The 137,380-nt window shown below is 37.5% G+C and overlaps 1 protein-coding gene and 1 long non-coding RNA gene across 6 annotated transcripts; one reads left to right on the forward strand and one right to left on the reverse strand.

Annotated features, from left to right (window-relative positions):
- Window positions 1-55,971: 55,971 nt before the first annotated feature.
- On the reverse strand, window positions 55,972-68,124 carry LOC308064829. Its single transcript, XR_013928560.1, has 2 exons — window positions 67,993-68,124; window positions 55,972-58,368 (listed from the first exon to the last, which is right to left on the reverse strand). It is a non-coding gene; the product is annotated as an uncharacterized lncRNA (long non-coding RNA).
- LOC308064826 (uncharacterized protein) lies at window positions 58,224-103,327 on the forward strand. 5 transcript variants are annotated; one of them, XR_013928554.1, is made up of 5 exons: window positions 58,224-58,363; window positions 63,281-65,719; window positions 70,700-70,753; window positions 71,253-71,306; window positions 73,846-93,270. XR_013928554.1 is itself a non-coding variant. In XM_080389920.1 (5 exons), the coding sequence occupies exons 1-5, from the start codon at window positions 69,455-69,457 to the stop codon at window positions 74,855-74,857; spliced, it is 303 nt and encodes a 100-aa protein (XP_080246046.1). In that variant the 5' UTR covers window positions 69,330-69,454; the 3' UTR covers window positions 74,858-93,270. The 5 variants fall into 5 exon arrangements, 1 of the variants encoding a protein (XP_080246046.1); XM_080389920.1 differs by lacking the exons at window positions 58,224-58,363; window positions 63,281-65,719 and adding an exon at window positions 69,330-69,458 and having other exon boundaries at window positions 73,846-73,987; window positions 74,809-93,270; XR_013928553.1 differs by having other exon boundaries at window positions 70,700-71,306.
- The last annotated feature ends 34,053 nt before the right edge of the window (window positions 103,328-137,380 follow it).

Here is a 137,380-nt window from a genome sequence, read left to right on the forward strand (position 1 = left end):
ACAGGTTTCGTGTGACCACTCATCACATTTGGATCCTCTGTTGGCATGGAGGCACTAAATGAGGCTAGGATTGTCATACATGGACCTGCATGTGGATCTCATGGCTGTGTTGATGGGGAGGGCAGCCACACAACTGCTGCTACTGGGAATGTGAAGGCATGGGATAGGTTGTACTCCTAGAGGGAGTAATATCATCTTGAAACTGATATTGCTTCTTTTTTTCTGTGTGTATGAGATTGGTGGTCTCTGTATAGCTATGTGCACGGTCATGAGGTGATGACTATCAGGGCTATCTTTTGGCCATGAGACACTCACACACGTGTTTCCTGACTTTCAGTCAGGACATTAGTGGACATCAGTGAGCAAATTTTCATAATAGTTTTTGGATTTATGGGGGTTTGGCTGTCAAGGACTAAGCTGTCAACAAATAGAGAATGGACCCAAATGCAAACTGTTCTCTCAGCCGTACTGAGATTCCTTCTTAGAAGAAACTGTTTGCTTTGCTCCAGAAGGAAACCCATTGACAAACACATTCATAACCTGCTGTAAAACAGCAAGCAAACAAACAGGACAGTGCCCATTTTTATTGCCCTTTTGGCACAGTACACAGCCAATTTTTGTTCCACTTTTGTTTAAGTGCTCTAACCACTATGTTACTTCCTACGTAGTGGGTTGCATAAGCAGAAATTCTCTTCCTGCATTTTTCAGTGAAGGGTATAATGATTTCTGTACTTAGTGGTGAACTTTTGCTCTTAGCTAAAGGACCAGATAGGGCCTTTTAGAGGACTTCAATGCAAGGAATAGTTTGTGAATCCTAAATCACCATCAGCAAGAGACTGGAGAAGCTCTCATAGCTGTCTCACAGACACTTCAGAAAATAATTGATCAATAACTAAACTATTATGACAAAAACCCCTGAACTTCACCAGTACTTAGTTCTTATGATTAGTTCTAACTGTCTGACAGCACAGTTCCATTGGCTCAACTAATCATCTTTTACAGTATGTTCAAAAATTCCTGGTTTTATCATGTGCCTTTTACTTTGGTGTTATCTTTACCACTATGGAGCTTATTATGATAGCACCTGTGCTGCAGTGTCAGGGTTAGGAACATGTAACACAAAGTATTTTGCTCCTGGGAGTTTTTATAGGAACACTCTAGGGAAGTTGTAACAAAATTATGGTTAAAACAGGCAAAAGTTGGAAGAACTGTTGCCTGAAAACATTGATTGGGTACTGTATAAGTCTGTAATTCCTAATTGTGTTAGAGTACATATATATGTACTCTCAAATACTCTCAACTGTTGCACAATCGTTATACTTTTATAGTGGTCATAGCAAAAGTGAATGTTAAGAAAGCACGAGAAAATGAAAAATAGTGTGGCTTTAGCAAATTAGTTGCCTACATGCTAGCTATGTGGAAAGAAAGCAGTGGCTAAACAAGAATTATTAATGAAGCACAGGAGATAAATTGACTGTAAAGTTAAGTCCAGTCTTACTCTGTTGAGATTAATAGTAAGAATTCCTATTGTTCTCAATGGGAGCAAAATTTACCCTACAGGTTATATGACATTCATTAAAATATTAATAAGTTGTAATATAAGGTTTAATAGAAATATCTGTCATATTTCATTAGTGTGTCAAGGTAACAACTAATAGACTACAGATATCACGAGTTTGAGAGCAGCTCTTCCATTCTGTTTCACATTTCTCTTCCTGACCCCTTTACATTTTCTGGGTCATGTAGAACAATCACACCATTTAATTTGCCCACCCTGTCAAAAAACTCTGGAAATACAACTGAATGGAGGAAGCAAAAAGACATATTCCACCTTTTCTGGGACAGAAACAAGGAAATGTCACTGGTTTAGAAATCCTTATGCAGAAGTCTGTGCCAGAGGCAAGAGTTTTACCATCCCTAATGATTGCATCAAGTTGCACATAACCAGCAGCACTCAGTACAGCACTGTGACCTGCAGGAAACCATTCCATTTGTAAAAGGTCAAACATTCTTTGCCTTAAGCTTTTGAAATGAAGCAGAGAAAACAATTTCAAGGCTATTTACTACCCAGTTCTCTGACAGCTTTTGTCCTAGATTCCTGTGAGAGATATTTGCTTTTATAGTCACAATCCTTTAAGTAAATATGATGCTTGTGGCTACAAAAAAGCACATTTGACTGTTTTCTTTGAGTCATAAAGCTTTTATCTTGTTTCTAAAATCATAAAGTGTGCCTGGCAATGTGTTTTTTTTCAAAGTTAATGACAGATGTCCTTTCTATATATTTTAGGTAATCAGATAAGAATACAGATGATCACAGAATAACATTCGTAATGTATAAAAAGATTTATAATATTTTTGCTACTGATGTAAGTATGACCCCTCTCAAAACAAGAAAAAAAATATTTCCAAGTTCCAGTTTTGTGTTGCATTTCTAATTCTTTTATATGTTGCTGACTTTGGGGGAATATTTGAAAACAAGATATAAACTCCCTTCAGTATTGTTTAAACACAAAGCTACATACATGACCAATATAATTTTAAAATAGGCAGTTGAGCCCAGAAATAATTTTAATTTATCTGGGAAAATAAGAATACAAAATCTACTAAGAAAACCCCAAGCCGCTAAATGAAAATAAGCAATATCTTATTCACATTCCTGTGAATGATTTTATGAGACACAATGTGTTTCAGACTGTATTTTCAATCCTTCCACCACCCCTGGTGAACATAAACACTAGTGAGCCTTCTCAGTGTATGAGAAAACCATGGCACAACTCTTAGCCTCTGCCAACAGCATAGGGAGGCATGAAATGACAAGAAGAGCGTATGTGATTAGAACAGTGTATTATTAGCAAGAAATACAGGCACAGTTTGCACTGATGTGACCCACAGTATGCCTTATTCCAAAAGTATCAGTTGTTTGCATAGGCATTCTGATTCTCCAATTAAAACTGGAAAAAAATGCTACGGTGTCCGGAAACATTTTGCTTTCCAGCATTTTCCTTTTTCCTGCTGCTCTCTTTTGAATCATCCCGAAAGCACCATGAGGCTTATGACTCCATAAATCTGTAAGAAAGACTTACACTGAAATAATGGTCATCTGCTTCTAAATTAGAACTGTATCATAATGCTAGGGGCTGTCTGTTACTGCCTATAAGTAAAACATTAAAAGGAGAAAAAAATCCTTCTGCAACATGATGTATATGATGCAATTATGATGTTAGTAAAGGACTTCATTGTAACAATGAGAGAAAAACAACAAATAAAGAAGTTGAATTAAGCTGTTTATTTGTGTGTGGTTTGCAGCTACATTCATGATACTTAAGAATGTTACTGAAATTAAAATCAACAACTGTTCCTAACAATTAGTGCAAAAGAATTATCTAGTTTATTGATGAGATACCCTGTGGCTAGGGGTACAAATCAGGAATGAAACAGAATGAATGAATACATCTTCAGGTGTATCCTTAAAAAAGCTATAACTTGGGAAGAACTATAGGAAAGTAGATTTCAGGGAAATCACTAATAATTACTCCCCCACTCTGGTGCTTTGATGTATACATGATGATGTATAATAATGTTTTACATTGAATGTACACTACAGTTTTGATACATATCTGATCTTCTTGGTTCAACATTCATCTGTGTAATTTTTCAATTTCTTCATGCCAGCATTTTCTAATAAAAATCTGTTACATTTATTAATTTACAATAATTTCTGTTCAAAAAGGTATTCAGAGCTTTAAAGGTCATCTAGACTGTGGTTTGGCTCCCTATCCAAGATAGTCACAAATAGTGCACTGTTTTTTTTTAATCATTACAACATGTGCATATGGGTTTTCTCAACTGGATTATAAATTTCTCTAGCTTACATTAGATTTTTATGGTAAAGATGAATGAATCATCATCCCTTTTCCCTGAGCTCACCCTGTGCTCAGAAGTTTAATTAATTCTACCTCAAAAGGATCAGACGTTTAAAAGAATAAATACTGATAGGACACTGAAATTTGACTCTACAGGAATTAGTGTTGTACAGAATAGTCTTCTGAATTCTTTTCATTATTACTTCATTTCATCATGAATCATGACTACTGAGATTCTTTTTCTATCAATTAAATAAAAAAATCCAGTATTATCCTATTCCATGGTGTTGCACTCTGAATTCACTTCTAATCACCATGGTTTGTGTCACTTTGAATGCTGATATTGCTTTTGTTTGTGGCAAAAGCCATCTGATTAAGGCTAATGTAGATTTTAAGTTGCTGATCACGGGGTAATTCAGGACTGCCTAAAAAATCATAATTCAGTGGAATTCTCTCTTTCTCATACTAACAGTTCAATGTTGTCATGTTACCATGTTAATCCCATGCAAAAGGAAAGTTCAAACTATTTAGTTTCGTTTTAACATCAAACTATTTATTTTAATTTTAACAAATTTTGAGGTGCTTATTCCTCTTCATTTATGGTAACATACAAATTAGGTCTAGATTGAATAACTAAAATAGCCTCGAGCAAATGGTAGGAACATTGCCTCATTTCCTCTTTTAAGATTTTCCAATAACTTCTTTTGGGCACAAACTTGAAGTGAAATGAGATGATTCCTGTTGTCAGAGAATCTGGAGACTCCACATGCATAATAATGCAAGTACAATTTCATAGACTTATAGAATGGTTTGAGTTCGAAGGGACCTTTAAAGGTCATCTGGTCCAACCCTCCTGCAATAAGCAGGGATTTTTTCAACTAGACCATGTTGCTCAAAGCTCCATACAGCCTGACCTTGAATGTTTCCAGGGATGGGGCATCTACCACCTCTCTGGGCAACCTGTTCCAGTGTTTCACCATTCTCTTTGAAAAAAAATTCTTTCTCATATCCAGCCTGAATCTACCCTCTTTTACTTTAAAACCATTACCTTGTTCTACCACTACAAGCCCTACCAAAAAATTTGTCTTCATCTTTCTTATAAGCCCCCTTTAAGTATTAAAATGCCACAAGAAGGTCTCCCTGGGGCTTTATTAACTAGGATGTCCCCCTCTGCTCCTCTCTTCTCTTCTAAGTGATTGCAGAGACTGTTTCAGAAAAGAAAAGGTGAGGAAAAATAATAATTTCATTGTTAACAAAGCCAGGTATCCATCACTGGGATGGACTTCTTAAGTAGCTTGTTAACTGCCACAATTCTGAGAAGCAATCTAATAGTAAGTAATGTGAGAATATGGAGAAATGGCTCTTGGTGGAGCCTATGAGTGGCACACCCAATGTCATGGTAGCTCAGAAGTAGGCAGTCAGAAACAATCACCATCTGTTAGCTTTTAGTCAAAAGGAATGTTCTTTCAGTTAGGACTTCTTAGACATCATTTTACCAATGCACTATCCTTGATAATAGTTATTTTATATTAAAGAAATGAGAAGAAAAAAAGAAAAAAAGTGAAGACCTCTCTTGTCATACATTCCCTAAAACCAAAATACATCTATCCAGGAATAAGTGATAGTTATATAATTTGCAAACACAATGAAAGTCATTTTTCCAGAGGCCATATTCAGAATTTGAGTTTTGTGGTGAAATGCACTTCAGTAGAGAAAGGCCACCTTACCCTATACCTGAATATAGCCCTTACCACTAACTTACTCTGCTTCAGTCTTCATGCTACAGCTTTGTTCATTCATGTTTTCCATATTGTATGTGGTTTTCTCTGTCTTATTTTTTTTTCCCCTTCTCCTGTCTTGTCTTTCCACACTAAGTAGCAAACAATTAATTTCTAACATTATCTCACTTGGAGTAGCTTCTTTGTGTTTAATTGATTCTCTGACTTTTAAAAGTGTTACCTTTCAATATTTCTGTCTTTTTTCTCTTGCCTAAATGCTTCCTAATCTTTCCAAGTATAATAAAAACTTTTCTGAATTTCTGAATTTTCTTATGTTCAAACATTACCTTCAAAACCTGTCAGCTTTTACTGCTGTCTTTGCAAACATATTGCATTTTTCTTTCACAGACATCATTCACATATAAAGCAGTGTGTTAGATCACTTTGCCATATCACCTTGAAGTAGCTAGTGATATTCTCTTTTTTATCCCAATCAAAAATCATTCAACACTTCCAATAAGAGAAACGGAAAGATTACATTGCTTTGTATCACTTGTTAAAACAAATGAAGAGCACTGAGTTCTTGAAGAAAATTGTCATTTGTCAAAATGACTTAACAGAAGAAAATGTAATCTAGGATTTTATACATATTTCTTTCCGTGGAGAAGCTTCCTGCAAGCATTCCTAATAATCTGTATAAGATAAAGTAAGGAAATAAGTGGAGTTACCATTTTGTCTGGACTTTTGGGCATGACAGTCTGTTGCTTCATGCATGCTGAATAAATCACCTCAAGTAGAAAATTCCCACTCTGTATCTTAAGTGTGTAATTCCCAGATATTGGTTTTTTTATATATCATGATATTTTATCTCAAATATATATATACATAGTGAGGATTGTTTTAAACTATCAGCACAGTAAAAGTGCTTCAGCACTTGCTTATACAACAACACTATGAAAAGATAAAAAGTATATTTATCACGAACATTTTTAACAACTGTTATTGCATGACTGCCCTTAGGATCCTGATGTCCACATTACTTGTTACAAGGGATTTATCTTGTACATTTTTTCTATTAGACCAGTATAAGTTGAGTAAACAGGCTAAAATCTAAAATTCATTGGAAACTGACCAAAGTATCTGCCAGAGTTGATGTGTATACAGCAGTTCTTGTGTATACAGCAGAAAAAAAATCCAGCTTCTAATTATTGTTCACTGAAAGCAAAATAAATCTGTGACTTAAGGGGGAAAAAAGAGATTCCTCAAGTTGCAAAATTCAAATCCTGATATCAAATATCCAAAAATTCAGCGTTACATATCAACCTTAAATTATCTAACAAAATACAAAACAAGCAATTGCATATGAAGGAAGACTGCACTAGTAAATCTGAAATAGTCATGTTGTCCGTAAGAAGTGGATGAATTAGTCATTATTTAAGTAAATTAGTACCATAGCATTCTAAATCAGAACTATTTTGTCTTTGAATTGTTTTTATTTGTTTAAACTTTTCTTCAGTGTTTTGTCATTTGAAATAATAGAACTGGTAGAATATCCAGCACAAAGAACACAGATTTCCCCCCGTTGTTTACAGGTGATATCTTTCAAGAGCACTGGAAGTTGCCAAAAATATTTTGTGTCAAAAAGTGTGATCTAATTACTTTTCCTTGCTGTGTGAGTGTTCTTAAAACTCCTGCAAATCAGGCTTACTATTCTGCTTCACTGCTCAATGTAGCCTCAGATTAATCTACAAAGTGTCAATAAATCATAAACTCTTTTATTCATGCTCAAAGTGCATTCAATCAATTTTACCCACTGCTGAGTTTCTGGTATTATCAAATGTCTGATCTATCTTTGTGCATTTACTAAATAATTTAAGAATATGATATTGACTGATTATACATTTTTTTGAACTACAGGGAATTTATAGTTATATTAAAATTTCTCAAGCTGACAAAAACTTCTTTAATTGTTGTTGGGAAGATATGACTAACACTTTCCTTAACAGGGCACAAAATATTCCTTTTAGATAAAAATGCTCTATCTATACAAAAAGTATTTGTTAACATTTTTCTGTGTTATACTAAGGTTCTAACCTACATCTAATTTTGCTATTCTAAGATTACAGACTAGTCTGTAGTATTATTCACACAAAAGAGACAGAAAAACCTTCTGTAAGGACTATCACTTTGATTATTTCAGTGAATAGATGGCAGAAAATAAGATGCACACCAAGCAGATATAAAAGAAAAGCTGCCTGGTGGAAAAGGACCTGGGGGTGCTGGCTGACAGCCAGCTGAACAGGAGCCAGCAGTGTGCCCAGGTGGGCAAGAAGGCCAGGAGCATCCTGGCTGGTATCAGAAACGGTGTGGCCAGCAGGACAGGGGCAGTGATTGTCCCCCTGTACTCAGCACTGGTGAGGCCGCACCTTGAATCCTGTGTTCAGGTTTGGGCCCTCACTGCAAGAGGGACACTGAGGTGCTGGAGCGTGTCCAGAGAAGGGCAGTGAAGCTGGTGAAGGGGCTGGAGCACAAGGCTTATGGGGAGTGGCTGTGGGAATTTATATTTTTTTTTTTAATCTGGAGAAAATGAGGCTCAGAGGGGGAACTTACTGCTCTCTACAGCTACCTGAAAGGAGGTTGTAGGCAGGTGGAGGTAGGTCTCTTCTCCCAGATGACAAGCAACAGCAAAAAAGGAAATATCCTTGAGTTATGCCAGAAGAGGTTTAGAGTGGATATTAGTAAAAATTTATTGACTGAAAGAGTGGTGTGCATTGAAACAGGCTACCCAGGGAGGTGGTGGAATCATGATTCCTGGAGGTGTTTAAAAAACACGTAGATGTGGTGCTTAGGGACATGGTTAAGTGATGGACTTGGCTGTCCTGGGTTAACAGTTGGACTTGATGATCTTAAAGTCTTTTCCAACATAAATTATCCTATGATTCTATGATAATGGGCTTGAGATTCGGCTGAAGTATACTAGCATAGTCCAAAGGAAGAGGATGGGCCTGCACCTACTGAGGAGTCTATCTATTCTATATATTTTTCTATGCAAACTTTCGTATTGGTCATACAATAAGCAATCTAAATAAAATGTGATTTTAAATTTTCTTATTCTACAAAGAACATAACTGTTCAATGGCATAAGTAGGGAATATTTTTATGAGTGTGCACATGTAAAAGAATAAAAGGTTGACAAAATGCTGTTATCACTTATGGTATAAGGTGCTGATAATTGTTCTTGCAGGACTTCATAACCTTGGATAGTGCTTCCTACAAACTGATGAATAGTATGCCTAAGTGATAAAGTATTACCATATTTCAGTGTGGACAGAGTAAAGGTAAGTATCTTGAAATTCTAGTCATTGTCTTCCCTCAGTTGTTTGTTTGCTTTAAAGAATTAAATGTTGTCTGACCTTGACCTCAAGAAAAATAGGTATAAGTACTTACCCTCTGGCCGTGGGTATTAATCAGACAAAAGGATCTAAGGTATGCTAAAAGGGAGCAGAACACTTTCTGTTTAATACCCCCTATCAGTTGAATTTGGCAGCTCCATGTTTTGTGTTAAAGCTTTTTAGGGTGGCACCCTGAAGAGCTACTTTTCCTTACCAATGTTACAATTCTTCTCATGTTATATCCAGGCACTCAGAAAATAGTTGGAAAATTAAAACAGTGCCCTGAGGCAGGGCAACCCAGCATAAATCCTGACTTGAACATGTAAACTGAAGGACTATTGGTATATCACATTAGAAATGCATTTGAAATTAGAAATCTAAAATCTAATTTGAAATTAGATTTATGATGTCTATACAAAATTAATTCTGACTCCACACTCAAATGTATAAATATTTGTGTCTATACTACTTTTGAACTGATTGATAACATAAGTTGAAAAAAGTTCAGTGTAACGAGTAGAGCTAGCAGGCATAAAGAAGGGGCAGAGGAAGTTAAATTCAAGGTATTGTAAATTCATATTTATCACTTTCAGATAAGGAGATTTTGATAGTCACAGCAAGAAGGAAGGAGTGTAAAACAAAATTTTCTTTAGGGTAAGGAAAGATAGATAACACACTTATAAATCAAAAAAGTCAGAAACAGTATTGATAAAGAACTGAAATAGACAAAAAACCTGTAAGAGACACAGGAAACATATTATTCATAAAAACAGAGTATGTTTTCCTTTCCTTAACACAGAATTAATAGCTGAATGTTGTAATGAGGTTTTGTTTTACTAAGACTTCATTACATTTTCAAGACTTGCTACTCCAGAACATATATTAGCACATTATGAAGTGTTATAAATAATTGAAACTAAGCTGCAGTATTCAGTTGAATAAGTGCTTGCAATTTATTATTACTACTTCCCCACCCCCACCCCAAAGAGTCCACGAAATTCAAGAGTTTTCAGTAAGTGTGCAACGCACTACACTAATGTGGACATGTCCTGACACTCCCTCACTCAGCTGGCACTCCTGGCTCTGCCAGCTTGGAGCAGTGACCTGTGGTGACTTGCAAGAAGGGCTCCCTCCTAGGTGTGCTGTTTCCCTGGAGTCACTCCTCGGTACTCACCTCCACACTGGCAGAGTGCCTCAGAGAGAGGTTACCTGGTGCAGCTTAACATTTGAGTGATGCAGTTCTGCTGAGCAAAGTCGTATATATTTTGGAAATCCTAAATACAGGGAGGAGAATTGAAGGGATGCCCTGTGACATGTCCATCGGGACAGGTATGTCTTAGTAAGTTCTGACCACTGCAAGTGATACGATTCTCTGAAAACTGTGAAAATAACAAAAATCCTGCCCCAGCTGTTCCTCCTTGTCATTGCCCCATCCCACACTAATTATTAGATGGGGGAAGTTTTTTATAGTTTGATGATTAGGAAGCCATCTTTACCAGATACCAGAAATACAGTAACTTGTATATCATCCTGATACCGAGACTGATTCAGCCAATCCCTAATTTAGTTCAAAGACTCAATCAATATTTTCTATAATGTGGTGGGCTGCTTTTAGTTTTGATAAGCAAAGAATTGACTTCTCAATCACTTCTTTAGGCACTGAATATAAAACCACCATATCATTTATTGTTTCAGTTTGATAAGCAACTGTGCTTAAATTGGTCATTGATTAAGCACAGCTTTTGTCTCAGATTACAATAGAAACTTGATTGTTACTCCTTTAAAACAGTAGCTGCAGCAATCTAATCAGCTCTTTCACTCCTATAAATTCCAATATGATTTGGTATCCAAGACAAACACAACCATGAGTATTTTCCAGTGTTTTAAATGAGTATATTTCTGTTGTTGTGAATGCTGTGAAAACTCAAATTCTGTGGTATTGCAGAACCAGTTACCAAGTAAAGGTTCTACTTTTTCAAGTGTTACACCTGCAAGCCACCAGAAAATTAAAGTAATTATAAAGAAAATGTATTATAAACTTATGGTATTTTTCTTGTTATGTTTGTATTAGGGAGGTGTTCTATTCTTTAATTCTTGCAAATTCAACTGTTTTTTATTTTTCTCTAACCCAAGTCATGGTCTGTCTCTGGCATCAAAGTTGCTGTGAAAATGATTATCATATCTAAAAACAGGATTATGTCCTCAGGTAAGGAATAATCAGGATGAGCAGAAAAGCTCTTCTGGCTATGAGATACCATCAGATGGACACAAGAAAGCTTTGAAAAATGCCTTTATATGTTTTTAAGATTATAAGGTTTAATTGAAGATACATCGATCTGTTTGTCTTCTTCTGTAAAAGATTATTATCTGCAGGTGTTCTATAAATACAGTGTAAAAGCCGCCAGAAGGAAGGTAACTTGAGTAAAAACATTTTAAAAGAGATGGAGGGAGGAAATAATACTTTCCGCCAGAAAGAACTGTATGAAGAATTTTTTACACAATGTAAATCAAATACTGTTCTTACTGGAGTGGTACATGTGCTTGACCTTCTGCACCTGTTTGATCAGAGGTCCCGAGTACTATTTTTTGTGCATCCGCAAGCTAAATCAGGCACCCAAAGGACAAGTGCAGTGGCCAAGACTTTGGGTGATTTCCTACCTTTCACTGAAGAATCCTGGATCAATGCAGATTGTGAAACCACATAAATATATTCTGCTCTGCAAGGAATGCCATAATTTTGTTATATTGCTTATTACATGGAAGAAACTAAAATAATTTATTCCCTTTCTGGAATGCTGAAATTTCACTATTCAAGAACTATTTATAACTCTGTGTAATTGCTATCAGGCACTTAAGATTATAGAGCATCTTACCTGCTTCCAGTGTTTGCTTCTGTCAATAGCACATTGAGAACTTTGCAAATGGCAAACTAAAGTACTTATTGTGAAAGGACTAAAAATTATGCAGTAATGAATCCTGAAGAACAGTCAGGAATAGAGGAATGAAGAAGGGTGGGGTGGAAGGAAGGTGGTTTAGGGTTTTTTTTATTATTTTTGCTTCTCAACGTCCTACTTTATTTTAATTTTTTAATTGGCAATAAATTAAATTAGTTTTCCCTAACTGAAATCTACTTTGCCCATGACCGTAACTGGTAAGTGATCTCCCTGTCTTTATCTCAGTTCAGGAGCTTTTCCATCTTATTTTGTCTTCCTGTCCTATTGAGGAGGGGGAGTTACGGAGCAGCTGGATGGGTATCTGGCAGTCAGCCAAGGTCAACATACCATATTCAGGTGTTTATCCTGAAAAAATAGATACTACTTATGCACCTTGGACCACTAGGATATTTCATGACTCCTCCATGGGTCTGTCCACAGACTAACACATCTGTTTGATTTTTCTCATCTCTGACTCATTTAAAGAGTGCATGCAAGGTTCTTAACATATATGATAATATATATTAATAAATTTTAACTCATATAAGTAATTTAAATTAATAGATAGAATGTGTGCGTACATATTATATATAGATATAATATATATATTAATAAAATATGCATAATAACTTCATACTGCCATATCTGAAACCATCTGGCTGCTCTGAGATCGAGGGAAAAGAGGTAAGAGGGAGAAAGGGAATGACCTAGAGAGAGGAAGACATAGAGGGGAGCTGGCTTTGGCTCCCTTTGCTGTGCAGACTAAGGGTGGAATCCTCTTGCCTAAACCTCAACATCTGGTGTTATTCAAGGCCACCCATTACTCCTACATTAGTGCATCTGGCCTCTGACCACTACTCTAGAAAGGGATGCTTGCCTCATTTTTGCTACCCTTTTCTGGCTATGCTGAACACCCTGGGTAATCCCGAATGGTCCTGGGCACAAGTATGTATTCAACCAAATCACGACCCCACTCTTTATTGACTGTAATGGGAGTGTAGGCACCTAGCACAAATTTATGTATCTTAACCTCCAGCTGAATCTCCCTCCTAAATTTAGCTACGTTAGTCTCAAACTGAATTCTGCTTTCATAAATCTACTTGTAGGTTTCTGGACGCTGGCCAGATTCAGTCTAGAAACTGTTTAGCTGCGTTACCAGGGCACTAAATCTCCTCAATTCCATCTGGGGAAATGGATTATTTCCCTACTGTTACCCTCATCCTTTTCTTTCCTTTCAGCTGCGTGGCTATAGCCATTGCTGCATATAGCCATCTTGGCTCAGGGTCAGGAAAACATGGCAAATTAGATTCACCCATCCAGACCTCTCACTGTGTGGGCAGAATAAAAGTGTGACTCGCTGCACTTATCAGTATATATGTGCTCATTATCAAAATCAAAAGAGAAAATGTTTTGATTCTACACTGATGTGCAATGGCACAAAAATCTGGGCATCTTTTATTATACTTTCAGAGTTAAACAATCTTCCTTCCATTGCTCTTGCTGTTTCCAGCAGAATGCCATTTGTGTTAAAAGATTTTTTTGTTGCTAAAACCAGTAATAGCTAAGCAATGGAAAAAAATTTTCAGAATATCCACTGAAATCCTGGTTTTTGTAATTATAAGCTTATACTTGGAATGATTTATTTTTAACAAGGTAGTTCAACAGAACAGTTATCTATTAATTTTAAAAAATTAAATAGGATGCACCATCTCATAATAAATTAGATGCTCTGTATCTTTTGAAGAAATAATGAGTAATATGAATAAAAATATTAAATTTATGATTGACAAAAAAATTAACGTTTCTAAAAATATAGCACGCAGATATACCCAATGAAATCTATATATGTGGAGATCCATGATATGACAGATGCCATTATTTCTTATCCATCAGTTCTGCTTCTGGCTTGTATTATATGCTACGTCTGTGTACCTTGCTGAGAAAAAAAACCTAACTTTTTTTCCCCCTGCCTTTTTATTGCTCTTACCTCACATTTAGAAAGGATTTAGTTAAATCGTACTTTTTCTAGTACTTGTATCATCAGTAAATTATACCCAAATTGTAATTTACAAGGGCATTCAGTTGCACGTCAGAAACAAGTGTGTAGCTCAGGGCACGCTGAGGCCAATTGCAAAGGAAAATGGTGTTATATAACTGCAAGAGAAGGTGTAATCTGTCTTCAGATCTTTTATGGCAGAGCTGTATCACAAGATTGAGATCACAAAGCTTTTGTTATCTCTGGCTGTTTTTTCTAAGCTGCTGTTAGTGAGAAATAATAATTTTGGACAAATTTAAAGTCACCGCAATACAATTTTTACAATCAGTTTTCTGAACATATCTATGCTATAATCCTTCACACAAATATTTTTTTACTGTAATATCTTAGGTTAGAGGGACACTCAACAAAACACATTTACTTGACATTGTCTTGCAAATCCATTCACAAATTAGCATGATATCGGAATTACGTTTGCAGCTGCTTCCATTTCCTACTACTGCCCTGTAAGTAGATCTGCTAAGCTCAATTAAGGACAACAGATGGACATGCACAATATACGCCAAATTATTCAGACGATTCCAGAACTTCCTTTATTTACCTTTAAGCAGTTGGAGACAGAGGTTGTCATATGCTGAGGAAATACTGCCACAAACGTTTGAGGTAACTAAGACTGCAAAAAAGCATATTTATAAGTAACCTTAAAGTTAGATTTGTACCCATCATCATTCTCCCAACTCAGTTTTGAATTTTCAACTCCAGAGTTCAGCCAAAGTTTCCCTGAGGTACACGAAGAATGTGCGAAGGCAGATAGAGAGGTCATACCAGCAGCTGTAGGGCAGAACTGAGGAGCTGTGCTATCCTGTGCCATGTAGCTATCCTGGAGCACCTGGGCAGCTGGGACCTTGTTTTCTGAGGCTGTAAAGGAGGTTGGTGTTCTTCAGAGCTTGTGCTTAGTCTCTTATTGCTGCATATGCATTTCTACCAGAGACGTTTAAAACTAGTGTAGGTATGTCCATGAGAACATACATGTGTAAACATGTGTAAGCAGCCAAAAAGCATTTGGAGATTTACAGGACATAAATAGTGTACTCTTATTATTTAAATGTCTGTTGATAATAACATTCTTGTCATTTCCCATCACTTTCCCCATTTTCAGCAACTTGTTTCTCTTTGCCTTAGAGTTGTTGCTATGATGATGTTGTGTGGAACGTAATTAAACTGCAGATCATTCACTGTTTTTGAAGATAGCCAGAAAGGTGCTGGCCATAAACTTAATGGAATAATATTTGTGCCTGTTCTCTGTTAATTTGTATTTTTCCTTTAAAAAACCCAATCAACAAAACCTCTAGGTTGTTGTGAAACAAAGTTAGGAATTGAACTGTGTTCCTGTCTGGAAATCCCATAACCTGCAATATTACAATTCTGACTCCTAAATACAGCCTTTGGTCTCAGTACTTTAAGTTTAGGGGTGACTGTGAAATAAAATACAAAGACTTGTCTTGGGTTTATATATTTGTAACTCTTTGGATCTTTTACACGTATCCCTGCATGCTGAAGTGACTGTGAAGAGAGGAGAGGAAAGGAATTGTCCTTTTTTCCTCTTTTCTTTCACTCTTTGCCATTTTTCTATGCTATAATATCAGATATACCTTCCATTCAAATACAGAGAGACATTTTGATTTGTTTGGCTACACGTATGAGTTGTGTATTTAAGTCCAAGAGTAGAATGTGGCCTTAATTACCAATCTCAGATCTCCAATTTTATTCTTGACTTTTTATCTTACCTTAGAATCCATCACACCAAATCTAATACGTGAGTAAAACTTATGCCAATATATTCATTTTTTCTCTCATAACCATTGAGCCTTTGCTCTCAATGTTTTATGTTCCATTAAGTCTGTTATTAAATGTGACCTTCTAGCTTTCTTTGGAGGATCTTTTCCTATTTTTAATAACTTCATTCTATTCTTTGTTCCCCTAAGAAAATGGATGCTCTTATTACTATTCTTTTACTATCAGACAACTAAAAATATCTTAGCAACTTCCAGAACCATTCATGATCTTTATAAAAATGCATGTTTTACCAAATAAATCATTGACTGTCTCAGCGTTTGTTCTCCTATAAAAAGAACAAATATCTTCCTCAAGCTTTCTAGCATTCTTCCTTTCCTAGAGTTGACCGTAAACTATCATTTGCAATTACTATTTTTGTCTTTTTGTTTTAAGTCATTGGATTAGATTGAAAGATTATTTAGAATTTAAAAGTCATCCACCTCTGAGCTGTTATACACTAATCAGAAATATAATTTTGAGTTCATCCACCCATTAAAAACAAAATAAAAAAAGCAAAACTGAGAGCTACCATCGCATTACAAGACCAAAGATAAGAAATTTTACTCTACTTTACTCTATGGCAATGTGTAAATAATCAATATTTTGGAAATAAAAGTGCAGATGTCATTCATATAAAACAAGTATAAGGAAAAGATGGTTGCATAACTCATACATAAAATAATTAATGATCATGTAGAGGAATAGTGCAAGTAGGAAGGGATAAAATCAGAAGGACTGAAAACAATGTGTTTCAATTAACAAGAGATAAAACCCAGAAAAATCTTTATATTGGAACTAAGAAAGGAGCAAAAGGGAAGGAAGGATGGATGAAAAACATATGAATGATACAAAGAAGATATTTCTATTTTCTTTAATCTTTCCGGGAAAAGTGAACTGTGAACAGATTCTCTAAGTTAATTTCAAAGTTGAGTAGAAATTTAGGGCAAAGTCCAGAAAGAGGAGTTTAAAGAATATTGAGATAACATAGAAGCACAAAAATTCAGAAAGCCTGATGAATGTATCTAATAAACTAACCAAAGCACTCTTTGAACTACCAAAGTTTAACTTTAATATTGCTTTAAGAACAGAGGAAGTATCCCTGGCCTGAAAAAGAACAAAATATATGTAGAAGAGTAGAAAAGACACCTTGAGAAATTCTGGGTAAATCAGTGTACTTCAAGTACTTTGAAGTATTCTTAAATCGGTAAGAAAACATTTACAGAAAACTAAATTTTAATGGAGTGAAAGAAGAAAAGAAAATGTATTTTTTCTGGATCATTACTAATGAGTCTAAATTCATTCTTTGGCATGAAGGGAAGAGGATTTGGAAGTTGTATAGGGAGACACAGAAGCCTTTGAATGCTTTTGGCACTATGCTATATTAAATCACTGTAAAAGTTGCTGAAATCTTCATTGGAAATTTTGAAAGCAAATCAAATTGTCATTTGCTAGGGATTTCTTAGGCAAATTATTCCTGTCTCATTGCAGAAGCTTGAATGGGTGATTTCTGAGGGCTCAAAGTTCTTGGTTTTTTTTGTACCCTATAGTCAGCTACTCTTCACAACTGCATTGTGTGACAAAGGAATAATAGCAAAACTTTGGCAATAAGTATGATTGCTTTCACACTTCTACGTGAAGACCACATAGAGTCAGGTCACTTTCCTCCCCATATTTCTGGAATCCATAAATTACCATCTGTAATCTGAAGAAGTGAATGTTATTTACATAGACATTTTTACAAATAAGCTCGAATCCTTCTTGCTAGGTTGTCAAAGTGAAATTCAGTTCAGTGCATGTTAAGTATTGAATGCAGGATCTTGGGCAGTTTTGCAGGCAGTGTTGAATATTATGCTGCCAGGATTTTTTTTTTTTCCCCAGTATCTAATAAAACCCAGTTAGTTTAAACCTCATTTATCCACTAAATTACACATTACTGCAGCTGGGTTCATTATAATGAGTTGCAGTCATATCTTTAGGTACACAGTAGATGTATAAAAAAAAAAAAAAAAAAAAAAAAAAAAGAGCTTGACAAGCACAATATTGACAAATATTCACAAATTGCTCACAATCATTGTTTCCACACCTTTCTTTTTATGGAAGTGAGGTTTCTTCCCTTGGACTTTTCGTCTATATTTGTAAACATATGGAATTACCTTTGTTCTAAAATCAGACCTATAGAAAAAAAATATTCACAATAAAAATAGAGATTTAGTTAAAACTGTGAGGTTATCAAACTGGCAAGTTAGTAGAATCAAATGGGATAAACCACCAGATTATAAAACCCCAAGTATTCAAATATAAGTCTACCAAACAAAAACCGTTAAACCTGCGTTGTTTTGTCCCAATAACAGTAACAATTTATGTACAGTGCTGAGAAAGCTGTTGTTCATTTTGCTCTGATACAGACATTGGAACCTGTTATCCTATAATACAAAAGTTCAAAGATACATTATTTATCTCAGGTGCTTGGGACCTTGGATATCTGATGAATAAGGCAATGATGTCTGGACATGAATTAATTGAAATACTGGTTAAGGAAGTGGTTAGTCTAACAATGTGTAATATCTTTACATTTAGGAAAAAAAGAACTTTGCCTATCTTTACAAGACTACTGGAGTAGATATTAAACTTAATATGTTCCAAATGTGAATGAAAAACATATTATTTTATTGATCTGTATAGCACCTAAAGTTACAGAAGTTGGGGACTTTTATTTAATATTACATTTTATATTCTGTTCTGGTCAACAAAAGAAAAGTTTATTTGTTTTCCATATGATTTAGAGGCTACTTGTCCATTTATGTATAAAACTCAGTTTACAAGAATGTCACTTATTGCTGTTGTTTTTTAAAAAAATTATGATCTGTGACATTACTGAGTCAAACTCAGGCACGTTCCCTATATCAGTGAGTTAATCTAAACTGAAGATCAAATTTTCTAGCTGATAGGAACACTGATTTTGTATCATACTTTTGCTTCTGTGTGATTATGCAGGCAAAATAAGGCCACATATGTGAGGTAGCCACAGTAATGGAGACCCTATCAAAATGTTGGTGTTAGCAAGGAATTTTTTTCTGATTAATATTAACCTGCTTTTGCTCTGTATCTCAAAAGCACACAGAGAAATAAAAATCTGCTGCCACTCCACAAATTATTACTTTCTGTTCATTTTCTTCTCTAAGACTATCTGGGAAACAATTTATAGTGTGATTTCTCTCTTTTTAATTATTCAAAGAATCCAAAGCTTTCAATTTTCCAGCCAAATTCTTAGTCTGTGCCTATGATAGATTTTATTTGCAAACATACAGCAAGTAGAGTAAATCTTTGGACCTTCTTAATTAGCTAATGAGGGGAATCTTTTGAAAAGGCAATAGCCTGAACAGTAGAAGACCAAAATTGTAATGTGTACTTTGGCATAGAAAATGTAATTCATAAGAACTTTGCACAAACTTCTGCCAGACATAATTCGTGTGAATTGGCTGAGTTATTACCTAGTGTATGCTGGTTTTAGTTCTCTCTCTCAATCCGCTACACACACACCCACCACCCTGGGTCCACTGACTTTTTCTTGCTTCTATTGAAAGAAACGGTTTTGCCATTCAGTGGAGGAGGACTGACATTTAAGTAGATTAGTACAAAAGTATAAAAGTATATAAGTGGACAGTTAAATAATTGTACATCAATTTCTCATGTTATATTAGCATTTATAGTGTGTATGTTTCCCTAGTGTTTTCCATGAGAACGTGTTCAAATTCTGTCTGTTCCCTTCCATTAACGACAAAATCTACCATCCTGATAGATGAAATCAATACTGAAACCTATCATCCTGAGCAAAACTTTTACAAACTAAGGTTTTCAGGTTAATTATGCTTTTGTAATACTACATCAGTTATATAATAACTACTTCCTGTAGCTTTGGAACTTATTACTTTAAACACTTCTGAAGCAGAGATGTGTTTGCAAACTGAAGTATTTTCCTAGAAATGTGACTGCTACAAAAGATTTTAATGGATTATTTGGAGATGTATTCCAGCATTTAGAGAAAGTAGATATTTACACTAGAAGTATTTTTTTCAGATTTCTGAAGTTCAGGAATGGGAGCTATCACAGCAAGTTACAACATAGTAATAGCAGCATCAACTGTGTATTTTACACATATATGTGGCTAGCTGACTAGGAACATATGTTACAAACTGCTTAAGCAGAAGAACCATTTAAACTGGCAAAACATGGGGAAATAGCCTCTGAAAATATCAGGAGAAGGCACTGACGAGAAGTTGGAGGTACTAAGCTGTTAACCCAAACCAAAGCATTTATGTGTCCATCTTCCCTTGAGGCATGTCTCCATAATTATTAAAGAAACTCTGTCAGAAATCTGTCCCACAAAAATCTGCCTTACATTCATCCTTTCTCCTTCTGCAGCTAACTTGTGTTCCTAAAACAAGTAAACATCCTGAAAATTTAATTCAACTTGAGTTTGAAGCATCTGAGTTTAACTTTAATTCCCAGAGGTCTCAAATATTTCAGATTTAAGTGGACATCTCTTGCAATGACTCCAAAAGGCCAGTAGAAGTAATTTGTAATGTTTGAATATCTTAAGGCCATGGCACTGACACAACTTTCTTTACTTGTTTTATGTCTTGTTTGGCTTAATCATTTCTTATATGGTTTATTACTAGGGTTTGTTAACATGGGAGTTGTGCTAACACAGCTTTATTGTTTCCAGTGTCAGCTGAGTATTTCTACAAGACACAGCATGTAGAAGTTCTCCCTCCATACTGCACCAAACCTCACAGTGTGTATTCTTTTATCTCAGGTAACTAAGAAGTACACATTAACATTTTGATTGATGACTGCCCATTTACTATGTACTACACTGCACGTATTCTATACTATATCCTACCACGGGGAGTACGGTGCCTTAAAATAGATCACAAAGTGTCATCCGATGGATCAAGAAGTGGCTGAAAACCATGCACTTCGGTGCATCTGCACCTACAGCTAGTCAACGAGATGGAATACACCACCTAGGGAACACTGAGTAATTCTACACAGAAAGTTTCATATTGTCAGTTATTGTCAGTTTAATTAAGTTCAGACTCATGCTTAAAAACAAACACTTTATTCCGTAACTTCAGTGCTCTGACTCTAAAGGTATTGAAGTCTGGGATTTCTGGAAGGCATTTCCAAGAGACTAAGTTTGCCTTCTTATGCCACGTAGAGGGAAGGAGAACTGGCTGTGGCTCTAACCCAGAGATCTGGAGGAGACTTTTACCCAGGCAGTTCTCAGAACTCACCTCTCATTCTGCAATAACAATTAAAGACAACCAGCAGCACCTTTTAAAATTGTTTCTTAATGTTCCGTATCACACGAACACTCTCAGATTGCTTTTCATTTTGCCCTGAAATCACCCAAGTGCTTTCATACAAAAGATTTCTCAAGTTACTGGAGGAATTTTCTCTCAGCTTTTAGTTCTTACCCTAGTCTGATTGCAGTGCCAGCTTCACATATGAAAAATGTGTAGTTTGCACTAACTCAGCAAGTCTTCTGCAAATTTGAAAACATGCTGTGAGCCAGCTGGAGACCAAAAGCAAAATTACCTGATGATGTAAAGAGTTTGTTTGGTTTGTTTATTTTTACAGTTTTCAGTGAAGTCCTAAGGTTATCTTTCTCAAAGTTGCCAAGACATAGTCACACTAACTCAAAAAGTGCATAACAGACATGCTATTCTTATGACATGGAAGACAAAGGGGCAGTAGCATCACATCCTTCTTTCAAGACCCTGGTGCTGAACATGCCAAACTATATTAATAGTCTATTGATATGTGACACACACTCCAGTAAGACAATGGTCTGGGGAATGTGGGTGTGGTGAAGAAAGAAGAGAAGAAATGATTCTGTAGGCAAATGGTCAGATCATTGTATCACGGTTTCTGTCCCTGCTCCCAAAATATTGTATAGTCACTGGCTAATAAACTAGTGCTAATAGAAGCAACAATGTATTGTTGAACATCTCTGAAAATTTTTCACTAAAAACTAAATCACTTAAAAAGCTGGATATGAGATGGGCAAGGGGATTAGGGATTGTATTCTTGGACTGAGGCTCCTGCCTTCTTTAGCTGTCCAGGCTTGGGTTTGTGTCTGGCTCCTGTTTCCTTTCATCTTCTTGTAAGTGCTCAAGAAACATCCCTGCTAGATTTAAGGTAATCACAAGGAATAGCATTTATTAAAGGACATATTACGTGAAAGTTTGTTTTTGTTTTTGTTTTTGTTTTTGTTTTCTGGGAATATGTATTACCCAAATGCATGCATTTAGAAGACTGAGATTTTACTGCCAGCATTCTATTTATTTTTTCCACTGGCGGTGTATGGCGTTCTCACTAAGTCATTACCAAATTTCATTTATTTCTTGGCATACTCTCAGACAATCTTTTCTTCACCTTTCCTACCCATATCAGCCACCTTTGCAGCCAGCCAGGTGGTTCACTAACTGACTTAATAACTTATAAATTCAGCTTGCATTACAGTTTCTGCAGAACACACTTACTACCAACAGAATTTTCCCAGCTAGAGTAATAAATGGGGTTACCTCAGGGTTTAAACAAATGTGAAGTGTGTCCTTAACGCAACCAATTTAATCAAACACATCACTGAGTTCTTCTAGTATATTATTTTCATTTAGCTCACATGAAACCTCCATTATACATTTGATCAGTTTAAATTCTTCAGAAACTTTAATCCCTGGCACAGGCTAAGCCTCAACATTCACAATGCAAAAATAGAATAATTATTTTTTCCCTTTATAAAGAGAAGGGTGGACCTTTAACACATGTTTTAACACATTTCCTTTACTGTGGCATCCATAGCATTTTTTTAAACTTTCCTATACTTGCAATGAAAAGCCAAATTTGGATATTGCCATTATTTAGTTATCTAAGGCAAATATTTATAGAAACCTGAATCTGTATTTATCTGAATTTGTGACAATTTTTCTGCATATTGTATACTTCAGTTACCTCTACTATTCAAATACCCAAGTACACTTCTGGGAGTACAAAGGATTCCACAGTGTGCTTAAGTAACAGGTTTGCCATTTCCTTTAAAAATATTTGACAGCATCCTTACAACTGAAGGTGTAAATTTCTACTGCAATTTGTGAAGGAGTGTAACAGCTTATTATGCTTGAAACTGGGTATAAATTCTGAAACTAAACCAAGATAAAACAGACAATTTTGAGTTAATATGTATTGGGTTTTTTAGAGTGATAATTCTGTGTAGTCAGTTAAGAGGTCAGAGAATCTCATGGGCCACACAGGGACTGATTCATTCAAAACCTAATAATAACTGAGGTCAGATGTTTAAAACAAATTCAGTTGGGGAAATGCCTTTGTGTTTCAGGATAGATCAAGGTCATTATATTGTTTCTACCAAATGACAAATGTTTCATTCTTAGAAAGTGTGAAACTTCTGAAAACTGAGAAATGTACATGCCTTTACAGCTATTGACACAAGTGTTTACCTGATCGATTACTTCAGTGTGTTTTAAAACTTAATACATATCTTCAAATGTTCTTGGATGTTTGATTTTGGCTTTCAGTCTCTTTTTTGTGTTGCAAAAAACATTGCTTCAAATCCACGTATTGGCTTTCTGATAGCTGTTGCTGGTCACATAGTTACTTCACATCTTTTTTCATCTAAAGTCATGAAGGTCAAAGAACTTTATCTCAGCCTGACTAGTCAGACTGTCCATATCCTGCCTAGATCTGCCTTTGTATAATTCTGTATACATTATAGTTTAAGACAAACTGTATGTGTATCATATGAATTATAAATCAAGTGAGGAAACATGGTTGAATTTAGAGGAAACTGATCTCTTTATGAATCTGATATAATTTGTTCTCCATAAATTACATGAACTTTGAAATCCAAAACCTTAACGGTAGCATTTTACATGAAAGTGTAACTAACATACTTTTTAAAAGTAGACAAACTGAGAATTGTGGGCTAGATAAATGGACAGTGAAGTGGACTGACAACTGCCTGAACTGGCAGGGTCAAAGAGTCAGCAACATGAAGTCCAGCTGGAGGTGAGTCACTAGTGGAGTATTCCAAAGGTCGGTAGCAGGGCCAATATTAACACCTTCCTTGATGAGCTGGATGATGGGACAAATTTCTCCCCCACCAAGTTTGTAGATGATACAAAATGAGGAGGAGTCATTGATACACTAGGTGGGTGTGCCACCATTCCAAGGGATGTTGACAGGCTTGAAAAACAGAACAGCAGAAATCTCATGAAGTTCAAGAAGGGAAAAACTAAGTCCTGTACCTGGTGAAGAATAACTCCAGGCACCAGTACATTCTGGGTTCTGACTGGCTGGCTGGCAAGTAGCTTTGCCGAATGAAGTTTTACAGTGTTAGTAGACAAAAAGTTGACCATGAACAAACAATATGTTGTGACAGAGAAAGCCAACAGTCTCCTGAGATACATTAGGAAGAATGTTACCAAGAGGTCAAACAGTCCCCTCTGCTATCCCCTTTGTTTGGTGAGACACATCTGGAGTGCTGTGCCCAGAGCTGGGCTTCCCAGTGCAGGAGATACATAGGCAAAGCATGGCAAGTCCACTAAGAAATGAAGAGCCATGAAGGTGATTAAGCTGTTGAAGAATCTGTCACAGGAAGAGGCTGAGAAAACAGGAACTTTTTATCCTAGAGAAGAGAAGACTCAAGGAGCATCTTATAAAAAGGTATAAATACGTGACAGGTCTTTATAAGGAAGACAAAGCCAGGCTTTTCCCGGTGGTGCCCAGTGACAGGACCAGAGGCAACAGGCACACACTTTAACACAGGAGGTGCCATCTGAACATCAGGAAACACTTTTTCACTGTGTGGGTAGCTAAGCAGTGACACAGGTTGCCCAGAGAGGCTGTGGAGTCTCAATCTTTAGAGATATTCAAAACACAACTGTACACAGCCTGCTGTAGGTGTCCCTGCTTGAGCAGGGAGGTTGGACTAGACAGACTCCAGAGGCTCCTCCCAACTTCAGCCATTCTGTGATTTTGTGATAATCAACTCATGGGAAGCATAGTAAATGAACAGAGAAGTGGAAGAAAAATATAGGGAAGGGATGAACCAGAAGAAAATAAATTGCCTGACTGGCAATTTCAAATAAGGGCAGTTAAGCTTACTGACACCGCTGATTCAGTATCACTTTGCATCAAAAGAGTAGGTTCAAGATGGCATTTTTTCTGATTTACACTGTTAAACTGAGACCCACTTTACTAATGATCATTCTCTACCCACAAATTTAACTGAGTGATAAAAAGAGTGCTTTGAAAAAGCAGTAAAATAAATAGTTTGGTAATCATAAGGGACAGGTAAGTCAGCATAATGGAGGAAATTCCAATCCTGATTTTGGTTGCCTGTCAATCTGTTATTTAATTTGATTTGGTTATATTAATGCATCTAGTGCATCCAATAGAGAAGGAATTTTTAATTCTAGACAAATGCTTCTAAAACATTAGGTATTTCATATTCAGGGCATGTACTCTTAAAAAGTCATTGCATATTTTAAATATTTCACTACACATGATGTGTTGTTGCACTTTTAAGGTGCTGAACTATATCTCACTGGAAAACTTATGACCAAATTCATGTTGTACTTCACTTAATACCTATTTCCTACAAAGCTTCCAAATAAAACTAATACATCGTGTTAACTAAGGTCTTAAAGAAGCAGATCCTTAAAAAATAACATTTTAACAGAGTTCCAGTAAGTTATCCTGCTGAGCATCAGACCTTCAGTCTTCAGCAGTTTGACTTTTGAGCCCACCTTGATCTAAAGTGTTTGTCAGGACTACCATATAGCACCTGAGCTTAATCAGCATTTTCAACAATGAAGCTTCTCAGAGAACAGGTGTCTGAAATGCCAAAACAGCTTGGAAGTAAAAGATGAGAGGCTTAATTAAAACAACAACAAACAACCAACCAAATAAAATCCTCCCCAAATCAGTAGAAGTTATAAGTTACTGATCTAAGTTATAGTCTTCTATCAGTATGATTTTATACAGATTAGAAATACTGTATGAAATATGAAAATCAAGAGAAACAATAACAGAATCACAGACCAGTTCAGGTTGGAAGGGACCTGTAGAGATCATCTAGTCCAACCCCCTGATAAAGCAGGCTCACCTACAGCAGGTTGCACAGGATCACATCCAGGTGGGTTTTGAATGTCTCCAGAGAAGGAGACTCCACAGCCCCTTTGGGCAGGCTGTGCCAGTGCTCTGTCATCCTCAAAGTAAAGAAGTTTTTCCTCATATTCAGATTGAACTTTTCATGTTGCAGTTTGTGCCCATTGTCCCTTGTCCTGTCGCTGGGCACTACTGAAAAGAGCCTGGCCCCATCTTCTTGGCACTCACCCTTAAGATATTTGTTTGCATTGATAAGGTCCCTTCTCAGTCTTCTCCAGGCTGAACAAGCTCAGCTCTCTCAGCCTTTCCTCACAAGAGTTCTAAGTCCCCTAATTATTTTTGCAGCCCTCTGCAGGGCCCTCTCCAGCAGTTCCCTGTCTCTCTTGAACTGGGAGCCCAGCACTGGACACAGCACTCCAGATGTGGCCTCACCAGGGCAGAGCAGAGGATCATCTCCGTCAACCTGCTGGTCACAATCCCTAACGCACCCCAGGATCCCATTGTTCAAGAAGTAATAATAAGATCAGAAAATTATCCTATGAGTAAATCAAAAGCAGTCTTCTGGTTTCAAAGTTTTGCAATGTAATAAATAAAATATTCTCTAATAGGCCATATGGGTTTTGAGACGACTGAATTTAAATTTCAGTGCTTTCCAGCAAGAAATTTCCTCTTAAAAAAATAAATTAATAGCTTTCACATAAAAATACAAATGGTAGCTTTAAGAAAAAAAGAATGGTGTTGTAAGATACCAAGGATGAATGGGAAAAAAGGAGGAATAACCTTAGGAAGAGAAGGAAAAAATGTAATAAGGAAAATAGAAAGATGTGATGTTAGTTCTGGAAATAAAATACCAAATCGCAAATGAAAAGCTACCCTCAAAAAAAGATGTTTTTTTTTCTAACCTTATTTTAGTGACTGCTTATGGGGTCCTGTGTTAATCTCCTTGTTTATCTGATAGTTTTCAGATTTGTTGAAACTTTAAAAAGAAATATTTCCAAAAGATCTTTCTACCAGTGTGTGGAGGAGTGAACCCAAAGGAGAAGGTGTAAAACTGCTGCAGGAAATGTAAAGAAAAGGATTCATAAGGAAGAGGAGAAGAGGAACAAAGAATGCAGACTGTCTGCAGGCTAGGTGCAGGCACCAGCAGAAAAGCAGAATCAGTATTAATGCTACTTTTTTTTTTTTTTATTAAAATGCATATGCTATTGTTTCTTTACTATCTTGTTGCTATTTTGTATTGTCCTGGCATTTAATCTACTAAACATTTGGGAAAAAAAAAAAAGGCAAAATTCTGCTGTGATGTTACATCTGAAATCACCTGTATTTGAACAGGTAAGTTGCCTCTGTTTTTTGTTTTTTATGACCTATTTAGATGAAGAGTGGTTTAGGATGTAAAAATAAGGTCCTTGCCTACTATACTGAAAAATATGGGATAGGTGAAAGCTATAAAGAGACAGGGTTTCTCTCACACAATAGTGTGTCAAAGAGCAATCGTCTCGTGTTAAGTGAAACTGTTGTCTGCTTACAGAGTCTTTGGGCAAAGAGAGTCGAAAGGAATGTTTATATCCCCATTATTTGTAGTTGAACTAAATTCAGCTATTAGAAACACCCTGTAAAAACCGAGTAACAGCACTTAAACCAAATGTTGTGAAAAAGGTGGTATTTTCACATTTCAGGTCTATAGCCATTACACAAGGATGCTTTTAGAAGCATTTGTAAATTTTCAAAGACAAAAAAAAAAAAAACTACACCCTGTGGCTACATGAAATCCAGACCATTTGCAGCATCTCTCAGAAAAATACCATTTTTTAGTCACGTGTAAACAGGGAAAACTGAAAAGACACATATGCTATGGTTCTATGCTTCTCTGTCCTGCTGCAGTTTCCAGCTCATTTTAGCCTAAATTTTAGTCTTTTCTTGTTAAATGATGCAGGAGAACCTGTCATGTAGCAGCAGCTCCAATGGGTTTGTGAGGTAAATCCACTGAGCAAATTTCCTGCATTTTCCCCAGTGGATCTCTGGGTTTTTTTCAGTAATTTGCCTGTCAGTCACCACACAATTAAAGAGCTACCTGGCTATGGCAGCTTGAACCTTTAAAACTGACAAGAGGTGGTTGGAGAAGTTAGCTTGGAAAACAGTTTAAAAGGAACCACTCCAAATACCACATCAGTCATGAGTGGTCTTCTGCAATCTTCATTAGAAATACAACAGGTTATCAGATATTATGAGATTATCATAAAATTATGCATGTTGTTTTAAATGACATTTAATTTTAAGAATAATAAATGCAGATCACACTATCTGGGAAGAAAAAGATATTGTAATTAAATAGAGCTTGTAAGTAGGGAGATAAACCTAGCATAAAAAATCAGCATCAAAGAATCTTTAGATGTCAGAAGACAAACCATTCCTAAAGAATTTAAACAATTCTTTATTTCCATTCTTCAAGTAAACAAAGCCTCAAGAAAACAGGGCTCTTCCCAAATAATTTAGAGAATGAAGGAAAAGGGAATATTCCTGGGAAGTCTGTATGGAAAATCGTTTGTGCTCATGGACATACAATTATCCGCAGTAAAACTGTAGGAAAGGGATCCAGGCTGAGGTTCTCTTTCTGATTGACAGTATTTTCAAGAAGTAGTACTGGTTTAGTCCTTGACTCTCATAACTGAGAAGTGCCTCAGGTAATGCCTAAAAAACAATGGGGACTAGAATTGACCTGATGTCAATCTCATTGACCTCTCAGTTTGCATTTTCCTGCTGTTATGATTCTATTTTACAACTTGCTTCTAATTTAATTGCAAAGAATTTACTCCTTTGCCTTGTATAGTGCGTTTGCATGGCAAGGTTTTGGAAGCAGAGTGGCTACAGGGGTGGCTTCTGTGAGAAGCTGCCAGAAGTTTCCCCCATGTCAGACAGAGCCCGTGCCAGCTGGCCCCAAGATGGACCCACCGCTGACCAAGGCTGAGCCCATCAGTGACAGTGGCAGCGCCTCTGGGGTAACATGTTTAAGAAGGGGAAAAAGCTGGTGCACAACAGCAACTTTAGCCAGAGAGTCCAGTGAGACTATGTGAGAGGAGCAGCCCTGCAGCCCCCCAGGTCGGTGCAGAAGGAGGGGCAGGAGGGGCTGCAGGTGCCGAAGCAGAGATTCCCCTGCAGCCCGTGGTGAAGACCCACGGTGAGGCAGGCTGTGCCCTGCAGCCATGGAGGTTAACGCTGGAGCAGATCTCCACCTGCAGCCATGGAGGACCCCACACTGGAGCAGGTGGGTGCCCAAAGGAGGCTGTGACCTGTGGGAAGCCCATGCTGGAGCAGGTTTTCTGCCAGGACCTGTGGACTTGTAGAGAGAGGAGCCCACACTGGAGCAGGTTTGCTGGCAGAACTTGTGACTCTGCAGGTGACCTACACTGGAGCAGCCTGTTCCTGAAGGACTGCACCCTGTGGAAGGGACCCATGCTAGAATAATTCATGAAGAACTGCAGCCTGTGGGAAGGAGTCATGTTGGAGAAGTTCATGGAGGACTGTCTGCTGTGGGAGGGAGCCCACACTGGAGCAGGGGAAGAGTGTGAGGAGGAAGTTGCAGCAGAGACAATGTGTGATGAACTGACCGCAACGCCCATGCCCCATCCTCCTGTGCCACTGGCGGGGAGGAGGTGGATAAAATTGGGAGTAAAGTTGAGCCCAGGAAGAAAGGAGAGGTGAGGGAGAAGGTGTTCTTAAGTTCTTAAGTTTTGATTTTATTTCTTATTATAGTACTCTGATTTGAAAGGTAATAAATTAAATTAATTTCCCCAAGTCGAGACTCTTTTGCCCATGATGGTAATTGGTGAGTGACCTCCCTGTCCTTATCTCAACCTATGAGCTCTTTGTTCTATTTTCTCTCCCCATCCAGTTGAGGAGGGGAGTGATAGAGTAGCTTTGGTGGGCACCTGACATTCAGTCAAGGTCAAACCACCACTCCTTGCTAGAATACATTTGTTTTCCTGGTGGATAAAATAAGATAAGCTCAGGTGTATTTACAAAAATCTATTCCACTGCAGACTCATATTAATCTGAAGCTTTGACATGGATCTTCTTTTTCAAAGAGCAGCGTGCATATTCTCACTGCCTCTCTCTTCTGCTTTCCATTTTCCCCAGTAACAAACCTGTTAATGCTAGTATGAGTTGTCAGCCTGAGCAGCCTTGGTCTATGTACACTTCAACACAGACAACGAATTGGCGCTGAAGCTGATGTATACCATAATGAGATAATGTTCTTTTATTGCCTCATCCTAGAGGCACTCAACAACTTTTTCCACAATAACGTGTCAAATAAGAATGCACCACAGCTGCACTAAGATTTAAAATATATCCTCTTGGGTCTATTGATTTATTTGGTTTGGTATCATGATGATGTGAGTAGAAGTCACTTGTGGCTCAGTTTTCATTTTGTTGTATGTTCTGGCATATAGTTCTTTCATACCTCAAATGGACAGGTTTGATGGTAACGGCTTAAATTAGTCTCCAGTAACAGATATATACGTGACACACACATTACCTTACAAAGTCCATAGAAATGACCAGAATCCAGTTCTTCTAAGCTTTATCCCTGTTTTTAGAGACAAAACCACAACTTTCCACTAGCAGGCATATATGAGGTTCCTGCTCATATGCATTTGCAAATGGATGATCTTCTTACCTAGATACTTTAAAGCAGGTGCTGCTGTATTATGAATTCAACAATCAGTAGGATTTTTTTTATTATTATTTGTAGAGTGAAGTTACTAAGAATTATAGTTCAAACAAAAAAGCTTGAAATTGAATTGCAAGATATTGAGATGACATTGGAAAGCCTCAAATTTTTATTATCCTTGCTATAAAGCAAAGGAATATCTGCTGAAAAGAAATGCTTAACTATAGATTTCACTGCCACCCACGCAAACGTTAACATTTTTGAAACAGCAATTACTAAGCAGTAAGAAGAAGAGGCATAGCACACAGCACTGACCCAGCTCCATGGGAGAAGTGTAAATAGCGATCTTTGTGCATAGACGCAGGAACACCTAAGAAGAAAGATAAAAGGTCATCACAAAATGCAGATAACTTCAGAGACAAGCAGTTATAGAAATCTCAAAACTAAGATGATTGGGAGTGTTTAACAGATTCCTATTTAAAATGCCATTGGAAGTTCCATGATGCTCAGCATTATCTTCTGACTTGCAAACCCCATTGTCTTCATTGCACTTCTATTTATTTTTAACATTGGAAATCTTATCCTAAACACACTTGTCAGTCCTAAACATGTCCATCAAAAATGTTGTTTGGTATAGCTTCTATCATATACCAGAATATACATTTTTGTACTTATCTTACCAGAACACCTATAATACCTGATACACAAGTAAAACCAATGTAGTTTTATTTTATCCACAGTTAATATCACACAGTGAACCAGCATGAGAGAATGTTGAAAGCTTAAACTCTTAGTCCTCAGGTCTGCTTTTTATATGGCTGTAGAGGATCCCATTCTCTAGAATATGAATTAAAATTGCCAGTTTCCTGGTACTCTAGGTATCAAGTTCTAAGATGAGGGATTTTTTTTTTTTTTCTGTTTTCATCTGATTACATAGCTCTTAGATGAAAAATCTAAGTGGATCCACTTTTCATTTGGAGATCTACTTGCCATGTCTGGCTAACCTCATTATTGAACAGCTGGCATGATTATCTTTCAGAAAGATTGGGCTGGGGGGGGGGGGGGGGGCGGGGGGGGAGAAGGATATCTGAAAGTCAAATGGGAACTTTCACATTATTTTAGTAGATTTTAAAATTGACACAGAAATGCAAAATCTAAAAGCAGTAATAATATAGACTTAAAAAGCCCAGCCCTCCTAATAACTTGTGTGCAAAATTTAGTGAGCTATCCATCAGGGATATGATTTTGATACCTTCAATGATGCTTTATTATTATAATAACTTCAAAATATTACTGGTGGAAGTGGCTGTAGCACTTGCAGTTAAGATTGCTTAATGCTTTGAGGGTGTATCACCTACATTACAAAGCTAAAGTTAGGAGCCTAGGCCTCTAATGGACAAAGGCAGTGGTTTCCATCGGGCTTTGTGTTCTGGTTATACTCAGAATCCAAGCTGCTAGATTAGGTGCCTAGATATTATGTGGTATGAATATCCCCTCCTTACCTTAACCAGCTTTAAACTCATGTTCTTAGTAGACCTTTGTCATAATATAATCATAGGACTCGTGGCTTTGATCCTCAGCTTCCTTCTGTCTCAGTGTCTGAAACACTGGGCACCTTAAAATGCACACAGATTTCACTTGGGCAAAAGAGTGAGTGAAATAGTATCAGCAGTTTAATTCATTGGATTTAAAGAGAATTTGTCTGATGAAATATGGAAAGATCTAGTGGTCCTTGCACACCCCATTTAAACAAACTGTCTGTCATGGTTTAACCCAGTCAGAAATGAAGTACCCACCCACACAGCCGCTGGCTCACTCCCCACCCCACCCTCAGAAGGATGGGGAGGAGAATCAGAAAGGAATGTAAAACTGGAGGGTTGAGATAAGAACAATTTAACAATTGAAATAAAATAAAATAGGAGGAAAAACCCTCAGAACAATAATAACAGCAATACTAACAAGTATAATGAAAAGGGGGGTGAAGGAGAGAGGAATAAAATCCAAAGGGAAGGGAATAAAAACTAAGTGATGCACAACAGAATGGCTCACCACTTACTGACTGATGCCCAGACAGTCCCCAAGCAGTGACCAGCAGGCCCTGGCCAACTCCCCCATTTATATACTGAGCATGATGTTCTGTGGTATAGAATATCCCTTTGGCTAGTTCGGGTCAGCTGTCCTGGCTGTGTCCCCTCCCAATTTCCCGTGCCCCTCCAGCCCTCTCGCTGGCAGGGCTTGGGAAACTGAGATGTCCTTGACTTAGGGTAAGCACTACTTTGCAACTACTAAAATATCAGTGTGTTATCAACATTATTTTCATACTAAATCCAAAAGGCATCCCTGTACCAGCTACTAAGAAGAAAATTAACTCTATCCCAAGTGAAACCAGGGCACTGTCTAAAGTAGTCACACAGACATTTTTATTGAAGTGACAGAATCACTGGTTATATTCCTGTATTTCTATGATTTTAGTCCATACTTGTTCCCTTTCCAAAAGTTGAGCCAAAGCCCAAAGACACTAACTGAAAAGCTACTGTTTAATGCAATGGTACTTTCATGCTGGTGATTAAACGGTACATTTACTGCTATGTTTTGCTTGGGTGTGACTGAAGCTGATTGTGTTTTGCTTCACCTCAAAACGACTTTGCTCATGTCAGTTCAGTAAAACAAAACTGTTTTAATGGTCCTACTATGCATTCAATCATTTCAACAGTATTCAGGCTGGCAGTATCAGAAGGCTTCACAGGAACTAGAGAACCTTTATTTCTTGGCTGCCTCTAGGCTCAACTAGAGGGAAAACAGCTGAGCCTCTGTCAGCAGCAGACCTGTTTAAGACTTCTTAAGAACCTATGCAGTGGTGTTTGTTAAACACGATTGATTTGTTGGCTTTAATAAGAGTTTCACTTGACTAACAAACTCTTCCTAAAGAAAAAGCGTGAGTTAGACAAGGCAAGTGAGGTGAGAATCATACCAAGAAAATATGTCCACAATATAGTGTCTGTTAATTATAGAAAATTCTGCCAAGTTCAAGAGGCATGTAAATTTAGTATTAGGTTTATTCCCTTTAAACAGTTTGTTATAGTGAGTCCTAATTGCATTACAGCTATCAAAACTTTTTTATACAATAAAACTTGAGGGCGATTTTAAAGCATAGATAATGATCATGTAGAAAATAAGAAGCTTAAAACAGCTATCACAATAATTCTTATGTATGTGTTGCTTTTAAAAAAAGGAAATAGAAAAATAAGTGATTACAAAGTGGCTACTGTCATTTACATAGAAGTCATCACGTTTTTCTGAACAATGCAGTAGCACCTTTAGGAGATGGGTACCAGAAAAAGTTACTCAGAATTTTCTCCAGCAAGAATTATTTTAACATAATCCAAAACTGGAGCCTAACGGCATACCTCATGGCTATTATTACAGCTGTAAGTTTGTTGCTAACTTTCTGTTGCAACAGTGGAGCAGTAATAACTCCCATCATGGGATATTTTCTTTGGCCATAATAACTTTAGTGTATAAATTAACATAGGCATCCTCATTGTGCCACTAGTTCACCAAAGTATTTCTGAGCATACCAAACTTTATGCATGTTTGCCCACTTATGTTTTTTTAATGTTAGCTTGTGATTAGTTGTTTTGCTTAAAATGGTCCTTTCGTAGACTCAAGTGATTCTTTTTTTTAGTCCTTTGTTTTCTTCACTATTTCCAAGTCAAAGCATACTGCAGAAAATTATATTGCCCTCAGAGAAAAGCAATTCACTCTTATCAAAGTCATTTCAGTAGAAAAATCTGAGTGATCAAACCCAAAGTCAGAACCTGTTTTTCTCTCAGTGAAGTTTTGCATTGAAATGTGGAGGTTTATATTGGCAAGAAACATGTGGTATGTACGAACAGTCATTTCATGTATTTATAAAGCTCATGTACAGCATATGGATAAAGCACTTACCGGCAGAATTAAGCAACACTGCTTCTCAGGAACTTGAAATCCGTTATATACTTAGCAATAAAGCTGTGCAAGTTTTAGCTTGCTAAAATAGACATAACTTGGCATGGAGATAGATGACATTAGGCAAGATGGAAGAGGTTTCCAAAAGTTTCATGAAGTTGCTTATTTTTCATTTGCATGCGTTATGGATTAATCCAGTATAGTCACTGAAGGCAATGGCAAATCTTCCAATGAGTTTAACAGGGTGGAATTTCAGTGCCATGTTTTTATCACTTGAAAGTAAGTTTCAGATAGGGAGATGTGTATTGTGTCAGAGATGGAAAAATGCATAACTTGAAAGGAATTTTAAAGAGAAGGAGGAACTTTGAAGAATTAAGGCAGGATTAAGATATTATTCCAGTAAAAATAGGAAGCTTGGAAAAAAATTTAATGTAGATTGGTCATAGAAAGTAGAATTAGGAATTTCAAACAGGGAAAGATGAGATGCTTAGTGACCCATACAAGCAGTGCAAAGGTGAAATGTTAAAACTATATTATCCAAACTATTTCTGATCCTACTGTTACTCTTATCAAGCACTTACAATAGTAGCATAAGAGAACTTTTAAGTGAAGTGACTTACCACATGGTTCCAGACAAATTTTTCAAGTTTTGTATACCTCAAGGACTACTATGAACTAAAAAACTGCTATGCAAAATCATAGTCTAAAGAAAATTTATATCAGTTTTGCAATTTCAATGTATAGTCAGATTAAACACAAGAGATTGTAAGAGAATAGTAAAAGAATGATAGGACTATGAAGTAGAAAACTCAGAAATTAGGAGGTGTGAGAACAGAGGTAGCTGTTATAATTGATAACCTTAATAATTTCCTATAATAGCCTTTATAAGATGATATAGTACATAATTACATGATCATAATTCTCACTGGATTCTTACCTCAGTTAATGCTCTGTGAATGGGTCAGGCAGTTTCAGCCTGAATCTTTTAGGCATAGTGTAGTTCTAGGCAGCAAAGGACAAGTTATTGTAAGAACAAAAATTAAATAACCTCAAGTACAACTTTTTTGCCTATTAGCTCTGCCTTCTATATACAAGAGTAGCTGCACAGTTATACAACAGAATGATTGACAACCAACCACTATACAATAAAAAGAACCATTATGCAGGCATATATGTACGCATGCATTTAAATGTCACTAAAGGGATATATTTCTTTTGGAAACTGAGGGACCTGTTCCATGTTGCCCTTTATGCCACTTTCAAGCAAAAAAGATTTTTCCTTAAGCAGCTTCTCTTTGAAATGTAATTACTCTTCTGCAGGTGACAAATTTAAAGATAAAACTAAGTCATTTTGCAGTTCTCAGTGCAAATAAGCATCTCAATGTTTTTTCCCAAAGCATGAAACTGTCATTTTTTTCACACTCAGATAGTTAAAAGCCAAAAATATCTAAGTTTATCAAACCCCTCCTTTACTCAAAGAAAATAAATAACTTTGGCATTGAAAACATGCCTGAAGAAATGTCATCCAAGCAAGCAATAATTTTCAGTTTATAAAAGCTTCAAAATAGTGGCTTAAGAGGAAAACATGCCTTAACCATTCTGACAACCATTGTAAGTGCATTATACATGTTATTTTCAAAATAGTGTGTGACAGTCATATCGAAGATCTGACTGGAAGCATAGAATATAAAACTGTGGCCCCTGTTGAAGCCAATAGAAAGCTTTTTCTAAATATTTCCCAAATCTTCCTGATCTTGGGATTGTACACTTGGAACAGACAAGACCATTTTTTTTCCTTTCTGTCTTATCTGGTTCCTGTTTGCCTAGTCAGTGTTTGGGACAACTGCTGAGTAGCACTGCGGCAGAGGGAAGTGAACAAAAGCTGCCTTTCTGTTGCTGCTGCCTCTCTTATGGATTCAAGAGAAGAACAGGAATTACATGAGCTAACTAGCATCCACAGCAGAGAAGCAAGAAAAATGTGAGGATTTGGACACACAAAACTGCTGAGGACTTAAAAGCAGAGTCCAAAAAGAACAGTTTTGACTGGGAAAGGGCAATACAAAAGGCACTACAGGGCAGGTCAGTTCCCACCAATGACATCTGAGATGGAACACAATATTAACACACAGAAAATAGCATCAGAGAAGTACAATGCGTGGGAAAGAGAGGCAGAAAAAAGCAGCATGGATTTGTCATAACGCTGCATACACATACAAGTAAAACCACCAAACCATTCTTTAAATGGGAAAATTTAATTTCGAGGTATACACTGGTAGATACCAACAGTCATCCAGATATGAAGAAAATATGGCAAAGACCCTTTGGATCCAAGAGGATGATAGAACCCACAACCACCACAACCTGCCCTCCAAACGGCCACTCTGGGTTCAGCTGGCATAAGACATAGCCACTGTATAGGCTACAGAAAGGCTGTGGGCCTGAGAAGTCTTCCTCAGTAGAGTGTCATTGGAATGCCCATGGACTGCCTGTCCTACAGAAACCTTGGAAGATCCACGTGTGAAAGTTGCCTCGTATGAACAGAGAAATAAATGGTAAATAGGAATGGTGACCTGTGGCGAAGAGCACAGCCACTGAACAAAAAGGTGCATGACTGTTGGTGCAAACAGTCCTATCTAGGAAAACACTGGGGAGGTGAAAAGATGAGGAACACAGGTAATGCTATGCCTGTGATCCTGTTGGGGTTTAGCCCCAGCCAGCAACTAAGTATGGTGCAGCTGCTTGCTCACTCCCTGTCCATCCTCCAGTGAGATGGGGAGGAGCATCAGAAAAAGGCAAAGCCTGTGGGCTGAGACAAGAAAAGTTCAATAATTTTTAAAAGGTTTAAAAAAAATAATAATAACGATAATAACTGTAATGAAGAGGAGAGGGAGAGATAGGAATAAAACCCAATAGGAAAAAGAAGTGACGCACAATACAATTGCTCACCACCTGCTGACCAATGCCCAGGCAGTCCCTGAGCAGCAATCAGCAACTCCCAGCCAACTCCCCACAGTTTATATACCAAGCATGATGTTCTATGTTATGGAATGTCCCTTTAGCTAGTTCAGATCAGTTGTCCTGACTCTGCTCTTTCCTGGCTTCTTGTGCCCCTCCTCACTGGCAAAGCACAGGAAACTGAAAAGTCCTTGGCTTAGGGTAAGCACTACTTCACAACAACTAAAACATCAGTGTGTTATCAACATTATTCTCATACTAAATAAAAAAAACAGCACTGGTACCAGCTAAGAAAATTAACTCTATCCCAGCCAAACCCAGGAGAGATCCACATTACCTGTCCACCATTAAAGGAAGAGGCTTCAATGGAAATTCTAGCACCAAGACCTATGAGGCAAAGGTAGTAGTTTCTTACATAAAACTCATGATACATAGTTATTACTATTATTTTTATACTGTATATATAGTACAATCAAGAAAAAGATTAATTACAATTTTTTTTGTGGCTCAACTTACATTCTTCCTCTATGATTCTTATTAATACTTAGTTACTAGTAGACACATATTTGTGTGTATATTTCTTGGAAACCAGTGTTCACATTTAGCCCAATTTTATCGCAGCTCTTGGAACATTGCTGTTTTTATAAAATTCAAAGTATTACAATCAAATTATAAACATGAGAATTTCAGCTTTACAGTACATTAAAAGTAAATTTCTAACATAAAGGGCCAGGAAGACTGAAGAGCTCAGAAACAGAGAAAGAGAACTCACAAATTATATTTACATTTTCATCATTTAAGCCATTCTTATAATTCCAGAACAGAGTACTGGCCATACTGGGAAAGCCAGCAATTTTACAAGTGAGCTTTTGAAAACTCCCCAATACATTGCTTTGAGATTATGAAATGCATGGTATGCTTTCATGCTCTGGAAAGAGACCAGTGATGAAAACATTGAAAGGATGTATGTTATTGCAACTCATGTCATTTCTGTGGCTACACAATTTATCAAATCATGTGAATACCATTTAAAAGCTTCCTTGAGCTCCTTCACTATTGCTGTTTTCCCCACATGTATTTCCTATCTGTCTTTGAGAGACAACACATCAGACAAATTGGAAATACAAGCTACAAGGAGGGACTGATTTAATAATGTGGAAGACTTGTTTCACTATCCTGTAAAATATACCAATAGTCTGGAAAGGCATACGTCTTCTGAATGAAAGATAGAATGCTATGCAGTGTAGTCCATCAGACTTTTACAGAGCAGAGTAAATAGGAAGAAAATATGACAACAGAGAGTAACAATCTTATACATGAAAATCTAAATGTGAATGCCAGTGGTCTCCTTAGGGTACTGTTCTAATGGTAGATACCTGCACAACTCCTGAAGCCTATGTAAGTGTTCAATTAAAACAGGCAACTGAAAGTAACTTTACTTTTTTAATACCAGATCTTAAGAGGTCCATCATCGTGTTCATTATTTATGTTGCTTACTTATACAGTACAGGGGATGTTTCACTGCAAGAGTACCTAATCTCTTTGGACTATCAGTATGCCAGAATTGGTATGACTACATGAGAACATCAGCATTCTCAACAAATAATCAATAATTATGTATTAAAACAAGCCACAAAAGAACAGAAAGATAACAATTTTGCACTTGGTTTTGGAAAACATCACCGGCAAGGTGAGGTACCTGATAACCTGACTCCAGTCCTACTTTACTGACTACTTATTTTTTCCATAGGCAGGAACAGAATCACCTGGCTCACTACTTTCAAGCCTTTTCAATTGCAGGTGTCTGTAATTGAAAAAAGGAACCTGTAGGCTATATATCCCACACACTCCTGATTCCGATATATTCCCAAGACCTTTTGTTAAACTGAAGGGCCTTAAAGGACTGAAAGGCATTACAATGGACCAAAGTACGAGAGAACAGCAGTATGACTAGTGTCACACTGCTGCAGATATGAGAAGAGTTTGGGTAAAGTGGTGACACATCAAAGAACATCTTACCTGTTTCAGTATATCCATTGCTCTTCCTGAGCCCCAAAGTGGTGGCGGTGACCCTCCTTGTGCCCTGAGCTGGCAGCCTGGAACCAAGGTGCTCTGCAGAAAGAAAGAATTCATATTTGACCTTGGGGACCCACTTGCCCTTCTTCAATGCTATGTTATGTACATTCACAGCCCAAAGTAAAACTGCCTCTGACCTTATTAGATGGCGAAAAAGTATTAGGAATATAAACAAAAGGAGATTGCATTCCAGCAAGTTCAGCTTTAACCAGAAGGGCAAATGAAGGGACTCATGCAAATGGCACCTACATTATTTCTCCCAGGACAGTTGGTGGTAGAAGACAGATCTCTCCAAAGACAGTCTAAGTTTAGGCCAAATAAAATGGTAATGAACAACATGGAACAAAAATGAGCTGTTGACTTATAACAGAGGTTACAGTTCTCAGGAGAGACCATAATTGTACCAAGCCCTGGAACTCTAGTAAGAACTGGAAAAATGGTATATAAAATCATGAGTGTCATTCTATTTGAATATAAAAAAACCCTCAACAAATTGGTCTAGTGCAAGAGACATAAGATGTGGAATATACTGCTGGAACTCTGCTAAACCTGCCAAATTTAAGTGTTTGAATTGTTATTTCTTAGGTTCCTCACACTTCCATAAGTCAGGAAGTGTATTGAGCTTTGTATGGGGTAGGCTCTAAGGTGCTGGCGGGGGCTGCAGGCCCCTGTGAGGGGCGGACGGGGCTGCCCTGGGCCGGGCACAGCCGGTTCCAGCTGGCTCCAACCGGCTCCCCAGGGCACAGCTGGCCCCACGGCCTCGTGGTGGCTTCTTGGGGGAAACACATTCAAGAAAGGGTAAATATCACTGTGCAGACAGTATGGAATGAGCAAAAAGGTGTGCAAAGCATCAGTGTGAACAGTGAGGTCAGAGAAGGATGAGGGGGAGTTGGTGCTTCAGGTGTCGGTGCAGAGATTGCCCTGCAGCCCATGGAGAAGTCCACGGTACAGCATGTATCCACACTGCAGCCCATAGACAACCCCGTGCTGGAGCAAGTGGCTATTGCCTGAAGGAACTGTGGCCTGTGGAGAGCCCACGCTGAGGGAAGGAAAAGTATGAGATGGAAGGAGCAGCAGGGAGGAGCTGTTATGGACTGACCACAGTCCTCATTCCCACTCTGGGGTCGTCTGGACTGAAGGAGTGAAGTGCGGCCTGGGAAAGGGCAGAGAAAGGTTTTGCTTTTATGTTTGGCTTTTCATTCCTCACTATCCCATTCTATTTTAATTGGCAAGAAATTAAATTTTGTTTCCCCAAGTTGAGTCTCTTTTGCCTACAACAGCAATTAGTAAGCAATCCCCCTGCCTTTACCTTGAGCCATGAGCATTCCTGTTCCTGTTCTTCCTGTTTCCTCTGCACCTCGTCCTGCTGAGGAGGGAGCGGTAGTGAGTGAGCGAGCAGCTGGGTGGGCTTTTGGCATTTGGCCAGGGCTAACCTGCCACAGGCTTTTATAAACTCTCCTCCTTCACCCTGTCTTTACATCTTCCGTTACTTGCCTTCTAAGTCATAACACTGTTTCGGGTGAACAAAATTAATCTCAGGAAATTTTGCTGATTTCATCTTCACTTTACAGTGAGATGAATTATGCTCCGTAAGTGCCTGTTCCTATCCTTGATTATGAACAGAGCACGGAGTGATTAGATTAGCTGCAGATGAGTGCTGTAGGCATGAAAAGTTAGGCGAGATTAATGCAATCCTTTATGTCCACAACTGTCCTGAGGTCTTAGGTGTGAATCGGAGGCAGTACATTTGTTCTGAAGGGAACTTTAAAGAATATGCAAACAGAATATTTTTGAACTGTTGCATAAGAGAAGCAACTATGAAATCTCCCAGTTCATGAGCTTAGTGGAATACTCAGAGTTCCTCTGTCAAGCCTTATGATTGACAAAATATTTTTTAGATTATCAAAATGGTAGTCTGGTATGTTATGTTATTTAGTTATGTAGATTAAGTAATACACTTAGATAATCTTAAAATTAATCTTTTTGCATTATAGATAGGAGATGAGTTCATACAACCTAAATCCATGCTGGCTAGAATAATATATAGAAACAAAAATTCTAAGAGAGTATATTAAAGATATATTGTTAAAGTAACTTCAGTTTGCAGTTCCACAGGTGGGTTATTCTAACAAAAAAACCCTATGCTCCAATATTCGAAATTAAAAAGGATCATAAAATAGTTTATTGTAGGACTCTCAATTGAGCATTCATTTATTATAAAATACAGTCAGAACACATGCTGTGGTAATTGGTAAATCTATATACTGCCTCTTTGTAAAGCAAAGCATAAAAAAAAGAAAAAGCTGTCTTTTTAAAAATATGGCTTCATCCAAATGTGTATGAGCTTGCTGTAATGTCTATATAACTCACATTTTTTGCTGTTCAGTTTAATACACCACTTCATATAACCTCTTCAGACTGATTGTCTGTTGTTTATGACAGACCAAACTGTTTAACAGAACTAGCTTAGTCGTAAATACTATCAGGTGTATAGTTAGGGAACTGTGACGTTCTTCACATCACTGACTATTGTAGTATTCATTCTACCCATTGGAAAAGAATGGAGGTGCACATATTTCCCTTGGAATTTTCTCAGTGTGGGACAGATATGTACATGTTCACGTGAAGAATAAACCTCACAATTTTAAGAAAGAGTATTCCAGACTACATGGATGTGTTGTACATAGATAAATGCAAATATAACAATATAACAAAATACAAATATAAACCAAACCTGAATATCTGCTAACTAAAACCTTCCTAAAACTGGTGTTTTTTTTTTTTTCCAGTGCGACATAAAATGTGAAAGATACTGAGCATATCTTTCATACTAATGACTGATGAGTAGTATCCATACATCAATACTTTTTGTATTACTTCCCTTTAAAAGTTACTTTATACTTCTAACCCAAATTACTGTGTAGCTTACCATAATTTAAATAAACAAAATCTTTAATTTAGTATTGCTCTGTAACAAAAAAGAGGAACTAAAAGCAGTAATGCACTGGGGGGGCATGTAGGTAGATTCTTCCACAGCATGGTAAGTGGAGATAATCTAACAATGTATTCCTGACAAGTGTTGAACAACTTTCAATAACAAGTTTATGAAAGATTCATTTCCTATGTACTTTATTCTGAATCAAAGAGCTGGTTAAGGAGAGTCATTTATTATTACAAGTTATTTCAGGTAGGAAAACTGGTGAAACTCAGTTGATACAAGAGTTTATGTGTTTTATTTGCAGATCCCATCATACAATCCGTAGCAAAGCCAGTAGAAATCCTTTACCTTCTTATATGGGAATAGAAGATGGACACAGCCACGGAAACCAGCATTATTAGGTTGTTCTGGGACCTGAATGCACTCTTGATTCAGCCTTGTCTGGACAGCTGATGAAGATATAATCTATGTGAGTAGTTCCTGAAACCCTCCTTTCTTCATCTGTCTCAAGGAGGGGATGTGTTTCTTGGGTCTGTTGACCAATGCACAATCTATTGGGACAAGAAAAGGGGACATTCTTTCCATATGAGATGCAATAGATTAAAAATTGGGTCCAGTAAATAAATGCATCATCTTTCATTGTGTGCCACCTAAAAAAGCAGATCAAGAGAGAAAAATGTGACTTTAGTAATTTATTTTATTTGCAGATATTCAGTATATGAAGATTGGATTACAATGCAATGTAGGTACAGGATTTTCTTCTGTAACACAGTAAGATGTAATTCTGCTCCAATGTTGTTTATATTAGTTAACATTCAACTTTCTCCAGTTTTTTTTTTAATTATTATTTCAGAAGAAATTCTCCACAATTGTATACAAGGTGGGCAAACCTGGTTCCTGTCTAAAGTTTTGATGGAACTGGCGTTTTCTGATAAACTATTTTGGCCACATCAATTTTGTAATTAAAATTATCTGGGGAAGTTTTCAATGAGCTCTACTAAGCATTCTTTGTAACCATCCTTTTTCTTGAAATGGTGTTAGGGACAAGACAGGACTGGGGGTAAATCAGGGGTTTTTACTACTCTGGGTTGACCAAATTGAGACCTTAAGATGAACTTTCTTCCTGACATTACCTGCAGGTACAAACGGTCATCTGTTTTGCAAATCACAGCCTAAGGTATTTGTAGGGTAAGGAACAGTTAATGGTCAGCTATGGAACATTCATTTTCAGGGACTTTTCATGCATCACGAAGACTGAAGAAGAGATGGGGTAGAATTCCCCCAGCTTCCTTACTTTTCTTGCAAAACCTTGTTTCATTCATAAGCATGGTCTGTTACTGAGGCAATGTTTCCCCACACAGCAGTTTTGTTCACTGCATAAAACTAGCAATTCCCCAGGTGCCATATATAATGGTCCTGAGATAATGCCCAGCCCCCACTTCTGCTTAAAAACCACCCTATGGATCACATGATTAAACATTGTAGTAAAAACATGTAAAACACAAGATAATGCCTACAAGCAATGTGTCCAGTAAAATTCCTCACAGTTATGTCCTCACATGTAGGGTAATACATGTACAGTCTAGATGTGGACAGGTGCCTTTTGGCACAATATATGTTCAGTAGACATTCAATCACTGGAAATATTAATAGCTGTTCTCAATCAAGTCTCAATGAATTATGTGAGGAATGTGGTTATTTACAGAGGAAAATATTTTTGCCATATATGAGTGATTTTCACTGAAAGCATTAGGTAGCAAGATACTGGGGCAAAATCCAAGTTTTTATTGAAAAATCTGGAGGAATTAGAGGTTCTTAAGTATAACTATTGCTGAATAATTTGTTAACATTGGGGGAAAATGTATGTTACTAATCTTAGCCTAGAAACTGTTAAATCTCTTTTCCTAAAACTTTCCATTTTCAGACAGATATCCAGTACAGGAAATTTCAGCCTAAGCAGCTAAAGATTAGTAAAATACAAACAAAAGCACTATGCTAGATAGGAAGAACTAAGCAAACAAAACAGAAGTAGCATTGCATAAACAGATAATAACATGTCATACTTCAGTACTACAGATGAAAGCGAGGAGTTCTGCTTGTGCAGCTCTCTGCTGTGCCTTCTTATGAGGAAAGGGTTTTTCTTTTCTCCAGCATACATGTTATTCCTTTTAACTTGCTAGAGATCTTGCTCAGATTGGGTTGTTTTCTATCACTATCCTCCATGTACTGTTTAATTTCCCTGAAATGTGGAACAAATGTTTTAAGGTGAATTCTGCATTAAATTAAATCACCAAAATATGTAGCAATGTGGTAAAGACAAGGGGTAAATACTGAGGTGACTCACGTGGCGACTTGAAGGCTATGGACCTACCAGCATAACAAAGATTAAGCATTCTGAGTTTATTTTTCTCCATATATATTGCATATCTTGAAGAAGCATTCATAAGAGTTACTTGGGAAGACAAATTCCAGAACTCCAGATGCCCCCCTCTTCCTTCTTCTTCCCCCAGCTTAAATACTGAGCATGACGTCCCATGATATGGAATATCCCTTTGTCCAGTTCAGGTCAGCTGTCCTGGCTGTGTCCCCTTCCAGTTTCTTGTGTCCCTCCAGCCCTCTTGTTAGCATGGTCTGAAAACTGAAAAGCCCTTGACTTGGTATAAGCATCACCCAGCAACTCCCAAAAACATCCCAGTGCTGTCAACGTTGTTCTCACACAAAATTCAAAACACAGCACTGCACCAGCCACTAAGAAGAAAATTTACTCTATCCCAACTGAAATCAAGACAATAGTACAGGTAAGGCCACAGGGTTGAAGAAGGGACTTGGAACTTCAGGAAGGCTTTTGCTAGGCTGCGTGAAGTCTGAGTGTCTCCTGAAGATGAAAATCTGCAGAATGGAGCCCAAAAGTCCAATATTTTCTAGAAAACCTGTTTAAACATTGTGTCAGGCCACACATTAACTCAGAGGTTAACTCTGCTTTACGTCTATTTGTCATTATATGCATTTGGTACAAATACTAGCTATGAAATGTTTCTAACAAAATTTGTCCAAAGTAGTCTCTGTTAGAGTCATCTTTTGAGTTATCTTTTATGACTCATCCTTTATTACCAAACAAATATATTCCACATATTCCTAGCCTGAAAGTTGATGAGTGAGTCTTCATGTATCAATTGCTAGGGAGTTACATCTTTACTCTGAAGCCAAAATAAAACACTATGAATTGACACAAAGCTTAAAATCTAGCACTTACATGGACTAGTGACTGGATGAAAAAAGACTGTGTTTTTGAAATACAGATGTGTAAACTTCAATTGAAGGCATATCTGCATACAAAGAACTGCTAAAATAAAGAATATAGTCTGCTGAAATTTCTGCTGACCTTACCGTGTGCAAAGATCTGCCAGCTTTTGAGCTTCAGCTTTCTCTTTTCTTAAAGGGCAGCATCTGGACTAGCCAAATGAGTAGAGGAGATTCTTACAGGAAAACCCATAAATGTTCTCCCCTTAGATGTATTATTACTTTATGGACAGAAATTATTTTCTGTTGGATCTCCTATTTATTTGATAGAATTTTGGAGGAGGCTGGAACTCAAAAAACCTAATAAAAATATAAGAGACAAGAATGATGGAAACATTAAGATATATATAATTTGAATTTAAGATGTATGTATAGAGTTGAAATCTTTGTACAGAAAAAAATTGTTACGTGTAATAAATAATACCCCTACTTCTTTTTTAAGGAAAAAAAAGGTTTGTAAGTATGTGATCTGAAAGATAATTTTTCTATTTTTAATGTAAAAAAGTGATATGTTTATACCTGCTACAAATACAGTTGGCTTGAAACTTCTGGGACAATAAATTCCAAATAAATTTCTAATAGAAACCAGATAACTGGGTGGTTTAAAAGAAATCTTTATTAACCTGAAATAAATAAATAAAAAAATAATATCTTCTTTTTAATAGAAGTTCTGCTGTGTTCAAAATATGCATCAATAATAGAATATAATTCATTAAAATGTTTTTTACAAAAAAAGTCTCCTGATGTGCTAACTGTAATATTGGGGTTTAACCCCACCCAGTAACTAAGTAACACACATCCACTTGCTCGCTCTCCCCACCCCAGAGTGATGGGGAGGAGACTCAGGAGAAAAGGTAAAATATGAAGACTGATAAGAACAATTCAATAATTAAAATGTCATAGTAGTAGTAGTAGTAGTAGTAGTAGTAGTAGTAATATAGCAACAAGAGCAATTATAATGAAAAGGAGGGGAGAAGGGGAAAGGAATCAAGTCCAAAAGGAAGGGAAAAAACCCGAAACAAGTGATGGACATTCAGCTCAGTACCCGCTTACTGGTGCAGAGCCAGTCCCTGAGCAGTGACCCCAAGGCCCCAGCCAATTCCCTCTGTTTATATATTTATAATGATGTTCTGTGGAATGGCATACCCCTTTGGCTAGTTCAGGTCACCTGTCCTGCCTGTGTCCCCTCCCCATTTCTTGTGCCACTCCAGCCCTTTTGGGCCTAAGAAACTGAAAAGTCCTTTATTTCGTATAAATATTACCTAGGAACAACTAAAAACATCAGTGTGTTATCAACATTATTCTCACACCAAAGCCAACACACAGTACTGTACCAGCTACTTAAAAGAAAATTAACTCTATCCCAGCTGAATCCAGGACAAATATGTATTTTAAAATTTGAAAGGTCTCCAGCAGAATTAGGTACCAAAATACTAAATCAGCAATTAGAAATGCCACTCTGACCTTTCAGTTGTGTTATCTGAATAAGAAGGGAGGAATGTGATATGTGGAAAGCCAGGAACTGCTGCAGTCATTACAAAAAAAAGTTGTCACAGGATGTGGTCCAGTGATAAACAAGTTCATGCTAGCATGCCATCTGCTCATAGAAAATCATGTCTATGTGTTATTCTGGATATTTTACTGCTACATTGTTTTCAGTCATTTAGAAACTAAAGCAAAATTCCATTGGAAAATAAATGCTTAACGGCTAATTAAATGCAGAGCACAATAGGCAAAAACCAGAAACACAGAAATATATTATTAGCATGACAGTGAAAGGTGTGGTTGACCATACTGCCATCTCACACCACACATCAGTTATGAGTGCTTTAAATGGGAAAGAATCTAGGTTCAGCTGTCCTCCTTTGGAAGGTGTCTTTCTGGAAGCTGTTACCTTATTGGCACTGGGCTGCATATTCTGGGCTCCTGTGGAGGAAAAGGATTATTATCATTCCTCAGCTGACTGTGTCATGCTCTGTGCACGGTGTGACTGAATTGGCTGGAGTAAAGCAAGCCTTATTAAAAATGTGTTTCCAGAACAGGACTTTAGGAAAACAACACTAACAGGGTCAGAATGGTGCCTTTTGCTTTCATTACACAAAAGAATTATTCACAATTTTACAGATGTAAGGTAAAATAAAATGAGTGCAGAATGTATATAAGGCCCTTTCCCTGTCTTATCTTTCTTGTAAAAAGCAAAATGCTCTCATCTTTTGTTTCTTGAAAGCAAAGAATTAAATGCATAAATAAATACATAAAATAAATGAATGCATTTTATTTATCAAATTCTGCCATTTTTGCAGTTTTTTCGTCTTGAAGAGATACAATTCCTACTGACTTCATTTGGAGGCATACGGAAGTCAATGAAGAAGTAGCTGACATTTTGTGTTGTTTGGAATTATGGGAAGTAATTGACTTCCTGTTCAGGATACCATCCATTTACACAACTCTGTAAATTCCTCTGCAGAAAGCTTTTAATTCAAGAAAAACTGTACTGGCAAAAATGGAAATGTGAAGAAAAATAAATATGGTATTTGATCATTATATATATTTAGGATCTCTATATGAATGTATTACACAGGCATCTACCTACATTACAATCATGCAGCATTCATGCACTGCAGTATGGGAAGCCCCTTCTTCCCCTAAACCAGGAAGAAATTCTGCCTGGCCCTGTTCAAATGCACGGTAAGTGCTGAGAATGGCTATTATATGCTTTCAGCAAATTGCAGCTTTTACACTGCACGTTGCTCAGAGATTGCTCTTTTTTCTTCTTTCTTGAAACATGAGTATCAAAAGACTACGAAAGGATGGGTAAGTGGTGACCAGTGGCCTCACCAGTCTGCAGAGCTGGCCAGCTTTATCAAAAGGGAAAAGAAAAAGCAGATTTCTAAAGGAGGAACTTGAGCCACCAAACTTCACTGCACCCTCAGGTCTACATCTCAGAGGTGACATGGCCCTCTAACGCTTTACAGCCTTTACTGAAATGCAGTCAAGTGCAAAATCAGACGTATTAAATAACTTTGCTATGTACTTCTTTTGAAAGATCATATGTAGTCCAAAGTTTCTTTGCCTGCTTTTATCTTGCACTGTGTACCCATGGACATAATTTTTCAGTATTTTCAGAGTTTTATTTCCCCACTCTTTCTAGTTTCAGTATGTACATTTGCATTTTGAAATGTAATCAAGCATATATTGATTTATCAAGTATATAAAATCTGACAGAGAATATGATACACAGCTAGGCATATTGAATTTCAAAGATTGTCATGATGGGTTCTTTACAGAAATAAATAGATGGGATTTTGACAAGACTTTTGATACTGGTTTTTAGCATAGGTAGAGGAAGCTTTTACAAGTACTCTTAAGAACACATTCCAATGATTTCTGTTTTTTCTTTATTTGAAGATTGATCTCGGTAGTAAGCACACTAACATTGTCCAGAAAATCATTCATATACATGCATATGGTCATGGAAATTAATTTTAAGGGTGGTTGAAAACCTGAGTATTCAAAGGTTTGTATGACTTTTGGTCTCTTGACAAGCAGGATTCATCTTGAGAAGAGCGCCACAAAACCAAACATTGTACGTCAAGGCTAAAAATAGTGGACAGATGATCACTCACTGTGGTTTAACAGAACACAGCTGATGACCTAACGTGGCGTGGAGGTCTCTGTGAGAGGTGCCTAAATCAGAACCCCACAGCTTTATACTTTAAATGTATGGTGACTTCGTGATGTGAATGGATAAAAGAAGTAGCATCTTTTCAGTTGCTCAGCACATTTGCTAAAGCTCACAATGAATATGAAACTCCTCAGTTCAGGGTAGAGCTGTTGCTTCAAGCTTCCTGTGAAGTTTGGCCTAAGTATTATGCACTATCCTACAGGCAGGATCTTCTCCAGCTTTCAGCAGACACTCTGTTGAAGAAGAAAATAGTGATACTGCTCCAACTTTGAAAAGATTCGGGAACTGTATGATTTCTACATTGTCTTCATGCTAAATGAGAGATTCGCTTCCAATTTATTTGGATAATTAGTACACAGACTGATGTATTTGCTTCCATTTCACAAAATATATGTATTAAACTGGAAGTAAGTCTTTGGTTTTATGTTTCTCAGCTACTATTCATAAATTCAGTTTACAACAGAAATGAAGGGAAGGGCTACTTAATTTTCCACATGAAGATTGATTTAAATTTCATTTAAGTATACCCTTAAATTATGTTTAAATGTATGACCCTGGAAATTTAAATTCTGTATTCACTATTGTACATGCTTGGGTTTAGAATCTATTTTTCTAGAGAGAGTTTCTAAGGAAAAAGAAGAATTTATCTCAGCCACTTCAGCATTTTCTGTTCTTCTGTTCCTACATGTGGCACTCATGTGCTCTCTGGGAAGTTATTAATGCTTGTTACCACTCATTTTACTTCTTATACACTTATTTTGTGTTTATTCCACTGCTGGAGACCAATATTCCATTTACTTCAATAAACTGTCAATTGATCTCAGGGGAGCTTTGCTGAGCTTCAGAATTTCATCATAAGATGAGCTACACTAATTTTCAAAGCAGGAGAGAGTGTATTAGCCCTGTCAATAATCTGGTTTGTGTGTGAGTGTGACTGAGGGTGGACAAGACATAGTTTATCCCCGAGCCTTGAGTCTGCACATAGACCAGACTCCTAAAGGAGGCCTGGATTTATGTAGCCATTGCTGCAGGAAGAGGAATGGTCACTTTCCTGTAGGACAGTCCAAAATTTGGTGGAGATGAGACACCCAGAAAGAAGCTCTATTATAGTAACTGTGGTAATAAAGGTCCTGTTAAGAGGAAAAATAGTTAGGCACATTGCTTTCTCAATAACTGATTGAAAAGAAGGCCGTCAGGAAAACATACTCCTGTACCAGGTTGAAAGTGATTTGTGAGTTATAACTTTCTTAGAAGAAGCTTTCAAGGAGAGTAAGACTGGGTGCCACTGCTAGTAATGAAAGTAGACTAGAGAAGGAAGAAGGGATGGGCTCTGTCTGGGTGGAAAAGTATGAAAAGGCTTGGCAAATGGAAGAGAAGAAAGTTCCTGTTTCCTTTCCAAATGTACTCAGTAAACTAAAAGAACTTTGAACATAAAGCCTGATTTTGTTGCCCTTAACTGGGAGCAGTGTTCAGTTCTTGGAAAGCAGAGAAAAAATTAAGAAAACTGGGAAGAGAAAGAAAGACATCCTTAATCTGCCTGCTTGGCCATATGGCTTAGCAGCTCTTACAGTTAGTCTCAACTCATGTGAAAGGGAAAGCTCACATCACAGCCTCTGTATTTCATGGGATAAAAAAGAAGGTTAATATAATCACACATTAAAAAAAAAAAAAGAAAAAAAAACCAAACCTGTTCCTGATGTTTTAAGGTAAATACAGGTATTTACTGTCTGTAAGAAACTTTGCTCTGTCCCGTAGGGTAAATATTTGACTGGAGCTGTGCGAGGTGCTTATGTCTCCATGAAATTTCACAAAGCACACAAAATTTAGTTAGCACAGCTGGAGTTCAGTGTTGGTGGTTTTGAGAAGGCACTATGAAGAAGTTTAACAATTTCATAAAATACCTCCCAGTATACTCAGGGGTACTCCAAAATCACTTAAAACTTTAAAGCAAGTCCTACCCCTTTCCGGTGTTGTGTAGGTAAGATCAACTTCAGCAAAATGTCAATGGCTTATTTCCTCCAATCTTTTGCCCAGGAGCAGAAGGAAAAAAATATCTGTGCTGCTTCTGTGAGAGCAAGGGTAACTTTAGTATGACGTTTTGATGTGGGTTATCCTAAAGGTAGGTACATGGTAAAAATCAGATAAGGTACAAATCAGGACAACAGTTTTAACAGTCTTTCATATAAAACTGTTAAAAGAAGAAAGCAAAATGTTATACAATGGATGTCTGTTTCCAAGTGATGAACTAAGACAATTAAGCCTCTTTTTTGGTAGTTTCCATTGCATTGAGAGTCCATACATAGAGCCAACAGGAATATTATAGAAAAAGTATTGATAATACAAAGGTAACAGTTTGGTGCAGAACATTCAATGGAAACAGACATTTATAACACACAGGTAACTGTGATTTCCTAAATATCTCAGCATCCCTACATGATCATCATATAGAAATGAAAGATAACTATGGATGATAAACTTCAAAACATAGCCACAGTGGCAAATTTTGGTCCTGCTATTAAAAATTATAGTCCATCTAAAACTACTTACATTGTGTATCCGTGAACACTGTCCTCTTTTTATTTATCATATATGAGTCTTTGTTTTCTAAACACCCTTTTTATCCCAGTTTTAATCAGTTGTCTGTAATGACTCTTTCTTGAAATGACCTTTTGGTTCTTTGATCATCTCTAACCATTGTTTATGATTTTATTCTCAATGTTTTTAAATCTTATACTTAAGTCCTTTCCTTGTACTTTTTCAGAAATGCTTTCCATTTTTGCTGCAAGTCCACATTTAATCTGTGGCTTGGCTTGGATGTTTTAATGTGATACTCATTTCTTATTCCCTTTACCTCCCACACTTCTTCAAATCTTTCCCTTCATGATACTCACTTAGTTCGTATGCTGGTCTTTTAACTCCTACAGTTGCTGTACGTTTGTTTAACAAGAATTTATTTTATCCTTCCCATGGCATTTATTCCTCCAGGCTAAGGAATTCAAAACAGATTCCCTACTGAATGTTATCTTAATCAGAAAGGTAGCACTGCAGGGCTCGCTCTTCACTATCAAGGACCTCTAGACAGCATTTCTTTTTGAGCCTTTAATATTTAACTCCAATTTTACAGAAATTTAAAAGTTGGGGGACTTACTAGTAAATTCAGCTTTTTATCATTTAGAGACACTATACCACATTTCCTCTCTTGAGATGCATTTCAAATATTCAAATATTTTTGTACACTTTTCTAATATATCAAGGAAAAGATTCTGAAAACTGAGAGGAAGTGAGGAATTGTTCCCATTAAACACCAAGAAGTACTAGAAAGTAATGTCAGTGAACTAGTTAATCTGAGTACCTATTCTGGAATTTGATGTATCTGTTTGGAAGGCAAGAACTGTAGAGCATAATGAGCACTAGAATTGAAAGGAAAGTAAATTCTGGTGAGTGTAATTAAGGGAAAGATAGGAAATACTGTGGCTTGATTCTTTTTCCATTAAAAGAAATGGAAGGTTTATCATAGACTTTAAGAGCAGGAATGAACCCAATTTTGTTGGTTTTTACTAGTATTTCATATACATCTTGCCAAGATAAATTAAACAATCTAAATGCAGAATATTAAGACTCAGTTTAAACTGAAATTGTGAATTTGTTGGCCTTCAGGATGCTGATCAATTTGCTTTGTTAGAGGTTTCTTCCCTTAACAAAAGAAAGCAGTTCACAGAATTTTTAAAAACTCCATACAACGTGATAGGACTGGAGATATCTCTGTGCAGTCTGGATCACACTCCAAACCAGACTAAAATTGTCTAGCCAAATTCATCTTTTAAAAATGCAAATATTAATATTTCAGAATATAAAATGTATTGCTTTCAATTACGATAGTAACTGAAACGTAATTACTTCTCATCTTGATACTCAGTGAGCACTGCTCACCCAAACTTAATGTTACTACCTTGCAACAATCACATTGGCTTAGTGTTGATGATAGGATGCAAAGGTCAAAGGAGATGATTAGTGATAAGATGCAAAAGTGAAAGAAGACTCTGTCCCCATGGAAGAGAAACGCAAAACTGATGATGATCGAGAAGGCAAGACAGGAGACGCCAGGCTGGAATATCTACCTCACTTCTCCCTAGGGATATTTGGAGTTAGTGATCAGTTTCAACCACATGAAACAGGAAGGTGATGGTCCCAAACACAGTGAGGTGTCCATGTTTTGTGAAAATTAAGGATGGCTCCTGTAATTGCTCACTCACTGACAGAAAAGGGGGAACAAGTCTGGCTGGGCTACAGGGTAGTGGCTGGTTAACCAGTCCTGAGCCAGCTAGCCCATGTGCAGCTCTGAACCAGCCACTTGATGCTCTTTGTGATGCCCTCTTGCTGGTTCAGGCAAAGGCAGCTAGGAGATGTGAGAAGGAATTAAGAGTAATTTAGGGTAAGCCAAGGTGACATAACAGGTTGGTAAAGTCATTTGGTACACTATTTTGGATGCAGTAAAGAAATTCAGGAATAGGACAGAATCTGTAGGAACTTGAGTTTCATTAGTTCTACTGCTAGTAGAGCACCAGTTTAATAATAGAATTGGATTGTTTAATTTACAGAACATAATAGAACAATTTTGCCTGTCTGATAGTAAAATGATATGAAGTTAGAGTTATGTTTTAATATGTCACATCTATAAAAATCCTATACAAGCTTTCCGACTGTAGACCATGCATAACTACATTTTCCATAAAGATGTCATTGATATTTAGTAGTGCAGAGGGATTTTTAATCTTTAAAAACAGGTAACCTATATTTGAAAAGGAAAACAAAACAAAACAACCAAAACCACAGCAGATCGGTCAGACTTTTGTGTGTGAATTTCTGTTTATTAAAGAAGACAGAAAGGAGTACAGTTTGCTTGTAGAAAAATTAAACTAGCGTATGCTGTGTCTCTAAGATTGAAATGAAATAGTGTAGTTAATTCAGGACTTTATTCTATACTTGTTTGTTTGATCCATTAATTCACAACAATCCATAGTATTTAATAAGTAAAATTTGGGAGTGGTAAAGTTGCATCTGCTTCAGTATGCAGTGATCTTCCAATCTGCACTTCCTTAGGAGAATAATCCTTTTCTCTATCAGAGGACAGACCAAAGAAAAAAGGAGAAACTGAAACCCATATTAATTAAAATATAAAATAAAACTACATTTTGTTAATAAAACCTAATTTTATTAGATATTTTATATTATTATTTTAGATGCATTTTTTAAAAATTATTCTGTTCTAGTTGTCTTCAAAATCTCTGAGAAATAGTTTAGAGATTTTTTGCAGCATCACTAAAGAGCACAATACACAGTACACATGCAAATAATCTTTTCAAGGACCTACACTGTTTAGTCTCTTCTACCTACCATAAAATACTAGTGTATCATTGATCTTCGTATGGATCAAAAATTAATGGGTTTTAACCTTTACTGTTACTGTTTGTGCTTCCTACTGAAGGCATTAAGATATAAAGGAGAAATCTGTACTGGGAGCTACAAGGTCAGATATGTATTTTGGATAATTTTCCTGCTTGGCAGTTGAAAACTCTATTTTTATATGTTTATATATATGTTTATATATGTTTTAAATGTTTATAAAAAGTTCCTTGAAACATTGAAATGTAATTGCTTAATCTTCTGGTTTTTTTTTTTTACACTACATTTAGCTTGTCTTTTTCACACTTGAAACAGTGTTGGCTGTCACTTCTTTAAAAGAAGTTGAAAACTGGAGCTTTGTTCTTCCTTTATGTAGTAGCTGTGGAAGACCATTAAAATCCATGTGACAGTAGATAGCTGTCTAAAGTTTGCAGCAAGGTCAACTATGTGGTAAAAGGCAAGAATTAAGTTATGATTACTGTGTAGCATTTCTGTATTCCTGCTTCATTCGTGACTAAGATAATGGGAGTCTCCAAAGCAAAAAAGAGATTAAGGAGACAGCTCAGAAATAGCACTTTAAAATAAAACTCTAACTTCTACATCACTGATATGCCAAGAATGATTCATTAAAAATAAAATAAAAACCACAACAACAACAAAAAAAACACCCACAAAAAACAACCATCCCAAACCCAACAACAAAAAAAACCCACCACAAATCAAAACCCACCTGAAAACAGTGACTTAAAACCCATGATAGACAACAAATTTACAATGAAAAATTTCTCATGGGTATTTCCATAAAGAACTGAAGCGACCACAAGGAAAGCTATTCAGGCTTGAGTGACTGCAGGAATTAAGGAATACTGTAGTAAGCATGGAGAAACTTTACTAAGAGGGGAATACACTGATTGAATGTGTTTGGTGTATCAGAATCCACCACCTGAGAACAAAGAGGAGAAAAGTTCAGAGTATCAAAAGTCGTATTTGCTCCAAACACAGAAATCTCATTTCCTAATTTTTTTTAAAAAAAAATAATAATAAAAGTTTTTTTTTTTAAAAAAAAAAAAAAAAGAAGCAAAAAGGAAGAAGTTCAGCTTCAACTCAGGCAAAACCAAAACTGAACACACACATCGCACTGCCCAGTTTCCCAGAGTAAGCAGCGAGGCATGCAGGAAGAGGGAAAGGAGTTATGTTTTGAATCTTTTGTCTCAGCTTGTACTTTGAAATGTAGTAAGTGGGAACAGAAATATTACTGAACGTTTTTTTCTGTCTCCTATGGTCAAAGAAAACTTAAACAGTTAATCTCTGAATAGCAGCAGTGCAATTGACACACTGCACTACTAAGTTACACTTTGAGCCACATTTTGGTTATAAAAGCCAAGAGAAATCCTTAGAGTTAAAGCAGATGCCTAATACAAATGGAAGACAAAACTTCATCTGAACTGCTTCCTCATGCTCTGCTGGTGTTTGTCACTTAGAATAATGTAACCTGACAGCTGCAGCTATGAGAGCCATGGCCACCTAGCTGCAAGTCATCTCTTGTAAATTAGGTGTGTTGGCTAAATTTGTATCATCAATTCATTTTTATCACCTACAAGTTCAACTGCGCTTCTGGCTCAAAAAAGTGGCTGTATAAATGCAATACTTTTTAATTGTTTAATCAAGAATTCAGTCTTCCGTCATAACAAAATGAGTGTTGTATTTGCATTGAGGCAGTAAGTGCGGGTAAAGCAGTTTTGCAAATAAATACTCAGAGTGGTTGTAACCAAAGATACGCCTGGCAATCTGAAGCTTGTTAATTTTCCACTGACTCTTGAGGTTTTATTTGAGGATGAAGTCATGAGGTGCAGGACACTGACAGAATTGTCTGTTAATGGTTATGTGGCAACGTATGGGACTTCTACACAATCCATATCCTATGCAGTTGGTATTGTTAAATCTAAAACATTAATGTGCTGAAATATTTTTGGATCTGAGTGATAATTTGAGCTTTCTTTCAAAGAGAAAAGTTGTCCTCTGTTCAAATAGCAATTCAATGATCCATAGGTTAGCTGGGATCCATTTTAGGAGCATGCTGAATAATGCTCTTCAAAGTAAGCACAGAGAAAGGGAGAATTATAGAATGAGATGACGCTCTATATTAAATTATGTAAGTGATCAAATTTCCTTTGCCTCTAAAATGTAAGATGTTTTTAAATCTTTATTTTAAAACACTCTATCTACCAACCTAATCAGAAAATCTGTAGTCAATCATAGTACAAAAATGGGCACTGCTGAAAAAGAAATACAAAAATAGCCACAATGTAACTGTCAAAGCCACATGTTTTAATCTGTTTAGGTGTTTGAGAACAGTGGCCTTGCACAAACTCAGTCTATTGTCAGCAGTTTATTAAAAGCCATACACTCCTTGTTCTACATAAGCAATTCATTGAAACAGTTTTGTATGCAGATTAGAATCAGTATATGGTTCAAAGAACCAGTATTAGTGCTTTGAGAAACTGCTTTCTCTCCTGAGATTTTTTAAAAAATGTAAGTCCAAGTCTGTTCATTGTCATTCAGTAATCAGATCTATAAACAATTTACATTTTGCCTGAAGTCAGATAATCCTATCACTTTATAATCTCTTTAGGCACAGACAAATATCTAGATATGAATGTGTGTATGGGAAAGTGCTGTGTAAACAGCAAGGCAACAAAAATAGCAAAAAATAACAAGAAAAAAAACCCAGAAATATACAACAGCTACAAATGCTCATAATTCTGGAGAGTATACTTTTTTCAGTTACTTCCAAATTTGTAGGGTTGTTTTACTCACACTTGCAAAATCAAGCACAAGGAGAAAATTAATAATCATATACAAAGAAAGACTTTTTTTTATATAATAGGCGGGGGTTCCTCAGTTACCTCACTGCAGGAGGGGGCCTGGAAATCAGGTCCATAAGGAACAATCAGTTAGCTGAAAGGAATGTGCTCGAGCTCGTAGGCCACAAACCCTGGGAGGACAAGGAATGTGAATAGATAACAATCAACAGGATGAGTCATGCCGAGAAAAGATAAGGGAATGAGGAACAGATGGCACCAAGCAGAAGTAACACATTGCTGTTACTTGATGACTGTAAAAACTTACTTAAAGTGTCCTTTGTTTGTAGTTAACCAATCAGGGATTGCCTAGTATGTAATGGTTAGCTTAAAGAACCAATCTGTTTAAAGCATGCAGCTTCTGAAAACATATATATAAACTCGTGAACGTGTACAATAAATCGACATCTTGCTTGCATCAAGCTACATCCCGTCTCCATTCGATGCAAATTGGTGACCCCGACGTGATCTGGTTCAGGATCTGACATAAAGGGCTCTTCAATTGGCTGAGCGACTTGCAGCGAATCCCACAGAACTCTGAATGAACCACTGGGAGGAAGCAGGAGTCATCCGGCCTGAAATCCCTCCGGAGTTGAGAGGTGAGCTGTGGGAAATCCATAATGGGGAATCAGGCTTTGTCCCCAGAAAGAGACATTTATGAGCTTATGAAATGTCTCCTTAACAAACATAAGAAAAATATTTCTGGGTATGACCTTAAAGCAATGCTCAAGTGGGTGCAAGTAAATATGCCCGCCATGACTGCATCTACAATTTTTACGTGGGAACTTTGGGATAACAAAGGGGTGAAACTGTGGGATTCTGCAACAAAAGGGAATACTAAGTCCCACCGCCTGCTCTCTTCATGGAGAGTCATTTTCGAAACTATGAAGGCACAGGAAGGAAAGACAGAGGAATGAGAGGAGGAGGAACCGCGAGTTCCTATAGCTCCTTCTTTACCAACCGCTAAGTCACAGTGCCCTAGATCCCTGGGTGTGAATGCAGCTGGGTATCCACCAGAAGAAGATCTCTTTGACCCAGGACCGATAGACCCTGAAAAAGAACCTGATTTGTATCCTCCTGATCCACACAATGTATGGGCAAATATAAACAAACAGGCCTTAAGGGAGGGGGAATTAAAAGTGGCTAAAACTATAGTTGCTCCGGTCTTGTACACTCAGGGCCGGGCGGGGGGAGCATGATGGGAGGCTCTTTCTTTTTTGGTTATTAAGGAACTGCGCCGCACGGTTACAGAACATGGTCTTTTCTCTTCCTATTTTACAAGTTTGTTATCTTCTGTGTTTGATACTTATGTCATGACCCCTCATGATTTGAAATCTTTAGCACGATTGTTGCTAACCCCAACTCACTACTCGTTATGGGAGTCACATCGGAGAGGAGGACTTCAAACACTCCTACTCACACATGTTAATCATAATAATGCTGCATTAGCTGCACTAACAATAGAACATCTTATGGACACCGGTGCACATGCTGATCCAGTAGCACAAGCTCGAAACTGCCTCCGTGAGGCTTTCGAAGCAACTAGGGAAGAGGCAAAAAAGGCTTTTTTCCAGACCCCCTCCTGCACCTCACCAAGGAAAGTTTTCTGGACCTTTTTTTCCTCATTCTTCATAACAGAAAATTCTACACACTGAAATTTAACTTTGTAAACCTGCCACACTGTTACTCTGTAGATCATTTCCCTTGGCCTGATTAACACCCATTCATTTATTGAAATCACTATTTTTATTCTTACACCACTTAGGTTTGGCTAGGAAACATGCCTGAGTTTCTTGCTTTGTGTGGCTCTGAGTGTCTGCAAAATGGTCTATCATCATCTTCTCGGCTTTGGAGGTTGCAAAGTGATCCTGCTATCTTCACGGCTTGGCATTGTTGAGTCACAACTCAAGCACCAGCCTGTAGAGCAGGAACAACCCTTATCTCACCATTACATGCAAACGTCCAGGTTAGATTGGAGAGGGGACATGAATCACTCCCCCTTACTTTAACTATTCAAAAACTGGCTAGGAATAAACTGTTCCTTGAGAAGAAGTGATACAGCCATAAGTATTTGGGGGAAAGGGCATTAATTCCTTCTTTGGCTTCCTGCTGTGTCAGTGTAGCTATATGCTACCCTCTACCGCAGAATGTAACTTTATGAGCTAAGCTGTTGGTTGCATCTTTACTGAATTGTGTCAAGTTGTAGAGATGTCTTTGAAAGCAGAATTTGGCCTGCTCTTCCTATATTGCTGAGGATTATAGAGAAGACACAAGGAATCCATTTTGACTCTGAAAGACTGAATGAAAAACAACAGAAGTAAAAAACAGCTTTAGCTTTAGACTTGCAGATAAGCTCATGTACTATTGATTCTGTCAACCATAAAAATCCTGAGACTCCACAGAGCTACATCTACTGAATCATTTTACAGAGATGAATCATACTTTAATAGTTTTCTGTATTAGCATATTTTTTTTATATTTCTAAAAGAAATACATATATATATTCTTTATATTTCAAGTTGATTAGCCTGCAAGCACTTGCCTTGCACTACTCGGAACAGGTCAACAATTTAACAATCAATGTAACCTTTTAACAATAGGCTCTTGATCAAAGTGTCATCAAGCTAATGTCAAACAATTTTCTTAATCCAAATGCTGTGATAAAATGGCTGTGGGGGTTTATTTGATAATTTTTCATGCACCCTTGATCCAGCAAGCACATAAGCAACTTTTTCAAAAACTTTCTGTGCTGTTAGGAATTATTTCCTGCCCTTCACTGAATAGGAACTGACTGCTGCTCTAAAAGGTTTAGAATACAAATCTCCCTTTACTGAGAAGAATAGACTAAATTCTTTGGTTGCCATACAGTTCAGGAAATCAGTTTTTGCCATTTTTATCAAGCACACATGATATAATCAATGGCAGGAGTTCTGTATCCCTGAAGTTTCCTTGGTTGCTTTGTACATAAAAATTCTGTGAGGTAATCTGTCTACAGCTTGCTGTCAAAGACCTTTGTTTATTGTGCTCTGATCATGTGTTCCCACTTCTGTTTTACTGGATGGTTTGGAAAAGCTTGCTGATATGGTCAGAAAACTTAATCTTTAGTTTTGTGGTATAGTTGCTTATCAGGTTAAGAAGCTGATCACGTGGCCACAAGATTGCAAGATGGCTGCATGATTCTGTGCATCATGCTATCTGTATTTCTTTGGGCAGTATCCGTCTGCAGGAAGCAAAGAGTGGGCTGTTTGGAACAAAATAGGCCATTCTATGCTGCCTCTATTTCTATTTCCCAGAAACAACAGGGAGAAGAACACTGCAGTTACACAAAAGTTTGGAGGAGTCCTTTCAAAACATCTTTGGGGGGCAGAGGGGAAGGCATACATACTGTACAGATGATAGCCCATTTTGCAACTATATTCTTCTTATCAAACACTTCTTATGTATCAGTCTGAAAGGACTTGAAAAAGATTTAAAAATGTTTATTCAGGTATTCTGTTTTTTTTATTAAACTGAAAACCAAGAGCTAGGCATATCACCTCAGCCATTCCCTTTTGGACTGCCAATATCAATTTTCTTTTTTGAAAACACTGAGTATATATCACTTAACATTTGACAACACATCTAGTGTTCTGGTAATCAGAATGCATGCACTCAGAGTTTTTTGGAGAGAGTTAGTGTTTGGTAAAATTTTAAGATACTGAGGTTAACGATAATTCTAAAATGAGCCATGAGCCCACATTTAATATTAAAGGATAGAAGAAACCGACCTGGAGACATTTGCATGTGAGCAGAACTTGCAGATGTGCACAGCAGCCTGAAGAAGCAGGAGTTGGGAGTTGAAGTTTTTGTGGCCAATCCTTAATTTTTCCTGACAAATTAATCTAAGCATTAATGTCACAGCACTATCCAAACTAGCCAGCTGCAACAGGGCTTTTACCCCCACATACCAGGTTGACTTCAATGACTAGCTCCAACACCTTGCCCCAGCACAGCCACCAGTCCCCCACAAGGTTTCAAAAGTTCATCTACTGTCCATGCTGTTTCTTCATCCTCTTCAGGCCAGTCCACCCTGCTTCTTGCCTCTGCTGCATCCAGAGTCTTCCTTCTCCAGGCTCCTCTTCCAGCCAGCCTCTTCTCATTCAGCCCCCTTCTTCTCCCAGGGCTTTTCCTTGATTCCCCTACATCTGGGGCACACTCATTCTCCTCCCTCCATTCCTTCCAGGTCTTTCTTCACCCAGTACTCCTCCCTCTTCTATACCCCTTAGAACTATTTAACTATTTAGCAAGAACCAGCCACAGCTGCACCTTATTTACACCAGCCAACCCACCGCCCCTGAAGCCAGCCCACAGCTGTATGTTATCAATGTTAATTAATGCACCTTCATTCCTCTATACACATTAATACATCATCATATCACTAACTGAGTGATTCTGATTTTTCCAAAAAACATTGCAGTCTATAACCAGTAGAAAATCAATGGCACCCCAATCACAGTGGTTATAAGCCTTAGGATTTTTGTGTGGTTTTTTTGTTGTTGGTTGGTTGGGGTTTTTTTATTAGATGTTGGAGAAATGGAAATGCATTTAAAATATTACAAGTCTGTCAAAATCAAAAAAAGATTATGCACATAATCATCTACCGCACAAAAAGAAATAGGAAAAAGTACCCAATAATCACATTGGTATTTAGCATTTCAAGATGGGAAATATTTCTAATCTACCATGCTGCTAAAATGAAATTGTAATAAAATTTCTTCATGTATACAAATAGGCAAATTTTGAACTAGTATTTTCAGTGAACACAAAAGTAATTTGGTATGTTACTTGAAATGTTTATTTAAAATGCTGAATACTATATGTATTCTATAACAGGATATACATAATTTCAGGACAGCTGATAACTTAAAAATGAATCTGAGAATTCAAAAATGGTGATTCATTTTATAAAGTAACAAATATTGGAAAGTGTTAAGTGTTATAAACCAGCATATTTAGCAAAGTGAGTTTAATTATCCATTTAAATAAATTATCAGATAATTAGATGGTAGGAAAAGTCACAGGAAATAATTTTGAGAGTTACAAAATCAGCATTTGACTTTGAAAATTTCACAAATCCATTACATGATCATTGTTGGCAAGTGATTTTGAGAATAAAATAAAAAAACAGGAAAATATTTTAAATAATTTTAATTCACTGGCATAATGAAAGTATTAGAAATTAGACTGTGAAAACATACTGAAAGCACACAAACTAGTAAATTCATATTACCATGCTGAAGGCACCAATACGATAGTGATACTAATGACAAATACTAAACACTTGCTGAAGTAGTAGGAGGAGATTACCAGACATAACTAAGATTGCATAAATTTTCATGGTGTCACAAAACAATATTATCACTATAGATTCATGGTCTTTTCTAGAGATGGGATTTGTTTTATTAGAAAATGAAGATGACCTTGAAATTTTCCACAAAAGTGTGAGATAGTTAAACCATTTTTTTCTGTCTACACAGGTACCCTTATGAATGGTGACAAGGAACAGGAAAGGTGGGAGGAGAAGAACAATGAGGCTTATTTGAAGGACATCAGCATAGCCTACCCCACCATAGTTTTGAGATGGATGTAGGTGCCCTACAGGTGCCCTTGAAGAGTTTTTCTGAATACACAGAAACAGACTTTTTTCATTACACTTGAGCTGCATAGCTGGACACTGACTGTCTCGGAATGTGATTTCCCAAATGCCTTTGTAGTTGTTTTTAAAACCTGCCTTGGTCTTTGGAAAAAAAAATAAATGTTGGCAAGTTATTTTACAAAGACAGAGACCATCACTCAGGAGGGAAGACAGAGGACAATCTGTGTCAATACTTTTAAATATTTCTCAAAGTTCGAACGCTGTCAACACAGCAGAGTTTCTCTGCACTCCCCAGATCTGTTTCTGAGTAACTCAATGAGTGAGTATTCAGAAGGGACAGCTCTTTTCAGACCATGACAAAGCGGCCCTATTCCGGAACTTGTGGTGTTATTCAGCAATTCCTACTGTGCTGTAGGTCTGTGTGCTGCTGCGATACATACTTAATTCAAATGAGAGCCCTAAACCTTCAGCACCTGGATCATTTTCTTCTGCAGACTAACCTTTCTCCAGCTTTCACTGTGGGACCAGGCACACCAGTTCTGCCACCTCTAAGACCACGAGTCCCCGATTGTTAGTACCAGACCTGTGCATTGCCAGATTGCAGCAGGTGTCTGATCTGCTTCACCACATATCTGCTGAGTGAACCAGAATACGTGTCACGGTGTTTATTCCAGCTTTATGCTTTTATAACTGCTGGGAGGAAAAACAATAACTGATCTGGCATAAAGTGGCAATCCCCAGTCTGGCATGAAGTCTGCTGGTATAAAATTAACCTGTCATCATCCTTTTTGAACAGCACAGTGTGAGCAGAGATTATGTCAGATTGGCACTTTAGATGGTATGATTGCAGTGCTTTCAAACTGGGAGCAGGAGTCTTCACAAGGGATTTCCCATGCTGCTGAAATGGGCTGAGCTAGCTGCTGATTTTCAGATCGGGTCTGCTGGAGCAAACGTATTAGAAGAGGTGGGGAAATCACAGACACATTTTCTTGGCGCTGCCACAATGGAAGCTCCTTATCTGGTAACTCCATTAACTTCAGTGACCTTCTGCTTTTATTCCCATGCTCAGTTTTATACATGAGTAATCCCATAAAGGGACTCCCCTTTGAAGGGAGGCACGGGTACCACTGACCACCTGATTCTGTCCTTCACCTTTCTCCCTCTCTGACACAGTCTCCATTTCTCTCTTAGATAAAAGTGGCAATCATTGTGGAAACTTTCACTGTGAACAAAAGTACACTGATTTTGTTCTTACATGTAAATAAATACAAGCTGCTATTTTTTGTGCTTTTATATTTTTACAAAGAATCTCTCAAAATAAAATTATTATTCTTTTCCAAAGGCATTTCAGAAATTTTATTGGGCAAATCAAAATGAGCTGAACCAAGCTACTTAGTTTAGAAACACACATGCAAGTTTGCTCCACACTAAAAAGCTGTGCACTGCTCCTCCAGTTCATGTCAGGATCTGCCTTGGTTCTGTAGCTCTGTGATATGATGTACACAAATTGGCATGTGCTTCAGCTACTAGACATTCACTTCTCTATGCTGATATGGACATGTATATCACAGTGGAGCACAGATGTAAGAATTTCCCATAAATGAGACTTCCACGTGACTTGCATCAGTCCCAGTCATTAATTTGCCCTTCTTTTTGTAAACTCTAGGAAGAAAGTTAAAAAAAAAAAATCCAGCTAACAAGCAAATAAATGGCAGTACACACACGGCCTTAAAAGTATAGCATTTATGGAACTCAGACCAGTATTATCTAGGGCAATGGCTTTGATCATTTTTTTGTAGAAAGAAAAGCTACAATTTTACAGGTGCTACAATGTGAGCTGACCCACAGTGTGAAAACATCTCCTGTGAGATCCAGTTTCTGAGCTCAGTCAGGTTTGAAGGCTGCAATTTGTTGGCTGATGCAGATTTTCAAGTCTTAGCTCAGAGCACTGGTCAGGGAGAAAACAAGGAAAGCAGTATCTGTGCAAGAGCATACGATGTCTTCTCAAAAGTCTTAGTGTCCATACACCCCTGGCTTTTTTCTTATCGGTTGATATTCAGACTAAAAATTGTGCAGTTGCATTTTTAGTCCAAAACCACAATGGTAGCCATAGTATACTATCTACTGCAAGCTTAGCGTGTAGTCTGCAAATTGCAGTGATTCCCCTCATTAATTTCAGAGGCTGGAGGAAGTGTATGCCATGGACCACAGATCAGCAGCTAGAAGAGATGTCGGTTTGTCTTGTAGCAGGAACTGTATCTGCTGAGCTAACCCGAAAACTGGCTAAGATGAAAGACTTGCTGAAATACTGAAATTTCAGGTATGACTTTTAGAAGCTTTTCTGAGGTTATGGTTAGGGATAATTTGTACAGTGAGTTTCTTTGCTTTCACCATGGATGTATTTGGGTGAAAATCTCAAGGGAAGGGTTTTTGTGTGTTGCTAATTTGGATGTGGTTTGGCAAAGTAATGTTGGCGACTACGGTTTGTTTAATTCTGCCAAAATGCAATACAAATTGTTTACTTCAGTGTTTTGATCTTACTGATTTCCTTTGTAGTAAAATATATATTTAAAAGTGACATCAAAGCTGCCAAAAATACCAGACCTCATATAGTTATTACTAGATTGCTTTAATGAAAGTCATACGCAATTAAAATATAAGATGTTTTTATTCTGGATATGCCTGGAGGCTAGTAATAAGGACATCTGATAAATGAAAAATAAATCAATAAAAAGTTACCTACCAACCAAAATAATCCAGCAGAAAAAGACCTTTAACACTTGGAAATCAAATCATACCAAATCTTTCAATGAAATAACTGCCTGTTTAGTAACTGTGTCTGGACATAGGCACTGAAATTATTGGTGTTATGTAAGGACCTATAAAGCAAATGGAAACGTGCTGTTCTATAAACATATTATTGTTGCATATGTTGTGGTATAACTGGAGAAAGACTTCATTAAGAAGTGACTGAGAGAGGACTGTCTGTTTGTGGGGTTCTAGTTTGTTTTTTATAGGCGGGATAACTTGTTTTTCTGAAAAAGCGGTTTTAGAACAGTGAAAAGTACTTGTCAAACTGGTCCTGGGCCTAGACCAAAAACACTTTTCAAACTTGAAACCCACAGTGGGGCTTTTTTTTCTTCTTCCTTTTTCTTTTTTTTTTTTAAATACTAAACCTCCTATTTTAAAAAAAAAGGTCTTATTTGGTCTGGCAAGCAAATTTTCACTTTAGAGCTCTAGACTAAAACTGGCATTCTTTAACTAAATCAGCCTGAGGTTGTTAAAGGGGAATTGTAAATGGGAGTATTGACATTCATATCACAAAACTTCTAGTGCAAGTAGGCTGTAATGGGAGACATAGCTATAATGTAGATGTCTACATCTAAGGTTTCTGCCCTAGGCTTTAATTGGAGTAACTGTCATTGTGTGTGAATCTCACTCTAAATTACTCTAAATTTTAAATTTTATTAAATGGCTAGCTTCTTTGAATGGCCTTATGTCTCCACTGATTAAAAACAGAAGAGATGGAAGACCTAGAGACAGGTGAGCTGAATCCCACCTGAACTGTTTACAGTGGCAGTACCACTCAGCAGATCATTCACAGCATAAGTATGCCACAGATATCTGGTCTGACAATAAAATGTTAACCTGATGATTTCTATAAAAAATAATTTATAGCAGGCTGACCCTTTGTGTATATACAGACACAGTATTTTGTTTGCTACTGGCATCCCTGAAACTGGGTTGACCCCATTGTCAAACCAGAATTTGAGGCACTCATTGCATTTCAGGCTGGGTCCTCTGAACTGGAAATACAAGAACTACTGTCTGCTCTGTAGATGCAATGGCTGGTACCATTGTAGATACAATACCCTTAGCTGGTAACCCAGGCCTGTTTTGCACTTTCATAGCTTTAGGCGGGTGAATCAAACTTGATCTGTGCCTTATATCACACGGCCATACCAAATCCGATATACATTAGTAACCTGAAAATAAGTTTATAGTTTTACAATACATTTTATATGGTGGAAAATCCTATCTTGGTTCTCATTGCCACCAATATTCTGCGGTTTACATATTGTGGGTTAGTGAAGGGTATCCTTTAGTACGGTAGAGGGTAAAAATCAGATCTGGATTTCTCACTATAGTGAGAGAGAGAAATTTACTGAGCCAGCTCCTCCACTTAGGAAAACAGAATATGTAACCACATCCTTCAAGAGTGATTCAGATGGTAAACTGTGATATACTGCCTTTTCCCCAAAGGCACTGGAAATCTATTACTGCCTTCGTTTTCGTACAATTTTTTTTTTTCTGGAAACCTAAAATCTTGGTCTTCTGCCAATTTTAGCAAGTGTGCTGTCCTGCCAATTACACTTGTAACTGCTGTCTAAGCTCTGTAGCAAATCAGAGCTGGGTTGGGATGAGCGTTAACCTTCCAGATCCTTAACATAATTCACAAAGGATACAGAGAAACAGAAGTAATTTCAACACACAGCCCAGAAGCTGTTTTGCTAAATAGAGAGGGAGGGAGGGGCAGAAAAGTCTTAAGGAGGGAGAAATTGTTGGAAGAAAGTATTTTGCTCAATAACTTACCCTGTGGTCTCATGCAGGAACCAGGAGAGGAGCCTGGGATTCCAGCTCCACTTGCTTTATCCTTCAGCTACCTGAAAACACTTGAATGCCCACCTCCTAGGGGAGTAATCCTGGCTTTGGATGAGTGGTAATTTCCATCCATGAAGCAAAGAATGCCTTTTGCTTTGCTCGGATCTATGCTATGGTTAGTTGGTTGAAAAGCAGGACATGATAATTCAAATCCACTCTAGGCAAGCAGGAAAATGTAGAAACCCTAGCTTCTGTTTTTCAAGTGCTTTTAAACAATTCTGCAAAAAGAATTGTGCTATTTTTTTCTCTAGGTGCCCTACCACAAAAGAGTGATCTGACTGTAAATAGGCAACTGATTTTCAGACTTGAGCCAGATAGGTAGACCTAGCCCTGACCCTGACATTTCCTTTTAGACAGTTTCAGGTGGCAGTACACATGTACCAAACACTAAACTGCCCTTCAAGGCTACCTGCAGTCCCCATGCAGCCAATGGAAGAGAGGACCCTGCATGGGCTTTCCTCAGTCGCCCCCCATTGATGTGTGTTCTGTATCGGCAACTGAGGCTTCTACCTTAGTTACTCTGAATCATCCTGCTAGTGATTCACCCAAGTTTACTGCCTAAAGGAATGTGAATCTAGCTTATCACTTTGAAATATCAACATTTTAACATGTAGCATGCAGTGTCCTGTAGATTAGGATCAGTATTTTTAATTCAGTGGGCTAGAAATGGGAATCAAAGTGATAAACTGCCATAATATTTTGTCTAATTGGAAGATCACTGTTGAAGTAGCTTATGTCCCTGCATAGCATCCATGTTTAAACCTCTGTGGACTTGCAGTAGTTTAACCTAATGATTATTCTTGACTTTAGTGGTAATATAGGGTGTTAAAATCCACACTGGTGTGGAAAGGAAACTACATAGTTCTTCAGTCATTTATTTGGATGACAACATTTGTAATAAAGGCATTACCTCTGTGATTATATGCTTAGAACGGAGGCCTATTTTTCTTCTTCAGGTTATTATTATACAAAATTGATTCCAAGCAAACACAATTTTTAGCAACTAAACACAGGAAGGAATTCTCATTCTTCATTTAGCACAACATATTTTACGGCAACAGAAATTTTAATAAGGAAGAAATCTAATAAGGAAGGCAATATCCACTGTTTTCAACACAGCTGTTACTGCATCATGATGCATACAGCATCTGAAATGAAAGAGGAATCAACCTCTGTTGTCATGGTTGATGAGAGCTGCTTCCTTTGTTAAGTTTCTCATAGCTTGATTTTTCAATAGCTAGAGGTCAAAGTATTAGCACTGTTTTCTGAATCTTTGGAAGACAAGCAGATGAACAAACGCAAACAAAGAAGTTTGTTCTGTAGGTTTCCAAAATCTAAAGATTTGACAGAAACTTTGACGTCAAAACTATTAAACAGGAAAGGAATATAAATCATGGGTAAGTACTACTACAAAGAAAATATAAGGAAGACACAAATCCTGAAATATTTCCAGTTAATGAAATACTCTGTTAAGGAATGTGTATTTAAAGTGGCTTTATATTTCCGTTATTCACAATAAACTCCTTTCATATTTTAACAAATATTATTATATAAAAAAGTTTCTAATGATTACAGGAATTTGTAAGAAAAAATCACTTACTTGGAACCTTCTTTTCATTTTATCTTCTTCCAGCTTTGCTCCTCATACTTTATTTTACTTTCTCACTAAGCAACCTGAAACAAAATGCAAATTGCAGAAACCAAACCAAACCTTAAATACCTCCATTCCAGCAGTAACAAATGCCTATTTTGAAGAAGTTTGTTCCTGTACAATTTCTTTTGTTCAAAGGCAATTTACCCATACCAAAATACCATACCCATTAAGGAATTAAGGAGTGTTAGGATGTGGATTTGAATGCTTTCAGACCAGCTCTCCAAGCAGGAGATCCCACTAGCACAGGAAGAAATAACTGGTAGCAGCACAGCAGTAGAAAGTAACATATTTTACGTTGGGTGTTTTGGTTTTGGTTTTTTTTTAAAGGAAGCGATTCAGCACCTTCTAATACACATCACTGTGCTTAAAGGTCTTTGAGAAAGAGGCATTGGCTACAGAAACTAGGAAGGACACTTATGCTGAGGAACGCAAGGTGGTCTAGTAGTGCCAAAATAATAGGAGGACATTTGCTCTGTTTGACTCAGAACAGCCTAGGGTAGTTAGAGCATTTCAAATAGCAGGTCTTCCCCACACAGCCCATTCTGACCAATGTGACTGATAGCTGGGAGAAAATAACTCTGACTAGAAACAGTGGTGAGTTGGTGGGAAAGAGATCACCTCAGGTGGGGCAATTGCAGCCAGAACATGTGTAACTTTATGCTGATTTGAACTGATTTTTGAATCAGAATACATTTACTCTTCATAACAAGTTTCACAGGGAAGTTTATCTTTCATTGTGAGCTACCTGTTTCTTCTGTTGTTAGTTTGTTAGTGTGGAAGGGCAGAGGCTTGCCCTTCGAATGTTTATCACATTTCTCTTCTTTTCTTTCATACATTTCTCAGAAGCACATGTTCTTTTCAACGGAATGTTGGCCACTTTCTTTCCCACCCGTTCAAAAAATCATGTTCCCTAGTGTACAGCTTTCTGGGACACTTCAACATGTAAGTCTACACCTAGCAAGGATAACTTCTTTGCTTTCGCAGTGCACTGTGTCTTTGCTGTCCTGGTCCATCCCCCTAGGACTCATCCCTCTGCAGGTATGGTTCACGTGTGGCAGAAATCACGTGGCTCTGCCTATGTCTGTCTTAGGGCAAAGCAGGAAACTACCGCACGTCCCTGCAGTGGTCTCCATTCTGCCTATTTCACAGCTGTCTCCTCCGGCCACATTTTGCTGCAGAGATGCAGTTAATGTGGATGGCCTTTCCAAAATCGCCTGTTGAGCTGAGAAGGAGTGCTGTATACTTCTTCCACCTTCACAAGCCCTTGCAGCCGACAAGTGCAGGGCTGGGGCATGCCTCTGTCGGAATTGTGACTTCTTACTATAGGTGAAAGCCATATGTTCCCTATCCACGGTGACTGGGAAGGCACACACCCCACATGCAGGTGACAGTGTATGGGTGGAGGGAGGCTGGTGGAGCTCAGGACTTCTGATCTTGTGGAGGACATGTTGGAGCAGGGAGTGGGGAGCACTGGGTGCAGGTCACACAGGCAACACACTTCCCATTCACTGCCATGTCCCTCTGGTTTCCACCTCAGTGCTCCAGCTGAACCACTCTCCTTGGATTCATCAGGGTCTCCTGGGATCCTCAGGTGAGTTGTGCAGGGTCTGTAGCAAGGTCACACAAACACTGCAGGAGCACTGGTCATAAAGACTTGTTCTCTGTGGATGTTATTGACCTAAAAGCAAGATGTGTCTTTTTCAGCAGTGCCCTTCATATTGAACATTACGGTATCTAGAATAAAAAAAAATTCAGCAACCTTTACTTTTTTTTCCTCATTCAGAGAACCATATGGATTGGGAGAAAGTAAAAGGATTTATATTTCTTTAGCCTGTGCTTCATTCAGCTCATGCCTATGTATGTAGGTTTATGTAGAAATGTGCTTCCTAGTTATCACAACACTAGAGCAGCAGAGGATCTTCACACAAAAAGTTCCATTAAACATCACAGAGGAATAAACTATTCCTGCCAAGTGTTACTTCAGCCATATAGCTAATTATACAAACATAGGATTCTTTCATAAGATCAGATATCAAGTATTATGAGTTCAGACCATGACTGGTTGTACAACTTTAACAAACATTATTTCAAACATGCATTTAAGCTTGACTGTTCTCTCTGTCTCTAATATCTACAGACATTAAAACCAGTGATGAATGCCTACGAAAATAAAACTCCTACTGATTTTACATAGAGGGCAATGTCAAAAAAACAGCTAGTACATTCTGGCTTCCGTGCAAACACCACACTGAATCAAAAATAGGCTAATGCAGTAAAGAGCACAAACGGCAGTTCATCTCTGTCTCCCACAGACTCATCATGCATAGCAGCACGCTGACAGTTCTGATTGCTGATGGCCATGAGCTATAGTCCGATGCCCATAAACAAAAGAGAAATGTATAAATTCTTCATGTTAGATCAGCTCATTCATAAATCCCAGTATTAAAGAACATCAAGCTGTGTAGCTTTTAATTTTTGCAGAGTTCTTGAATTTGTATTGGAATATAAAAAAGAAAATGTAATGGAGAATAAGAGAGTAGCACAATGTGCTTGGCAGGCAGTATTCTCCAGAAACCCCTCAGCCCAGAGAGCTGCACACCTTCAATTCCAGGCTGGTGAAACAAGATAAAGGGCAGAGAAGCAGCAGCAGCAATAAGCCAGTTTAGAGTGTCCCAAGCATTTCCAGAGAGTGAGAGCACAGCAGCCCTCTGCATCTATTTGACCACAGCAGCCACATATGTATTCATCCTTTACTTATGAGAGATAAATCCTTTAGTTACTAGAGATCACATATCTTGCAGCACTGACCAGTTGATTTCTTTCCTGTCTTGTTGCTGCTTCTCTCTCTCAACATATCTGACAGGCCAGAAAAACGTACATTGTCATTGAGTTAGTTTTTTGCGTTTGCCCAAGTAGCTCAGAAGGACAGTTTACTGAGGATTTAGTTTCAGAAGCACTTGGCAGTGGTCAAAGCTGAGGAAACTACTATCAGAGTACTGGTATGTTATTTGTTAATACTATGCAGTTATTTCCCTTTTTTTCTTCCTGCCCCCCACCCCCCCACCCCACCCCATTATCTTCCTACAGCAGCTGAAAAAAATGTGGTTATGTTATTCTCCATACCATGATTCAGCACAAATTGGTAAAGTGCATTCTGTTAATACAACATTCTGCTATTCATCATAACTGTTGTAGTGATTGTGCCTGTCCTTAGAGAACATTGCACAACACCACTTTGTATTATACTACCTCTTGACCTCTTGTTCTCTGCGGGCAAGTAAATTATTTGTGGCAGATTGCCATATAGTTGCAAACTGCCCTGTGCAGGTCAGAAAAATGAGAACTTTTAACCAGAGGAAGATGCATACATGGTCAAAAGAAAAACAGATTGTTGAATTTGGGGCTGCAAAACTGAATTATGGAAAATGCAGATGTTTATTTTAAAAAAATAATTAAAAAATAATAACATGTTACATGATTATTTGCCTTCTGTATACTTTTGCTGCCGAACATAATTTATCATTTTTTCTTACCCTTCACAGTCTTGAGAATTTTAGGTTTAGGGGAAATCCTTCAAGTAAGAGCAAAATATTTCCCGAAGTGTGCTTCCTGTTCATGAATATCACTGACAGCTGTCATCTTGTGTTAATAAGAGAACTAGTCTAGGCTCAGAGTTTCAGTTTGGATGTGCAAAGATTTGTTTATGAAGAGAATTGGTTCATTTTTGACTGTGACCAAATTTGGAAAATATAGATCTGCTTTCAGCAGGTGTTGATTTGTTCTATCTGTGCTGGAGTTATCTCAAAATATTATGAAGATTGTTAGAATTATTATTATTCAGCTCCAATATACTTGTGCAATTTGGCAGTGTAATGGATATATCTACCTCATCTGTATTAGGATGCAATTTTTGATCCACCAACCAAAAAGTAATGGCTTTCTCATGTTTATGTGTGTTTAAGTAGACCCTTTGGAAAATATCCTTTCTACTGCACCTAGTTTTCACCATTAAGGTGAACAAGGTCTCAGCTCATAGGCTCTGACCTCAAAGGAACATAACATACCCAGTGCAGGTGGTTGCAGAACTGCAGGTAAAAAATTATCTTAAACATTTTTCTCCCTTTTTCCAGGGACTATCTCCACCACTAAGAAGAAATCTTACTTTCTTGTGTACGCAATCATTTTGGACACTCATGATGCAAAATTTCATGTGTGGGGAATCCCTTCCAAAATGATAATTTTATCATCAGCATTGCATGCTCAAGAATACAGGTAAAATCTTGCCTTTTCCTTTAAAAATGGAGTCAGAGGAAAAGAAGGAGGAAGTTTCTAGCTCTTCTTGTAAATTTAGGCTTGCCTAGATTCAAAATTCAAGAAGAGCCCAGCCAATGTGGATGAAGAAGCACAGCAAAATTCTGCATAGTCCATGACTATGGTTCATGATGTGCACATCTCTGAGTTTGCAAGGTAATGTAAAGATATCCCAAGAGGAATTATTATTAAATACTAAGAAAGGAATTAAATGCCATTTTACTTTGGCCAGAAGTGGATGCATAGAAAAAAAATCTCTTTTGAGCTTCAAGATTTATCTTTTTGATATTTTGCAGGTACTAATTCTTTTTTTTTTTTTCCTCCCAGACTATCATTTCTTCGTCTTTAATCAGAGTAGACACATCTATAGAAAATAAAGTTTGTTATATTTCCCTAGATTCTTAGCTATATGGAGAGTCTGTTTTATTGACTGTTACAAAATGTTCACTCTTTCTAAACCCTAAATTTTTATTTTGACATATACTATGCATAAATTACCAAAAAGAACTATGTCTTAATCAATGGTTGTAAATCTATGTTGATATATGTATCACTTTAAAATTATTCACAAAATTTCTTTTCTTTGACTTATAAAACAGCCTCCAAGCACTTTCTAAACACTGACAGCAAGTCAGTACCTTTGATGCAATCAGCACTGACTATTGCTCTGTTGTCATTCATTTTTGTGACTCTGTTGATGTCATCAAGTTATACCAATGTTATATACCATTCTATTGTTAATATATTTTTTGTCCTTGAAATCTTATTATGACTTTTTCCAGAGTTACTGAAAGGCAGAAAATTGACTCAGGTGGAATTTCTTTGTTCTGAAGGTAACATTTTACCACAGCGTTAAAATGTTTCCCCAGTCTGTCAAAAGAATAATAAAAAATAGACTGTCAGACATTACTTGATTTCTACCTAATCATGTACTACAGCAACAAGATGCTCCAGGGCTTGCTGTGCCGCTCCCTGTGTGCACTCATAGGTAGGCCGGGAGGTCAGAGACTGAAGGCCAAGTACTTTCCTCCATGCAGGAAGTGCAAATTAGACAGCAATACTGCACACACAAACTGGAATTCGGGTTTTGTAGCACTAGAATATATAACTTCCTTGTCCTACAGCAACTAGATCGTAAGCTGGAAAAAGCTTTTAAGAATTCCCGTGTCAGTATTCTGCCAGCAAGGGTTATGATGGGGTCATAACTGTGGGAGACAGAAGTATAATCATATGACCATATTTCACTAAAAGCTGGGCAAATTGCAATACTGACTTCCTCGTTCCGTTCACTAATGAACTATAATGGCACAGTTTTCTAATGCATGTCTTGGGTACCCTGCAAGCAATTCTGTTTGCTCTGGAGAGGTGTTGCCTCAGTTGGTAAATAAAATGATCTTGATCTCCTTATCTCCCCATATTTTAGATAATTTTAACAAACAACTTTCTATACAGCAAGTTAGGACAGTGGTGGATTGTTGGGGTTTTTTTCACCCTTCAAATGCCATTAACAGTTCAGTAATGTGCCAAGTATAGTTCTCATTTATTTTGAAATAACAAAACAGTACCAAGGGAGCTAACAAATGCTGCAAAGTGCTTGCTCCTTCTCTAATTTTGTGATAGTGACAGATATAGTGGTCCATGGGGGTGCCTGCCAGCCATCAGCTCGACTTTTTCCAACCACAGTTCAACAAATTTCAGTGTGACATAAAAAAGGAAAAGCTTCTTATGGCCTGTTTGCATCATTAGTTTCAGACAAAACCTAGTTGCACTTCTCATTATCTGAGCTGACTGGATGGGAGCAAGCATTGCTGCAGACACTGTTTACATGTATTAATAGAAAATGGTCATTCAGCTAAGGAAGCCTAGTGTCTCAGCAGACGTTTTCAGTACAGCACAATGTCACACCAAGACAGATAAATGGCTTTGGCTTCAGAGCTGTTCTGCATCAAGCTGCGTTGCAGCACAGTGTCTTTTTCACATTTTTCACCTATCCTGGAGTACCTGCAAATATTCCTGGTTTTGCAAATCCTTTAAACTCTGTCTGAATAGCCTTGCCTGCATCCAAGAGTTTACCTTTAAATACAATCACACTCCTACATGCATATCTTTACCTTGCGATTTCAAGAGACCTCTGGTCCAAACAGTTTCAGACAAAATGGATTTTCCTCAGCTGTCATAGCTAAGGCATCAGCTGAACAACATGATAAAAATGGTTCCTTATGCAGTGACTGTATTCATGATCTGGGATTCCTGCTCTGGAAAACACTTAGAAACACAGACAGCTTGCTGTAAACATTTGGAAAATTGTAACTTTGTAAAATTATCTGAATCCCTGACTTTCCCTTAGAAATCATGGCTATGATAAAATGGGGGAGGGAAAAAGTATTTTTCAAAAGCAGTTGTTGTGGTTTGCTTTGAGTTGCAAGAATTTTGCTCTAACTTCATCCTAGGTAATAAAAAATATGAGAACATGAAAAAAATTTACAGCATCTTGAATATCAACTTTAATTTTCTATTTCTGATTATTAACTGAGACACTTGGAGGTTGAGATTCCAGAAAACTTATCAGCAGCTGTCACAGTGCTTTCCAGGCTTGAATATCAAAGCACATGTTCTAGATGCTGTATCTTCTTATAGGAACTTCTGGTGGGCTGGTGCTGCTAGAGAAGGACAGCTGGGGCTGAAAATTTTGATCTGACAGCTTGGAAATTTTTTTTTTACTATGAGGCTAGATAAATTCTGGAACAGGCTGTCCAAACAGGTTGGGAAGCCTCCACCTTCGGAAAAAATAAAAATATAACTTAAAAAGACCCTGGGTGACATGACTTAATTGAGCCTGCACTGAGTGGGGATTAGATTACCTCCAACAGCCCCTTCCAACTTTTTTTTCTGTGAGCTAGCATCCCTTTATTCAAAACATGTTGTACCTTTGGCGACAGACAATTAGACAATTGTTTTGTGTGAAGGTACAGCTCTTCTTTAAAATCCCAGCACTTCTGAAGTCAATGGGAAGTACCCACTCAATGTTCAGGGCCTGAAAGGTCATCCCCATGGTCTATGATGTTGGTGCTCTGTGTCTGAACACTTACAACTTTAACTCAAGATTGTTTAGCACTGTTCTTTGCTGTTACTGGTTGCATTGCAGTTAGATTGCTGCACAGTTGTTTCAGATCATGATTACAGTTCCTTACTGTCAGAACCAGTGGTAAAAAAGTAAACAAGATTGTTAATAAAATCACTCCCTGTTATAAATTTTCTTGATTTGGCATAGAAAGCTCTTGGAAATATAAATCTCTGGTGTGTACTATTGGCCTGTATTAGGAAAAAACACTGTGCTTTGCATTTGTGCAACTGCTGAGGAGAGCATCCTCCAGCAGATATGAGGCTTATGGCTCCACATTTTTTGCAGAACAGCTGCAATCCAGATCTTTCTCTGTTTCTTTGATTCCTCGTGGGTATTAAAAAAGAAAATATATCGGCTTCCCTTTTGCTCCTCTTCTAAGATGAGAAGGTACCTTAAGCAACAAAACTATGTGCATGGAGGAATGCTATGTTCCTTTCAAAGGTTGTCTTGTTTTTTGGAAGCTATAATTTTGTACCACAGAACATGCAAAAAGCATGACTTTTTTCCTAATAGAGTTCAACTTCCTATATTTACAAGAGTATAGGTACTAATCCCAGAGGTTTCACTGAATCAATATTCATCATTGGTTTTCTTTGCATATGAGCTACGTAGACAGGTATGAAATGATCTAAGACTCATAGTATTGTGGAATACTGTTCTCTTAGCCGGTGTGACTGAACTCTGTTATCGTTCCACACCCATCATGGGCTTTGACTCCAAAATGTGGCTGCTCTTACTTCCATCAAAACACCTTCTCACTGTAGATCTCATAGAGATCTTTAGCATGTTTAGTAGATTTTTTGAATGTTTATCTGCCCCTCTGAGACTTCATAGGAAGATAAAAGAGAAGGAGTAAGCTATAAGGCAACAGAGGAATAAACCATCCTTTATTTAATAATCTTGAAAGAACTTGTTAACTTCTGTGAAACCTCCGTTTTTGTTTCAGTCTTGAAGATATTGTGGAATATATTGTCTTCATCTAGCAGATCAGAATACACAATGCTGTCAAAACACAATCTTAGCACAGCTCATTTTCCTTTTTGCTTTTAGAAGTTTAATTCAAAAAATGCAAATACTACTGATACCAGCTTGCTAATTGTCATGCTGTTTTCATTAAGGTGTGAAATTCTCTTATGGAAGAAAAAAATATATAATATGTAAAAGATTTGCCTGTCATTCACAGACAGATTCACAGCTGTGCAAAGGGCTGGAGAACCCTTGGATGTGGACTGAGGGAATTCTCCAAGCATCAGGGACTTAATTTTCAAGAAGTCTTTGTTTCTCTAGCCCTCAGTGCCTTTGAAATCAAATAAATGTTTTCTACTCCTTAAACTCAAAGGGTAAGGAAAAGTTTGAAGTCCAGTACAGCAATTATTTTGTTACTATCATTATATTTTTTTAATGAGGAATTAGCAACAAATAACCACTAGTATGTGCTTGAGGCAAACTCCTTCATCCAAAACTCAGAAGAGAGGAGACAATGCTACAAATTTATACTAAACAATGTTTTATTATGTGAAACCAGGTTGTGACCAAGTTCTGTGGAATCTGTATTCTAAGAATATTTTCTGAAGTATACTCCAGATAAGATTAGAGGTAAAGAAAAATCTGTGAATTTGTGAATCCAACAGAATTGAAGTATAAAATAGTAGCAACACAACTGAACCGCTACTAGAGCAAACTTGAATGACGTCTATGTTAGGTGATGGCTAAATGGGACTTAGGCATTTAAGTTTCAGACACAGAAATCTGTGTTCAGATCCCTTCTCCTGGGTCATGTAGAGGGCGGGGTTCTTCCAATGACACTTGAAAGATGCCAAGTACCTTGACAAGGTATTAATCATTGTCCTTTCCTGCTAAAGATATTCAAGTCTGTGTTGGAGACACCCTCTTTGACCCTTGTATAATAGCACAAAGCTCTGACATTCAATTATCATTTTTCACTTTTCATTTGTGGTCATATATAGGCTTGTACTGTGATGAAGCATACCAGTATTTCAGCGTGGTTAGGCTTCATTTGCCTTGAGCTGTTTTGACAAGTTATGCAGCAATCCATAACTAACTGTGTTTTTTCAAGATCATAACTTACTCTAAAGTCATGATTTTGTAAAGGACACAAAAGGGGCAAAATAAATCTCTTGCTACAAGGTGGTGAATGGGTGAGAGGACATGGTGCTTAACTCCTTGGCATGCTAATGTTCCAAATCACTGTTCTGCATTTGTAGTGGATCAGCTGTATTCAAGTTACAGGTTACATTAATTTAATGGTAATTAGCTTGTTACAACAGAAAAATAAAAGCTAAAAGAGCATTGCTATCCTTATGAAAACTTTGTGCTTGTAAATATTGGGCAGTCATGGACTTCTCAGGGATTTGTAGCTACTGCTAGAAGTATCTGACAGTTACTAATTGCATCCTACCTGTTACTCTTTTTTTCTTTATACTAAAACTTTCAAAAGACAGAAATTTAATTGCTCTTATAAAATAATGATTTTCAATTATTTTCCCTGTAAAAAAAAAATTCTAAGCTATTTTTTCATACCAACTCATCTTCCAGTTTCTACACTATTTGTATTAGAGAAGTAACTTAAATGAGGCAAGTCTAGAGAGATCAGAAAAAAAGCAGTTCTACCAAGGCCAACAGAATTAGGTCAGCACAGTATTTGTCAGAAAGAGATAAAATAAAAGGAAAATAAATCTGGAAATATAAGTGTGAATTTGGAAGGAAAGAGAGGAGAACTTTGCAGTAACATTACTAGTTAGTGGATGAATTATAGGCTTGTCTTAAAGAAGTGAGAAAGTTGAAAATAATTTTAAGCTATATATGCAAAGACAAAGTTAAGAAGTTGAAGATTATATTAGAGTCTGGTACATTTTAACCAATACCATATTTCATGTATTTGGCTCAAGAATTGTTTACACAAGTTTCTGGGCCATGTCATTCAACTCATTCTATGTGATAAATAAAATACTAAATAAAAGAAATCATAAGCAACCTTATAGTGAAACGTGTAGGCAGTATGAAATTCAATGTGACTACACGCAAGAAAGTAAAAGATTCTTGAAGCTTGTGTTAGAAAAAGGTATTAGGAAATTTGCATGTTATAATGAAAAAAAGAATAATTTTAGAAATTTACCAATTATTACAATTTAAAAAACCCAAACAAACCCAAAACAATAATAATCCCTTGAATGGAAAAATCAGAGCACAAACCACAAAAAAGGTAGGGGTATAACAGTGCAATATAGCCATAAAGGAAAAAAAGGAAGCCAATGATATTTCAGCACATTTATATTTCCAAAGGAGTAGTCAGTTCAAGGCTTTTTTCAAAATCTGTAGGTACCTCTCTCTAAGTTTTCCCTAGGCAAATCAAAGCTGCCTTTCAGCATGGAGGTAAACCACTTTTGTTCAGTTATGATGAAATCAAAGTTGGGTGTCTTCCTGCAGTTCAAACTGAAGTTCAGCATCTGAAAGGTTGTCGTCTGAGAGAACTTTGGAGAAAAGTAATAAGAAAGGCCAGAGAACACAATAAATTAAACCATTTGTTAGTGTCCTACCTAACAGCAATTCTGTAGCTTTGTGAGAAATACTAAATCTTTAATTTATCAAATACCTCACTATATACTTGCTTTTAAACGTGGTGTATGTAGAAACTGCTGATGTCCCAGAACACAAAGATTAAAACCACACACAAGTCTTTGCTAGGTTAGGGCACAAAACCCCATTTATTTGTAATTATAATATCTGGCTAAGGGTGGTGGAAGAATATACAGTGGGGCCAATGCCATTTCAGTGGGACCGATATCTAGAAGAAATAATTTAGGATTGTGTAAAGAGTCACAGGGTAGTAATATTGTGAAAGGAAAATTAAAATGACGTATATTAGGTCTTCTCTTGTGTTACCAGTTACTCTAATACTGGATAATCTTCATAATGTGATTTATTTAGCCATACCGATTTCCCAAAGAAAGCAGAGAAACCCCATCATTTAGGAGAGAAATCTAGAGTGGGCCAAGATTAATGGGTGCATATCTTGGGGAGAATGATACTGCCCTGGCAGGGAAATCCTAGGGCCTTGCTGGCTCTGCTCTTCTCACTGTTTCTGTCAGTCACTACAGAGGTGCCGCATTATGAGGAGCATTGTCAACAACTTCATTCCTTACTTAAAACCACAAATCTATTACTTATTGCTGTTGTTAATATACTTGTCAAATTATTCAGATTAAAAATTAGATCAATATGTAAATTTAGAAGTGCATATTATTAATTCCTCCACATTTTTCTTCAGTAGTGATTGAGTTTTCAAATCCATAGGCAGAAAATGATAAAGTAGTATCAAAGGATGAATTTAAAAACATTCATTTATTTTTAATAAATTGACTGAATGCATATTTATCTCCATGCTAACTAACTAGAGACTTTTCTGTAAGAAACGAGTTTATTTGGCTGATGATCTGCAGGGGTTTATTCGACCATTAAGGGGAATGTTGAGTATTTGTTAATTTTCATTTTGAACATCAATGTTCTGAAATATTTAGAAATTACTTGAAATAAGGCAGAAAGTAAATCAGCTAATGCAGAAAAACTAGGCTGTTTTCATTGATCTGTCCTGTTAAACAGGATTTTTCAGGGCTGCTGAGAAAGTTCTTTATCTTTAGCAAACACATCTGGTTAATTGCACCAAATACGACATATAGAAGTGAGAGAATTCAAGGAAGGCTCAGTAGTCAAACTACAAAAAGAATTTAGGTTAAGGCTCGTTGTGGAATGACTTTCTTACTGCTATAAAGGTGGTAAGATGGCTCTTGGGCGTAGGCACGGCCATCACCTGGAATACTTTTTAAGGCACATTCATATAGCTTAACTTGCCAGCCATAAGCCCAAATGCATATCTTCCTTCTTAACTACAGAAAACCATGAACAGTGTTTCCCAAAGACAGAACTTTCACTGATTTAGAGGCTGCACTCCAGATAAACATAACCTTAACTTGCCAGCCTTGCCAGCTGAATACATGGAGGAAAAATGTTTTAAATCCTTCCTTTTCTTTCTAGAGTTTCAGAGCTTTATAAAATTCTCTGAGCAGGTAATTTTCTCCACTCAGGATTTAAAGGTCTTAATTTTCTCTTCAAGGCCCTTCTTCCAAAATGTGTGGGTGGCTGATAGGCTGAAATAGTGCCTGTGTGTCTTGGACTGGTTTTATATTTTTGCTCTTTGAACAAGTGTAGTATGCAGGGTGTATGGTACTGGGATAGATCATATATCAAGGACTAAGACTTGTGACTTTCTCTGAAGCCAGGTGACAGCTTCCACCTGCAAGGCTGTCATTCTTTCTCTTCGGTCTCTTTTTCAAATTGTATTAGGAGGTGGAAGGAACCCCACAAAAATCTTGCAGTTGTAGGGCTGTCTGGGAATTCCAATACCCCTTGATCACATGAAGTACCTACAACAGGGACACCAGCTCCACGTCCTCCCTCATTAGACAGCCAAATCAAACAAGTGTAGATCAGCACCACCTCTTTCTTCAAGTATTTTAAGGTAAGGTAGCAGTGTTTTGTGTTTTGATGACTTTAAAGATGTGTTATTAAGTCTCTCATAAAATATGCATCAAGGAATTCCATTTTCCTGGTTCTGATGGTGTTTAGGCTTGAGACAGGCCCTGAGGTACCCAGTCTAGTCAAACTGACACACACACACCTATCAAGCATGACACAAACAGGCAGGTTTAGGTGACTGGGAAATACTACTGTCCTGATAGCAAATCTATAGCAACATGATCCCTAATTAGAAAGTTGCAAAGGCAATACTTTTTGAAAGCTTGTTCCCCCTTCGAAGTTGCAAAAAGAGTCCTTGTAGAGGAATTGTAGAGGAATTATAGAGGAATGAAGGTGTGTTAATTAAAGTTGATAATATACAGCTGTGGGCTGGCTTCAGGGGGTTGGCTGATATGGATAATGTACAGCTGTGACTGGTTCCCACTAAGTAGTGAAATAGTTCTAAGGGGTATAGAAGAAAGAGGAGCAGTGGGTGAAGAGAGACCTGGAAGAAGTAGAGGGAGGAAAGAGAGTGTGCCCCAGATGTAGGAGAGATAAGGAAAGGCCCTGGGAGAAGAAGGGGGCCTGGATGAGGAGAGGCTGGCTGGAAGAAGAGCCTGGAGAAGAAAGACTCTGGATGCAGCAGAGGCAAGAAGCAGGGTGGACTGGCCTGAAGAGGATGAAGAAACAGCATGGACAGTAGATGAACTTTTGAAACCTTGTGGGGGACTGGTGGCTGTGCTGGGGCAAGGTGTGGGAGCTACTCATTGAAGTCAACCTGGTATGTGGGGGTAAAAGCCCTGTTGCAGCTGGCTAGTTTGGATAGTGCTGTGATAATTCCTGATTTTGTGATGGTTTGAAACTGATTAACAACTCTTGCTGCTCCCTCCAATCGATTTGAAAGACCTTGCTGCTGCTTGTTATTTAGAAGTCCTATGTAACACTGAAAGTCTCTACTCTTGCAAATGTTTCTGTTTGCAACACAAATGTTTGCCAACAGGTGAAACTGGTAGTTAGTCAAGAGCTTTCAAATGACTGTTTCCTGGCTTAATCTCTTGGTCATGTTACCACCAGCTAGTGGCTACAGTTTAAGCACAAGATGTTTCTGAGCCTGGTTAGGCACAGACTGATACTAATTCACCCACTATCATTACTAAGTGATGGACTGAATTTTTTGAGGTGCAAAGTTTTCTGACCCTTATCCTACAGAATACTTTACACTTTTATGTGTAAACCCACAGAAAGATACAAAAACTTCAACAGCAAGATGTGTTCCCCTAAATTAAATTTCTAATTACATTTTTTTCTAAAATGCTCCTTATTCTTTATGATCAAGAAAAGAAACTCAAGATGTAGAAGGCAACATTTATACCATAAATGTGTACTGAATTGTTTAGAACTGGAAAGTAAAAAAAACCAGCCCAAAGGATATGCCTTATGGTGTTGCAGATCAGTTTTGTGTGATGTCCCACAAGGTGCTACTTCAGTGCAATAGCCTGTTATATCCAAAGGTTTCAAAGTGGTAAACAAATATATTAATCCTCACAACATTCCACTAAACATTCCTTACAGGTGGGAAAACTGAGATATGGAAGTTAAACCTGCCTAGCATTACATTCTAAGTTAAATGCAGAAGCAGAAATCATCACTTTTAGTCCTACAGTTAATGCAAAGATGGCCCTGGTAGATTGCAAATTTTTTTTTCTTTTTTTAGTTGTATCTGGGTTGTTTTTTTAAAATGAAATTTGACATTAACACTGGCTTTGTAGCTGTTGAGCATGTTCTTTTGGAGAAGACAACTAAGCTCTTTAAGTATTCTTTTTTTCCCTGAAAATTAATGGAAGAGAAGCTAATTGAAACAATAAAAAAGAAAAAAAAAATCCTTCAGGCCATTTCCGAACGGGGTCATTTTAAGAAATGGCTCTGATTCTCAACCGAAGGAGTTCTTGGAAGAAAGAGTGATTCCAGTAAACAGTAACTTCCCTTATTGATTAATAGCTCAAATTTATGGAAGTGTGATTTCAAGTTTTTCCTTTAAATTGCAGATTAAGCAATTTTGCCAGTACCTATTCTTCTGTGTCAAACATTTCACATACTCTTGGCACTGCGGACAGCTTGTGACTAGTGTCTATTGTCTGTGCTTCTGCAGCTCTGCAAGCCTTTGGTCATTAAACAGAGCTTGGATCTGTTCCAACACAACACCTAAAACTGTATACTTTACCCTATGGGTAGTAGTGTCTACAGCAAAAATACAGCCAATGGGACACAGACAAGTGTGGACAAGTAAGGGCAGTAGGGATCTGACAATTTGATTGGTTTACTTGCCATCCTTCTCATCTCCTTTTTATAATGGTATCCACCTTGGTATCAGGAGTGCAGTTAGGCATAAAAAAAAGTAAAGTTGAGTCAAACAGTTAAAAATCTAACCAGAGTTGCAAGGACAAGGAAGTGAAAAGGGAGAACCAACTGTTCTCTGGAACACCTTTTTTTTTTTTTTTTTTTTTTTTTTTTTTTTTAGATGAATGCCACCAACAGTGAAAATGGGCCAGCCTTCCCATCCTGTAACAAGTGAGAATTGCTTACTGTGCTAGGGAACTGAAAAGAGAGTTCAAATAGTGGTTGTTGCATTACTGACAATATTTGGAATATTACTTCAATAAGGGAAAAGGATTTCAAAGACCTTGAGGACTAGTATGAAGGGAAGAAAGAGAAAGACAGGGCAATTTGTCCTGTTGACAAGCAACTACAAAATGGCACAAGCAGAATCAAAGGAGAGATTTTCTTTCTCTGTGAGCAGGACAGAAGAAAAGCAATTTGTTCCTTGAGAGTGGATAGTTGTAAAAAGAGTACAAAAAAGAACATGTACTCTTAGAATGCACTTGACAAAATAACACTGCACTTGTGTGAAGATATACCTGTGTAACCAACAGGCTGCAGGTAGCTCAGCATGGGAAACACACTGGAATTCCACAGAATGGTTGAGGTCTGGAAGTCACCCTGTCCATTCCCCCTGCTCAAGCAGGGCTGCCTAGAGCTAGTTGCCCAGTATCAGTTGGGAATATCCAATTAAAAAAAAATAATAACATACTGGCTCCCATAGTCAGGTCTCCTTTTGTAATAACAGCAGATGAGTGACAGGTAAAATTCCCAAACAAGAATTCTCCTGTGTACTTGCATGCAACCAGCCACTGAACAAGCATTCAAAATAAATGCATTGAACACGCAGAAATACTCCTGCATCTCTTGATCATTTGTGTCCTTAAATTTCCTTTTTTTTTTTTAAATTTGTTTACTCGTTTATATTAGAGGATCTTTCTGACTGAAGGAAATGCAGTTTTCATATGTGTAGCCACAGAGGGTAAAAAGTGATTTTAGAGATGCAGCTGGCGATAACATTTGAGCTGATATGTGCATACGCTGCAGAGTGATGTACCTCATTTTCATCTGCATTTCATCTGCATCTGCATAGATGTTCCATGCCTATTGACTCTAATTTGTTAATATTTAAGAGGTATGCCTAATTCCCAGCTGGAAAATGCCAAGGAAAAGTGAATAGCAATACAATGCTGTAAAATGTCTTAATGGTTATACATTGTGTGTTTTGTAGAAATCTCATGTGCCTGTTACTAAATGGTTTGATATTTTTTCCAAGGTTCTGATCTTTTGTGGTTTGAGAGGGGTGAGATAGAGAAGGCAAAGGAGGAAAGAGTACAGCGCTTACCTCCACATCTGCTCTCAAGGAATAATCAAGTTTGTACTAACCTAGCTTCTGGCTTTTGTGGACTTTGTAATGTGGCAAATCTCACTGGCCAGACACATGCTTGCTCATATGAAACAGGCACACATGAATGAAACTGCAAGTGCACAACTAGTCTTTGCCTTAAGAGGCCTGTGATAGGGAAGATCCTCAACAGGCTCGTGGATGCAACCATGATTACCATGTAAATGCAATGGCTTAGTACTAGGAATGCCTTTTCCTGAGTGTCCACCAATAGGCAATACTTAGAGGACTTTACATGACTTACTTCAAGGGCAGAGCATGGGCAGCCTTCCCCTTTCCTGGCTGCCGTTCACCACACTAGGCTTTCTCCAATAAGGTAACTTCCTTCAAATCTCAGTTTTTTCATGGGCTATGGGTCCCAGCTGCACCACCTACCAGTCAGAGTCTTCATCGATGATTGTTAAGCTTATCTGTAAACTGAAAGTTAAACCATTTTGTTTCTGATGGCAAACCAAGACATGATTAGGCTATATGTTGTATTTTAGCTGCTTGCTTTTAAACTCTTAATTCACAGGAAAACACACAAATTTTAAAAATTTGCAGGTCATAAACCATGATGCAAACAGTACTGGAAAGTAGTCATTAGTTTAAATCATTGTAATTATGATATATTTGCGCTTATTTCAGTTTTTGCTGAACATTGAAAAATATTCTTTTTATAAAGTTACACATGTAAAAGAAAAATCATATCTTTTTGTTGATATCCACTTGTCATGGTTTAACCCTGGCCAACAACTAAGCACTACACAGCTGCTCACTCATTCCCTCCTTGGTGGGATGGGGGAAAAAATCATAAGGGTAAAAGTGAGAAAATTTGTGAGTTGAGATAAAGACGGTCTAATAGGTAAAGCAAAAGCCACACATGCAAGCAAAGCAAAACAAGGAATTCACTCACTGCTTCCCACGGGCAGGCAGGTGTTCAGCCAGCCACAGGACAGCAGGGCTCCAGCACACATAACAATTATTTGGGAAGACAAACACCATCACTCTGAATGTCCCCCCGCCTCCTTCTTCTTCCCCCAGCTTTATATACTGAGCATGATGTCATATGGTGTGGAATATCCCTTTGGCTGGGATCAGCTGTCCCGGCTGTGTCCCCTCCCAACATCTTGTGCACCCCCAGTCTCCTCGCTGCTGGGGTGCGGTGAGAAGCGTTAAAGGCTCTGGCTCTGTGTAAGCGCTGGTCAGCAGTAATGAAACGTGTCTGCATTATCAACACTGTTTCCAGCACAAATTCAAAACACAGACTCGTACCAGCTACTATGAAGAAAATTAACTCTGTCCCAACCAAAACCAGCACACTGTTTCAATCCAGTAAACTGTTTTTGTGGGCCTTAAACTTTCTGGATAACAACTAAAATGTTTTGCGTAATTTTGCTTCTTTTTACAACTTACAAAATTCCACCAACTGTCTGCATAATAAAAACAACATTTTCTTTAACAAAGTGATTTTCTTCTGCTAGAAAATAACAAAACACTTGCTTGAGACATGCTCTAAACTTTTAGCAAGTACATCTTCCTAATAAGTAACCTTTGCTAGCTTATAGTGATGGGTCAGAAGAAAATTAAGATTCAGAAAGAAGAATTGATTGAAAAATCACTCATGCACACAAGTAGTAGCATAGGATAAAGAAACACTTCCCCTGTTCTGATATCCTGTTGTCCCATGGCCTAGCTGCAGCTAAGGCAAGCTGCAGAATAGGAATTGTTCATGTCTCATTGAAGCAGTCCTTCTCAAGAAAATGTGAAAGAGTATTTAATTTTTGTTCCTGTTGTTTTTTTCACCTGTTGATTGCTCAATTATACTGTGTCCCAGACATATTCAGACAAGTTTTAAGAGGCCTTTTCAACAGTGTGCAGAACATGAAAATGCTGACTTTAGCCAGCATTTCTCATTTTCTAGCCTTGCTGAAAGGTCAGTTCAGTAACTCAGGTAAATAGTCGGAACTAGGTAATCACAGGAGCATTTCAGATTTTTGATGAAAACCATTTCCTGAGCTGCACTGCAAAGTGAGACGTTATGCTAGGGGTGAAAAGATAGTGCTTGAAAGAACATTTTGATGTGACTTCAGAATGATATTGAAGTGCACTTGGTTGTTTTTTGTAGTATCTGTAAGTCACTATCCATATGTCACATATCACATATCCACTCATCTTTTGCAGTGCTTTAAGTTACAGGAAGTTCACACTCAGTGTGTCCTTCTGCAAATACATACTGTAGCAGTTATTTATTCATGAAAATGATTTAATGTCTCTAATTGACTGAAAGGTCATATGGGCTTTAAATCAGAAGCTGGGTTATTACATACCCCAATGTACAAGAAAATAACATGACAGACATAAATTCTAGATTCAAAATCACTGAAACCTGTGTTTAGACTGCAGTCTAATTCTTTCAGAGAACTTGATCATAGACAGTATTTGCAAGGTGGATCATGACACTTCATCTAGAAACAGTTGCTGCTGTTATTTATTGTTTCCCCAGCCTTGTTCATGTTCTCAGAGGATAAGAAAGTAGGTCTGTTTTGGGACAAAGATCTATACAAGACTGACATGCAGAAAAATTAAAAGATACTGCACTCTGCAGTTTTAGATTAGACTGAGTTTATCACTCAATTTGATTGGACTAATTAATCCACTGAAATTAAGATACATTCAAAAATTACGAGTCAGTGAGGAAACCCAGATTCATTTCCTTACAATCATCACCGTCTTCTAATTCTCTTACCATTTTTACTTCCCCCACCCTCGTCTGCGATAAGAAATAGAAATAAATGTACAATATAAGTTAATTGATAAAACAACAAACTTTATTTCATCTTGAACATTCCCCAGCCATTCTAAATTTGGCAGGGAAAAGGGTTTAAAATGCTAGAGTTTTAAGATACCTGATACTGGTCAAAGATGAAAACAGAATGTATCCGTGATGGTTTTCATGTGTGGTTTTCATGTGTGTATTGTGTTACCATGGCCAGGTTTTGGTAGCAGGCGGGCTACAGGGGTGGTTGCTGTAGAAGCTGCCAGAAGCTTCTTCCATGTTCGACAGAGCCCGTGCCAGCCGGCTCCAGGATGGACCTGCTGCTGGCCAAAGCCGAGCCCATCAGCGACAGTGGCAGCGCCTCTGGGGTAACGTTTAAGAAGGGGAAAAAGCTGGTGCACAACAGCAACTTTAGCCAGAGAGAGCAGTGAGACTATGTGAGAGGAGCAGCCCTGCAGCCCCCCAGGTCGGTGCAGAAGGAGGGGCAGGAGGGGCTGCAGGTGCCAGAGCAGAGATTCCCCTGCAGCCCGTGGTGAAGACCCACGGTGAGGCAGGCTGTGCCCTGCAGCCATGGAGGTTAACGCTGGAGCAGATCTCCACCTGCAGCCATGGAGGACCCCACACTGGAGCAGGTGGGTGCCCAAAGGAGGCTGTGACCTGTGGGAAGCCCATGCTGGAGCAGGTTTTCTGCCAGGACCTGTGGACTTGTAGAGAGAGGAGCCCACACTGGAGCAGGTTTGCTGGCAGAACTTGTGACTCTGCAGGTGACCTACACTGGAGCAGCCTGTTCCTGAAGGACTGCACCCTGTGGAAGGGACCCATGCTAGAATAATTCATGAAGAACTGCAGCCTGTGGGAAGGAGTCATGTTGGAGAAGTTCATGGAGGACTGTCTGCTGTGGGAGGGAGCCCACACTGGAGCAGGGGAGGAGTGTGAGGAGTCTTCCTCATGGGGAGGAAGGAGCGGCAGAAACAATGTGTGATGGACTGACCACAGCCCCACTCCCCATCCCCCTGCACAGCTGGCAGAGAGGAGGTGGATAAAATCAGGAGTAAAGTTGAGCCAAGGAAGAGGGGAGGGGTGGGGGGAAGGTGTTTTTAAGATTTGTTTTTATTTCTTATTTTCATACTCTGATTTGATTCGTAATAAATGAATTTCCCCAAGCTGAGTTTCTTTCGCCCGTGATGGTAATTAGTGGGTGATCGTTCCCTGTCCTTATCTCAACGCACAAGCCTTTCATTATATTCTCTCTCCTCTGCCCAGCTGAGGAGGGGAGGGAGGGAGTGGTTTGGGTGGGCACCTGGCATTGGGCCAGGATCAATGCACCACATTGTAAATTTCTTGTTGAGATGAATTTCTCCTTGTTAATCTATGTGTGATTTAATCCATGAGTAGTACTAATAATCAGGCAATATAGTAGCAGCTACTGCAAATGGGTTTACATATATGCTTTCATTCTAATCCCTATTCTACTCACAGTTGTTCAAACTTCTTCACCCTTTAATTTCTATACTTGAAGAAAACTTTTAATTATGACATAATCTTAGTCATTTTTCATTTAAGGATATCAGAAATATCTTACCCTGTTCTGAGGGAAGACTGAAAAGAACCTCGACTTTTCTGAATCTTTCTAATGACATTTTGGGATGAAAGACTCTCACCAATGTTATGTTATCAGAGGTGTCAATCCTATATAGTTTAGTCAATTTGACAAATAGCTGAACCTGATATACTTTGTACTTGGTGAATATATTTTTAATACATCTGAACATAAAGAAATGCTTTTTTGCTGTGAGGGTGACAAAGCACTGGCGTATGTCACAGAAAGAGGCTGTGGAGTCTCCCTCCTTGGAGACATTCAAAGCTGCCTGGACATAGTCCTGGACTATCTATTTAGGGTGAAACTTCTTGAGCAGAGCAGTTGGACCAGATGACTTCCAGGGATCTCTTCCAACCTCAGCCACTCTATGATTCTGTTATTCTACATATATGTACTGCTCTGTACTGAATTCTTTATTCCTTACAGGGTAAGGTACCACAGTCTAGAAACAGTCTATGGCTGGACACAGTCACAAACCTGCTTTTTATCTAGGGACTGGTGAACGTATGTGCACGCTCACTCTGAGTAACGAGGACTAGAACACCAGGCTGCCACTTTGACCCTGAACACCTCTCTCACTGGGCAAGGTCTTCTCAGCTGTTTTTCTTTGGCTGCAGTGTTGGCTGGATTAATAAGGCTCCCTCTCTTTTTCCTTGTACTCCACTGAAAGAGCCAAAAGTTAAAGCACTGTCACAGCATGTGAATCCTGAGCAGACTATGACAGGAATTTAATCCAAGTTGTCCATTTTGGGGATAATTGTCTAGGCAAAATGTCTGCTTTATGTGGCTTCTGGGCTTTGAAGAGCTTTGCCTCTGCACAGTTTGTTAATTATCCCTATAGAAAGGCCCAGATAGGTGGATCCAAACTCCAAGAAATGCAGCCTGACTCACAAAACACAAACTTTCATAAAGATGGTAATTAAATACATCCCGTGCTTAGCACTTTCTTCTCTCACACTAGTTCACTCTCACTATGAAGACTTTGCTGATTTCCACTTGGAAACATCCAATTCAGACCAGTGTCTCGATACAGAGCCTTGGAATCTAATTTAGGTTTTCTGAGCAGTTTTCTAACCTTATGCAGTAGGACTGTTCCATATTTCTTCTATCCTAGAAAGTTATGTTAGTATTTGAGTGCCACTTATTTGGGCCACTGGGTCACTGCATCTGCATATATCTTATTGTTCTAATGGCAACATGACACTTAAGGGATAGCTGTTACATTATATAGGGTGGCAAATCTCCAGCTGAATGCATATTACAATGCCAAACATGGAAGTGGGATTGCATGACACACTGATTTTCCCTATGTCTGACCCAGGGGAAAATATTTCATTGTCCATGCTCTGCTACATGCAATAAAGAATTGGTCAGGCCGATGGATGACTGGGAGAACTTGGAGATGGCCTCTAGTGTTTGCCAAAAATTCCTTGCGTAACAGGGTGTTGCTTTTAACAATAACTGAAAAGGCAAAAGTTATATGGGCTAATAGTTCTGCTTTGTGGGCTATGTACTTATTTCAAAGACTCTACAGATGTCTAGTTTTTCATTTTTAAATTTTTTTTCATTTTCATAGCAAATGGAGATAAAGTGGTGAAGGTGATAAATAGGTACTTCACCCACATGCCTTAAGCTTTCATTAAGTTCCCTTCTTCAGAAAAAAAAAAAACAAACAACAACCCAAGGAAAACACAATTATTATACTCTACCTGGGAACTATTCTTTTGAAGGAATTATGTTTTCAATTCCTTTCTTATTTATTACTTTCAAAAATCTTGCCTTGCTAGGTACTACCTAGCCCATTCTCTTTAACAGGTAACAAATATATAAGTATGAATGAACTTCTCATCAAAGAGGCTGACTGCAGCATTTGAGCAACACTCCCCAGAGAATGAGTGCTACTTCCCTGTTCTGTTGTCTCTCCATGGACAAGAAATTCTCCTGGCCATTTTCCCTCTCCCAGTCTCCTCTCCTTTCATTTTATTTCTTCCCCTGAGAATTAGCACAATATGGTAAATAGCACAACATGGAGACCATGATGGGGGCAGGGAAAGCTGTGGCTTTCTAAATACTGGAGGGCTGCAATTCTTGGAGCTAAGAGTGCTAAACCCTCTGTGAACTGTTGCAACTATACAAGAAAGTCCTCTAAACCAAAGAAGGTCCAAGCTATTTTCAACACACTCCTGTCAAGATCTCTAAGGCTATGCTTCACAGACCTAGAAATGGATTATATTAGCATTTTGCCTACCATTTGATGTTTCTTATACATCCTGTGCATTAGTGTTCTACAGGTTAAATGAGTGCCAAGCCCCTGTGAAAATAATGGGTTCATCTTGAGTTTGCCCTCTGGAACAGGTGCATACATAAAATCTTGCTTCTGAAACAAACATACCTTAAATTAAAGAGCAGTCTATTACACTGAAAAAAAAAAAAAAAGACTAAACAAAAACTTTATTTACCTATTTCTTATAAAGAAATTTCAGAAGTTAAAATAGGGAAGAAACAAACCAATAAAACACTACTGTAAGTTTATACATTCTTATTTCAAGGGAGATTTATTTATCAATTTGTTTGCTAATCTTATTAGCAAAGCAGCATAGCCCATAAGCAACAAACAGTTGGCTTTAGAATTAGATTCATTCAACCAATACCAATGGAGACTCTTACCATACAGTTTTATAGTCTGTGTCCATCTACTTTCAATGCTAAACTTTGAAAGTAATCTTGTGCTGTCTAATTTGGGAATAACGGAACGTGAGTTACGATAACTCAGCAAAATATGTGCCAGCGAGATTCTAAGTTAGCCCAGCAAAACTATTTGTATGAAACCGCATAAAAGAGTTTATATAATCCTACAGTAAATATCTAAAATGGAACATAAGAAAAAAGAATTCCTAAATTTCTTGTTAGCTCTCAGAATGCATTGCTGAGCAATTGTACTTCTAAGGCTATAAATCTCTTTGGCTACTATATGACAGGTTTGTGAAGGTTAGTTAAAGATTAAGTCCATCTGTGAGCAAGGAGTTGAGTCAAAATCATCGGGATTTTGCACGTCAGTCTTCTTTCAGCTAACACTGCTCAGACGACCGTGTCAGGCAGTAAATAGAAATTCTCTTCACACCCAGTTACTGATGTAATCATAATCCAACAGGAATAACAGATCATTCTTAAATTGTACCTACAGTTATTTAGAAGACCTAGCAAATGTATTGTAAACCATGTATTTATTAAAAACAATTTTAACCATATTCTTGGCATCAAGAATAGTACCTATAAGACAGTATTCCAAGGTACAGGCTACTGGAACATGGAACCAAGAAAACATGAAGTTCTTATATTAGCTATAGATTATCGTACAGGCACTTAGATGTTAAAGCTGGGAAGAAAACTGTGGGCCTTGCAAAACTATGTTGATTTCACAGATCCATATCTCAACCTGCTGCTCTTTAAGGACAGTGAAGCCTGAGTTTAAGATCAGCTGCCTTTTGTGCTTTGTATTATCTGTTACAAGTGAAGCTTGCAAACTCTCTCCGCCTTGTATTGAAATGACTTTAAGAGAATGCCGTAAATAGTTGCACACTTGTAATTGATTAAATGTAAAATACCAGTTTCTGCTGCTTTATTTCTTTGAAGGACATTAGTTGTCCCTCATTAATCTTTCATTAAAATAATAATCCTTCATTAAAAGGGCAACACTCCTTAATTCAATTGAAGAGCAATGGCTTTTGACAAGCCAGGTTTCTTACCCGATTAAGCAGATTGCTCTAAGTAAATACACTCCAAAGCTTAACTATCATGGATTTTATAATTGTGTTAATGTTGATGATGGCTTGTTTTAAGCAGCAAAGGAAATAAGCAGCTCAGTGAAATTTAAAAAATTCTGACTAGTTTCATGGCTGCACAGAAAAAATCTCTTCCCATAATAAAACTAATACATATTCTGCAGTTTTGTCCAACTATGGCTGCTAATTGAGCACCAAAAAAACTTTATTTCATAAACATTTTTTTTAAGTGTATCTTGTACATTTTATGTAACTTTTAATTTTGGTACAGGCCCAAGAACTTTGCCTTCTGATCTGAAATCAGTTTCTGTGACTGATACCTCAAAACTGGCAAATATTACATGTCTATCTCTACCCTGAACAATTGTAGGGTGGAAGGATGCTACAGGGCACAGATGTTCTAAATATTTCTGTTTTCTGCTGACCTGTTTTTCTGTGATTTTTTTCCGCAGTTTTTCATTTCCAGTCTTTCTGTCCTCATTATGTGAAGTCTTTGTTTTTCCCTGCAACCAGAATGACTCTGTCTCTGCAACTTGCCTGGAGGTTTGTGACTGCATGTTCTTGTCTCTTCCCACTTACTCAGCCAGCAACTTTCTAGCTTCTTTGATTAAGGAATGAACAATTTATTCTTTATGCATACCTCTCATAGCTGCACTTTTCTTTCTTAGTCTTCTTTCACTGAGCCCTAAGAGATAGTCCAAGAAACTTCAATCACACACTGAATAAACACAGTACTAGATGTTCTTTGCAAAAAAATAAGGTTACAGAATTTCATTTTTTTTTCCTTCTGCTTGTAACCAATTCCTTTTTGATTTATTTTTTCTTTTGCTTTTCACTGCAAGTATATGCCCAGAAAGAACGTTGGTGAATGGTTTCAGTGAGACCAGAGATGGACTAACTGCTGAAAAAACTACGTCTGATTTTCACAGGTTGTAGTTCATGCTTAACACTTTAAAAGGAACAAAATAAAGGCATGTAGAACTCACTTCTTTCCATCATTTCTTTATATGAGAAAAGGTCATGTTGATGTTCTGCTTTTATCCGTATCCTGTATCTATGTGTATATGAATGATACTTAAATAGAAAGCACACTTTTCTATTTAAACCACAAAGTTCATTAGCATTTAAAGGCTATTACCAACAAAAGTTTTCTGAAAGTCAACTCACTTTTGCTACATTACATATTCACTATTTCTTCTAAATACTTCTTGTAGGCAACCAGATACTGGTGGACAGGATGAAAAGGGTATTGAATTGAACGAGTTTTAGTACAGCTTCATGTACTTGCCTTCTCCTACTTTGGTTTATATTACTCAACAGTGCAAGTGTTAAATCTTTAAATATTCCCCTCTAACCCATTACCTAAGGTGGCTGCCTATACAAAATTTTTGAAAAGTCAAGAAATTCTCATTCATATCAACTCCCTTTTGACTTCAGTAAGTGTGCTTGAGCAGAGCTTTAGAATGTAACTATTAATTACAGAAAGACTTCTGCAAATCAGATCCTTTTCTCTGGGTTGCTACTGCAGATTTTTAAAATATATTTTAAAATATAGCAAAGTACCCCAAATGCTGACTAGCTTACTAGTAACTTCCTTGTGAAATGGAGAAGTATAAAAAAAGGGGAAAAAAAGTCATGTGATTGACATAAAACCTGAACAGTAACAATAAACCCACAAGGATTTGGGTAGGCTGTAATCTCCATTCTGGAGCACATAATTTCAGTGTAATTGTTGTCTTTGGTGAGCACGACAGAGAAGGCACATCATAAAAACAGTGACAGTATCGCCAGCATTGCATTATCTGAGAAAAATAGCAGCATATCACACCAAATATGCTGGCCTGGCACCCCTTTGACAGGTAAGATGTAGGAATATAACTGGTGCTGAAAGTACCTGCTTGCAGCTAGTGGAAAATCACCATAGCAACAACAGCATAAAAAAATAAAAATAAAAAATATCAGTAAGCTGCTGGCAGTTCAAACTAACTTGGGAGGATTTTTTCTTTTTTTAGAGAAATGCATCTTATAAACATCAATCATTTGTGACAACAGATAGTGATAGGTCTCAATATATATTTTCTTAGCAAGGTGTTTAAAGAAACTGGTCACAAACTGGGAAATGGGATTTCCTAGTACTGCTCTGTATTTCATGCATCAGACATAAGTTCTGTTTATTGATAGCCATCTACACTTCCTTTGGTTTGACTTGTCTGTCAGCATCAGCAGTTGCTGTTCTTAGTAGTTTTTGCTGCAATGGAATAATTCAGATTCATTGTTTTAACTGGAATATATGGCATGGATATTCAATTTTTGTTAAACTGAACTTTAAGAAACTCCGTGATACTAGAGGTATGAAGAGTATCTTTTATTTCTGATGGCTTTAAAAATTCAGAAGTGTTGGCATCAGAACTGAGAGCGTTTTTCTGTATAAAACAGGACTTCTTAGACCCCTTATTTCTCTTTTCTGAACAAATAGCCACCCAAGATGAATGCATTAGCAATGTGTAGCACTGAAATGAGTGATAACATTGCAATCAACTGCCTGATTATTCAGCTGAGGAAATATTCTTGGTTAAAAATAAAGGAAAAGCATGTTGAACTTTGACAGCTTGTATTCCATAAAAGCTCTGTACCTAGCTGAAAGCTGCCACTAGGATCTGGAAATGGTTATCAGCTTTGATATTCTGGCACACTGAAATTCTGTGTAATAGGGATAAACTTCTTCAGGGCAGGAGAGGTCATCTTTCTAAAGGCTCACCCAAGAGTGTGGAATGAACTCACATAGGAACCGATGGTGATGGAAAATAGACCAGAAAATACTTGACTGTATCTTTCATCCTGTTGACTTTAATGTCCACAGTGAATAACTATCAATTAGAATTGCTGATAATTATTGAATAATCTTTATAGACTGTTCAGTGTTGAGTATTTTTCCCTAGTCCATATTAAATTTCTGATATAATTTATGAGCTAATATTCCAAAGAATGCTACCACCAGATTTAAGGTACTAGCTCACACATGAGATGTGAAAATCAGTTGTATTGGTAAAAGATCTTCTACATTTTTCTAATATATATCATATGATTTTCCTAACACATTCATTTGGGTATTATCCTTTGTGGGTGAATAGCAATTCTGTAGAAGATCTCTGGTAAGATCTGTCCCACAAATCACACACATGGAAAACACTGTGCTCTGCCTCTGCAGTGGGCACACAACCCCAGTGTGAGAAAATGTTACTGTTCCTCCTACCGCTCCATCCCCTTCGTTGCACTTCTGTGCCTCACTAGCAGCACAGAGCACAGGTGTTTTGGGAGGGTCAAGGACAGCAACACAGAAATGAGTGTTACAGGCTGTTTTGTCCTTTTGGTGGGTATGACCTGTTCAAAATCTGCTTTTAAATACAGCAAACTCATGAAAATCACTAATGTTCTATATGATTAAGGTGATAGCTCACTACTGCGACTGTGCGTTATTCATTGCTTGTAAAATTTACAGGAAAATAAGGCAAAGTACAATGCAGTGCAACACAGTAAAGTAAAGTAGGACAGAAATGGGGGCATTTAAAAAAGAGTAGTTAGTGGCCTCTGGTATTTACTGAATGGTATCTCAGTGGACTTACAGTGAGTTACTTCTGATCATTATTATTTGTTGATTCAGGCAACTTCTGAACAATCAAAATGAAATACAAGAAAGCCAAACAATCCTAGGGTTTGGTGATTTAGCCATTTATTGCTATAGGAAATAAATCACATTCTTGATTTTCACCAAACCTGACCTGTGATATTGCTATGTAATATTTTGATTTTGATTGTCATTCTTTAAGAACACTTTAAAGTGCATGTTTAACTAAAATGTTTCATATTGTTGCATTTGTCAACTACAATTTAATCGGTATCCATGAGATAATTATATTTCTTGTCACAACGGATATTGTGCATGTCCCTTAAGATTTCTAGAAAGAATCCCTTCAGTTAAAATTGGTAGTTTTACTAAAGAAATTTTCAAATATATATCTTGTTTAAAAGGCGTGGGTTTCTTTTCACTCATCATTTTGATACGGAAATGAGTACAGAATTCACACAATGTACTTGTATTAGAAACAGAAAAGCGTACTGTTGGAAGGATCCAAATATTTTTTTTATAGATGGTGGGACTCCCCAAGCCTTTTCTCTCCTTTGCACAGTGCTAAGAATATAAGTACTGGTAGAGACAGATAAATGTACCTTGTAAGGTATTTATCATTTTTTCTACCCAGCTAAAGTCATGCAATCATTGTTACTTTTCATGCAAGAAATAACTCTGAAATTTTTGTCATGCTTCAGGCTAAATTGATACTGAGCTTTCAGATGTATCCTGGTAGTTTCAATTAGTTCTGTTGACACTAAGGGACTGAAAAGTAAGCCCCACGCTCTTCTGAGATTGTTTTATTAAAACAGCTGTGTTAACTGACAGATGTGAAAGCCACAGCTATCTCTGGCAGCATGTTATGTTTTGCACCTCTGGTCTCATTGAAGCAGTTATTCTGGAAAATAGTACGAGTATGTAGTGCCAATAACAACACCGGGGCTGGTAGGTGACTGCTGCACACACCCCATCTATTTCTGTGTCTGGCTATGTTTGCATTAAATAACAGGATCATTACTTTACACTTCAATTGCTAAGTGAAAAATATTTTTCTAATTGGCACATAAGCACTGAAGTCATGATACTTTCCTGTCAATGAACTAGGAGATGGCAGTGAGACTGATGTTTTTCTGCTTTCACAGAAATTATTTTGATAGGCAAAACATATTTGTAGAACAACATTCATGTATTAACTTATGAGAATGTGACCATGAGAAATGATGCACCGTTTGTCAGGTGTGTGTAAATCAGCCACCCCGGGTAACTGTGAGAGTTCCTAGCTCTTTACACACAAGTTTTTAAATTTTAAAGTGTTAGGTTTCTAACAGAGTGCAAGAGAGTCTTGTCCCTTTGACAAGCAGAGTCCTTTATGTCGATACTAGGCTTGTTTCAGCAGAAGTTTTGTAATAATTCTGCCAAATCTTAAACATAATGTTATGAATTCTGCCGCCTTATGAATATCACACCACTATAATAAACAGTCAAACATAAATAATAATAATAATTTCAGCCAAACCGGTGCAAAATTTAAAACCTCCAAACCAAACTTGTATTTCATACTGTACTTCCACACTGGTATGACCCAGTTGTGACTCAATAATTTAAAAAAATGTTATTACATAGCTAGCACACAATTACGCTAATTTATATGTGGAATATGTTTTGTAAAAAGCAAAGAATTTAGGGATTTATATTTGACAATACTTTCCAATGTTACATCTTCCTTCTGGGTTATTTCTGTTTCCATATTTTCAGCAAAGCAGCAGACCAAAACCAAACCCGAACAGCCCTGGGAGCACAGACTGGAACCTGCTCCTCTGACCTCTCCAGTGACTATCCTGACTTGTAAACCAGAGAGGGGTCTTTAGGCCAATTCAGCTTTGTTTCTCATAGGCAGGGTGAAATAACTTCCACACAAGGGATTAACATTTTGTATCCTTTTCCTAACAGACAAAAAAAAAAAAAAGAAAAAAAAAAAGTTGTATGAGAATGTAAAGAGAAAAGGTTCTATTTTTGAAACACCTTCACTAGAGAGTTGTACTGTTATTTTTGCTGGGTTTATTTCTGACCATACTCAGTATTGTAGATGAGTACCTTCCATCCTGTTATGACTCTTTTTAACCATCTGAAAGTTTGGCATAAAGTATCAGCATAAAGAACATTCAGGAAGGAGTAGAGCTGGAATGATTTTTTTGTGTGTTATTTATGGCTACCAGGATTTTTCACCTTAAAAGGGAGCATCTCCTTCCACTCTCTGATCCTGGAATTTTCACATAAACAGGCTGCTATCCTGCTGGCTCCTCCTGATTAGAAATCTCTTCTTACCATCCTCTTTCACTAAATAAATGGCATGAAATGTTAATAATTTATTGAGCAGGGAATATAGAAAATCTCTAAAGATGGATCAGTTCTACAATATACATGGGCTCTATGTTTGTCATGGAAATGATGCATTCTGTGATTTTAACAAAGGAAAAAAGTGATATTTTTTTTTTAACTCCTTTTAAATATCAAGCAGCTTTAAAGTTTCCAGTGAAAGTGTTTCCACCCTGGTTCCAGATGAAACTTTGGGACATGTCCCATTACACCTGGGCACAATCTGATGCTAATAATAGCAAGATCCTCTCAAGGGTTACTGGTTATTATCTCATACATTTTAGGAAGGGGGCAAAGAAGAAGGTGGACTCACTAAGCTTATGTTGTCAGGGTCTGAAGTGTTTGGAACAATAATCCTGATCATGTTGATTTTCCTGGTGATACTGGCTATAAGGAGATTGCCTTCCAAGGCTAATGCTGATGGGACACTAAGAAGGGACCCAAACCAAAACCTATTGAAGCCCATGAGAAGGCATCCATGGGCTTTTGTTCTGCACTGCAGTTAATAACAACAAAAGCAATCCCTTGCTTAGTCAAGGTGTTTTTAAAAACACTGAAGATGTCCTTATTGCAATTATATAAATGTTGATAACGTGAACTTTGATTTTTACTTTTATTGTTATAAACTTTAACTCTATTTATATTGTGCCCTCAGACTATAGAATGCCTGTACATGTATTTCCTAAGATATGGCAGAAAAAAACTAGTTAACATGCAAAACACTACAAAGTAGGATGGCACAATGCAAATGCCTGAAGCAATTAAAGGGAAATGTCTGCTTTGTTCTGATCTCTTAAGCCGCTGGCACTGTCTAGCAGGTAGCAGTATAAGAATAATTTTAGCATTGCTCTTTGTTCCTGCATTAATGTTGCCACTACTGTATTTTGTTCCATAATAACACTTGGGAACGTTTCGCACATGAACGACAATGAGGAGAAAATGAAGTATATTATTTGACTATTGTAATGCTAGGAATATCTATTAATCAGACAATTCTATGCTGTAGTGGAGGATCCTGAGGTGGCTGGTACAAGCTTGTAGTACCTGCAACAGTATGGTGAAGCGTATACACAGTGCCTGACTCATGGAGCAGAATAAAATGGAAATTAGAGTAATTGCTTCTTTGCAAATGTATTAGGATATAAGTTAATAGTTCTTGAGAATCACATATACCCAAAGTTGCACTGGAAGTTGTATTCTAAAAATCTGTGAAGTCAGAGTATGCTGGTCTTAGAATGGTGAATCAATAAAAACATTCACTTTTATCTACAGTGAGTCTAAACTTGCAGCATACCAATTTTTTCTTGTCTTGTACCCTTCCCTATGCAGATTAGTTTAAATTAAGTGTTTTGCCCTTTGGTGAGGATTTCTTCTACAATATTTTATAAAAAACATTTACAAAACCTCAAATACAAATATTTTGGATGGATCAGTATGCTTGTTGCAGAATAATGTTGTAGAATTAGCTTGTTAATGGCATCTTGTAATTAATTGTTTGAAATAGTCTTGAAAGAACCAAATGAAATTCAAGGAAAGTAAATTCAGGATACCACATATAAACAGGAATACTTAATTATGCACATTCATGATGGGACCCAACAGGTTCTTAAGCAGTTCTTGGGAAAAAGGTGAGTTGTATATTGTCATGCTGCAGAGGAGGCAATCCTCATCAGCATTTATATATAACCCAGAGGATGTGTATAAAAAAATTTTGTATTGTTGATAAGGCCTCAGCTATGTTGCAAATGAACATATATAAAAATGTATATATTTCTCAGGGAATCTGAAATTGCTTTGGCTGGATTGTTCAGAAGTCTGACAAATTCAAACCAATTTTAAAACACGGTTTTACCAACCTGACATTGATGAACAATATATGCTATGCTAACAGTTAGTCATGTTTTATGTTTTCAGTACTTTACCTATACAAACTCCTAGTTCTTAACACTTCTGTCTTCCATTAGCTGTGACTATGCAACAGCAGAGTGCTGATGTTGCATATTTAGCAGCGATAGCCATGGATCTGGATGGATAGCCATCTGGATGGTCCATGGATGCAGATAGCTTATCTGCAGAGCCTGCTCCTTTTATTGTTCTTCATTATCTTGCCAAATCCATTGCTTGAGCCACTGTCTACGCATTTTCCAATACCTGCTCTTTGCAACTGCACAGGTCTCTGATAGGTTAGTGGTCAAATTGCTCACACTCTTCAGTAAAGTGCCCTTATGTTGCATTTGGTTGTGCCAGTACAGTGTTAGAAAATATTTAGAAACTGCTCCTGTTTACATTATTTCAGTACAAACACATTTCAGTTTGAGAAATGCTAATATTATTTCTATCCTAATTAAGATTCTTTTAATTTATAGGTGTCGCAGACCTCTGCTTTGTTCACAGCCAGAAATCCCTGTCAAGTTTTGGGCATGACATGTAAAAAGAGATGTGGAAAATCAATAAAGAGCAATGGAAACTATCAAAAGTTTAGGAAACATGGCTTATGAGGAAACTTTGGCAGAACTAGGATCGATTAGCCTAGGATGTTATCTTTCTACCTTTGTACAACCTCCCCAGGTGTTCCCGTGCATGCACAGGGCACTTCCTAGCACCACGCCTGGCACTGCAGCACCTGGGAGCCGTAGGTACTGCTTCGGGAAGCACACCGCACCTGGGCAGCGGCCCTTGGGATTTCACAGGGCTGATAGCAGGCATAAAGGTTATAGATCGCAGGCATAAAGGTTATAGATCTCAGGCACACACACAGCTTGGCTGGAGGATGAAATTGTGGGAGGCAGGAGAATGCTGGAAGATCCAGAAAATCCCAGCTGTTTCGAGATTTCCCTTGTGATTTGACTGACATCACTATAATTGTGTGCTTCAACTCTTCTTTCTGTGGTGAAGCTGAAAAACCCCAGACGTTTTGTGAAGAAAAGTATTTTCAGCAAATGAGTTTCAGAACTTTTGTGCACCTGCACAGTAGCTCTCAGTGTGGATTTTGCTGACTGTCCTCTTGTTTGGAGGGATGGCTGTGTGTCAAAACAAGCTTAGCAGAAAGAAGGGCATATAGGAGATACTAACAAGACCTATGCAAGATTATAGCTATTTATTTTCTATTTTCTCATACACAACAGCAAAGTATTCTCACCTTGTTAATATTATCTTGACAATAAATAACCTACTCTTTTCTTGTTTTGTATGATACTGTACTTACAAACCCTGTTCTGTGCATGCACCCGTGCACCTGTATATCTACTGTGACAATTTTTGTTAAAATACCCACCAGCTAAAAAATCATTAGTTTGCAATTTTTTCTAGCAATTAGGAATATGAGTTAAATCTCTAAAATGAGTAATTTCCATCAGTGTGGTGTATGAACCTGGACTTTCATGACATAGGAGTATGTAAGGACAGAGGAAGAAACACATCTACAATGAAAAATCAGCATCTTTGTTCTTATGAGAAAGTGTTTCCATGTCTGTCTTCTTAAAATTCAGTGCTTATAATCCACAGTTGTCAGTAAGACTTCCATGCATTTACCCGAGGGTTAAATATGATTTATAATCTCTAAGTTACGGTATAAACTAAACAGTCCTGGGGAAAGCTATGCTATTTTTTCTTCTGTAGGAAACAACTGAGTTGGTTTTGAAAGAAGACAATTTGAGGATATCATCTGTCTGCAAAATCACCTGGACATCTATTTCTTTTTGGAAAATTCAAAAATGTCTTTTACATGCCACTAAATCATGCAAACCTGCTCTTTTCAGTAATCTGTCCTACCCAAAAGATACCCTGGAGCTGATGGATTATAGTCTTGTATAGAACTAATACCATTTTTCAGGAGATTGAAACAAAAAAATGTTTTTTATACTCTATCTTCATCTAGGATAGGCACTTTACGTGGCAAAGGCTAGGCTTTAGACGTAACCTTTATGTCTGCTATAAATCACTTACAGATCTTTCATAGATGCATATGAATGCATCATTGCCAGCAATTGTGGGATTGATCTGTACTTTTAATTCTACCAAAACTATATGAAGTGTTGAGACTTTGTTTAGTTTAAATCATATAAACTTTTTCATCCCTACATTTTGCAATAATAATCTAAAGTTTTTGTCTTGGAAATCATTGCGACAGATGGAAATGTAACTGCCCTGGTAATGAAACATGTAAACCCAGTACATATATCCTCAACTTGCTCCCCAAGAGAGGTTTTAAAAAGCATTTGCAATATAAGGAAATCCATGTCATTATTAGGAGTATAAATATTTTTCTGTCTTCCTCTCTATGCTAGAAAACCTGACACAAAGAGGTGGAATGCTGTACATATACGGCAATTATTCTATACTCATCTTTAACGAGAACTTCTCGACAGACTTTTTAACCGTTGCTTTTTTTCTTTAGCAGTTATCTGTTGCTGGTTTTCCCCTTCTTATCCTCAGTGGATTTCACCTCAGCAATATTACAATTTTTTCTGAACTTCCTTCTCAGCTGAACAGGGTTTATTCATTTGTTTGTTTGTTTCTCCATTGTGGCTATTGAATATTCTGTGTTTCTGTAATTATTTTTAAGAAAGACTCATGTTTGAAAGCAAAGTCTAAACCAAGTGTAGTAAGTACATTTTTATATACTATCTTATGCCCTCTCTTGGCAGTAAAAGTCAATTCTAGATTGTTTTAGCAAGAACTATAAAAATGTAAATTACTGAGATCTGATTTGGTCTTATTGCCTTAGCTGAGTTCTAACAGTGAAATCTAGAATATATAGCTGCTGGAGCTTATTAATACAGGGTAATTTACATATTCAGGAGGATACTGTTGTACTCTCTTTCTCTCAGTTAATGTAAGATGAATGAGCAAAAGCTCCAGAGGACATTTAAATAAGGTTCTGAATTAAAATTTTTTGTCTTCATTTAAATTTTTAGAATTCCTTTAGAATGGTGTCAGCTTGTGGTGTCTCATTCTTCCTTTTTTATTTTTTTGTAGCAAGAATGAAGTGTATTATTCTACTTCATCTGGGTTGTAATCCTAGAAAAACTCATATAAAGGAATTTGGATATACTGTTTTGTTCTGCGATCTTTAAAGAACTGATTGAAATGTAACAAAATTTGCAAATCATATCTATGACATCACAAGGGAAAGGTATATATATACACAGTAAAATTCTGTATTTTTGCAGGACTTTTGCAAAATGATTACCGCTTGTTCTGCAATATAGCAAAGTAGATAAAAATTATGGCGGTTTCTATATTAACTGTTTGATACTCAATCCTGATCCAGCCAGTTATGTAAGTGTATACTCTGCATGTGAGTATCCATTAGCAAAAGGAATTTTCAAATATACATACAGATTATTTATATATTTCACATATTGCATATATAGCTTGTATTATTAGTGGTCTTTTCTTCTTAAATGGGGATTCTTTTAATTTAATTAAGCTGCTTAAAGCCTATTTTTAAATAGAAATGGCTTGTGTTGTCAGTAGTAATCCGATTGATTTCAAAGTGGAAAAGATAGTTTCTGCAAAAAGCTCAAGATGTTAGACAAATTTCATGGTCCAATAAACATAAATTTGACAGATGGAACTTGCTGGCATGGGATCTTTTCAATCTTATGATTCAAAATAAATCGGACGTTTGTGTAGATGGTATGTATCTTCAGATACCTAGAATGGAATCGACAAATACAATGAAATCCCTTAAACTGTATTAATTACCAGCTGTAGTCAATGATATGGTTTTGATATTCTTGGATATTTGTGGATAGTACAGCCAGCAGGCAGAACCGAAAAAAGCTAATCTAATACTACCTAGGTCGCAGATCACATCAAATGATTCCAGTATCAGGCTCACGGCTTTGGCAGACCTGTCTCATATTTTTCAGAGATACCACTTCTAAAGACCTGGGTGATAAAGAACCCATCAGACCTCTGGGAATACTCAAGAGAAGAGAAACAGATTGGCAGTAGACAGAATGTACTTTCATTTAAACCATTTGGTAATCTTTCCAGTATCTTCTTTAGAGAATCTGAACTTTTACTGTAATAACTGTTCAGTGAGGTTCAAATTAAGTGAATGACTGCAGACCTAACAAGTATGATCAAGCTGCAGATTACAATTCAAATTCTGTGATTACTTCTGTGGTTACTGGAATTTTTGTGCTAGGAGTCTGTATGATTGGACTTCATCCTGAGGCACTTTGTTGCCAGTACAGAAAGATGAACAAAATTCAAACTAAGCCATCTGTACATACATTATTAAAAAAATCAGATAGATGTAAAGTCTAATAAAGCCATGGATACTTAGAGTTGCCAAGATGTGTAACAGTACTTGCAGAAAACTGTAAAATGAGTTAGCCTAAACTTACTGACCTAATTTATCATTTTTCATAATATTAACATTGAAAAGAATTCTGCTTAATATAACCTGAAAATTTCTAGAAAACAAAGATAACCTCTTCCAGATTGTCACTCAAAATGCACAAACAATTCAATGCTTTGTAAAGGAAGGATCTATATTAAAATATTAGGCAAATTTACATAAGATCTTAATTACTTTGAGGGGATAATATAATATTCAATTATTATTATTACCAGCTTGAAATAAATTGTTATTATTCTAAATTCACATCTATACCATTTAGTCATTTTATCATGTCTCTACTATGCCATAAAGCTAACGGTTGGCTGTTCACAAAATTCGTATAGCAGGAGTAAAAAACTAATAGTGATGATATAAACTATTTCTTTTATATGTTGCACCCCCCCTCCATGGGTATGTCATATTTCTACAGATCCATTAGCTGGTATCAGGTAACGTATATTTTGTACTGTAAATTACACCAAAGACATCTTTTGTAATGCATTCAAATTTTTGTTTACAGAGAAACAAGCAATCGTAGACTCTGTCGGAATCACAAAAAAGACAGCGTCCTGCAAGTCACTCAGAAAACTGCATATTACTAGTGATAAGATGTCTGCAGGAACTTTGCCTTGACCATGTTTGTTCACACAAAGACCCAGCATCTGTGTTTCCTAAAATAAAACAACAAACCCACCAACCCAAAAAACAAACAGCCCGCACTTGACACAAGAGTGTTTGGTTAGAGGAGCATTCTTTTCTACCAGAGTTTATGGTATCTTGGTTGTATCTCATTCTGACACTTTAATTAGAAACTTAGACTTAATGCTTTTATCTTTTCTATTCTGTGATAAATGCAAGCAGTAGTTCAGTCAAGATTTCTAAAGGTATTCAGACACTTGAAGATGCAGACAGAACTGTAGCGGGATTTACAGAAGCTCATAGAAACTAATCAGGAATTTAATAGCCGGGTGCTTTTGAAAATCTTACTGGGTAGATATTTGCATTTTTAGCAGTCCCAAAAACAAAAAATCTAAGCTTTATATGCTGTAGAAGAAAAATAAGGATATTTATTCAATCTTCTAAGTTCAATAAAATTGAATACCTCTTGAGGTTTTATTTATTTTGTTGTTTATATTTCTGATTCACATTGCTGTTTATGCAGCAGTGCAGTGAGGATCTTCACATGCATTAATGCAATTCAGTGCAATTTATTTTTCATAGTGGCTTTTATATCACATACTCTCAACCCATCAATTTTCTAAATGATAGATTGTATAACACTGAACAATGCATAGTAAAGAAAACATGTTTTATTTTGAGAACAGATAATTTGTGACATTTTGGGAGAAAAAGGTAGTTGTGGTGGATTGACTCTGGCTGGATGTCATGTGCCCACCAGAGCCTCTCTATTACTCCCTTCCTTAACTGGACAAAGGAGAGAAAATATAACAAAAGGCTCACCCACCAGTTATTGTCAAGGGAAAGGAGGCTCAGTTTGGGGAAATTAATTTATTTTTTTACCAATCAAATCAGAGTACGATAGTGAGAAATAAAAACAAATCTTAAAAACACCTTCCTCCCATCCCTTCCTTCTTCCATGGCTCAACTTTATTCCTGATTTTCTCTCCCTCCTCCCAGCCAGCAGTGCAGGGGACAGGCAATGGGGGCTGTGGTCAGTCCATCACACGCTGTCTCTGCCGCTCCTTCCTCCTCAGGGGGAGGCTCCTCACACTCCTCCCCTGCTCCAGCCTGGGGTCCCTCCCACAGGACACAGTCCTCCATGAACTTCTGCAATGTGAGTCCTTCCCATGGGCTGCAGTTCTTCACAAACTGCTCCAGCGTGGGTCCCTTCCACAGGATGCAGCCCTTCAGGCACAGGCTGCTCCAGTGTGGGTCCCCCACGGGCTCACAAGTGCTGCCAGCAAACCTGCTCCAGCCTGGGCTCCTCTCTCCATGGGGTCACAGGTCCCACCAGGAGCTTGCTCCAGCACAGGCTTCCCACAGGGTCACAGCCTCCTTTGGGCACCCACCTGCTCCAGCATGGGGTCCTCCATGGCTGCAGGTGGAGATCTGCTCCAGCGTTAACCTCCACGGCTGCAGGGCACAGCCTGCCTCACCGGGGTCTTCACCACGGGCTGCAGGGGAATCTCTGCTCCGGCACCTGCAGCCCCTCCTGCCCCTCCTTCTGCACCGACCTGGGGGGCTGCAGGGCTGCTCCTCTCACATAGTCTCACTCCTCTCTCTGGCTAAAGTTGCTGTTGTGGAGTTTTCCCCCCTTCTTAAACATGTTACCCCAGAGGCGCTGCCACTGTCGCTGATGGACTCGGCTTTGGCCAGCAGCAGGTCCATCCTGGAGCCGGCTGGCATGGGCTCTGTCGGACATGGGGGAAGCTTCTGGCAGCTTCTACAGCAACCACCCCTGTAGCCCGCCTGCTACCAAACCTTGCCACACAAACCCAGTACTGTAGTATAGTGTATTTCTAGTGTAATAGAACTGTCTTTTGATGTTCCAGATGTGAAGTGAAAGAAGCAATAAAGACAAATGTTGTAAGATTAAACTATGAAAACCATGTAAGAGATTTGGTTATATCAGTGCATATAACCATAAAACTAATATGGGGGGAGATTTTGCTGACTGTTCAATCAAAATCTCCTTATTCTAGAAATGTTCATTAAAAGTAGGGAAAATAAGTGTGGTGATTGGCGAAGGGGCAGCTTACCTTTTTGTGGGCAGTTAAGTGAAATTTCCTGGCAATATTAAGAGTAGATGCAGTGCACTATTTTCAACAAAATTACCTCAACTGGAAAATAATTTTGGGGGGTCATATTAATGGGAAAATACCTTTCTGTGAAGAGGTTCCTAGGGATGAGGGTGAACTGTTGGTGAATGTGAAACAGATAAATGCCTCAAGATTTAAAATAAAGTCCTGGAAAGCAGTGATGGAGTTTCAAATCCCCTAGTACAGTCAGCATAGTATGTTCTGCATTGATTATCTGATTACAGAACTATTGAATGCCATAGGAGGATTTTCTCTCAGTCTCTTCTCTTGACTTGTTCCATTCTACATTGGATATCCACTATTTCTTTGGATCAGATTACTGTAATGAATAGAGATTTGAAAGAACCTAGCAGAGAAAGATCTTGAACTAGAAAATATCACACACACTAATAGTGCTTTTAACCATTTAGTAGTAGTAGATTTCCTTTCAACTTTCTAGTGAAAATTAGCAAGATAGTGAGTTGTGTTTTCTCTTTTGTCTTTTTCGTTTTGTTTTGTTTTTCTCTTTCTACTTTTTTAGTTTTGATCAGAGTGGTGAGAGATTGTAATGACACTTTATTCCAATTAAGTAGAAATGTTACCTTCTTAAAGCTCATATTAACAGCCCCTTAATTCTCAGAAATGTTCACCTACTCTCAAAAAACAATGGCTATGAGGAGGCATTTCATTTATTATTAAATTTTGGGAGTTCTGTACTCTGACATTTTGTGCGGTGTGAAATTGTGCTTTGATGCTTAGTGACATGGTTCAGTGATGGACTTGGCTGTCCTTGGGTTAACGGCTGGACTTGATGATCTCAAAGGACTTTTCTAACCTGAATGATTCTATGATTCCATGATTCTATGATTCAAGGTTTCAAGAGCTGGAACATCTAGATTTCAATAAGAATAATTTCACTTCTCTTTGCTGCTTTGTTTCTATCTCAGATAAGAATTTCTGAGTGTTCTTTCTTCTGAAATCAGAAAGAGGAAAGGAGGGAAATAGAAATACATTCTCGTCAAATGGGGAAATAGGAAAAAAGACAACTGGGGAAATCTGGTATAAGTATCCAAAAGTAAAATGTTTGCCTGGCTCCATCCATTGCAAGACTAGGTATGTTTAACTCTTCAGGTACTCAAGAAAAAGAAAGGAATGGTATCTCTACTCACAGGCAGATTTGTCCATCTTTAAAATACTACTAATAATAAAACAAACAAACAAAAAACAAACAAACAAACAAAACAACCTAGTCTTACAAAGCTGTCAGAATGCTACCTTCCCAAGGAGAATTTTGACCACCTAGTTCCTGAGGTTCACAGGTGTCAAACTGTTGGGTTTTTTTGCTTTCCTAAACTGTTGAAAAAATCATTGCTCCATACTGCTCACCTGCTGAGAAGACTTTAGCAATGAAATAAAATGTGTTAATTGCAGCTGAAACCTGAAACAGATGCCTCCATGAAAGTGGCTTCTAAATTTTGGTAAGCCTGTCTAGGCCTGTATTTAACTTGTGGAGTTCAACCCAATATTCATGTTCACAGCCTGTGATATTATTATCTTCCACATATCCACTGTATGTTTGAGATCCAAAATGACTGACCAGAAAAAACAGTTGGAGAGAACTGTTATAAAACAGCCACTCTGATAAAACACACCTTGAAGTTTGATGGGATGATACTGCCTCCACTGATTGGAGGTGTGTATTATTACAGATACAAGGAAAAGCTTCAAACATGGAAAAGCTGGCCCAGAGGGCAGGTTGTGCAGCCTCCATCCTTGGAGGTTTCCAAGACCCAACTGGATAAAGCCCTGAGACACCTGGCCTGACTTTGTATTTGTCCCTTCTTTGAGAACGTATTATGCTGGAGACACACTGAGGTCTCTCCCAGCCTGAATTGTCCTATGATCTTGTGAGTATCAAATCTATTTGCACTTTGCAATGTGTCAAGGTTTAACCCTAGCTGGCAACTAAGTACTACGCAGCCACTCCTGCCCAGTGAGATGAAGAGTAGAATTGGGAAAAAGGTAAAACCCGTTGGCTGAGATAAGACCAATTTACTAGGTAAAGCAAAAGCCATGCATGCAAGCAAAGCAAAACCAGGAATGCATTCACCACTTCCCATCAGCAAAAAGGTGTCCCACCTCCAGGACAGCAGGGCTCCATCATGTGTAATGGTTATTTGGGAAGACTAACACCATCACTCTGAATGTCCTCCTGCCTCCTTCTTCTTCCCCCAGCTTTATATGCTGAACACGATGTCATATGGTCTGGAATATCCCTTTCATCAGTTGGGGTCAGCTGTCCCGGCTGTTTCCTTCCAACTTCTTGCGCACCCCCACCTACTCACTGGTTGGATGGTGGGAGAAGCACAAAGGGCCTTGATTCTGTCTAAGCACTGCTCAGCAACAACTTAAACATCTCTGTACTATCAACCCTGTTTCCAGCACAAATCCAAAACACAGCCCCATGCAAGCTACTAGGAAGAAAATTGACTCTACCTCAGTCAAAACCAGCACACAATGATGTAAATTTCACCATTGGTGCTGAGTTCCCAGTATTTTGGTCTTGTTGTACAGACACCCACATACAGACTGTTTTTAAAAAAATATAATTCAGGGGATTTTGAATAGGGTAATGCTCAGTGCCATCAATCAGTCCACTGCCTCATCAATACAGAGAATAGCTGGGGAATTAACAGTGCACAGTGTAGGTAAGCACAGTGCCACAAACCATTAAAATCTAGCTGCACTTCAGCTGTAATTTTAAAAAAAATAATCTTGGCTTTCGTCAGTATTTCACAATTATAAATTCCATATATGTTGATACAGTCTTTGAAAAGAATGCATCTTTTACCTGCAAGTAGCCAGAATACATACCTTATTAATGTATTTTAGAGTTGAAAGTCTACATGCTTTCAGGAGAGATCATTGCAACACAATACATTTAGGCTTGAAAGTATCAGCTCTGAAAAGCAAGATGATTTTTTGCAGAATGCAACAGTTTAACTCCTCTGTAACACAGGGACAAAGAGCACTTACTTCACTCTTTCTGTAAGGAATGCTGCATCCATCATAAACAGTTTTCATCTGAGAAACCCCTCTTCGCTCCACCCACTGAGAAGAAAGTTCTTTGAAGATATTTTAATACTTTTATCCATATATAACAAATCCAGTATATTATATATTCAAAATGAGTTAGTGATATTTAGCAGGAAAAAAAAAAATCAAGATGATAAGTTTTACATTTGCAAGAAGGAAATAAGATTCTCAAGCTCAGCAAAGACCAGAGTGTTGTCTCCCTCCATGTCCACTCTCACAACTAAACTGTGAGAACAGACTATAGTGTAGATTGTGTTTGACTAGACTGGTGTGAAGAAAGCTGAAGTCAGGGAAATGCATTTTTAGATCACCATGAAATAGACTATTATACAAGGAAGATACAAACAACACTTTTTTGCTAATGTCTAAATTGTGTGGATAAAATAGAGTCTTTTATACAACCTGCCAGATATGTATCATGTTTGGGACTATGGACTCTCAAGGTACTGTATGTAGCTAAAGACAGGCTAATGAAATGCATTTTTAAGCTTAGCTCATCCTTCTAAATAGCTGAATATAAGGTATGCAGGTTATTGTAGAAAATATTCTATGCTTGCACAATAATAACAGTTGATTAATACTATTCACACCTAATATTGTATCAAAACCAAATCATAATAGCCATTTTAGTTGTATCCCTTTATATTACTAAATTATGATAATTAATACATTTTGGAAATATTTAATAAATACATATGTGAACATTTTCTTATTTTAAATTTTGAAGTCATCTTCTTTATACTTTTATTTCTGAACTATTTCTGTTGCTGTGCAGTTTATACCTTATTTAATACAACATATTCCACTGATTAACTTTACACCTACAATACTCATATTAGAATACCATTCTTACACTGGATGGATTTATTCTTCAAGCTTTATGTACGTGTGTGTGTAAGCCATTCAGCCTTGACACATTATAGCAGTGGACAGAAGTCAGCACTTTTAGGGTGCCAGTCACCTTGACCTGTTTTCAGTGACTGCTTTAGTATGAGAACAATGACACCCAAAAAGTACTCATTTGTCCAGTTGATTTTAAGCATGCAAAAGGTGAATGGCTCAGATGTAGATGTTCTCACTGTAAACACAGATATTTGATTGGATTTATCACCCTCCAAATCCCAAACAACCTAAATAATTTCCAACAGTCAGGAAGCGTACTTGCAGTCCAGGTATTTCTGCTTGTTGCGCCAGGTAAAAAGAGGTTAAATTACATGTAAATATATAATACAATGAAATACATAAACCTCCTGCTAATTATCATATAATGTTTAATCAGATATTTTTTGTTCTGTAATATAGCATTCAAATATTTAACTGTGAAATCAATGCTAAAAGTGCTTATTTCCTTCCAGTAGAGGGAGTTTAGGAATGTATAGGATATCTATGCTCTCCAGCTTTATGTTTAATTAGATTAATCCAAACTATAACACTGAAAGTATCCTGAAAAACGCCTCTTGATACTTGGTTCCAATTAATTTTTACTTCATTATTAACAAACACTTTACAAAAATAATCCTTGTATTATCTTCACTAATGAAACCGATCTTTTTTCTTATATGAAATTATCCACTGAATATGTATTTCACTTTCATGACCAAGACCAATACTTAATATAGGAAGACCTATGGCAACTTTATCAACTAACAGAACGTTTAATCAAGCTTAATTAATTTCTGTTTGGATGTCTCCATTAACACGATTACTGAAATCTTTGATGAGACAATAAACATTTTAATGTAGGTGCCAAACTCAAAGTGACCAAGATGTTAAGATGACTGATGCAGTAGATCATATTCCAGCCTTCCCCCCACCCCCCACCCCGCTTTGACAAGAGCTAGTTAGCATTTCTGTCATGTGGGAATTAGGAACTTTGAGGACCATTGATCAGCACTAACCATTGACCTTGCCAACACTGTAGCTAAATTTCTGAAGCTGTCTATAGAAAATCTCAGCTCTGCAGCAAATGTCAGTCTCCATCTCTGCATTGAAAAGAGACTGTAGGAATTAATTGCACTCAACTTTATATCTGAACTAGACACTGTAGTACCCAAAATGGTATGTATTTTGTTACCTTAATTTATATCATTAAAAAAAAAATACCAACAAAAACTTAAGCACTGGACCACAAGTCATATTTTATTTCCTATATAACACATTTCTTAATGCAGTAAGATTGGTCAGCAAGCTATAATCTTTAGATGTTGCGTTGTGGTAACAAAGGAAACATTTAAGTCTGAACCCTGCTGTGAAATGGATGTTGTGAATTTATTGTGGTCTTATAGTTCTACTGGGTAGAGACTTGAACCTTAGTGAAATAGTCTTCTCTTAAATTCAGGTCTATTTACAGATTAAATCCTGAAATACAAAAAACATCATATGAGCATATTGTTTTCTTCTGACTCAGTAACACAATAGTCTGAGATGTTATTCTGAGAATAAGTTATTAAGATCAGAGGTTCCCCGGGTGAAGCTGTCTCCAAGCTCCCCCTGCAAAGAAGGGTCACTGCTCATATGCCTTTGGTCATTCCATGAACCAAGGGTGCCGGAGCATGTGCCAGGGGCAGAAGGGGTGGGACAATGGGAGGCAATAGCTTGGTTTGTCACCCATTGCGCTCATTGGCACCTTGTGCAGCCCTGTGGAGGCAGGTATGGAAACTGCCAAGGTGCCCAGAGAAAGCAGCTATGCTTTAGTTCAGGTAAGTACATTCAGCAAGCCACGTGGCTTGTGTCATATGGCAGATTTGTGGATAGGAATGGAAACTTAAACCCACCCTGTGGATTACTTCATGAAAGAATCCTTTGTAATATGGGGAAAAAATCTTTCTGATAACAAGACTGTACTTGAGGCATGATTATATGTATAGGAAAATACTGTGGCATGAGATTTGCATTGGGTTATTGGGTGTGATTGAATTCCAGTACAAGGTGAATAATACAGCTTCTTTTCTTTTTGTAGAAATTACAGCCCAAAAGATTACTACCCTTGAGTGAAGAGAACCAAAATGTATAAGACAAGATATAACCCAAGAGGAAAAATACATTTCAGGAGCATGCTTTCCTGCTTCAGAGAGATAAAATATCGGTATGAGTACAGCTGCTATTGCACTTCCTGCTACTACAGAGAAAGTTTATACTTCAGGTATTTTTCAAAGACAAATGGCAAGAAAATGTAAATAAAATATAACCCATTTACCTCTCTACCAGTATCTTTCCTTGGTAGGTCGTGTTTTATGCTCAACAAAATGACAGGCCATCACACAAGAAATTGATGTTTTCCAGAGTTTCCTTTGTTTCTTCACATTTGATATGTCATTTTAAATAGTGGAATCCTTTTTCTTTTTTATTGATCTCAAAGGTGGTTTGGGTTTTTTTTTTTTTTAAGTAGAGAGATTTGTAACAAAATGTGATAGAGGAGCCTATGCACCAGCGGTCTTTTCTGAGCTCTTCTCTCACTATGGAGACAGTGAGAAAATGAATACAGGTGAAATATCCAGGTTGTATAGGATGTAAGTAACCTGACTTCTGCACATTCCTACAATCCTAAAATTCTTTCCTGGCAAGTCAAGACACCAGCTTTTCACCTGCATGCTAAAAAACAGAAGAAATCCCTCTCTGCTCCTCCCTCTCATCCTGGCTGCTGCCAGAGTAGTGGTATGGGCTCTTTGCTAGGGCGTGCTTGGCCGGCCGGCGGCTATATGCTGCTCCCAAGAGGGATGCTTTCTCTGCCTGCATACAAACCGCTCGTACCTCCCAGGCAGCAGCAGCGGGGAAATGACCTGACCCAGCTCTATTTCAGGGCTGGCTGGAGGGTCCCCAGTAACAGCAGCAAAAGCTGATACATCCAAGCAACTGCAGAGGCTGGGGAGTTGTTTATCTGAGCTCTTAGGAAGACAGTTGTCTTCCCATTTAATGCACATTTAGACAATTATCCTCACAACTGGAAGGGTTGAAAAGTGTGTTTTGAAGTGAAAGCCTGACCTTTGCAGAGGTGATGACATTCGCCAAGGAGAAGATGCCTTTTTCTTAATGTGTGAGTATTTTTCAAGCCCTGATTACAGTGTACTTAATATTGTCCATAGTTGGAGGGGGAAGGAAAGGAAGGGGGAAGCAAGTATGCTTTTAAACAAGCACACACATTTGAACAGTAGTGCTGCATTTATAGCTGGATTTAGGAATTAAAATTGGAAAAGGTCTCTGAAGTCATTAGGATAAATCCCCTCCTGTCACACACATTTTATTTTACATTAGCACAGTAGCACCTTGCTTACAAATCATCAGTAGCACATTCACATGCAGTAACTCTCTCTGTTGATCAAAGATTATACATTCTTCTCATCACGTATCTATTGACTAATGGGGGTGCACTGTGTTGTAGAACTTTATTAAAGGTTTATTTTTCAAATAAAATTATTATTCATTAGACACCCAAATTGACAGAAACGTATTGAATTAAAAAAGACATACCTGTGAAAATATCACTTCTTCAGATGGTACAAGCAGATGTAAGCCTGTAACAGCCAAAGGGCTTAAACTGATATTCACCAATGTACATCTAAAACAATTTCAAAATTCTAGAAATGTAGTTAAACCGTGACCATTGCCATTTTCTTTGGTTTTCTTTCTGCTTACCCCTCCAGTCTTTATAATGGTATGTGATATTACCTTGTATGCTGTAACAACAAACAAAAATAAGTTTTCTGTTTACCCTGTTAATTAGAAGCACCATAAATAAACTGGACTCCTTCTCATACCTACTGTCTTACTTTTCCTCTTGTCCTATCTGTTAAACATTCTTAACCAGCTGCAATAGTTCCACTTGTATCTGGCCTGTGCTGCTAAAGTTCTTTGTGGCTGCGATTGATGATAGACCCTGTGGTGTTCATTTACAGAAGAGGAAGAGAAAATAAGATTCATTTGTCCATTGAATTATTAAGCACTTTTCCCAATCAGATCGATTTTTTAATATCTCCAGTGAGAAATTAATCTCCATAGTCTAATTCATCATTACACCTAGGTACAATTGTGCAGGTAAGTTCTGGCCAAAAGGTAGCAGTACTAGCGAAAGAGATTGGCTGGTATTGTTTAGCTATATAAATGAACAAAGAGCATCTAACTGACAATATTTGAGCTCTACCAGTGTCCTGGATGTGCCTCTTTCAGGATTCAGCCAAAGAGAAGCAATTAATTGCTCTGGTGTTAGATTCCCTCAGGTCATGGACAGACAGCTGTGATCAGCCATTTGATCACCAGTGCTTTTAACACACTTCCCACTAAAGGCTGAGCTCCTAGCCTATCCTTGGAAGTACAATACAGTTGTTTTCCTGTTTCTTTTGGATGATGCCCAGAGTGTCAGGATGAGCAACTGCCTCTTCATTCTGATAAAGCTTGTACAAAACCTCACAGCTTTGATACTGTTTTCTTTTGTACTTAACATATGGTTGGCAACCATGGAAAAATAAAAAATGTTGTTGATATAAATGGATTTCATACAATTCCTAATGACTATTTGAGGCAATGTCCTGACTCTCTAACTTCCAGCTATTCAAAATTTCAGCTTCTATTCAACTGTACTACTAAAAGCCACAGTTCGATAATATTTGTCTTTTGTCCTTGCAACTCTTAGTGGGATTGAACCCATCCATCCAAGCCAAGTACTTTCCCAGAACCAGCTGTGTTGCTGCAGCTTCAGTGGTGGCACTGTGATGGGAATAAGGGATCAACAACTAAGCTAGTATGCTGCTGAATTAAAGGTATACGGAAACACACCTTCAGTTCCCCAAATAACCAGTGAAAAAAAAAAGAGGAAGCTCTGAATGTCTCTAGAATGGGTGTTTCCATTTTAGTTAGGAGTTAAAGTATGTCACTTGGGCAAACAAGATCTTTCTTTGGAAATGTAAAGGCACTGTGTCTCATCCTTGTCCATATATAAATACTATGGATGCTTTCTTGAGGACAGCTTTGCTGGGTCCTTAAAATTTCAGTGCAGGTGGATGGATCCTAATTTTGTTTCTTTCTGTTATTAAAGTGTTGTCCTTTCAGCAGTCTCTCAAACTGTCTGAAAAAAATCACAGCTGAATGAAAGCAGCTACTGAGTAAAGCTGGAAAGTCTGACCATGGAAGGAAGCAAAGATCCCTCCAATTAGCATCCTGAATTGTTAAAGTGCTAGAAAATCTCAGATTTGTTTCTTTCCTTCTGAAACATCAAAAATCGGTGGTAGCCACATTTCCCTGAGGCTTTCTATAGCAAAGAAACTGTGCCTTCTGTTCCCTGAGGCAAACATATGCATCATAATTGTTCTTTGTTTCATCCCATAGCATCATTGCAGTTATTCAAACAGGGTATTTTGGGAAATGTTAATGTTGTAGCATCCGTTATCTCTCCACTTGCTGTAAAAGAATATAGCGGTAGTACATGCCCTATTCTTCATCTTTGTGCTCAAGACCTGCTTCTGGTTAGAGTGCAGAGACCCAACACCACTATCCTTGACTTAGTAATTTACTTAACATTTGCACCTTGCCTTCTCATTCTAATTGATTAAGATTCTTCTCTTCATGTCCAGCATTTTAGTATTTCAATGTTTCTCCTAACAAAGAATTATGGCCACATTTTTGTTTACAAACTTCCTTGAAAAAAGAATCACATTAATAAAATATCTGTATGTGCTTTTCCTTATCCTAGATGAGTTCCAGCTGGTAAAATACATATAAATATGATAAAAGTTGAAATAGCATGCAACTATTAATTCTCATATTTGATACTTAGACACATGTGAAAGAAAATATATGAATATGCAATAGCAGATAATTTACTATTTATCATCACTTTGACAGTCACAGCTTCTTATATAGAAACACTTCCATGCTCCCCTGTTTTGCAGTTTCTGGATGCTAATTAAACAGATGAGGTGAATAATGTAGTAAAACAAGCTGAATATTCAAGTAAAACAAAACTCCTTTTTCTCATAGAGAGATGTATTAAATTTTTTTATTACTCTTACATAAGAAAAGATGTAAAATCTATTACTTTAGACACTAAAAATAGACATCCCACAATGACAGAAAAAGCATTGCAAGGGGAAAAAAAATCTTATTTTTTTTTGGAAGGACCTGATAAGGACTGAAGAGAGTCTTCCCCATTTATATTGCTATTATTTCCCTCCTACAGTCAGTGGGATGAAGGAAAAGTGAGTTATGTAAAACTCCCAGTAATTAAGTTGTCTTGAACTGGTGAACTAGTACATCAAAAGATAAAATGACCACAAACTATAATGCATTCCGCTCCAAACTACTTTCATTATACTTGTAATGCAGAGCAAGAATGCAGTTAAATTAAAACAGGTTTGCTTGAGTAAATTTAATCAGTGTGCACACGGTATGTTATTGCTCATTTTCAGAACTTTCATGTCTAACTCTGCAGCCATTTAATTTTTGTTGTTATTTTTTTTTTCCTTTAAATCTCTACTGTCCAAAATAATTTCCAGCTTTTGATGCTGCATTTATGAGGAATGGCCACTAGAGTGCTGCAGGTATCCATTGAAGCTGCAGTTGTGTACTTTTTCCATCACTACTCAGTTTTAGGTATATTTTTAATACATATATCATACGTACGTTTTTTAAAAAGTAAATTTTGGTGCTAACTATATACCTAAAATGCTGTAGGATAGCTATGTGCATGAGCAAGCTCAGATCTGATATTTTTGTATATACAGAAAAGAAGGGTATGACTGCTTACTAGGTAGTCTACAATTGGATAGTGGTTTAGAGGGTGGATATTCACATTATATGTCATTGTCTTTTAAAGGACTACCACGTAAACACTATTAAATACCTATTTTCTTGTTCAAGCTGTCTATAGCATTATTGATATAAATATAATGCGTGTGCTTCTATAACTAATTAGTCATCCTCAGGTCTAGTGTCCATTTCTGAACTAATACCAACGGAATATACAGACAAAACTTGTTACTAAAACTTGTTTGAGTGCTAATATGAAAATCATCATAGAGATCTCAGTTCTTACTCAAAATTTGAACCAAATCTATCAAGCAGAACCAGTTCAACCAGGAATCACAGTTTTCTGTGCCAAAAGGGATATACTCCCATTCCCCTGAGATAAGCCTTGAATCCAGAAAGAGCCACTCAACCCTGACTTAGCACCATGCTTGTTCCTCCCTGCCACTTATGGCAGCAGTTTTAAGAGTAGTAGCCTGACTGAGAGAGACGATATGAGACCCTCTGCTAGAGCCTATTAAGTGTTGAGGAGAAGCCAAGTGCCACCTCATGTTTCTGTGGTTTCAGGGTTGACCTTGGACCTGTCTAGTGCAGCAAAAGCTTCTTCGTCAGACTCCTTCATAGCCACAAGTCAGGGGATGGGACTGGCAAAAGCAGTTTGAGATAATACAGTTTGGTTTAACTTAGTCTAAAAAAGCTATAAAAATATCACTATTAAAGCTACACAAAGACAAGGCCAAAATATTATTCAAAGGTTAGGAAAGGAAAGATTAAAGTCGGGAAGCCTGTTCAAAAAGAAACTGATACTGGGGTGAAGATGAAAACTGATCACTTCAGCCTGGTCTGAGGAGTCTGTCAGAACCCAGCACAGGAAAGGGGGAGACCACTGGGACAAATAGATTAAGAAATACAGTAACAGTTAAAAATTGGACAAGCTGGCATTGCAAAGCACTGTTACAAGAGAAAGCTTAAAAAAATCCTTGTAAGACCCTGGAAGATGAGGAGAACTGAGGTCACTGTAACTATGACGACCAGCAAAATGGACAGAGGAAAAGAACAAGCAAAGAAAACCGTAACCAGAATGATTGGATACACACACATGCTCTTTCTGATCACTCAGGGGAAAAGGAGAGTGGAAGGAAGGAGAAAAAGCATTTCAATGATAAGCAGAGAAGGGCAGGGTTTCTTTTGCCTTCCTCCTTTGGTTTGCATTAAATTCCTTCCCATTTCACACCCTCTATCCTAAATTGGCAGTGTCAAACTCTGCTTTAAAGTTAATGAAGGATGTGGTTTTAAAGTGTTTGATGTTTAATACATCTATTCAATGTCATCATGTGCCAGGAATTTCTAATCATATAGCTAAGTCTTTTATCAACCTTACAATCTTCTTTTTCCACTTTTATACTAATCTTGCATGGTAAACTCAAAGTATGGCAATGTCTGAAAATCCACAGATATCAGGCTAGCTCAGGCACATGGATTAATAAGGATTTACCTAATCACCAATGTGGAATTAATCCATGGAAACCTATGAGAACAGGTTGGCTCAGAAAGTGAAACCAGAATGCCAAATTCTTCTTTCATTCAAGTGCATGCCAGCTCATTGACTGTTGTTGTACTATTAATTTACCCATTCAAGAGATTTGTATTTTAAGTGCTTTCATATTTTAATGCAGAATATAATCATCAGTGATTGTTGTGAGGTAGGGGAAAGTGGAATAGAAATTCTCTATGTCCAAAGGAGAGAGCACGGGAAATCCATGACCCTCTTTTGGCATAGACAGGGAGCTCTTTACAACCACATGAACATCTGTGAAGTCAAAGCCATTTTGTCTGGACAAAACACCCTTTGTCTGTGGAGTACTTTGAAGGGATGGAGCTCAAATGGGCCCAGCACCCTTGTTGCCACACTGGCTCATGCTCTGTGTAGTGTGGCACACCAAAATGTCTGGTGTCAAAGGTTTCTGTTTTAGTTTGCCTAGGAAATCTTAGCAGAAGGCACTGTCAGGCTATCACAAAATGAGACTACTTCATAGTTTTTAGGAAGCAAGGTTCAACCACCATAGAGCTTTTAACCTTTGAAAAGTCTGTATTGGTGCTAATAGGCACTCAGTGACTTAGTTTCACATAAGTTTTCATCTGGGAGTTGACAAAGTTCAATCCTCAGTAATTCATGAAAAATATTTCTCTGTTGTAAGACTTCCTAAAACAAAAACATGTGACTTTGATCTAAGCATTAAATGCCAGTTTGACCTCTTTCAAGACAACCAGTGTTCAGTAAATCGATCAAGCTTCTCCAGTATTTGTGCTAAAATTCTGCTCAGAAGAAAGTGGTGTGTTTACCTTACTGTGCTGTCTCTGTTGCTAGAAGTGGGGTTAACTTTTATCTCTACGCTACCTTTTTTATGTGAAGGGGTAGTGGCATGAAAAACTAGGACTAGGCCTGAAAAGCTTTTTTCATAGGTTATTATATGCTTGGAATCAGTGCAGTAAGATCATTGTTTAAGCTTTTATGATTTTGACTTCCATGACAAAGAGTGACAAGCTCTTGTCCATACGCATTTAGAACTATATGCACATTCCCTTGAAAACATAAGCATTGCATCTGTTGCATTTCATAAAATACCAGAAGGGATTGTTTGTTCAGAATAAAAGTTATATTTTCCTTTCTAATATAGGGCTAGTTGGAAATCCAGACCCTCTGTAAACTCCTCTCTAATTCTCCCAACTGTCTTAAGTTTTCTGACATATTACACATAGCTGAATTTCACTCCAGGTGCAGTAGTAGGTGATTGCTGAAGCAGCTCTAAGCAAACTGCATTGCCATACTTGGACTATTTTGTGGAGAGGGAGAAGGAACAAGAACCAAGGATCAGGAAAAACATGTGAATTTCTAGCTGATCTGCAACCAAAAGGCTGCGCTGCCATTCAGCGAGACCTGGACAGGCTGGAGAGTTGGGTGGAGAGGAATCTAATGAAGTTCAACAAAGGCAAGTGTAGGGTCCTGCACCCGGAGAGGAATAACCCCACGCACCAGTACAGGCTGGGGCTGACCTGCTGGAAGGCAGCTCTGCCAAGAAGGACCTGGGAGTTCTGGTGGACAGCAAGGTGACCATGAGCCAGCAGTGTGCCCTGGTGGCCAAGAAGGCCAGTGGGATCCTGGGGTGGAAGAGCATGGCCAACATGTGGAGGGAAGTGATCCTCCCACTCTGCCTTTGTGAGGCCGCATCTGAGGTGCTGTGTCCAGTGCTGGGCTCCCCAGTTGAGAGAGACTGGGAACTACTGGAAAGGGTTCAGTGGAAGGCTACAAAGATGATGAGGGGACTGGAGCATCTCCCTTATGAGGAAAAGCTGAGAGGGCTGGGCCTGTGTAGCCTGGAGAAGAGAGGAATGAGAGGGCATCTGACCAATGTCTATAAATATCTTAAAGGCAAGTGTCAAGGGTATGGGCTAGGCTCTTTTCAGCGGTGCCCAGTGACAGGACAAGGAGCAAAAACTACAACACTGAAAGTTCCATCTGAATATGAGGAAAAAGTTTTTTACTCTGAGAGTGACAGTGCACTGGAACAGGCTGTCCAGGGAGGTTGTGTACCCTCCTTCTCTGGAGACATTAAAAATCCACCTGGACACAACTCTGTGCAACCCAATCTGTGTGCACCTGCTTTATCAGGAGGTTGGACTAGAAGATCTCCAGAGGTCCCTTCCAACTCTGACCATTCTGTGGTTCTGTGATTCTGTGAAATACATACAGACAACACTTTAGGAACAGTTGTATTTGTTAGCATTCATATTCAGTCGGCATATGTATGTGGATAATTCTTAACAATTGTTTCTATTCTAAACATCTGCTTGCATGCCAAGATTTTAATTGACAAGTTTCTTCAGTGGGATGTTTAGTCAGAAATGAGCATAGATAAACCAGATTTTCCTCACTTATCTCTGTTATCTTTTTGTTTTTGTTCTTACAAGAACTTCTGGGACTGTAGTATGGGGATCATTACGCAGAAAAATCTCTGGATTTCCTGGTGTGTGTTGCACTGAAAAAACGTGCAAGGTTTTACTGCTAAGAAAAATCTTTAGAAATCTTGTCTCTCTGATTTGCCAAAAGCCCAACAAATATTTTTCCATTCTTTAGAACAGTGATGCAAAGACTATTGTTATTCCTCCTTTTGACCGTATCACCTCTTAACAGTGTATCGCCTCTCTCATTCTTTCTGCTTTATAATGTAAAACATAATAGATTTTTTTCAATTTTCAGTCTTCCATGATTTATCCTATCCTACCGTTTCACATTCACCATGAAGATGTTATCTCATTTTTCGAATAATTTTCTTTCAAAATATCTTTCTGCCTCCTTCCCCAGTGTTTCAAATGAACTCTCTGACAATGCCTACGATAAAACTTTGCTGATGTCCTTTAAAAGTTGCTTAAGCTTCTCTTTTTGGCATAACGACTGCAGGATTTTCACAATGGCTAGGTACCCCTACTACCAGTGAAGTTCTAAAGTTTACTTAGTTTTGTCAGCTTTTTGTTCTCTGTCTGTCTTTATACACTATTTCTTATGTTCAAGTTCATAATTCCTGATCTGTGGGGCAAAAATTGTCTCTTTGTTCAGTGTTTGTACTAAGCTTAGAATGATGCAGTCCTGGGTGCAATCCTGCTCTGTGACTAGTAAAACAAAAAAACCCCACAGTGGCAAGAAGGTTGTCTTTGAAGAAAGAACTGGTTATGTTTTCTGGCAATAAAAAATGTAATTTTCTGAGACCCAAAATGCACAATAAATTGTCAAGCTACTATTGGTTACAGTCGGAGTTGAAAATGTGTCATCACGTCCCAGATTCATTTACTTTAGCTTGTATGAGTGCACACACCTGTTGTGCAGCCATTCCAGAATGTTCAACAAAATGACTACTTCAGTAAAAGTAAAGCCTCCAAAAGGGTTATATTTTTAAAAATTTTGTATTACTAGATTTCAGAGTTGTATGGTATAGAAATTGTGCCAGAGATACAACAGTTCATTACTGCAATAACATCAATTTTAATGTGTTTTTTTAGAAGTTCCGGAGAAAACAAGGGCGCTATAACACAGTCAATTAAATCTCTATTTGTGATAAAGCAATCTCAGAGAAGACCCGTTGGGCCTGTTGATGACTGCATAGTATGGGAAAGACTTCAGCTCTCAGTAGTATTTGCTGGATCTGAATACATTATTTTTCTGAGAAGCAGAAGTGAGGTATATACTATTTTTGTTGCACAGATGCCCTCATGTAGTACAAAATATGATTTTTTTAAGATGAAAAATATCTAAGATTAAATAAAAAATATTTAAGATTAAAAAAATTGCTAATCAGGACATACTGAACAAAAACTAAGGACAGACAGGAAACACTAAAAGAAAACTGCTACAAAAATTCAGTAACCATCGAGCATCTAAAGATCTTAATATAAGTGATGAGTAAAGGTAACCTTTATATTTTGTTCAAAAGGATAGAAACATATTAAAGTGTATTTGTATCACAAATACAGCCCCTCAAGAAAGAAGTAAAATAATAGTGTTTTATAAATAAAATCAGAACTATCTGAATGTGCAAATTGTTTTACAATTACTCTAATCTATTCTTGCAACCAAAACTATGAAAATGACTCATTATTATGTTCTACATAATGTAAGATTTTATAGAAGAGGATTTAGTTTTAGTCCTATGCCATTAGAAACAGAGCCAACTTTTTATAGAAGAGATGTTTGATCCTGTAAGTACTTTCTTTATGCATAGGACCACCAGTGCAATGTTCAGGACCAGGCTAAAATACAGGTTTTTAAAACTGTAGACAAACATAATAAAAACAAAAGCCTAATTAAAAGATAGCTAAGAAACAAATTTTGAGGTAAAATTAATTAACACAAATACAGCTGAAATCATCTTCCTAATATAGGCTTAATTTTAGCAAGTCATACTCTTAAAACTTTGTTAAAATCACTCTTGCAAAAGCCTCATAATATTTGAGAGTTTTGTTTTCCTATGAAGCTTAGTAAAAAACAATGAAGAAATTTGTTTCACAGTCATAATGCAGAATTTAAATAAAGTATGCATTTGAATACACAATTGTAACCTAGCCAATGAAATGTTTGTTACAAATGTCGTATTTAGGATATACAGATGAGACTGAATGAGAGTTTCTTGACTGGATGCAAATTAATCTTGGTCCTTCTTGTGGTTATCCTGTTTTTCAGCATATGTCCAAACTGCAGCGAAGGAATGACTTCAGCAGCGTGCATACACAAACTTCTGCTAGTATCTCGAGTACTGGTAGGTGTCTGGCCCCAACACCACATTGGTAAGAGCTACCAGAAAAACTGCATCTAGAGCCAGTGGTTCCTACAACCCTGCCAGATGCCAGATCTGAGACAAAGCAAATGTGCATTGCTTTTTCCTTCTCCAGTGTGCTTCTGGGCTTCATGCTCACAGGCACCAAACTGAAATGTGTGTGGCTGCTGGCTGAGCTGGCAAAAAATATGGAGCTGTGCTGAGGTTTGGAAAGGCACTCCCACCTTTTATATGTAGATAGACTTCATTACTCTATTGTTTCATGCTATTGTGTCAGTACAATGGAGGAAAAAAGCTCATGTGCCAAGTCACTAAGTTAGAATGAACAACATTTTATTTAAATAATCTTTGCAATACAGCTTGAGTAAATATGATATATCCATAATTAATTTCCACAATAATGATAACAGCTACAAAAAGCTAAGAAACTGCTTACATATGAACCCCAGTTTGGGCAAGACTTCTTGGAAAAGAGGTGAACCAGGGCTTAGTTCAGCATAGCATTTAATCACACGTGTAACATTCAATGTTAATCTCATGCATAAATGCTTTGTGGTTTTGTGATATAAATGGGGGGGGGGGGGAAGCAATAAATAGCTGATTTTTTTTTTTTTTTTGACATTTTTCTATCTGGAAATATGTTAAGCAGCTCTTTGTTCTGGAATAGAACATTCTTTACAAGTCTGTCAAAGTAAGCAAGCAGAAACAAGAGGTTTCAACTGCTTTATGTAGAAGTGACTGCACTGCATGATTTATTTGAAGATAAACATTGAGTGATCCTCACAGACAATTTGAATGTTCACGAAGAAATCCTCTATTTTTTTATTCTGGTCATTTTAGGGCTTCTCTAGTGTCACCGGGTGATTCCTTTTCATCAGCTTGTGGGGAGATGTGACTCTCCTCCCACGAGCAGTGCTTCCAGCCAGAGTCAGGAAAGCAGCTTGATGCCACCGCTGCCTGCTCAGTGGGTCCAGCTAGAGGGATGCCTTGGGAACAGAGAAGGGCAGAAAGGTGCCAGAAGGGAAAACAGCTGGCAGTGACAGCAAGGCATCTCAAAGCCTCTAAATTGTGGTAAGAAGCACACCCCACAGGGGAAGAGATGATCTGTGTGCTATCCCTGAGCCCACACCAGAGCAAGGATGATTACGGCTCTCGGCCTCGTAATTTCATTGCCACACACTGCACTAATGTGCAAATGCAGTGAAGGGTGGCCAAATATGCTCAGAGAAAATATCAGTACAGAGATAAAAACAAGTCTGAATTAGCTGCCAGCCCCAGAGAAATTGTTCTCCTGTATCTATTAGCTGGAAAATATTTAAACATTTGAAAGGCCATTACTAGCTTGGGAATAATAAATTAACTTAATTTCATGGTGCTGCCTTCCTGAATTTTTGTCAAAATAAATATTGATTTCTAAAGTCTTAAATGCCTAAAAATGCCTATTCTGTTTCTTATCTTAGACCTTATTGTTACCTTAGTTCTATGTTTGAATACTATTTAAACACCTTCATTATAGGCAATAACAAGCACTGGATAATTTTTTACAGAAACACACACACCTATGCTTCTTGCACCCTTACTGCAATACTGTCTCACTTCAGCCTATGACAATAATCTGAACCTGTACTTGATCACTTTAACGTACAGTAGTTCTGCTGATGTTTCTCAAATACATAAAATTAAATATATATACAAATCTTTCCATGTTTAAAATCCTAATGAAAAATTAAATCAGTAGAGAAAAAGAAAGAAGAGAGTGAGGAACAGGAAGAAGCTTTAGTCTAAAACTGAAGATGAAAACTGTTGAATAATTGACTACCAAACCAAGGAAGAGTACTGTTGTAAAAATTTTTATGGACTACTTACAATACAATGCATCGCAGAGGTCCTAACCATATTATCAACCCCATTCTGACAAGTGATTTTGAGAAATACAGAAGAAATTCTTGTCCCTAGAAGTGCAGGTAGAGACAAATGAGAGCAGAAAGATTGTTATCAACTTTATTTAAAAGCTGAATGACAGAGGCACAGTCAGTACCTGTAACTTGCCTGGGTACAGGCAGTATGCTTTCTAACAGAACACTGATACCGATTTCCAGACACAGCATAGCTATTCTTCTTTTGATTTGTTCCTGGTGACCTCAAATTATAAATTTAGCAATGTGTCCTGGCCTGCAGAGCTCACTGTGTAAAAGAAACAAAACACCTAGAAAATGAAACCCATCTGAGGACTGCAGCAGTGGTAGGTCATAGCCTGTGTGTGGGTTCTGTTAATTGCTACCTCTAATCACTGCAGATTTTAGCTGGTTATTTGCTGGATAGAAAGCATCAAGTAGAAATGGGTCTTCAGAGATGATATAAGTAGAAAAGGGGCTCAAGAGAGCTGTTGATGTGTGGCACATTTGCTTATACATGTAGGACAACTCTTAGAAAAAAGCGTGTGGAATAAATCACGAGATTTTGTAGCTCTGACCAGAGTAATAGAACATCTACTACTAGCAAAATCCTTGAAATGATAAAATGTTGATTTGCAAAGCAAAGGAGCAAAGCTTTTTTGAAACTGAGTTATTAGAAATTAAACAATAGATCTTCTAAGATATTCACAATAGTTATGTTTGGTTTGCTCACACATATTACCTCCAGCAGTAATTCTGATTAAGAATATGAAGGTAAGTTGCTGCCATGATGCATCAGTATTTTGTTCCAGTGATCTTTTCTCCCCTTTTTAAGTTCTTAGAAGTTCCATGAGATTTCCCTTGAATTTTCTCTCTTCCTTGTGAGCACCGCTGTTCTGTATTGTCTGGACGCAAAGGTCTTGAATAATACCTTACAGTTCTAATTCTTGCAGCTGAAAAGATCATGAAATGAATCACTGAATGTTGTTCTAAGAGCTGAACTCAGAAGTGTACTGTGTTTTTGAAGAAGCACGAAGCACAGAGGCATGAAGCCAATCTTTAACAAAATAGAATTCATAAAACCCTCAAAGAAATTAATTTGAAGAAATAGCATCTTCTTACAATTTCATCCAGAATATTGGTAGTGTTGTATTGTGACTATATTAGGACCAACCCATTGAAACCAACCCTGTTTGTATTTTCGGGGGGGGGGGGGGGGGGGGGGGGAGGGAAGCAACCGCATTCTATGACACTGCTGAATTTAGTAAAGTTAGTAGTATTGACTGTGAAAGGTGATATTAGGTGCCCAGCGAACAATTTCCTGTATAAGTTAATTTAGTTATTGGCTTTCTGTTTTCTGAGCACTATAAATGCGGTACCATTTTAACATGACAGGCCCCATTTTTACAATTTAACATTAAAAAGTGGAGTTCTAAAATGAATAGCATCAGTTGCCAGCAAACATGCCTATGGGAATGTCTTTGAGAAAAGGCATGGAAATGTAGATGGTGATAGTAAATTATGTTGGTCCGATGCCTACACTATGAATCTAGTAGACTATAAAGATAGCTTAAAACTACTTTAACTCCCTCAATCGTTTGTGGGGCAAAGAGAAGTGTGGCAGGTTTGAAAAGAAACATGCATAGATATAGATTGTGATAATATGGGAAAACTTTAAAACTGTACGTTAGAGTTTTTCATCAGTGATAACAAGCTTCAAGTACTTTCAATATCTTCAAGTTTTATTTTTTGAAATGGTCACTTAGTACGTTGACTTCAGTGGTGACTAGGAGCAGCCATTATCTTTGATGACCACTGGTCTTGACAACTAGCATTAAAAATGTTTGCTTAGATTGACGTAGAGGCATGATATCTACATAAACAACAGCTTTAAAAAATGACTTAAGCATTCAAAAATAAGTCAACTTTTCCGGAGCTGTTAAATCCATTGCTTTTTTGTTTGGATTTTTTGCTAAACGCACTTTATCTTCCTATAGCGCTTACCTCAGAATTTAGGTAAAAAACTAAAGGTCTGGTAGAGGAACAGAGGTTTCTGGGTTTTATGAATAGCAGGTTTGTTCCCGTTCTGTAGCCTACAACTGTGGGATTGAAGGATTCCTTGAAACTACTGGAAAAAGTAGTAGAAAGGACAGAGCAGGCGCTAGGGAAGGCTTGTCCATTATTGCAGACACTGGAGCAAGTTTATGTGCATGGCACAGTGCAGTGTTGGCACTACCAAAGGGGAACAGGGGAGAGCTGAAGCCTGCTGAAAAGATGCTCTAACCTAGGCTACAAAACACTGCTGAGGAGCTTAGTGTATTAATTTAGGTGAAGCACCTACAACCTGTGCTAACATACTCCATGTTGGAACAGTTACCTTCACTGGGCAACATCTTGTGCTGTGTAGGTGCAAAGAAAACTATTTGCTTGAGAACTGGAAATTAGATGAGGAAAACAGCCAGGTTTCCTAGGCACTGAGCTGATGGCCTGACATCTAAAGTATCTTTCATTTTCCTTGCAGAACAAAGGGAACATGTAGAAGTGAAGCATTTCTTTCAGCATGCTTGCCATCTTTTGCTTTCATTTCACAGTTCAATCTGGTTTTGAGATGCTCTTTGGGGTTTATGTGATGTGTGAATCTTAAGCTGCTGTTCCAGATGAAATTTCACTTACACTGCCTGGTCTGACCGAAGCTGCACCATGCCAGAGTATCTCGGGATTACCAGTGTATTTTAACTTCCATATCATAATGACTGTTCTTGAAATGCATGCTTGACACTATCTGCTGTTGCTATTGAGAAATAAAAATATGAAGTAATCTAATGGAATGGTCTTTGAGCATTACAAGTTTTGCTAACCCTGAAAAGCACATAAGAGAAAATTTGTCTCAATGGTACATTCAAACTTGTATATTTTGCTTGTAGCTCAAATCTCTGAATCCCTGGTACAATATACTGTATTTGTTTACAGTAGTTTCTATATGATGCTAGCTAATTGGTATTACCAGCAGGGCATGTAACAATTAATTATGGTTTCTGTCTGTTGATTCCAATAAAAACAAGAGATGTTCATGCTGAGATTTCACTGTTCGGTTGTCAAACATAACAATATTATTGAGAGTTAAGGTTAATTATGCTTTCTTTTGAACCCAGCATTTACAGTAGTCAAATTTTAGCTTCCAGAAACAGTCTGAAAGTGAATAACTGGCACCAGCCTAAGAAATTCCCAAAACCAAAGATGAAAAAGACCCAAAAAACACTCTGGACTTTCTTTCCCCCTCACACTTTTAAAAAATGGATTTAAAGTTTTAGAAAAAAAAAAATTATGGATGAGTCTTTTACACATAGTATGTATCACAGCACTCTCCAAACTACCCAGCTGCAACAAAGTCTTTTACCACCCCGTACCAGCATACTCTTCACACCAGTCCCTCTACTACCTTCTCATCTCTCCTCATCCAGGGCACATGCTCTCTCTCTCTGCTTCTTCCTCCTCTTCATAGCTCGGCTGCTCCCTCTTCCTTGGCTGCCCAATCCCTTAACAGAACCAGCCACAGCTGCACCTTATCTACACCAGCCAACCCACCACCCCTGAAGCCAGCCCACAGCTGTATGTTATCAATGTTAATTAACCCAGCTTCATGCCTCTACAGTATGGATTCAGAAGCAACCCTATCTGGAACAAAGAGATAGGAATTCTCTTTGCTTTTTTGGCAAAACAATTTGGAGGACACTGCATTCAGCTGTAAATATTAGCATATGAGGAAAACGTCCATAAGATACAGAGAAATCATAAGGTAAAAAACAAAACAAAACAAAAAAACTAATAAGACAATATTTAATGAGAAAACATTTTAAAAACAGAAACAGTTCTTTCTTCCTTCCTTCTCAGGTTAACGATTGTCAAGGTCAGCTACAAAGATTGTTTCTGGAGAAAAACTAATTGGTTCTTTGCAAATCACAGCTGTAAAGTAGAATTTTATAGGATGAATGATTAGAAGATCAGGACATTTGAGAAAAATAAGGCAAGAGCCAAACTGTTGGTGTAAAGTTATCTGTAAAATAGTAAGTTTTAGGTCTTTCTTTACAGTGTAAAAGTTTTGATAGTTGTCTCTTTATTCTACTTTTTAAACCTAAACAATTCTTAGACAAGTCTGCTGCCTTGCTTACTAGGTTGTTTTTTTGCCGGTGACTGTTCTTTATTCACTGATGTCCAAAGGGCTGAACCTCTTTAGGGCAACAGCTGTCTTTCATACTTTTCTGAGCTTTTTGTCTTTAATGTTATATTAGCAGCAGCCCACAAGCAACACCCTGTAGCCTGCAAAGAGTACAATTACACATACAGCTGTTTATAGCTAAAGCAGACATATTGTTTGTTTGTATTTATGGATATTTCATCTTTTCTCCATATTGACTTGAGGTTGGCCAGGCCAACTCTTCTACCTTTTGTCGTTCTTATAATCATGAGAAAAACATGTGTTGAACATGATATAGCTTTCATGTTTTCCATTTGCTGCCAAACTTATTTCCATGTTTGTGCAGATTTCATCATTGACTTGTTCTAGAGGCAGAATGAGCCTGCTTTTGCAGTCTAGATACTACAAATTGATGTCATCAGCCTGTGACATCTCTGCTAGATTCTGCATCACTGTCAGTCATTTTTTTCATGGTGAATCAGAAAGGTGTTTTGAAGTAATCCATCATTCAAGTGACTAGCAGGAAAGTGTTAAGCTCCAGCTAGACCGGGATGGGACATACAATTTTACACTGAACACCTCTTTATATTTTTCAAGTATTGGCTAGACTGGAGGGAACAGGAAATTAGAATATTGAGAAAATGGTGCTGAAAATAAGCTTGCACTTCTCTGCTGTTACATGTGACTAAGAGTAGCCCAGACACTTAAGTGTGAAGTATGAAACCCTGTCATACTTCAATCAAAAATGGAATTTGCTTGCAGTTGTGTCTCAAAATGTCAGTTTGGGAAATGAGCTTGGCATGCGCTATTTATCTTACTAGTATTGGGATGTCACCTTCTTGCCATAGATCCACCAAAAAATATGTAGCATCACAGGTGTCTCTCCTGTATGTCAATTCATTGATTGAAAATACCAGATATCTGATAAATCTATTACCCTGTTTATCTAAAAATAATACACTCATTTTTTTTAGTTTTGGACTTCTGTTACTGAGTAGTAGCATGAAAGTTTAATTCAGTCAAGTCTCATATTTATTTCTAAACAAAGCTTTTAAAATCCAAAACTTTTTATATGCATTAAGTTCAATGCTAAAAATATTTTTTTTTGTTTACTGTGGGAAGAATAGAACCTCTCTTCTTTCCTTTTCTCTTCTGTTCACTACTGATGTCAAGAGTTTCATGTGATGAGGTTTCCTATATTATGCAAAAAGCTTGGGAGAAAATGGTAGGTCTTTGATTCATAAACTAATTTAAAGCAGGCAGTTCCCTGTGTGAAGTTAATCTTGCAAGGAGCAGATTAATTCTGATTTTGTGACCCACCTGAGAGTATAATATGACTGATATCTACATTCCTACTAGAGTTGTAGCAGTATATTCATATTGATTTGTTACAGTCAAAATCATGGTAACGTATCAGTGTTCACACTTTTGTATCGAACAATAACTTTTAGAAATAATCTTTTGAAAAAAAACACCAAACATTCAGTTGAATGCATCAGAATTTAATGTTCTGTAAATGTAAATTTAACATCAAAAGTCAGTGACCAATACTTAGGAGGATCACATAAAATTTCCATGCAGGAAAATGTCCCTCCAGGTTGTAAGTTTTACTACTGATTGCAAGGAAACATCACTTGCATTTCTTCAGCATAAATTAGATATGTTTGAAGAATTACTGTTTCAAGCATACAAATACCAATGAGGTGACGTATTCAGTATAAGACTATTTATGCTGGAATTTTGAGCTCATTTGAATAAAGCAGCTGAAGTGGACTTATGCAAAGTAAAATTATAAAGATGAGGAGTCAGGATTAAATAAAACAAAAGAGCAAGTGAATAAATGAATTGGGAAATAAACACTGGCCAGAATGATATCTCTAAACAAAATAGGTTTTCCACCATTCACTGTTTTACTTTGGAGGATATTATGAATAATTTTAGTGCCTTCCATTGGTAAGCATGAAATAATATCGGCAGGTATTATAGAAAGTAGAATTTATAATGGTATATTTAACTATATAAATTGACAGTTTAATTGACAGAATAGTCAACAAGTCTCTGATTCAAAATAATTCTTACCATCAGTAAATTCACTGCATCATGGATGCCATTCTTTCATATACAGGATAGGATCTAAATGTTACAGGCATCTAAAGGTAGATGGATCACAGCCAAGAAAACAGTTAATAATTATGTATTCATTTACACCTTCTACAACATTGGGATCTTTATGTTAGAAACAATTTGTTTCATCTTCTGTAGAACCTGCACTCATAAAGCAGACATAAGGCTAAATCCACTTTAAGACATAGCCACCACTTATGCACCTTGGGGTGAAATCCCAAATAATATTTAAATGTACCTAATGCCTATATTTCTCATGAAATCTCCTCAGCCATTTAAAACTCTGTTCCATGTATGCAAGGGCACAAGATTCTATTTCCGTCTGCCTTCTAAGGCCATCTAGAGTCATAAACTCTGGGTCTTGGTGCCTCTAAGGAATTTGGTAGACATGTTCTGAGTATAATTAGGAAATGGCTTTGAGTTATACATACAGGACAATTTACTTTTCAGTGAAAATTCAGTGATGCCTAAGGTTTGGCAGAATAATCTAGCCATTTAAATGCTTACCCTTACTTAGAAAATCACTGAATTTAGTTTCAGAACTGCTTCAACGTGAGTCTACAATTCCTGTTTTCCATGATGGGTCCCAAAAGCCACAGTTTATTGGCTGGTAATTCTTTGAAAACTTTGTCAAAACTCCATGTAATCAGCGAGATAAACCATTGGGCTGGAAGGTGATCAGCAGCCTGTCTTGCATGATTTCTAAAATTCTCACTCTGGAGATGCTCCTCTGGGGTGAGAGCTTCAGATCACAATTTTAAGATTAAGTTTGAGGATATTTTTATTTCGAGAGAGCTACTTGATGGTTCCTCAAATTTCTTGGGAAAGTGACTTCATTTCCCAGCTCAGATTTCAAATTCCATTTCTGAATCTGGCTGCTTGTCTGCTAGACATTTTGATGTGAAGAATTACAGTGCTTACTGCTTATTTGTGTCTGCCTCTGGCCTCCTGCATGGAATACAGAAAAAAGGAACATGGGATATGAGTGTTGGTGCCTTACGTGAACCACAGGAAAACCAAATGTTTTCAAAGAGTGTCATCTTGTGAAATTTCTTCTTCAGTGGCTAGTGTCAGAAGAGAAATGAGAACACCAGTTTATAGTGTAATGGATTACCCAGGAAATCTCTGGTCTCTGTTTCCAATACTACTTCTGTATTTTACTTGGATTTTTTTAGGAGAAGATGTGACCTAAGGTCTTATGTCTCAGGCATGGACTTTTGTTAACAAACTTCAGCCATACCTCCTTTCACTTTCCATCTCTAGTAAATCTTTAATTCCTTGCTACACCTCAGACAAATTTCAGCAGCAGTGGACTATTTCCTTTGCAACAAAACAGCTTATAGACTATTTTCAAGGTACATTGTTAGGAAAAAGCAGACATAGGTTGAGTGCTTTCATACAGCTCAGTCTCCTCTAAATGTGTGTTAGCCGTTAAATAATTACATTTCTAAAAATTGGGACGTTGCCATAGAGTACAGAATCTGCTTCTGTGGATTGTGTCAAGTAGGCTCTGAGAAAACCTAAGCAGGGCAGTGCTGTTTTCTGAATCTTAAATGGGTTTAGGTGCTGAGCTGTGCAGAAGCAGAACTCACAGTTGTCTTTCAATTCAAACTTTATATTTAAAAGCTGAGACATATATGAAATTAAAGCAGCAGACATTCTGTCTTTATGAAAAAAAAACTTTCATTTAGATGCCATTTAAATTCCTTTTCTTGAATGTAATTCATAAAGATTAACCTTGAGTATTATTAGGTTGGACTGGAATCTTTAAACTCTTAGGTAGTAAAGGTAAGTCAAATCAAGCATATCTGAAGACCTTAAAATAAATTCTGTGTTAGCAATTATACTAACCAGAAATCACATTTTCTTTATGTTGATTTTTAAATTTAATTACCAAAAAAAGTATAATAAGAAAAATAGGCTACGAAAAAACTAAATAGAAAATCCCAAAGTTATTAAACAATGATTCAAAAGAGACAAAGACTATGAATGATTCCTTGATTGAATGTTCCAAGAGTTCCCAAAAGAACATAAATATCTCACCATGAAAAAGTCAAATTTTGGGAGCAATAGGACTTCCACTCCACTTGAGATGATGTGGAGTGACTTCTAATGGGAGTCTACCTTAGAATGTTCTTTGAGGCTTCCAAGAAATCATCCCTAAGTCTACAGTTTAGTGATATCAAAAACCTGAAACACACAGCTTCTCTTCAATAGCACAGGTAGGTGTCCTGAAGAGATAGCTAAAAGCAACTTTTTTGCAGTTGTTGCCTTGTGTGCAACAAAACC

Source organism: Falco punctatus (assembly GCF_963210335.1).
Source record: "Falco punctatus genome assembly, chromosome: 5".
Lineage (NCBI taxonomy): Eukaryota > Metazoa > Chordata > Aves > Falconiformes > Falconidae > Falco > Falco punctatus.

What these genes read in the sequence shown, in the direction of transcription:
- LOC308064826 (XM_080389920.1), top strand. An exon ending in GGGTCTCCTGGGATCCTCAG is followed by an intron (nt 71,307 to 73,845) that starts GTGAGTTGTGCA and finishes CCCTTTTTCCAG; the next exon opens with GGACTATCTCCACCACTAAG. An exon ending in TTGCATGCTCAAGAATACAG is followed by an intron (nt 73,988 to 74,808) that starts GTAAAATCTTGC and finishes GACTTTTTCCAG; the next exon opens with AGTTACTGAAAGGCAGAAAA.